The 144,179-nt window shown below is 46.7% G+C and overlaps 4 protein-coding genes across 5 annotated transcripts in view; 3 read left to right on the plus strand and 1 right to left on the minus strand.

Moving 5' to 3' along the window:
• Positions 1-257: 257 nt before the first annotated feature.
• Positions 258-45,972, plus strand: IL2RG (interleukin 2 receptor subunit gamma). The gene is made up of 8 exons (XM_030210297.1): positions 258-469; positions 13,081-13,171; positions 17,006-17,187; positions 17,414-17,553; positions 34,177-34,339; positions 36,897-36,996; positions 43,325-43,409; positions 44,657-45,972. Exons 1-8 carry the CDS (start codon positions 394-396, stop codon positions 44,879-44,881), a joined length of 1,062 nt encoding a protein of 353 aa, XP_030066157.1. The 5' UTR covers positions 258-393; the 3' UTR covers positions 44,882-45,972.
• Positions 45,973-68,338: 22,366 nt separating this feature from the next.
• On the plus strand, positions 68,339-92,014 carry C7HXorf65 (chromosome 7 CXorf65 homolog). Its single transcript, XM_030209789.1, has 5 exons — positions 68,339-68,363; positions 79,704-79,838; positions 81,727-81,795; positions 83,734-83,861; positions 91,898-92,014. Exons 1-5 carry the CDS (start codon positions 68,339-68,341, stop codon positions 92,012-92,014), a joined length of 474 nt encoding a protein of 157 aa, XP_030065649.1.
• Positions 92,015-103,844: 11,830 nt separating this feature from the next.
• Positions 103,845-130,734, minus strand: FOXO4 (forkhead box O4). Its single transcript, XM_030209746.1, has 3 exons — positions 130,285-130,734; positions 111,625-112,771; positions 103,845-105,032 (listed from the first exon to the last, which is right to left on the minus strand). Exons 1-2 carry the CDS (start codon positions 130,612-130,614, stop codon positions 111,644-111,646), a joined length of 1,458 nt encoding a protein of 485 aa, XP_030065606.1. The 5' UTR covers positions 130,615-130,734; the 3' UTR covers positions 103,845-105,032; positions 111,625-111,643.
• Positions 130,735-136,619: 5,885 nt separating this feature from the next.
• Positions 136,620-144,179, plus strand: part of SNX12 (sorting nexin 12) — a 23,375-nt gene continuing 15,815 nt past the window's right edge. The window contains exons 1-3 of one of the 2 annotated variants that reach the window (XM_030209308.1): positions 136,631-137,114; positions 141,636-141,731; positions 142,143-142,267. In XM_030209308.1, coding sequence (XP_030065168.1) covers positions 136,950-137,114; positions 141,636-141,731; positions 142,143-142,267 — 386 coding nt within the window. In that variant the 5' untranslated portion in view covers positions 136,631-136,949. Of the gene's footprint in view, positions 137,115-141,635; positions 141,732-142,142; positions 142,268-144,179 lie in introns of both variants that reach the window. The other variant, XM_030209309.1, reaches the window with a different exon arrangement.

Genomic DNA, 144,179 nt, shown 5'->3' on the forward strand with positions numbered 1-144,179 from the left:
ATGGGTGGGATAATTTCTTATCTCCAGTGTCATTGTGTTTCAGGAAACCCCAAGGCTCACTGACTTGGTGCACAGCATTAAGCTCTGAGAAGTTAAAGGCTTCTGCTCTTGTAGTCTTGTATCACTGTCACATCTAGACTATGGGGGGATGGTATTGATACAGGAAGTGACTGTGGGAGTGAGTCATGAACACAGAAACACAGCGATGTTATACCGATACGGTTCTTTCCAGCTTGTGGTGTAGGCAGGACAGGAGCCCTTCAGTGTCAGGATTTCCTGTTTATAGCACACTGCTCTCTTTTACTTTCAGACACGAGTCCAGGAAGAGCTAAGCCAGAATAGGCTGCGTGGTGCCAAGACTGGACCCATACCTGGAGAAACAACCGAGTTTCCATGATGGCATCACATTCCTTCCTTCTGCTTGTCGTCCTTTGCTGTCCCACTATTGCTCCTTCCCCAGCACAGCAAGGTGAGATAGTAATTCATTCACCTCCTTCTCTCTACCTCTCCAGGTTCTTCTCCCCACCAGCCTTAGTTACCCTGTCAGTGCCCCAACACTCCTCCGCCAGCCTATGACTGCTCCTACCCCAGCAAGGTGAGACGAGAATTCATCTCCTCCCTCTCCGTCACTGCCTCTGCCCTAGTGTTCCCTCTTCCTTCCCTCCTCCCCATCACCACCTCTTCCCCAGTGCTCCATTTCCTCCCTTCTCCCCCCATCACTGCCTCTGCCCCAGTGCTCTCTCTCTTCCTTCCCTCCTCCCCATCACCACCTCTTCCCCAGTGCTCCATTTCCTCCCTTCTCCCCCGCATCACTGCCTCTGCCCCAGTGCTCCATTTCCTCCCTTCTCCCCCCATCACTGCCTCTGCCCCAGTGCTCTCTCTTCCTTCCCTCCTCTCCATCACCACCTCTGCCCCAGTGCTCCATTTCCTCCCTTCTCCCCCGCATCACTGCCTCTGCCCCAGTGCTCCATTTCCTCCCTTCTCCCCCCATCACTGCCTCTGCCCCAGTGCTCTCTCTTCCTTCCCTCCTCTCCATCACCACCTCTGCCCCAGTGCTCCATTTCCTCCCTTCTCCCCGCCATCACTGCTTTCTACCCATCAGCTCCCTCCTCCCTCCCCTTTCCAGCATGGGCATAGAGGACTCTGTCTTTCTCTGTGTTTGTTCAGAAGTACAGGAATTAAACATTAGGACTAGACTTAATTGTTATGTTTTATGTTCTTCTTATAGGGAGAGTTTAAGATGCAAGATGCATGTCTATAATAGTAAACACATGATGGAGATTTTAGAAGACTAGCATGGTGTTTACACGTATGTAAACTGATTTTTGAAAGAGAAGCTACATCACACACAGTTTGGTAGAGTGCATGGAGTGAGTGCATGTTGCATGTATTTTTTGTTTATGTGGATGCTAACATTTCCACCGGTTCCAAAGAAGGCATAAGTCTCAGCTATGGTTTTATATTTGTTTTATAGCATTTTATGTTAATTTATTGTAAACTGCCATGGAGGACTTCTGTTAAAATGCTGTTCTAGTAAATTCTTCCATAAATTACCAGTTTGAGCCTGTGGTTTGAGGGGAAGACTGGGTTTCCTCTCTGGTATTTAACCCCCCCCCCCCCCCCCCCATAAATTCACAAAAAGTACTTATGTCACTCAACTGCTTCACTGGCTGCTGCTGGGCATCTTGTTTTGTAAAATTTGAGACTTTCACGTGCAGGTTGGAAAATCAGCACTTAGCCAGGTTTCCACTGGACGTACTGCCATTTGCATGGCGTTCCCACTAGGGGGCGGACTGGCCATTAGGACAACAGGGCCCACAGCAGCAGGTGGCCCACTCTCCGCCAGCTTCCATCTAGTTTAATCATTTTCGATAGGTGGTTAGGGATCCATGATGCTTAGTGCCAAGGAGTCCAGATCACTGTCAGTCCACCCCATGGTTCCCACATGTTCTTCTGTATGTTTTACAACCTGACTTGGTTGTCTCAATTCCCACCCAGGTTTCCTTTGCAAAGCCAGGTTTATTGTCTCTTCACCAAGGTACCAGGCCAGACTTGACCCAGTAAAGCTATGCCCAGGGGACCAGCCATGTCTGCCAGCTAGACTACAATGAATGAATATCTGCTGCCAGTCCATGCTATTCCCGACCGCCATAAGGACCACACAGCCCTTCCTAGCTCAGTTTGGTTGCTATTACGAATAAAATGATGGTGATGCAACTCTATAATTCTGTAATGTAGTCATGGAATGAAAATCTTGTAGGCAGCACATTGGTTACCTCTCTCCCAAAGGATCACCTATAAAACTCTACTGCTGGTCTTTAAGACTCAACATTCTGGCTTTCCAATCTTCCTTAATCGTCTACTAATCCCCTACACAACAGTCTGAGCAGTGAGGTGCCAATGATCAGAAGCCCCGCACTGTTCTAAATAGCTCTCTAAAAGTATCACCGAAACAGCGCAAGACAATAACGCCGTTATGATCAGAGTTAATGGCATTCAAATATAGGTACTCTATTAGCTCCAGCCCCCCCGACCCCCTTCTGACACAAGGGCACGTGGGGCTGGAGATCCAATGAATCTCCAGCCCCCTATCCTCCCCACACCTAGTGAATTGCAAACCCAACCCCCACCCACCCTGGTGATCTAGCAGCACCTTCCCTCCGTACCTCCGTGATGGAGGAGGGAGTAGCAGTCCCTCTTCTTCCAGCACTGCCTTCAAAATGGCGGCACTCTGGGTGGGGCTTCCCTACCATATAAGCTCCCTTATATGGTCAGGAAGCCCCACCCAGTGCATCCCAGGATGCACTGGGCGGGGCACTGCCATTTTGAAGGCGGCTTGGAAGAGGAGAGAGTGCTACTCCCTCCTCCATCACGGAGGTATGGGGGGAAGGTGGAGGGTTCAGTATGTAGGCCACTGGGCTACCAGGGATTTCTTTTTGGGTGGGGTATTAGGGGAGCTGGAGATCCACTGGATCTCCAGCCCCCCATGCCCTTGTGTTGGGGGGAAGGGTTGGGGGCTGGAGGTCTAGCAGACCTCTAGTACATAAGTACATAAGTACATAAGTAGTGCCATACTGGGAAAGACCAAGGTCCATCTAGCCCAGCATCCTGTCACCGACAGTGGCCAATCCAGGTCAAGGGCACCTGGCACGCTCCCCAAACGTAAAAACATTCCAGACAAGTTATACCTAAAAATGCGGAATTTTTCCAAGTCCATTTAATAGCGGTCTATGGACTTGTCCTTTAGGAATCTAGCCCCCATGTCGCTGTCTGGGGGGCTTGGGGGGGCCACGAGGCCACCAGGGCCTCAGCGATTGGAAGATCCAGAGGTCCAAGGGACACTCAGAACACAGTGGCAGCCCAGGCTGACAGTGACATCCTGGACTGCCTGACTCTGATGGGGGGGGGGGGGTGCAGGAACAGAGGAAGCCTTAACCCTAATTCCAGCTCTGAGCTGGCAAAGAGTTAAGGAGCTATTCGGCATCTACGATCGGAGCACTGTCCTCTGATCATAGGGGCAGAATACTGTGCACTATTTTCTGGCACTGACGCTGTTTGCCATGCCAGACCCCTCTGATCATAAGTGAGAAGATAAATGCGGGCACTAGTTCGGCCGCATTTACCTTTGATCATTGGGGCCTTAGATCCTCACAACATTTCCCACCTTCAGACGGTTAAATATGACACTCCCTGTCATCAGCCCTGGTTTACGAAACACGTTGCCTCTCCATCTACGGTTGGAAACCTCTTTAGAGAGATTCAAGGTTGCAGGAAAACCTTTTTGTTCAGTGATGCTTTCAACTGAGAGCGTCTTCACCCTCCTTAGTAGATACCTTTGAAGGAATGTCTCCAGTGCAAGGCTGTAGGGCCCGGCCCTCTCCCTTTCTTTCTCTCCCTACTTTCCTATCCATGAATGTAGTTCTCTTTCAGCTTCTCTGCCATTCTTTCTTAGTTTTACAGATATTCTGCCCGATGTGCAGCTCCTGGCAGGTTAAATAGCCTTAAGCCAGCTAAGTGCTAATATTCGAGACAGCCGGTTATCTTGGCTGAAAATATTAGAGCTTAGTGGCTATGACGTGTGACATAGCTGGTTAGCACCAATATTCATCAGCTGAGAAGCCAGATAGATCTGTATAAATAGCAGGTCTATCTTTCGCTGCTATAAGTAAGAGGCTGTCTTACCCTGGGCAGGCCCCTAGATGGCGCTGTTCCCCTACAAATGTCCAGGATGTCCGGGGTAGGCCACTAGAGGGCGCTAGGAGAATAGGTGGCGGTCGCTAGGACCGGGGAGAGCCCTGGGAGGTCCACAGGTGTAGGAGGTTATGGGCTGGGTCCTGTGTGGCTAATTAACCACTTGATACCCCACCTGAGATGGGAAAGAAAAAGAAGAGAGCTGGTAGCTGAAGAAAGAGAATCCCCCTGGAAAGAACTGGCTAAACCCTATGGACTTGAGGTGGACTGTGTGCTCAAGGAAGAAAAACAGGCTGGGGTAAGAAGTCCCTAAAGCATTAGTGTTGGACTATGTAGCCTCAGTACTTAGAGGAACTGTGTGTTCAAAGAAAGGACTGTGAGTCTTAAGAAAGAAAGGACTGGGTGTCCAAAGAAGAAGTAGGGCTGTGTGTCCCAGTACTGAAAAGCAGGCTGCGAAGCCTGGGGTTAGAAGTCCCCAAAGTATTGAGGTTAGTGCTGAGCCCAGGAATCTGTGTGGGGAGGCTCAGTGTGAAGATATGTAAATGTATAAAGTATTTAAGCTAGAAGAACTGTGCCCAGGGGCTGGAATAAAGAATTGCCTGAATATGCTGTTGGTAAGACCTGTTTAATTTTGCCTCTGGAAAACCAGGTCACCCTGAGCGTGAAAGGATAACATGCTAATCTGCATACAATTTGCATACTGAGAACCCTGAGTGAGAAAGGGGCCCAGGAGCTTGAGGTTGAATTGCTCAGTATGCTGGGAAGAGACTGTTTGGAGTCCTGTTCAGAGGCCACAGGCCAGTGAGGCCTGCTGGAGAGTGGGAGCAGAAGACTTGCTTTCATTATATATATATATATATATATATATATATATAAAAGTCCTTAAATGCCTGCCTGCCTGTGTGTGTGTGTGTGGATGTGTGAGTGACAGTTGGATGGCGACTGTGAAGAACTAAGGCTAGTGCTGGGCAGACTTTGTAGGTCTTTGTCCTGTATATTGCAATCCAGTTTAGGATGGGTTGGAAAAGGCTTCAACGGCACCTTCAGGAGCCAGAACCAAGGACAGGGCTTGGCAGACTTTTACGGTCTGGGTCCCAAAAATGACAAGACGGATTTGGATATGCTGGAGTGGGCTTTGACAGCAGCTCCAGTAGCTGGAACATAAGGACAGAGCTGGGCAGACTTCTAGGGTCTATGTCCCAGAAAGACCATGATCAAGTAAATAATATCACGTTGATTGTTGATTTAATCATGAATTGATCATGAGTGTGACTGTAGGGCAGACTGGATGAACTGTTCAGGTCTTTATCTGCCATCACTTACTGTGTTACTATAGGCCTTATTTTCGAAAGTGATGGGCGCCATATTTCGACCCAAATCGGGAGATGGGCGCCCATCTCACAAAGGCACCCAAATCGGTATAATCGAAAGCCAATTTTGGGCGTCTTCAACTACTCTCCGTCACGGGAACAAACAAAGTTGACGTGGCGTGTCGGAGGTGTGGTGAAGGTGGGGCTGGGGCGTGTTTATCGGCCGAGGAGAGATGGGCACCTTCGGCCGATAATTGAAAAAAAGGGTGGCAGAAGCGAGAATTTGGGTCGCTTTTGCTGGACCCTTTTTTTTCACGACCCAAGTCCCAAAAAAGTGCCCCAACTGGCCAGATGACCACCGGAGGGAATCGGGGATGACCTCCCCTGACTCCCCCAGTGGTCACTAACCCCCTCCCACCACAAAAAAGAACTTTAAATCATTTATTTATAATTTTTCATTTTACAAGGGTCACTTGCAAACAGTGATACAGAGATGACTGCACATTAATACAATATAAGAAGAAAATCCCAACTAGATGTATGGATTATATACAATCTTTCTTTTTCTTAGACCACAAAGTGAAGAAAAATAGGGAGAGTGAAATAAGACAAGGAGATCAATTAAACAGTAAACAGAAAAAAGAAAACATGGTATTAACCTGATTATCCCCAGATATTACTCATCTAATTCATTATTCCACATTGATCATCTGGTTGGCTTCTTCAAGGCCAAATATGGCGTATAGTCAATTCATTTCATTAAGAACATACTTACTGTCCAAATTTTAGTTAGAAATAATACATCTGATTACATTCTCTCTCTTTTTAAAAACCGTAAGTTATTTAACAATACATATACTCAAGTCTCTAATACAAATCCCACTGATTAAAGCAATCCCAGTTTTCACAGGCTTCACTCCTTTCGAAGTAATAATTAAGGAAATATTTCTGAGGAAAACTTTAGGAGTCATACCTGGAACTCTGGGAAAAACAATAATCTCGACATTAATCATCCACATAACATCCACCGTATTATTCAAAGTTTCTGGTCCATTATCATTTTTAGGATCATAATCACTTGCATCATCCCCTATCCAGCAAAGATTGGATCGTTTCCTTGCCGGAGCCTCTCCATGTGAGTCGAGGGAGGTGAGTCCTGCTGCGGAGGAAATCGGAGGAGCGAAACCTTTGCTGGAACATGAAACATCGCTTTCTCCCCTCTCTGCCTCCAACATTCCTCCGTGTCCTGCGTCGGCTGCTTTGCTAAGAGATGGCTTGCACGTTTCCGGAAGCGTGGTAACAACTTTGTATCTTAAGTTTGAAGATCTGGTTAAGACAGTTGAGTCAGTGAAAGAAGATCTGACTACTCGGGTCAAGCAAATTCAAAATGAAGTGAAACAGCTTCAGGATTTCAAGTTTACCACGGTTAAAGATAAACTGGCTGTCCATAAAAGGATAAGAACTTTAATAGGTGTTTGAATCTTCACCTTCTGAATCTTCCTAAAGTCCCTGGGACTCTGCCTATGGATTTATTTAAAAGATATTTGGTTGAAAACTTGAAAATACCACAGGCGCTATTCCTCCTATCAATAAGATTTTCTATTTGCCCAAGAGTCCAAGGAAGAAAGAAGGAGAAGGTGGAGGCGGAGGCGGAGAAGATATAAATATTGATGTGAACAATATATCTGCCATTTTGGAGCAATCGATAGAAAATGCTACAGAGAGAGCCACGCTCCTAGTTTCTTTTGTGTTTGAACGAGATCTCAACGCCGTTTTAAGGCTTTACTTTAAATACTCTAATGTTTTCTTTGGAGGGGAAAAAATGTGGATTTATCCGGATGTTACTAAATTAACTCAAGAACGGAGAAAAATGTTTTTGGTTATGAAACAGGAAACATTGAAATTAGGGGGAACTTTTTTCCTTGCTTACCCATGTAAATGTTTGGTCTGATTTGGAGAGACGAAATACATTTTTTATTCCCCAGAGCAATTAAAAGCTTTTCTAGATTTAAAAAAGTTAAAATAATGTTGGAAATAGTAATATAGGACAGGTAATCGGACGTAGCCTTTATGTCTATATTTGGTATTACTTATGAATAATCTCCTATGATCTAGCCACGCCCCCTAATTAACGGTGGTCTAAGAAAGTTGACTTTATTTTGATATATGATGTTTCTTCTATTTGCTGTGGCTTCTACTGTGTTTCTGAATGACAAGTGTATGGCTTGTAAAAAGTTCTGTAAAATTATCATAAATAAATTTTTTAAAAAGGCTTCTAGGGGTGATCCAGGAAATTATAGACCGTTAAGCCTGACGTTGGTGCCGGGCAAAATAGTGCAAACTAGTATAATGAATAAAATTGCAGAACACGTAGACAAACATGGTTTAAAGGGACAGAGTCAGCATGGGTTCAGCCGAGGGAAGTCTTGCCTCGCCAATTTGCTTCATTTCTTTGAAGGCGTGAATAAACGTGGATAAAGGTGAGCTAGTTCATGCAGTTTATCTAGATTTTCAGAAACCGTTTGAAACTCCTGAGAAAATTAAAGAGTCATGAGATAGGAGGCAAGGTTCTGGTGTGGATTAGGAATTGATTATTGGACAGAAAACAGAGGGTAGGGTTAAATGAGTCATTTCTCACAATAGAGGAGGGTGAACAGTGGAGTGCCGCAGGGATCTGTACTGGGACCAGTACTATTTAACATATTTATAAATGATATGGAAATTGGAATGACAAGTGAGGTGATTCAATTTTCAGATAACACAAAACTGTTCAAGAATGTTAAAACATGTGCAGACTGTGAAATATTGCAGGAAGACCTTAGGAAATTGAAAGACTGAGTATCCAAATGGCAGATGAAATTTAATGTGGACAAATGCAAGGTGATGCACGTTGGAAAGAATAATCTGAATCATAGTTACCTGATGCTAGGGTCCGCCTTGGGGATCAGCACTCAAGAAAAAGATCTGGGTGTCATTGTATATAATACACTGAAGTCTTCTGCTCAGTGTGTGGCAGCGGCCAAAAAAGCAAACAGGATGCTAGAAATTATTAGGAAATGGATGGTGAATAAGACCAAAAATAATATAATGACTCTGTATCGCTCCATGGTACGATCACACCTTGAGTGCTGTGTTCAGTTCTGGTCGCCGTATCTCAAAAAAGGTATAGCAGAATTAGAAAAGGTTGAAAGAAGAGCAACCAAAATGATAAAGGGGATGGAACTGCTCTCGTATGAGGAAAGGCTAAAGAGGTTACGGTTCTTCAGCTTGGAAAAGAGACGGTTGAGGGGAGATATGATTGAGGTCTACAAAATCCTGAATGGTGTAGAACGAGTAGAAGTAAATCGATTTTTTACTCTTTCCAAAAGTACAAAGACTAGGGGACACTCAATGAAGTTACATGGAAATACTTTTAAAACAAATAGGAGGAAATATTTTTTCACTCAACAAGGATGTGGTAACTTTGCCGGAGGATGTGGTAACAACGGTTAGTGTATCTGGGTTTAAAAAAGGTTTGGACAAATTCCTGGAGGAAAAGTCGTCGATGATACGCTGAAACCTTCTGCTCAGTGTGCTGCTGCGGCTAGGAAAGCGAATAGAATGTTGGGTGTTATTAGGAAGGGTATGGAGTCCAGGTGTGCGGATGTTATAATGCCGTTGTATCGCTCCATGGTGCGACCGCACCTGGAGTATTGTGTTCAGTACTGGTCTCCGTATCTCAAAAAAGATATAGTAGAATTGGAAAAGGTACAGCGAAGGGCGACGAAAATGATAGTGGGGATGGGACGACTTTCCTATGAAGAGAGGCTGAGAAGGCTAGGGCTTTTCAGCTTGGAGAAGAGACGGCTGAGGGGAGATATGATAGAAGTGTATAAAATAATGAGTGGAATGGATCGGGTGGATGTGAAGCGACTGTTCACGCTATCCAAAAATACTAGGACTAGAGGGCATGAGTTGAAGCTACAGTGTGGTAAATTTAAAACGAATCGGAGAAAATTTTTCTTCACCCAACGTGTAATTAGACTCTGGAATTCGTTGCCGGAGAACGTGGTACGGGCGGTTAGCTTGACGGAGTTTAAAAAGGGGTTAGATAGATTCCTAAAGGACAAGTCCATAGACCGCTATTAAATGGACTTGGAAAAATTCCGCATTTTTAGGTATAACTTGTCTGGAATGTTTTTACGTTTGGGGAGCGTGCCAGGTGCCCTTGACCTGGATTGGCCACTGTCGGTGACAGGATGCTGGGCTAGATGGACCTTTGGTCTTTCCCAGTATGGCACTACTTATGTACTTATGTACTTATGTACTTATGTACTTATGTAAGTCCATAGTCTGCTATTGAGACAGACATGGGAAGCAACTGCTTGCCCTGGGATTTGTAGTATGGAGTGTTACCACGATTTGAGTTTCTGTCAGGTCCTTGTGACCTGGATTGGCCACTGTTTGGAAAACAGGATACTGGGCTAGATGGACCATTGGTCTGACCCAATATGGTTATTCTTATGTTCTAACCAATTAAGCCAATAAGCAGCGCAAACCGGTTCAATGCTTAGAGGTTAATGATAGGTCGCATAAGTAACAGGCCTATTTTAACCGCTAAACATAGCTGTTTTGGTGCCGAATACTGGTGCCTAACCAGCAACATCACACGATATAACCAGTTATCTCCCGCTGAATAACCATGGTTAGGCGCTAAAATGCTATTTATTATTATTATTATTTATTATTTATTGCATTTCTATCCCACATTCCCCCACCTATTTGCAGGCTCAATGTGGCTTACATAGATTTGTTAACATTGCCAGAGACGGTGGTGGGAGGAGGGGCTGGTGGTTGGGAGGCGGGGATAGTGCTGGGCAGACTTATACGTTCTGTGCCAGAGCCAGTGGTGGGAGGCAGGGCTGGTGGTTGGGAGGCGGGGATAGTGCTGGGCAGACTTATACGGTCTGTGCCAGAACCGGTGGTGGGAGGAGGGGCTGGTGGCTGGGAGGCGGGGATAGTGCTGGGCAGACTTATACGGTCTGTGCCAGAGCCAGTGGTGGGAGGCGGGGCTGGTGGTTGGGAGGCGGGGATAGTGCTGGGCAGACTTATACGGTCTGTGCCAGAGACGGTGGTGGGAGGCGGGGCTGGTGGTTGGGAGGCGGGGATAGTGCTGGGCAGACTTATACGGTCTGTGCCAGAGACGGTGGTGGGAGGCGGGGCTGGTGGTTGGGAGGCGGGGATAGTGCTGGGCAGACTTACACGGTCTGTGCCAGAGCCAGTGGTGGGAGGCGGGGCTGGTGGTTGGAGGCGGGGATAGTGCTGGGCAGACTTACACGGTCTGTGCCAGAGCCTGTGGTGGGAGGCGGGGCTGGTGGTTGGGAGGCGGGGATAGTGCTAGGCAGACTTACACAGTCTGTGCCAGAGCCGGTGGTGGGAGGCGGGGCTGGTGGTTGGGAGGCGGGGATAGTGCTGGGCAGACTTACACGGTCTGTGCCCTGAAAAGGACAGGTACAAATCAAGGTAAGGTATACACAAAAAGTAGCACATATGAGTTTATCTTGTTGGGCAGACTGGATGGACCATGCAGGTCTTTTTCTGCCGTCATCTACTATGTTACTATGTTACTATATCAGGATATCAGATCAGATACAGTTAGTAATGTGTAGCGATTAGGAAGGGAAGAAAGAAGAAGGAAGAGAGTGATTAGGGTAGTTATAGAAGGTCCAGTTAAATAGTATTCAAAACTATTTAACTGTCTAGGAACGGCTCCTGTACAGCATTGTACACTATTACTGCAAGATTCTTGTTTGTCTTCATTCTTTTTTTAATTTGTTTTTGTTGCTGGATTGGGTGTTTGTCATCGCTTGTATGCCGATAACGTACAATTTTATTTTCCTGTTCCAGATACAGCAGTTGAGAATGTTCAGTTAGTGAAGTCTCATTTTTGTAAGGTTCAGTCCTGGTTAAGCATGAACGGATTAAGTGTAAATGTGGCAAAGACCCAAATTTTGTGGTTGTCGCGGGTCAGTGAGGTTTGGATTCTGTTTTGTGCCCATGTCAGATTCTATTCAGAGTTTAGGAGCGACCTTAGACACGACCTTGCCAATGAAGGTATACAGGGCCGCCAAAAGACTGAGCCGGGCCCGGGGCAAGGCCGCTGCCGCAGCCCCCCTCCAATCGCTACCACTATCGCCTCCCTCTCCTGCTCTCAGGCCGCCTGCACCGCAGTCCCTAGTCTCCACCCGCCCACCCCCAGCCCCGTCGACAAACCCCCCTCTGTCCGCCACCGTGACAGGGCCCCCTGCATTCAAATCGGTAGTGCCTCACCTCTGTGTGAAAGCGACAGATCGCCTCCCTTAGCACCTTCCCTCACTGTGTCCTGCCCTCGTCTGATGTAACTTCCTGTTTCCGTGAGGGCGGGGCACAGTGAGGGAAGGCCCGAAGGGAGGCGATCTGCCGCTTTCACGCGGAGGTGAGGCGCTGCCGATTTGAATGCAGGGGGCCTGGTCACAGTGGCGGACGGAGGGGGGGCTGTCGATGGAGCTGAGGCAGGCAGGTGAGACCAGGGACTGCAGCACCAGCGGCCTGGGAGCAGGAAAAGGAGAGAGACCCCGGCGCTGGGCCCCCCTTGGAGGCCCGGGGAATTTTGTTCCCCCTGCCCCCTCCCTCTCGGCGGCCCTGAAGGTACATGTTGGGTCGGTGATTCGTACAGTGTTTTTAAAATTGCGTTTGGTGACAGGGTTACGAGGTTTTCTCTCGGAGCAGAATGTTCATACGGTTTTGCGAAGTTATCTGTTACCGCACTTTGATTATTGTAACGCCTTGTTCTGTGGATTACCGCGTAATGTTGTGAGCTCTGCAGGTGGCGCAGAATGCTGCAGCCCGACTGCTTACTAGAGCAAGTAAGTTTGAGCATATTACCCCACATTTGAAAAAATTGCATTGGTTGCCCATTGCCTGGCAGATTCAATTTAAACTGCTGGTGTTGGTTTTTACGGCTCCCCATGATGAGGCTTCTCATGCTATGGTTCAAAAGTTGCAGAAGTATTATCCTACAAGATCCTTGCGATCACAGGATCAAGAATTGTTGTCTGTTCCCTCTGTCTGCAGTATTCGACTGCAGGCTGTTCGTTGTCGGAGCTCAATTGTGGAATGATTTGTGTCTTTCTGTTCGGCAATTGACTTCTTTGGTGGTATTTAAGAAACAGATAAAGGCTTTGCTATTTCAGAGAGTATTTTCTGAACCTTAGTTGGTGGGGGGGAGGGGGGGGGTTTGGGCTCCAAGATTAAGGCTCTGTTTATGTTTGTTGAGTGTATTGATGGTTTTTTATGTGATTCGATTATGTTTGTTGCATTGTAATGTGCCCAGATTTTTGGATGGGCAGATTATAGATTTTTGTAAAAAAATACGTACTGTTAGTTGAATGTTTCTATTGCTATAATGGAGCTATTCCTGCTGTCCGCCGCCTTGGGTAAATTTCTTCAAAGAGGTGGTAAATAAATCCTAATAAATAATGAATACATTTTCCCTGATATTCGGCAGGCGTGAGGAAGGTTGGTAGGGATGATCATTGATATCACCTGCCTTCTCTTACAGAGCCGGACTGTATAGTCTACAATGGTGATTACATGATGTGTATGTGGGAAAGCCTGGTGTCCTCTGGTAGCAACTATTCCTTCTATTACAGGTAAGAATGGACTTCAGAGAGTGTTCTGTCCCCCCAAATCAATCTTACTAACTGCAAGCAGCCCCGTGTTGTCATGTCTTTCGTGTAACAGTAGAGTATTCTCCATCCTCTTTTACCCTCCTGCCTGTGCTACACACACTGTAACTTAGATCAGTTCCTTATCTCTTGCTTAACTATACAAAGTACTTGCCTTGAGTTTAACTAACCATCAAATTATCCCAACTGACTCTTTACCACACATCTTGTTCCCATCATATATCTGCTCTTGGTCCCTCAGCTATATGGTAAGCCGTATTGCAGAAAATCATTAGCATCCTATGTCAGTTGAATATTCTAATTCAGCTTATTAGGCGTATTATTATTATTATTATTAGCATTTGTATAGCGCTACCAGACATACGCAGCGCTGAACATCTGACATAAAGAGACAGTCCCTGCTCAAAAGAGCTTACAATCTAAATAATACAGACAGACAAGACAGTTACAGGTGAGGGAAGTAATGGGTGAGAAGGGAGGAAGGGACAAGGGAGGGCAATTGAGTAGTGGCTAGGAGCTAAAAGCAGCAGTGAAAAGGTGGGTTTTCAGCATAGATTTGAAAACAGGTAGAGATGGAGCTAGACGTATAGGTCCAGGAAGTCTATTCCAGGCATAAGGTGCTGCGAGAGAAAAGGAGCAAAGCCTGGAGTTAGCAGTGGAGGAGAAGGGGGACGACAAGAGAGATTTGTCCAGTGAGCGGAGTTCACGGGGAGGAATGTAGGGAGAGATGAGAGCGGAGAGGTAATGGGGGGCTGCAGAGTGGATGCATTTAAAGGTCAGTACAAGAAGTTTAAACTGTATGTGGAATCTGACAGGGAGCCAGTGAAGTGACCTGAGGCGTGGGTTAGTGTGGGTAAAACAATTCTGGCAGAAAATAAGTCATGCCGCAGAATTTTGGACAGAGGAGAGAGATGGTTGAGCGGAAGACCAGTGAGAAGTAAATTGCAATAATCCAAGCGAGAGGTGACAAGGGTGTGGACAAGGGTTCTGGTGGCGTATTCAGAAAGGAAGGGGCGAATTTTGCTAATGTTGTAGATAAAGAAACGACAGGTTTTGGCAATCTGTTGAATATGTGCAGAGAAGGAGAGAGAAGAATCAAAGATGACTCCAAGGTTAGGAACCGAGGAGACAGGGAGGATGTGAGAGCTATTAACAAAGATAGAGAAAGGAGGAAGAGGGGAGGTGGGTTTAGGGGGGAAAATGAGAAGTTATTTATTATTATTATTATTATTTGTTGCATTTGTAGCCCACATTTTCCCACCTATTTGCAGGCTCAATGTGGCTTACATTATTTTGTTATTACATTGTCATTCCAGGCTATCAGATACAGTTATTAGTAAGGTGTAGAGATTTAGTAAGGGAAGAAAGAAGGAAGTGATTAGGGGATAAGTTTAGAAGGTGGACTTTCATAACTGGGTGGGTGGGTTGGTGAAGTGGATTAGTGAGGCTATAGGTTCTCTTTGTAGGCCTTGTTGAAGAAATGTGTCTTCAGAGATTTGCGAGTTAGTTATTTTGTCGATTGTTTTCAGGTCTGTAGGTAATGCATTCCATAACTGTGTGCTTCAGTTTTGGTCATGTTTAGTTTTAGATGGCGTTGAGACATCCAAGCAGGCTGAAATTTTGTCCTGGATTGAGGTTGAGATTTCAGGGGTGGAGAGGTAGATCTGAGAGTCATCAGCGTAAAGATGGTATCATTAGTATTATGCTAACATTGTATTATATCTCTCATATTTGAATTCTAGTGCTGTTAAATGTGTATACTTTTGATACTGTTTCATAATAGTTGTATTATTAAGTTTCAATTTCAAGTTTGCCTCATTTATTGTATTTATGTTTATTCTTGGTTATTTTACTATTGTTATGCTGTTAGCAAAATTATAAGTTTTATGTTAAACTGTACCCACTGTACACCACCTTGGGTGAATCTCTTCATAAAGGCGGTTAATAAATCCCAATAAATAAATAAATTATGGGGCGGCAGTGTCTCTGGAATTTTCAGTCTGTTCTCAGTAAGTGTTCCCAAGGGCCTCTGTGCCACCGGACTCTGGGCACCAAATGTGCCTCACCCCGAGTGTGCTCCCAAGGGCCTCTGTGCCACTGGACTCTGGGCACCAAATGCACCTCACCCCGAGTGTGCTCCCAAGAGACTCTGTGCCTCACCCTGAGTGTGCTCCCAAGGGCCTCTGTGCCACTAGACTCTCGGCAAAAATATAATGTGGCTCTTAAGGTTTATAAACAATTGGTGATTACAGTTAAATGAGCTTATTTTGAAGATCGCATTGTTCAAGCAGCTTCTCAGTCAAAAGCATTATTTGCAAAAGTGCAATCTTTAGTTGCCCCCCCCCCCCCCCCCCCCCCCAGTTAATACAGATAGTTTGCCACCGTATCAGCAGTTGGTGGAATATTTTCAATCTAAAATGGAGGGGGTCTGGTGGGGGATTCTCCAGATTTTCTGGATGATGATGTTGAAGATGAGTGCGATGTTTCCGATTGTTGGTCGGAGTTTAGTGCAGAGGATAGCAGCCCGTTAAATTTGTGTTCTGCAGGATTGTTGAAAGCATTGAAGTCTGATATTTTGCCATCTGTTGTGTTTCTTGTTAATCAGATGTTTGATGAGGCTGAGGTACCCAAGTACCTAAAGAAAGTGGCAGTTCGGCCATTGTTAAAGAAACCGTCGATGAAAACTGATTGTGTGGAGAATTTTCGTCCAATTTCAAATCTAGGTTTCTTGGCAAAAGTTTTGGAGCAGATAAACGGGGAAGGGAGATGGTAAATAGAGAGATAAGAAGAGAGTGAGGAGAAAAGAGGTGATGGATATATGATCGGAGGAGGAGGTGGGGAAGGGTGAGTGCTAGAAGATGAGAGATGAGCGTGAGGAGGAGAGGAGCAGTGGTTGTGTGAGAGAACAAGAGGGCAGGGGAGAATGAAATACTATAGGTAGGAGAAAGAGAAAAAGAAAAGCAATGGCAGTAGCCTAGCAAGGGGGAGGGGCGGTCCGCCCCGGGTGTCAGCTCAGGGGGAGGTGTTCCTTGCCAGCTCTTCCCCCCCAGCTCCCGCACCATACCTTTAAAAAGAATATCGGGAGGCGAGGCGCAGCGCCTCGCGCCTGCCCTGCACGTAAAAGAAATGTGGACCGTCGGGCCTTCTCTCGCTCTGTCTGTCCCGCCCTTGCGGAAATAGGAAGTTGCGTCAGTGGAGGGCGGGACAGACAGAGCGAGGAAAGAAGACCCGACGGTCCACACTTCTTTTACATGCAGGGCAGGCGCGAGGCGCTGCACCTCGCCTCCCGATATTCTTTTTAAAGGTAGGGTGCGGGAGCTGGTCGGGGGGGAGGGGACGTCATCGTGCTGCACCCGGGGGGGGGGGTGCAACGGCGAACCGCCCCGCCCCGGGTGGCAGCCCCCCCTGCTACGCCACTGAGCAATGGGACCTATTTAGAAATGTTCTCAACGTCATTTCATGCTCTACTCTTTGTAATCAATATATTGGTTAGTCTCTAAGGTGCCAGCTGCCTATCGGTTTTGTTACTTTTCAAGGTTTTATGTTGTGGACAGTGTCTCTGATTTCACTCTGTGTTCGATCATGTCATAGTTTTGTTCAGGGTCTTTAATGTGTTATATACTGTACATAGAGATAGTTCTCCCGTTGTTTCTGTTTCTTCCACACTATCCCGTCTCTGCCCCTCTACTTTCATTTTCCTGCATCCTCTGTCATCCCTATCTCCTCTCTTTCCCCCTGACTGTAGCCCTCAGTTTCTCAACTGTACCCATCCTTAGCCGACATGTCTCCCTGCTTCAGGTATGAATGGGAAGGAGCTTCAGAGTGCAAACGCTATATCAAGCAGCAAGACTTAAATATTGGCTGCAACTTTACTAAGAGTGAGCTGAAGTTTTTCCATCCATTTCAAATCCATCTGAACGGAAGCCATGGAGCCCGGCATCTGCCCATTGTATCTGCAAAACTACAGCTGCAAGATAGAGGTATGGAAGAACATAAGCACCCCATTACCCCTAGATAAGCTCACGTGGTCCACTGGACAACACACTTCAACCCAGTCCAGCACATAGGGGGAAGACTCCAGGGGTCAGCGAGGACTTGGAGTGATCATGTAAAAGCAGGGGGTTATCGAGACCAGTGTGTCAGTAAAGTATAGCAGTACAAGAAGGTAAATGCAATGGATAATTCGAAGTTCTCTGTCTTTTACAGTGAAGCCAAATCCTCCTGTAAACCTGACCATAAGAAACATAAGCAGGAACCAGCTGGCACTGAGCTGGAAAGCGGAATACAAGAATGACTGTTTGGAGTTCCTCGTCCGTTTCAAAAGCACCACCGACACCCTCCCCACGGTAACTATTAATCTCTGCGTTTCCCACTCACCTCTGTCTTCCGTCTCTTACTCGGTGAGCAAGTGAAAGAAAAATTTATAACTGGGTGCCTCATTCATGCACCACCGGCGCACCTAAATGTATAGAACACTCGAATTCTCACAGGTAACAGTACACTTATATGAGCATAGCAGGCAGCGGAATGATTAATGCTATTCTGTAAGGACGTGTGTAAGTGATATTAGAGTGATTAAGTGCTTGTCCACCCACCTGGGGCTACCCCTTGTGGCCACTTAGAGGGTCTATCCCCAGCACAGCTCAGTTCTGCCTGCACCTGCCGCTTGTGCTGTACACTAGCACCCTCCTCCCACTGACTGAATCACAACCACCTCTGGTCTAGTCTCCCGCTCTCAAATTATCTCCAGTGATATCTAGGTTACTGGGGACCACACTCCCAGTGGTTCCACAGTTCCCAGAAAGCACTCATGGGACTCAACACACAAACAACCAAGATTCTTAGTCAGTCCAGACAAGCAGAGGCAATAAACTAAAAATGTTTATTGTCATGAAAAATTAGAACAATGAACAGTTCTTCTTTCTTTCATACCATGTCCTGTAGCTTGGCATAGTCTTCCTTTCACTTTTCTGTTTGACCTTGCAACTGGTCCTTAACCTCTATCAGTTACTGTTGGAAGGACTTCTTTTCCCCCTGTAGTTGACCCACATACACAGCGGCTTGTTACAATTCATCTGCCAGCATTTTAGTATAGCAGTCGGCCTCCTCCAACTCGCTAGCTAGATCCTGAGATGGGTCCTGAACCTTTACTGGGTGATCTTCAAGGGGTTGCCTCTCTTCCCCTGGCTAAGGCATCATGACAGACAACCAATCTAGGTCTTCAATCACCTCTAGACTACAGTGGTTGACTTCCTTCCACCTCTTGGGCTGCACATGAGAAAGGCACAACCTCTACCTGTTGTTCATGATGGGTCCCCTTTTCCTTCTTCGGGCTTCTGGGTTTGGGTTGGAACTCACTCATTTGTCCAGGAATTGCTTTCACTTTCTGCCAAGTCACTTGTCTGGCTTCTGGCTTCCTTCCTTTGTCAGAGCACTTAACCTCCTTAAACCCTTCAAATTTTGGCAGGTTACTTAACATGCTCCTTCTTGGAAATTCTTATCTTCCTTCCTTCTGGTGCCTTCTTGGTTACCCCTGTTAGTCATCCCTAGTGACTGTTTCATGACCCTCTTTTTGTCCTTTTCCTGCTTCTCAGCCATGCCTCACTCCCAGGACCAATAGTCCTCTGAATTTACAGGGCATTGTTGCAGGGCTAACCAGGTCTCTTGCCATTCTTGCTCCCAGAATCCCATCATAATGCTCGGTTTCCCTCAGCCTTCCAGGTACCTGCAGTGGCTTCCGCCAGTATATAATGAAGTACTGATTTTGACCAGCTACTCCATTCTGGGATTTCCAGCAGTTTTTCTGGCAGTTTGGTTACAACTTGGAGTCTCTCACTCTCTCCAGTCTGCTGTGCCTTCAGGGACTGCCCTTTCCTCAGGACAATCAGCTCCAAGTCTGGCTCCAATCACTACACTGGACCAGCTTTTGCAGACTGCTCTAGCAATAACAACCGTTCTTAGTTTCACTGAACACCTCCTGCTTTAGAAGCTGCTTCTCAGTTAGTTACACTACCTCCTTTTCAGGTGCATTCAGCAGCTTAATCAAACCTCAGCTTGTCAGAACCCTTCCTTTGAAGCTCTCTCTATCCCTGAAGCCCCAACAGTCTCCCACTGCTCTTCCAACCAGCAGCATCCTCCAGGGTTTTACCCGCTTTCTCACTTTTATGTTTCAACACTTTTATTAAGATCCAACTGACACAGTGCAAACATTACACCATTCACAAGAAGTACAAACATAGGCTTGCAGTAAGTTCACACCCTCCAATACTAGTCCATACTCTATGGGATTTTTTACATGTACAGAACACTCAAGAATAATTCAAAGTAAATTTATGTTTTAGGTGTAATCCCCTCTTTCCCTGTCCCCCTCCCCCCACCCCCCTCCCAAGAATCCATCCCCACCCACAACGATGCAACTAAAGATTCTCCAGAATAAGGCACCTTTAAATCCAAGTAATACATCCTATACCTTCCCCCCTCCTTTAAATTCTCCCTCCCCCCTTAAAAAAAACAAAAAAACAACTTATAAGCCGTTTAACACTGAACTGCGCGCGCGTGGAGTCAGAGACTGGATATAGGGACCCCAAGTCTCCAGAAACTGTGACCTCTTCTTCTGTGAGGGTCCCACCGCCCTTCGCTCATGCAATAGAAGATTGTGAAATCTGTTCCTCCAATGCCAAAAATCAGGTGGGTCCGCAGAGACCCACCCATGCATAATCACTTTTTTCCCCATCAAACAGGCCCTGCGGATCAACTGTCTCGAGCCCCTCTTCTGGAAGACAAAAAGCTCATATTTATCAAATAGTATCCCCAGAGGCGTAAAACTTATTCGAGACTGTACCAACCCCTCCAAATATTCTATGATCTGATGCCAATATTTTTGTGTGGCAGTGCAACCCCAAAGACAGTGGTACAGTGTGCCTTCCTGCCTCTGACACTTAGAGCAGAGTGGATCAGGCACCCCTCCCATCTTAAACAGCTGCGTCTTGGTCATATAAGCCCTGTGTAGAATTCGAAACTTTCCCGCAGACTCGCATTCACAGAGATCTCCGGGATTCGGGACACCAACTTTGTATAATCTAAAGTCAAACCGGGTCTCTGCATGTCACGGGCCCATCGAGTGGTGATTGCTTCAGTATGTCTCTGCGGGTCTATTACCCAAAGAAGCTTATGCGCTTTCTCACTTTTAAAATCTTTTTCTTTTCTCTTTCTTTAACCCTAGGGGGCTCCTAGCTGCGCCTCAGGCGGCATCTTGCCTTGGGACACCCCTGCCTACAGTTCTGCTACTTCTTCATAGCAACTCCTACCAAAACACCAGCAAGACTGGCTTTTCAAACCTTTATAGCTGGCTACTGCAGTTTCCTACTTCATCAGACTCTCCCATGACCTCTCCCCCCCTTTAAAGGTTACTGCCTTATTCATGGAATTATCCCCATGGGGGCAATTCTGTAACAGCCAACAGGGCACCTCCACTTACACACTCTAATGCTGCACGGGAAGAGCCGATTCTACAATGACATCTGGGCACAAGCGTAAACACACCAAGGCACGACTACTTTCACCAGGTCAATGGCCGAGTACACTGACGAACATAGTATTTGATAAGTTCTTGGAGGTATGTCCATGCCCAGCCATGCTCTGCCCATGGTCATTCACCCCTTTCGCCTACCATTATCTTCTAGAACAGCGTGTAATTCACTTTCCCACTGCCACTGCTTTCTAGTGCTCTTATTTACATAAGATATTGTCCCAACTGAACTCTTCTGATCTCGAGATTATTGCCTGCAAATTAAGTGATGCTGCTTAGTTGCAGCCCATATGCCTTGTTCTCTTCTATCGCCTTCCAGGAAGCTGATCTGCCTCGGAAGGTTCTACTGAATTCCTCTCAGATATCTGCATTAGTAGGTGATATTACTTTGCATCTTGATAACCCTAGGGTTGTTAAGACAAAGAGCTCGCTTGACTTTCTCACCTCCTGACGATTCCTTCTACCACATTCCCAATCCTCCCACATTAGGGGTCATCTACTGGATCTGCACATATGAAGAATTTCTGCCTGGGTAACCCATCCTGGTGCCGTGTCCCTTGGTCAGACCATAAGACTCTAGAGTTCACTCTTTACTGGAGAAGCTACTAGATCTTTTCAGACCACTTTCACCTCTCCTCTTAAATCGAGAGGCAGAATTGATCCTGTAAAATTCTGGTCTGGAATCTTTGAGAGTCCACTGCTTGGACACTAAGGCTGCCACGAACTGAAAACGTTTGGGAACCACTGCCTTAGCAAAGGTCTGAATTAGGTTCAAATCCTTCTGCTGTTTCTTGTCATCTTGAGCAAGTCACTTAACCCTCCACTGCCTCAGGCACAAATAGTAAACCTTCTAGAAAAAAGGGAAACCTCACCCTGAGCTACTAATGAAAAGTTGGGAGCTAAATCATAAGAACATAAGCATTGCCATACTGGGACAGACCGAAGGTCCATCAGGCCCAGTTTCCTGTTTCCAACAGTGGCCAATCCAAATCACAAGTACCTGGCAAGATCCTACAACAGTAAAACAGATTTTATGCTGCTTATCCTAGAAATAAGCAGTGGATTTTCCCCAAGTCCATCTTAATAATGGCTTATGGGCTTTTTTTTTAGGAAGTTATCCAAACCTTTTTTAAACCCTGCTAAACTAACTGTTTTTACCATTCTCTGGCAATGAATTACAGAGTTTAATTACACGTTGAGTGAAGAAATATTTTCTACAGTTTGTTTTAAATGTACTACTTAGTAGATTCATTGCATGCTCTCCTAGTCCCAGTATTTTTGGAAAGAGTAAACAAGCAATTCACCTCTACCCATTCTAGTCCACACCATGATTTCCTGTTGTTTTCACATTTGCACAGTAAGTTTGGTTGTCCAGAGAGCAGGGAACATGTTTTCCCAGTATTCTGTCTTCTGCAGTGTATTGGGATCCCTCATTGGGATAAGGAATCAAACTTTGACTTGAGATTACAAAGTAAATACACTGAACTGATTAGGAAGATCCATCAGGCAGTGCTGTGTTTTCAAACAATTCACAGCCAAGGTCACATCATCCTGTATTTCAGGATTTTCCATCATAGGCCCAAGAAGCTGAATCCTGAAATGTATTAAGAGGCCTTTTCCCCACAACCTTCCCTTGCAAGCTTTGTAACTCCACTTGCATAACTCTAGTGCCCTCTAGGGGTCTATTACCGGTTTGCGTACAAAAACACAGGAACATAAGCAGGGGTTTCTCACTCCACAGGTTTTGAGTTTCCAATTTTAGGGATTTATTTTTTGAGGCAATTAGTGGTGTTGCCGGGATCAAACAACAGGGGTTTATCTGTGTATTTGCATCACAAAAAAACAACTTGTTTTAATGTATATTTCTATTTATTAGAATTTATTTACCACCTTTTCGAAGGAATTCACTCAAGGCAGTGTAGAGTAAGAATAAATCAAACATGAACAATAGACAATTATAAATAACAGCACAAAGTATGACACACCAGCTTATTTTCGAAAGAGAAAGACGCCAATATTTCGACCCAAATCGGGAGATGGGCGTCCGTTTCCCGTGAGCGCCCAAATCGGTATAATCGAAACCCGATTTTTGGCGTCCTCAACTGCAGTCCGTCACGGACGACGAACAAAGATCACTGGGGTGTGTCAGAGGCGAGACTGGGGCGTGGTTATCGGCCAAGGAGAGATGGGCGTCTTTAGCTGATAATCGAAACAAGAAGGGCGTTTTTGACGAGAATTTGGTCCGCTTTATTTGGACCCTTTTTTTCAGGTCCAAGACCCAAACAAGTGCCCCAACTGACCACCGGAGGGAATCGGGGATGACCTCCCCTGACTCCCTCAGTGGTCACTAACCCCCTCCCACCAAAAAACCCCACTTTACAAACTTTTATGCCAGCCTGTATGCCAGCCTCAAATTCCCTACCCACCTCCATGACAGCAGAATGTGTTCTATCCTCTGACAGCCTTTCCCTGGTTCTGATGTGGCTCTCGGGTGAGTGTGACACCTTTTCTGTTATGCGCACTGCAGAGTCACATCAGCAATGCATTGTGGTGGGTGTAGGGTATTTTATTTTTTATTACATTTGTACCCCGCGCTTCTCCACTCATGGCAGGCTCAATGCGGCTTACATGGGGCAATGGAGGGTTAAGTGACTTGCCCAGAGTCACAAGGAGCTGCCTGTGCCTGCAGTGGGAATCGAACCCAGTTCTCCAGGACCAAAGTCCACCACTCCTCCTCTGGGCTCTGTGATTCCACTAGCTTGTGTTAAATGCTCACGATGTTGGTAGTTGGTAGGCTCTACTCCCATGGTGCTTTTCCCTCTGCTTACTGGGTCAGAGTGTGCCCTGTTTTGTTTCTGGTAGTCCATGAGATAGTGGCCATTTGTGTAAGACACTTTTAGATCCCTTTCATGTGTTAGCCACGTTACAGCACTTAGTTCTTACCCTGAATGTTGCTGAAAGAGGGCATTGTACACCATTCTGCCAGCTCGGACCTACTGCTCATCTTAGTACCAGCGAGACTCGTTGCCAGTGGGGCACAACCTCTGATCTGCAGTTAACTGTGAGTAAAGGTGCTTTTTCAAATAAAGGACGTTTTCAGCGAGATTAGTCTTCAGGTATCAACTGCTGTGCCAAGGTTATGCACCAGCAACAAGTCCTGTCCCTGGAGCACTTTTAGTGGGTACTGCAGTGCACTTCAGGCAGGCAGACCCAGGCCCACCCCCCCACCCCCACCTGTAACACTTGTGGTGGTAAATGGGAGGCCTCTAAAACCCACTGTACCCACATGTAGTTGCCCCCTTCACCCCTAAGAGCTATGGTAGTGTTGTACATTTGTCCCTCCCACGACCAAATGGCTTGGATTGGGACGTTTCTGAGCTGGGCATTTTTAGTTTCCATTATCGTAAAAAAAAAAAAAAAAACCCATCTCAGAAGGGACCAAATCCATGGCATTTGGTCCGTCCAAACCGTATTTTCGAAACGAAAGATGGACGCCCATCTTTTTCGATAATACAGTCTGTCCCGCTTCTTCGCATACCCGTTTTCAGACATCGACGCCCATGGAGATGGGCGTTCGCGTTCGATTATGCCCCTCATAGTACACTACTTACAATGTCAACACAGTATGTAACAGAACATTTTAATAGACAGCGTAGGGTGTAAGCAAAGATGGAACATATAGAGATACCTTTATGAGTGGATTTTATTAATTGACACAAAAGACAAGTTTCCAGTGCCAGGCCCTCTTCATCAAGTTCCAGCAATATCATCACCCCTCCCCCCCATCTCAGAGCCCTAGGAACAGCTCAAAAAACCACCTCAGCTATCCCCAATGCCCTGCATCTGCTCAAGCCACCTGTATCTCAATCCCCTGCATCACCAAGAGCTTTGAAATGAGGAACAGGAAGTGTCTGGGACTCTGCAGCTAACACTACAGGAGAGTTTGAAATAGGGGAACAGGAAGCATAGGAGAACTTTTCAAAATGATTAGGGGTGCTGAACACAACCCAATATTCTCCCTCCGCCTGCCACCACCAGAGATCAATATGAAGGCAAAAGAATTGAACCTGAAACCTCAAGAAGTCAACTAAAATGGACACCATCAGAGATATGCATTTCCAAAAACTGACATATTCCAATTAATTAATTCAGAATAAACACAGTTTATACCTAATTATTCAACCACCCTTAAAATTCACCTTTGGGTTTAAAAAGCAAAACTATGTGCATGTACGGACTGGATAAATTAATTAAAATATAGTTTAAAGTAAATGCCCTTAATATGTAATACTTGGTAGCAATACTAATGGAATATTCACACAGCAGGCAGCCTGAGTCAACAGATTTATTTTCCACTGAACTTAATTAACTTTGTATGAACTTGTTGGCTAACAGTGTGCTGAACTGGACAATGTTGGCACATTTAGACTTCCTCTGGACAGAACCTCTGCATGAAGGAAGCCCTTTCCTCATTATTCAATACCTATCTGTGAAATAACAGTCATAAAAAAGGCAAGTTTATTTTTATAATAACCACTGAATTCCACAAAACAAAAAGGAGCAAGTTCCCACATGCCATCTTTTTCTTTTGATGTAGGCACAGGGGGAAAAAAATATGTTAAATGCTCCCAGGTCACAACCTAATTAATGTTTTTTGTGGGTTTTCTTTTTTATTGTAGTTATAAATAGTAAGTCTGATTTTTAAGCACCTGATTCTCATAACATGATATCTGTTTTGGTGGCTCTTTACGAGGTGAAAACATCTCTGCACAAATACAGAGAATCCCTATAATCAGCCCTTCCAAATGACACAATGGTTTACAGTTTAGAATTAATTAGCTAATACTTCCCCTGTGTACATCCGTATGCTGCAAAGTCGGCATGTTTGGAAAAAATAAGCGAGATCAAATCAAAATGTTAACAACAATAAAGAACAACAGGGTAGGTAGAGCAGCTCATAGGTTTGCTTGCTTTCTTTTGTGTGAATGGGGATGACCGATAGCTGCACGGAGGAGAGAGCAGAGTAGACTTAATTATTGACTTCAGCTTTTCAACGTTGCCTGTTGTGGCTCCCTGTACTGCTACCCTTCTTCAGTTTTCTGGGCTGACGACAGCATCAATGAGGTAGACACAGTGCCTTTGGGATCCTTAAAAGCTCTCCCTCTGTTGCAGCCTCCCACTTATATGGGACAGGAAACTGTAGCAGAGGGAAAGCTTGTGGGCCGCTGAAGGTAGTGTGTTTACCTTACTGATGCTGCCAGCAGCCCAGAAAATTGAAGGACAGCGATGTAGGGCAAGGAGCGGGAGGGGAGCCAGTAGTACCTAAACATGGGCACTTTACACCAATGCCCCAAATTATTGGGGGTGCTTGAGCACCCACAGAGTCAGCGCCTATCAAAGGAGCCAACTTTTCAAAATTATTGGGGGTGCTAATCCCAATGGAAATAACCCCTCCCTGGACACATAAAAGGAATTTTCTCAATATTGGGGGTGCTCAAACACCCACAGCACCCACAGAGTCGGCTCCAATGGCACCTATGACAGGAAGTGTCTGGGACTCTGCAGTTTTCACTGTGGGAGAGTTTGAAATGGGGGAACAGGAAGTGTCTGGGACTCTGTAGCTAACACTGCAGGAAGTTATGAAGTGGGAGAACAGGAAGTGCCTTTTCTCTTGTTTCAGAGCCTTTCTAGTGCTAGTGGCAGAGCTGGTGAAACAGAGAGCAGCAGAAGTGAGAGGAGAAGCTCGTGCCACTGCTGAGGGACCCTCACAGTCAGGGCCGGTCTTAGGGCGAGGTGACCACATAGGGCCTCACGCTCAAGGGGGCCCCGTGCGGTGCGCCCCCGACCGCCCGAGTTCCAGTCCCCCTCCCTCTGAATTTTAAAAGTTACCTCATCGGTTTACAGCCAGGCAGCAGCAGGAGTGAAAAGCGTGCGAGCTGCTTGGCGCTTCAGGAGCCTTCCTTTCCCTCTTTCAGCTCTGGTCCCGCCCTCATGGAAACAGGAAATGAGGGCGGGACCAGAGCTGAGAGAGGGAAAGGAAGGCTTCTGAAGCGCCGAGCAGCTCGCACGCTTTTCACTCCTGCCGCTGCCTGTAATCCGACGAGGTAACTTTTTAAATTCAGAGGGAGGGGAGGGAAGCCTCGGAGGGAGGGAGGTCTTGGAAGGTGGGGAGCCTTGGAGCTGGCAGGGAGGGAGGGAGGGAGGGAGGCCTTGGAATTGGCAGGGAGAGGGGACTTGGAGCTGGGAAGGAGGGAGGAGCCCTGGAGCTTGGAGGGGGGGCCGGGCCTTGGAGCTTGGCGGGAGGGGGGGATGGTCCTGGAGCTCAGAGGGGATGGCTGGCCCTGGAGCTAGGGTGGGGGTGGAGCTATGGTGGGGCGGAGCTATGGTGGAGCTAGGGTGGGGGCGGAGCTGAGGTGGGGCTCCATCAAATTGGTCTGCACAGGGCACTTGCTAAGACCGGCCCTGCTCACAGTGGCTGGCTCTGATAACGTCACCTGGCTGTGACAGCAGTTGCAGGGTGGTGTCATCAGAGCCGAGGAAAGGGTTTTATAAGCAAAAATCAGAAGCTTTATGCATAAGATAGGCCATCCTGCTGGGTCAGACCAAAGACCATCGAAAGAGTGGTGCTGAGTTGAGATCAACAAATGTGAACTCCTACACATATATCCAGAACTGCCTTACGATATTTGCTTGTTATATTACTATCATGCTTTATCATTATCATGTCATCCAAGATCTTTCTGTAATACTAAATGTCTGTTTTCTTATATATTTCCACTATTCATGATGTATTGTAAGCCACATTGAGCCTGCAAAGAGGTGGGAAAATGTGGGATACAAATGCAATAAATAAATAAAATAAATAAAGGAAATACTGGGCAGAAGTACATAAGTGCTAGAAAAGTTCTAAAAATAATAATCTAGAGCACGTAGATGGTCTGTTAGTCTCAAAAACCAAATCAAAATGTAGTGACCTCTATTAATCATGTGGTGTCTAATTAGGTATTTTATTAAAGAGGAAAACCCTCAAACCCAGGCACATACTCCTTTTGTTGAATCCAACTTTACGGAGCACTGCCTGATCTTCACTGGCTGAAAAACCTCTTCTCTATACTGTAACCCTAAAAAAAACCTTCAAAGATTTATAGTAAATTATGAGGGTTACTTATCTTACTGCCGTTAAACTACTGTGCAGTCTTGTATGCAGTCGCAGTCTTCTTAACCCCGTCCACCATGTTGAGTGAAGAAAAAGTTTCTCTGACTCATTTTAAATTTACTACATTCTAGCTTCATCAAATGCCCCTAGTCCTAGTATTTTTGGAAAGCGTGAACAGACGCTTCACATCTACCCGTTCAACTCCACTCATTATTTTATAGACCTCTATCATATCTCCCCTCAGCCGCCTTTTCTCCAAGCTGAAGAGCCCTAGCTGCTTTAGCCTTTCCTCATAGGGAAGTCGTCCCATCCCCTTTATCGTTTTTGTCGCCCTTCTCTGCATTTTTCTAATTCCACTTTATCTTTTTTGAGATGTGGCGACCAGAATTGAACACAATATTTCAGATGCGGTCGCACCATGGAGCGATACAAAGATGGGCATGGAAGCATTTCAGAATTAATGAAATACAAATGAGCCTCAGAAAGAGACCATCAGGCAATGAAGCGGAAAGTTTGAAACAGAGAGATCAATACCAGAGTGATGCACTGGTTCGTGAGCCATCAACCCTCCACCTGTGAGGTGTCAGTTAGGGCAGGCAAGGATCAGTGGAGGCCTGGAAGGAAGACCAGTTGCTCAACCCAAGAAAGTTGAGCTGAGGGGGGAGTGTGTGATGGAGATATTGGAAAAATCCCTGATCCTCCTTGGGGACAACAGTCCAGTCCACCTTAATAGGAATATTGCTGAGGGACCTGACTCAGAAGGTGAGACCCAGAGGTAGAGAGAAACAGGAGGGCGGAGGGAGGTCTCCAACCTATGTTCCCACCTGTGAATAGAGGATGTGCTACTGTAAGCCTGCAGGGGTAATGTGGATTCTGGGGCCAAATAAAGCTTTGTTTTGTGCTGTGAACCTTGTTCATCCACTACTACTACTACTACTACTACTTAACATTTCTAGAGCGCTACTGGGGTTACGCAGCGCTGTACAGATTAACAAAAAAGGACAGTCCCTGCTCCAAGGAGCTTACAATCTAATGGGCGAAATGTCAAGTAGGGGCAGTCCAGATTTCCTGAATAGAGGTATGATGGTTAGGTGCCGAAGGCAACATTGAAGAGGTGAGCTTTTAGCAAGGCTTTGAAGATGGGCAGGGAGGGGGCCTGGCGTATGGGCTCAGGGAGTTTATTCCAGGCATGGGGTGAGGCGAGGCAGAAAGGGCGGAGCCTGGAGTTGGCGGTGGTGGAGAAGGGTACCGACAGGAGGGATTTGTCTTGAGAACGGAGGTTACGGGTAGGAATATAAGGCGAGTTGAGGGTAGATAGGTAGGGAGGGGCTGTAGATCGAGTGCATTTGTAGGTTAATAGGAGAAGCTTAAACTGTATGCAGTAGCTGATCGGAAGCCAGTGAAGTGACTTGAGGAGAGGGGTGATATGAGTGTACCGGTTCTGGCGGAATATAAGACGTGCAGCAGAGTTCTGAACAGACTGAAGGGGGGGATAGATGGCTAAGTGGGAGGCCAGTGAGGAGTAGGTTGCAGTAGTCAAGGCGAGAGGTAATGAGAGAATGGATGAGAGTTCGGGTGGTGTGCTCAGATAAGAAGGGGCTCTTAAGGGCCTCACCGCAGAGTCCACTTCTTTGCATTCGTCTCCTAACTTCTTAATTAGGTACCAGGCTATTTACATAGTAACATAGTAAATGACGGCAGAAAAAGACCTGCATGGTCCATCCAGTCTGCCCAACAAGGCAAACTCATATGTGCTACTTTTTGTGTATACCCTACTTTGATTTGTACCTGTCCTCTTCAGGGCACAGACCGTATAAGTCTGCCCAGCACTATCCTCGCCTCCCACCACTGGCTGGCTCTGCCACCCAATCTCGGCTAAGCTCCTTAGGATCCATTCCTTCTGAACAGGATTCCTTGATGTATATCCCACACGTGTTTGAATTCTGTTACCGTTTTCATTTCCACCACCTCCCGCGGGAGGGAATTCCAAGCATCCACTACTCTCTCCGTGAAAAAATACTTCCTGACATTTTTCTTGAGTTTGCCCCCCTTCAATCTCATTTCATGTCCTCTCGTTCTACCGCCTTCACACCTCCGGAAAAGGTTTGTTTGCGGATTAATACTTTTCAAATATTTGAACGTCTGTATCATATCACCCCTGTTTCTCCTTTCTTCCAGAGTATACATGTTCAGGTCATCAAGTCTCTCCTCATACGTCTTGTAACGCAAATCCCTTACCATTCTCGTAGCTTTTCTTTGCACCGCTTCAATTCTTGAATTGAATTCAGAGAATGCGCCCAAGATGGCAGGTAGCAAATATCACAGCTCTCTCTCTCTCACCTCCTCACATACAAACCAGACCCTTTTGCTAACATTTTTCTTCCAACACTATTAGGCTCAGCAAACACTTTATAATTCCTATAGATCCAGGATTATTTTATTTCTAAATAAATACAGATTTTATTTGTAGTCTTTAGCTCAGCGTTTTCCAAATTGTGAACCACGGCAAACTCACAGGGGTGCTTCGGAAGGAGAGGCATAATAAGCACAAGCTGATTGGTCTCCTGCTTCTGTGCCGGGACCTGGGTTATCAAGTGTTAACGCGTTAATTCTGCTCTGCTGCCGGTCACGGATCGGCGTTTTCTTCCTGTGACAGAGCAGAGTTAACGCGTTAACACCCGATCGATCGCACGGTCCTGGCACACAAGAGCAGGAGATAGACCGAGGGAGCACAGCAGAGGCAGAAGCATGGGCGTAGACGGGGGGGGGGGGGGGGGGGGGCGCCGCGCCAGTAAAAAAAAAAAAACAAGCAGGCACGCGCTCCTCTCCGTCCGCTTGGCTTCCCTGCCCTTTCTGACTGCGTCCCACCTTCCTCTGACGTCATTTCCTTTCAGGCTGGACGCAGACAGAGAGGGCAGGAAAGCCAAGCGGACGGAGAGGAGCGTGTCCGTCTACCCCTCTCTCTTCCTCCCTTCCTCTGGCGCAGGCAGCAGTCTTTTCCAGCGTTCCTGGCAGCAGTAGCGTTGTACACGCTGCCTTTGGCTCTGCCCCGAAGCCTTCTCTTCAAGTTCCTGTTCCCGCATAGGTGGGAACAGGAACTTGAACAGAAGGCTTTCAGGGCAGACCGAAGGCAGCGTGTACAACGCTACCGCTGCCAGGAACGCTGGAAAAGACTGCTGCCTGCGCCAGAGGAAGGGAGGGAGGGAGGAAGAGAGGGGGTAGACGGAGTCACAATCTTGGACCTCGCGCCGGGGGGGGGGGGAAGGGCAGCAGATGGAAGATGGATGGGACTGGGAGGGGTGGGGAGCAGAGGGAAGATGGATGGGACTGGGAGGGGTGGGGAGTGGAGGGATGGACCAGGAGATGGATGGGATTGGGAGAGGTCAGGCACAGCAGAGGGAAGGAGCAGAAGATGGATGGGACGGAGGGATGGTGAGCAGAGGGAAGGAACAGAAGATGGATGGGACTGGGAGGGGTGGGGAGCAGAGGGAAGGAGCAAGAGATGGATGGGACTGGGAGGGTGGGGAGCAGAGGGAAGCCTACTGGAAAGAAGACACTGCATAAAACAGAAGACACTGGGACCAAAGCGAATAGAAAAACTAAATGATCAGACAACAAAGGTAGATACAGAATTTATTAATTGAAATATGTCAGCTTTTTGAAATGTGCATCTGTGATATTTTGCCTGTAAATTTCAATTCCTTCCTCCATATTAGCATATTAATTTCCATATGTATATATGCAAATGAATATGCTAATAAGCTCCGCCAATCCTTTGCCCCCCCCCCCCCCAAATGAAACAGTCAAACTACGCCTATGGGCAGAAGCTACGAATTATAGCTTTGTTTTGGGCAGGGTCTCAAAGATAACAGATGACTTGTAAGCCTTGGGCCTGATTTCTCTCTTCTTTCCTCTGTTTCCCTGTGCTTTTTTTGGTTTCATAAACTACCCTGAAGGGCAGCCTAATATCTTATTATAAATGGATGAATGTATTGCATAATCATCAGTCAACAGGTGCAACACAGGTCATTAAACCCAGGTCATTTCCGGCGACCAGCATTGACTATCGGGGTTTATTTTGGCCACTAAAAAGTTAACCGGCTACGCCAGCATTCAGCGCTAACTGCTTAACTTTTTAGCGGTCAACGATAAGCCTGCTATTTAAGTGGCCTATTTTGATCACTCAGCATAGTCAACCGGATTGGCTCTGAATATCCACACCTCATTGGCTATGTTGTACAGCTAACCACTAAGCAAGATATTCAGCAGCAGATAACCGGTTATCTCCCGCTGAATATCCATGGTTAGACGCTTAAATGCCATTCCTGGCCAATTGGGAAGTCAGTACTTCTGTACTTAAGTCCCACATTATGAAGAGGCCTGGCAGCAAGGCTTGGGATGGCTTGGCTACTGTTTGGAAACAGGATACTGGGCTAGATGGACCATTGGTCTGACCCAATATGGCTACTCTTATGTTGTCTAGTCTCATACTAGCTATAATGGCCTTCTATATATCATAATGAATAGCAAGATTCCAGAGTAGCAACATACCATGCTACCAATCCCAGGGCAAGCAATGGCTTCCCTCATATTGGTCTCAATAGCAAACTATGGAGTTTTCCTCTAGGAATTTGTCCAAACCTTTTTTAAATCCAGATACGCTAACCGCTGTTACCACCTCCGGCAAAGAGTTCCAGAGCTTAACTGTTCGTTGAGTGAAAAATATTTCCTCCTATTTCCATGTAACTTCCTCGAGTGTCCCCTAGTCTATGTAGTTTCAGAACGAGTGAAAACTCGATTTACTTCTACTCATTGTACACCACCCAGGATGTTGCTTTACAGGTTATTCTTCACACTGGATAGAGCAGCCAAATTTTATGGAACTGAGGGAAACTCTTGCTGGGGGGATGGTCCTTGGGAGGAAGGTTTTTCCACATTTGGTGGCACTGTGACCCAGGAGCAAAGCCAGACACCCAATTTTGGGTGGGCCTGGGCCCAAGATGGGTGGGCAGAAGAACCTCTCCCCGTCCCACAGGTGATTTGGTCTCTCCTTCTCTCACCTGCATGCCATAAGGTCTCTCAAACATCCCTCCCTCTCCTGTATACCTTTTAAATAGCATATTTTCACCAGCTGCGAGCAGCAACTAATACAAACTGCTCATGTTGGCCCCACACCCTTCCCTCTGCTGCAACTTCCTGTTTCCACCTAGGCAGAAATACATCAGAGGGAAGGCTGTGGGGCCGGTGTGGCGAAGATCTGCTGCTACTTACAAGGTATGCAGGAGGGACACTTGTTGGGAGTTTTCAGCTGGTAGGGCTTTGGGGATCCCTGCCAGCCACATCATAGGTATGCTGCTACTGGGTGGGCCTGAACCAGGCCCACCCAAGCCCACCCTTGGCTACGCCACTGCTGTGACCAGATTAAACTTATTGGGAACAGCACTGTTGAGAAAATCAGAGTATGGCTTGTTGGGACTGAAACAGCCAAACCTCATGAAAGATGAGGCACAATTGTTTCCATAGCACCTAAATGGAAAACTGCTGAGGAGCTACACTGCAGACTGTGAGTGATTTCTGGGTTTTCACACTTAATAGCACTAAAGTGAGATACAGAAACTACATTTACTAAGACATGTAGGTATGAGAATAAGGAGAGACCTGGGAATAAACAGAGCGTAGAGACTATTTTCCTCTGGTCTATCTATTGCAGAGACAGGGGAGTGGGTAACCTGGTCCCTGGGGTAGGGGGGAAGTGAGGGGGGATTAAAAAAAACAGTTCTTTTCTGCTCATTATGATGATCTCTGTTAGCGCTTGTTCTCATAAATGTAGAAGGAACCCAAAGAAGAGTCACTTGGACTATTGAGTTGATATCCACTAATCGGTTATGAAAGTGCATAAGGTTAGAAAGCAAAAAATCTGTCCTGAGCTAACTGGACATCGGTCTGAATACGGGCAGGTGCCCAGTTAACATCCGTATGACAGCAATGACCTGGATATTCCGTGTCAGACCCAGGCATAGAGTATCTCAGCTTAATTCCACCTAAAACCCGGTGACTGCTGGCAGCTGAAGGTCAGGCCTAGTGAACATCTATCAGATTCTGTGCATTCCTTCCAGTTTATGCAAAGCTATTTCTTGCAGATTCATGGTAGATGTGCTGACAGCAGACTACACAGATAGTTCCAGAGGACCAGGTGGAGAACCATTGCCTTGTACTACTATGTTCATGCCCTCACCAGAGTCCGGACACATTTTAATGCCCCCCCTACTTTGTTTTTTCCCTCAGGAGCAGAATGTGAACACGTTTGACTTCTCCTATCCCAGCGTGGACCCTGAGAAGCAATACACATTTCAAGTCCGCAGCAAGATTAACAAGTATTGTGGTAACAGTGTCATCTGGAGCGAGTGGAGTGATGCCATCACCTGGGGAAAAAATGCAACCACGCCTGGTACAGCTACTATCTCAACACTCATGGGCTGGGCTAGGTCCTGATTCTCTCACCAGGCTGTCAATACCAGCTCTGTCTCCTTAATGACCCCCCACCCCCCCCCCCAAAAAAAAATCCTCCCTCCTTCAACTTTATGCCAGAACACATTTTTTGTTTGGGGGGGGGGGGGTCAGGTTTCATATACTTTATAATGCAAATTAGAGAAATCATTGACCATAATATCCAAAAGCAGCATATAAGAGTCAAATGAGCTTTCCAAAGTGTACGAGAAAAAGATTGTTGTAGCTACCTGACAAATTCTCCAAATTACCAGGCATTTCTGTACCTTCCTTTCTCAACTCAGTCAGAGTTGGAACCATTACCTTTGTTAAATCTGTAATTGCTTGCCAAATTGTCTCTAGGGTTATCTCTAAAGGTTTGCTTAAGACACCCGTAGAATCCATCATAGCTTTTCCAATAGTAGTTAAGCCCCAGCCTAGAGATTTCCTGGCAGAGACAACTGAAGCGTTACCTTCATTTTGAAATTAAACTTGTTCAGCCACAGTCTGGATATTCAACTCCCTACCCAGGTCTTATGAAGCTTTCAAGCTCTTCTCCACTGCCCTTTTTAATGCTGTTGGTAGTTGCCCATGAGTTCACAATTTTTGTGGTGCCTTCTATGAGGCCCATACTTGCCTGCTGCACTATCTTTGATGGGCAAGGATCGAGGGAGCAGGTAGTTGGTTGAAGGTCTCTTAGGATTTTGTCAAGGCTCTCCTCTGTCATTAGGTTAAAAGTACATAAGTAATGCCATACTGGGAAAAGACCAAAGGCCCATCAAGCCCAGCATCCTGTCCCCGACAGCGGCCAATCCAGGTCAAGGGCACCTGGCAGCTTCCCAAGCATACAAACATTCTATACATGTTATTCCCCATCTGTCTTTGTTAGGAGGGGGTGAGTTTGTGCACCCCTGGTTGACTGGTTGGGCACTGGGTGGGATTGCCTGTAAATCCTGGTGGAGACTTAAAAAAAATTTTGTTGGCAAAGTATGCAGCAAAATCATTGCCGTTCAGTTTAGACTGGGCAGGCTGGTTCTGTTGTGGGGGTTGCAGTAGGCTGTTTACTATACTGAACAGCTGCTTGGTTGAATTGGCAGCCTGTGCAATACACCGAGATAAATATTGGGTTTTTTTTGGCTCCTGTTAAGTCTTGATGGTACTTTGTCAAGTGTTTCCAGTTTATCGCCTTCATGCTTAAGGGTCCAAAGTTCTGGAGGAAACCAAGGTGAGCGTTTGTGAGTGGGGCATAAGACCTTTTTTAGTGGTGCTGTTTTCTGTACGGTCTTGGCAAAGTGTGTATTCCAAATGTCAACCTGTTGCGACACTGTAGTTGTCTTTTCATGCACATGTGGATAGACCAAAGTCTCCAAGAAATTCTCAACGGTCAGCTTTGTTTTGTCTCTGATCTCCTTCCAAACTCTGGGAGGTGCCATTTGTTTCAGGTGGTCACTTAGGGAAAATTAGAAAACGCTTTGTCAATGAAAGGGGTGTTATTTCAATACTGCTATCCAAGTATTCTGGGATGTCAACCCCTTTGTAGAATATCATCTAGTATGTAACTCTTTTGATGGGGTGTAGAAATCCAAAAGAGCAGTATGCACTATGGGGCAAGAGACTGACACACATGGATCAGGAGAGGAGACTTTGGGGTGATAACATCTGAAGATCATAAGGTGACAAAACAATGTGACAAGGCACTGGCTTTTGCCAGAAGAAAGCTAGGCTGCATGGAGAGAGGAATAACCAGCAGAAGAAAGGAGGTGTTGATGCTCCTGTAGAAGTTGGTGATGTCCCACTTGGAGTACCGTGTCTAGTTTTGGAGGCCAACAAAAATAGTAAAAAGTTTGTGCCAAAGGATGTGTGAGAAGGGAATAGAAGACCAGAATATGTATACGTAGAGGAGATATGTTACTACTTGAAAAATATTAATATACAAACAAACCTCTTCCAGAGACATAGGGGAGGTAGAACTAGAGGACATGAATTAAGGTTGCAGGAACCTACACTTAGGAGTAACTTCAGGAAACACTTTTTCACAGAATATGTAGTGGATACCTGAAACACCCTTCCAGGACAGGTGGTGGAGTCAAAAACTGTGAGGGAATTGAAGAATGCATTGGGATACACACGGGATGCCTAAACAGAAAGTGGATGGAAACTCAGCATGGCTGTTGAGGTGTTATGTTGTGCAAGAGTAGTGGGACCCACGGCCAAGGCTGGACAGACTTCTATAAATGTGTCCTGCAATTGTCAAAAGACAGATGAATATTTGGCAACTCCAGTATTGGGGGAACTCTAATGCCAATGCCAGTTACAAACTCCCAAACCTCTTTACCCAAAGTCAACACACATACATCCCCTTCCTATACCAGTTAGACACCCCCAGACCCCTTTACCTACAGAAAACACACACACACATCCTTCCACCTTTTGCTAGTATATGTACAGCTTTAAGTTTTCCATCAACTGTAAAGCCAGGCAAGCTACGTTTTTTAATTGAGTCTTTCTTTCTTTATCAGGTGCCTCAGATGTGGATTTCTCTGTTCCAACAATGCTGCTGACGACTATGGTCTCTGTATTTTTCCTATTTGTGCTCTTTTTCGTGATCAGAAGAGAGAGGTAAGCTTTCTGATGTTCATTTCCCCAACCCCTCATATGCACCTGTTCTGTAGGATAAGGATCGTGAAAAGTATGGGGGTGGCGCTAACAGAGGTTTTGTCCTGTAGGTGGCGCTTAATTCACCTGCTGATAAGGGTGGAAGTAGAGCAGATGCTGCCCTGGGGGAGGTGCTGTTCTTCTCATAGTGACACTCTGGAAGGCACTGTCCTTTCTCTATAGACACCATGAAACTAGGGTTACCATATTGGCGGAGACAAAAAAAAAAGGGGGCCGGAAAAGGTCAAAATGGTTGCTACCTTTACTAAACAAATATTTAATTGTAGTTCATGAACACACATCAAGCAGTGACTTACTTACAGTACAGCAGGAGACAATCTACTTTTCAAGAACTTCCGGATTTGAGTTTGACTGAGTCTGAGCCCAAGCATATTTATCAGAAAAGGGCAAATAACTCTACAACTTTGGTTGGCTTCTGAGATACGTGTGAAAGTCTTTGCATTACGTATGCTTAAATTTGTGCTGCATGAACAATATTCCTTTGACAGATTCAACTAGCAGGGGAGCAGAGAGGGGATCAGCAACGCCTTTCTCTCTCTCTCTCTCTCTAGCACCCCCATGTGTCCAGACTGACTAATAAGCCAGAGATAGTTTGTGGATAGATGTGTTGGTCATAGGCACGTAAAAGAAAAAGAGGACATTTCCCTAAAAATTAAAAATCCTAGAGAACATCTCTAGAGACATCCAAAAAGAGGACATGTCCTCTTAAAAGAGGACATATGGTAACCCTACATGAAGCTATCTTGAGCAAGCACTACACTGCAAAAAAAGCAGTATCCTTCCCATTCTGATGATATGGGCCAGATCAGTGAACGAAGGCTCTGCAGTTTGAACATAAAACCATAACAATATAGGCTACTGGGCTAGATGGACCTTTTGTCTGACCCATCATGAGAAGTCCTGTTCTCCGTGTTGGAATATGGAGCTACCAGGGGCAGGAGCAATGCAGGATGATCCAGTGCCAAAGAAGCCAATTAGACCGCCAGGGCCTTTGGAAGGTAAGCCTGGGAAGGGTGGGTAGAGTTGCTGGGCAGCCCAGGGTGGGTGGGGAATGAATTTTTTCTCGGGGAGGTGGGAAGCTGGCAGCAGCAGGAGGGAGCAGCGGCAACAGGAGGGTGGGGATCACAGCCACAATTTCAGTTCTGGTTCCAGTCGAAACTGAGCGGTAGATTTCCACCACGGATTTGGTTTTGGTTGTCCTGTATAATCGATCCACGTTTACCTGTTCACTCCACAGGCTTTTGTAGACCTTTATCATAGTCCCCTCAGCTGTCTCTTCTGGGAGCTGAAAAGCCCTGACCTCTTTAGCCTTTCCTCGTGTGAGTTCCATGTTCCATCCCTTTTATCATTTTTGTTGTCCTTTTTTTTTAAATTTAAAAGGTCTTTCATTGAAAACAAAGCCATAACAACATTCCTTTCTAACTTCATCTCAAATGTAATTCTTTATCCAATATTCATCTTAAATGTAACTTTATTACCACTTCTTAAAATACAATGTAATTCTCTATCTCTGATATCTTCCATTGTAAGCCACATTGAATCAAACATGTTTGGAAAATGTGGGATATAAATGCTGCTATAAATAAAATTATCAGTTATATGTAACAACAACCATACAATTAATTTATTTATTTCTTTGTTGCATTTGTATCCCACATTTTCCCACCTATTTGCAGGCTCAATGTGGCTTACATTATTCTGTAATGGCGATCGGCATTTCCAGAATGAAAATTACAAAGTGGTATTGCATTAAAGTTCATAAGTGACAGAGTAGATTAAGCAGTCAATTAACCATAATGGAAGAGAGTAAGTGCTAACAAAAGCCATAGCACTAGCAATTGACATGAAATATTTTTCATTTTATATATAGTAAAGAATGAAATGAAATCCCACTCCCAGGCTCCAAATGTTGCCCTTTGCTGTAGGTTTTCTAATTCCGCTATAGCAGTCATTTTAGAAGGGCTTATTCGTGTTTGAGACATGCATAAACCCATACTTAATAACTTATTTTTCATTAACATCTAAGTTCCCGTTTTGCAAAGCCGGGATATGCACCATTAAATACCAAGTGGCATGCACATAGAAAAGGGGTGTGGTCTAGGCATATTTTGGGCGGGATTAGGGCATTCCTATCAGATATGTGTGTATTCCCCATTTCAGGAGAATAAATGTCAATAGCTTAAAGATCGATTTCAGGATTCCCACCTGCTACCAAGCACATTTAGGTTATATAAGTACATAAGTATTGCCATACTGGGAAAGACCAAAGGTCCATTGAGCCCAGCATCCTGTTTCCAACAGTGGCCAATCCAGGTCACAAATACCTGGCAAGATCCCAAAAAAGTACAAAACATTTTATACTGCTTATCCCAGAAATAGTGGATTTTCCCCAAGTTCATTTAATAACGGTCTATGGACGTTTCCTTTAGGAAACCGTCCAAACCTTTTTTAAACTCTGCTAAGCTAACCGCCTTTACCACATTCTCTGGCAACGAATTCCAGAGTTTAATTACACGTTGAGTGAAGAAAACTTTTCTCCAATTCATTTTAAATTTACTACATTGTAGATTTTAGGAAACTACTACTACTACTACTTAACATTTCTAGAGCGCTACTAGGGTTACGCAGCGCTTTACAATCCAACAAAGAGAGACAGTCCCTGCTCAAAGAGCTTACAATCTAATAGACAAGTGAACGGTCGGTCCAATAGGGGCAGTCAAATTGGGGCAGTCTGGATTCACTGAACGGTAAGGGTTAGGTGCCGAACGCAGCATTGAAGAGGTGGGCTTTAAGCAAAGACTTGAAGATGGGCAGGGAGGGGGCTTGGCGTAAGGGCTCAGAAAGGTTGTTCCAAGCATAGGGTGTGGCGAGGCAGAATGAGCGGAGCCTGGAGTTGGCGGTGGTGGAGAAGGGTACAAGAGGAGGGATTTATCCTGTGAACGGAGGTTACGGGCGGGAACGTAAGGGGAGATGAGGGTAGAAAGATAGTGAGGGGCAGCAGACTGAGTGCATTTGTAGGTAAGAAGGAGAAGCTTGAATTGAATGCGGTATCTGATCGGGGATGGGATCAGAGGAACAAGTGGTGCATTTTGAGGAGGAAAGAAGGCGGGCGGTTTCCTCCTCTGAGATATCAGGAAAGGAGGAGAAGGAGGTCTGGGTTGGTTGGTTGAGGGAGAGGGTTGAAGGGTGAAGAGGAGGAGGTGGCTTGGTAGTGAACTCAAGGTTGATCTTTTGCACCTTGTCGCGGAAGTAGTCAGCCAGTGATGAGGCTGCCCCTTAACACCCCAGTGGTTTTTGTCCTCCCAAAAAGCCAAACTGGCAAGGCATCCTGGTCTCAGTGACAGCGCCAGGAAAATATACATTTATACTTCTAAATTGGCAAAGATAAACGTTCGTTGAAAAAGTACAAAGACCAGGGGACACTCAATGAAATTACATGGAAATACTTTTAAAACCAATAGGAGGAAATATTTTTTCATTCAAAGAATAGTTAAGCTGTGGAACTCGAGAATGTGGTAACAGTGCTTAGTGTATCTGAGTTTAAAAAAAGGTTTGGACAAGTTGCTGGAGGAAAAGTCCATAGTCTGCTATTGAGATAGACACGGAGAAGCAACTGCTTGCCCCAGGATTGACAGCATGGGGTGCTGCTACTAATTGGGTTTCTGCCACATATTTGTGACCTGGATTGGTCATTGCTGGAAGTAGGATACTAAGCTAGATTGACCATTTGTCTGGCCCATTATGGCTATTCTTAATAGTAAATTTTTTGGAATCTAGTGGATTACAGGACCCGAGGCAACATGGTTTCACTAGAGCCAGGTCTTGTCAGACAAATCTGATTAATTTCTTTGACTGGGTGACCACGGAGTTGGATCGAGGGAGAGCACCAGATGTGGTGTATTTAGATTTTAGCAAAGCCTTTGACATGGTTCAGCATAGCCGACTAATAAATAAACTGAGTGCCCTCAGTATGGGCCCTAAAGTAAGTGACTGGGTTAGGAACTGGTTGAGTGGAAGGTGACAGAGGGTCTTGGTAAATGGAGCTCATTCTGAGGAAAAGGATGTTACCAGTGGTGTGCTGCGAGGTTCAGTTCTTGGGCTGGTTATTTTTGTAAGCAATATTGCTGAAGGGCTGTCTGGTAAGGTTTGTCTCTTTGCAGATGGTACCAAAATCTGTAATAGGGTAGACACCCATGATGGTGTGGATAACACAAGGAAGGACTTAGCAAAGCTAGAGGAATGGTCTGGAATGTGGTAGTTTAGATTTAAGGCTAAACAAAATGTAGGGTCATACAGTTGGGCTGCAAACCCAAGGGAATGGTACAGTTTAGGGGGTGAAGAACCTTTGTGCACAAAAAAGAGGAGCAGGACTTGGGTGTGATCATATGGGATGATCTTAAGGTGGACAAACAAGTAGAAGGATGCTTGGGATCATAGGGAGAGGAATGGCCAGTAGGAAAAAGGAGGTGATGATGCCCCTGTATAAGACTCTGTTGAGACCTCATTTAGAATATTGTGTACAATTCTGGAGAAGCTCCTTCAAAAAGATATAAACAGAATGGAGTCAGTGCAGAGGGCGGCTACTAAAATGGTCAGTGGTCTTCATCATAAAGCGTATGGGGACAGACTTAAAGATCTCGATATGTATACTTTGGAAGAAAAGCGGGCAAGGAGAGATATGATAGAGACATTTAAATACTCTGCGGCATTAATGCATAGGAGGCAAGTCTCTTTCAATTAAAGGAAGCTTTGGGATTGGGGGGGGGGGCATAGGATGAAGGTGAAAGAGGATAGACTCAAAAGTAACCTGAGGAAATACTTCTTCATGGAAAGGGTGGTGAATTCATCGAACGGCTTCCTGGTGAAAGTGGAGGAGACAAAAACAGTATCTGAATTCAAGAGAGCTTGAGACAAGTCCATAGGATCTCTAAGGGAGTGATAGGGAAAGTAGATGGCATGGATGAGCAGACTGGGTAGGCCATAAGGTCTTTATCTGCCTTCATTTTTTTCTGTTTCTCATGGTTTGAAGTAGATATTGAATAGAATAGGTGACAGTATCAATTCTTGTGGTACCCTGTAGATTAGCACCCATGGAGGCGATGAGGTGCTACCGAACAGTTTGGACCATTGCCTTGGATCTGAACCAAGCGCTGATACCTACTTCTGCCAGTCTTGCTAGCAAGTTAGTGTGATCCACAGTGTGAGAAGCTGATGAAAAATCCAGCAGTATTAACACCAAGTTGAATCTCTCTGAAGATCATCTAGTAGGGATATGAGGACTGTCTCCATTCAATAACTGGGTCTGAATCTAGATTGGCATGGATGTAGCCAACCAATGTCTAATTTGGGCTTTTTTAATTAAATTAAAACATATTTTATCAATAAACCCACAAAGTCTCTTCTATCTCATGCTGTAAGTCATCAGTTTGAGAAGCCTTCTCCCTGTAGGACTCTTTTCTCTGATCAACATTGGACTGAACTGCATTCTTGTGTCGTCACCAAAGGCAGCAAAGGAGCTGTTTGTGTCACTATCCACACAGATTGCACGGAAGTGATAGCATGAAGTTGCCTCCCATTGGCTGGCACAGAAGAGGAGAAACTTGCAACTGGCAGCATCAGGTTAACAGGTGATGGAGGACAGAGAATGGAGGTAAGTTATTTAGAAGCAGGTGGGACCAGCTTGAGCAGGGGAGAAAAGAGGGAGAAAGGCTGGGTCACGAAGGGGGAGAGAACGGCTGCCAACATGGAAAAAATTAAAGGGAGACCATCCACAAAGCAGTTAAAGAAGCTCTGTGGGAGGTAACGTAGTGTTGAGGACACCTTCCTATGCTGAACCTTGGGGGGGGGGGGGGGGAATAAAGGTAATGGGTTTTTTTTTTCTTGATTGTACGTTAAACAACATTGCAGGTCAAAGAAAATAGCCATATGTCTGAATTTTCACAAATTTAACAACCCCTTCCCTTCCCCTCCATCCTTTCCTCCCTTCCCTCCCCACACTACAAGAGCAAAACAGAATATTAGATTGTAAGCTCTTTTAGCAGGGACTGTCTTTCTTCTATGTTTGTGCAGCGCTGCGTACGCCTTGTAGTGCTATAGAAATGCTAAATAGTAGTAGTAGTAGAATATCCAGAAGAAGAGATGGATAAAGTCTTTACCAACTGAGGATCCGGCTGTGAGCAGCTGGCTGCAGTTGCCCAAAATCTCTATGATTTTATATTTAAATTTAGTATTGTAATCTTAAATTTCCTCTTTTATTCTGTTCTATTTCCAGAGTGTGGCTGATTATTGTTCCAAACATCCCAAATCCTAGCAAGAACTTTGAAGAGCTTTTCCAAACGCATAATGGCAACTTTCCTGTAAGTTCTCTACATTCTTCCAATTTAGTGTCGGCAAAACAAGTGGTTCCAGCTTCTGACACCTCAATATTAAGGATATTCTCATGGGGCTACAGTAATGGATAATTGAATGGGGGAGAGCCAGCTCTCATTCCTGTGTTCACGGCCTTCCACGGCCCCTGCAGGAAGGAAGGTCTAGTTATTGCACAATATGACACCTAGTGGCTAGATCAAGAACCAAGGCGTAGAGTGAGGACTAGATGGTCCTTCCAAAAACATGAGGGAGAGTAGAAGATCCTTGTACACAGTATTTATTCAAATACATCTAAAAGACTCGACACAGCATCGTGTTTCAGCACTGAAGCGCCTGCCTCATTCAAATTACACAGTTTTAGCTCACATATATTGTACATCTACTTGCAAGGCTTCTGAGGCAGGCGCTTCAGTGCTGAAACACAGTGCCCTGTCAAGTCTTTTAGATGTCTTTGAATAAAATACTGTGTACAAGGATCTTCTAGTCTCTCTCATGTCTTTGGAAGGACCATCTAGTCCTCACCCTACTCTTTGGTTCTTCATCCACTTCTCTCGTAGGGATTGGTGTTCCTCCACTTTACACGTTTTGTTTTCCTCAGCTAGTGGCCAGACACTTATGAGGTTCTGGAGGGAACTGTGGTCTGTGACCCTCACTCAAGGTGTCATGTTGCTAGAAATGATGGAGGAAATGGTTAAAAATTAGGGACTTCTCCAGGTAGATGTGGATGAAGACTTCTAGTTCCATAGTCTCATAGATGCTGGTTCCATTTACACTGGAATCCAAAGAGAGCAGGATGGAACTGCAGGGCTTCTGAAATAAAGAGACATGGAAAAAATTATACTTGTGATGAAGGAGGACATGGTTAACTTTGTATATTTAGAGATCCCCCTCCTATGAAAATAGAAACAGTGCAAAGGAGAGACTCCCTCCTTTCCAAGAAAAGAGAAGCAATGCAAGAATGAGATATGCCCCCTTCCAAGAAAAAGAAGCACTGCAAGGGAGACACCCCCTCTAAGAAAAAAAAAGCAGTACAAGGGAGAGAGACCCCCCCCCCCCTTTACATGAAAAAAAGTAGAAGTACAAGGGAGAGAGAGAGACACTTCCTCCAAGAAAATAGCAGTGCAAGGAGACAGAATTTATCTATGGGCTTGAGCAGTGTCTCGTACAGACAGATGTATCCATTATCCCGTCAACATACCTTGTCCTTCTCACTCTGTGTCTCTGTCTCCACAAGGAATGGGCAGGAATGTCCAAAGACATCGTGGACAGCTTCACCCCCAGCTACAACGAGACCCTCTGTTACGTGAGTGAGGAGCCTCTGCCTGAGAGAGGAGGGGGAGAGACGGGTCTCTGCCTCCTCCCAGAAACCAAACCCCAGGCCGTTTCTTCTACCGCCACAGACCTGCCAACTGGAAACTCTCAGCAACTCCCGTACACAGAGTCATGTATACCTGTGTAAAGCAGAGCGACGTCCACACCTCATCCACAGGCGCCTACGGACAATATAGTCATACTAGATCCTGTGTAAACTAGGAGACTGATATGTAGTGGGAGGAGGGAAGGGTCTCCACGGAAAGATAAGTGCTGTATTATGCAGTTAATTTTCAGCTGTACCCCTGGAACACCTCTGATCCCTTCCTCTCCTCTACACATATCTATTGGCCAAATATTGAGATGCCTGGCCACAGGTTGTACATTGTCCTGACTGAAATTTTTAGCCCTCACAATCTATGCATTTAACGGTTTTGAATGTTGATCTGGCAGGACCTCCTGCCATCTAAACACTCACAAACACAATCTTAAAGTCAGGATCATTCAAGCAAGTCTTGTACCAAAAATTATTCAGACGCATACTGGAATCATTAAAACACATTCGACAAGATTTGCACTAAATCCCTGATGCCTTCCACCTGTTGCTGCAAACTGAGCTCCTCAGGCCCACAGGTTTGTTGCACAGGGTGGACGGTGGCTTAAGGCTTTCTACCCTAGAAGTGGGCTCAGTCTTGGTCCTGGCCCCTGGCTCTGTACTGCTGTAGCCACTAACATCTGTGTGCTGTAAACATATTCCCTGTCGGGCATTTTCCAAGCTCTCTGTTCCTGTGGTTCTTTTCTCATTCTCCTCTCCCTCTTCCCTCACTTCTTTGGCTCCCTCTGCCCTTCTCCTCCCTCCATTTTCAGCTCTTATCTTTTGCTCACTCTGTCCTACTCCCTTTTATTTATTCTCTAACCTAATTTCGTAGTCCACTTTTGCATCTTCCATTGCAAGGGTTGGTTACAATGCAAAAGTCAATTTCAAGCACACAGTTTAAAAGCCAGAGGTCTGATGTTATCCGTTTAGCATGAGATGTTGTTAAATGAATAATTCCTTAGAGCTGAAAATTCTGGACCAGCTCCTGCGTTACCTGTGGCTGGACATAAGAAGATGTTCCAACAGAGGTGTTCAGGGAGAAGGACTCTGATTCAAAGGAAACTTTCTATATCCAATTTCTCCTTCTTGGGCAGCCAACTCTGGAATGCCCTCCCTAGACCTATCCGATCAATCAGTGACTAACTATCCTTCTGGAAATCACTAAAAACCCATCTATTCAAGCAAACCTACCCAAATGACCCAAACTAATCCTAGGATCCCTTCTACCCAACACATATCCAGAAGACAACGACAATGACCCAGACTGTATCTTCCACCATATTTCTCTATGCTTCTCCCATGTCCCATTCCCCTCCCACCTACGCTACCCCTCCTCCCGTGCTCACTCACCCCTTGTTCTTTACCTCTCCTACTCCCTTCTCCCGTGCCCTTCTCTACCTACATGTCTCTTCCATTATTCTGTTACATTTAATTTATATTTCTCTATCAATACTCTGTAATCCCTTCTATTGTGTAAGCTGTGGGGTACAAATGTAGTAATAATAATAATATTCAGCCACTCTCTGGTTAAGGTGGATTCTATAAACAGCTTCTCCCTGTAAGTTAAAGCTACATATTACACTTAGAAGCCTTATTCCTTTCTGTGCCTTAAATGGGAGAGTTATGGTACTTTTGATAAGTGGGAAATAATATCCTTTCACAGACTTTTGTTTATTTAGGGGGCTCTTTTACTAAAGCTTAGTACATGCTAAAAAAAATGAGCATACTAAGGGCTCCTTTTAGTGAGGTGCAGTAACGGATTTAGTGCATGATAATGATTAGCACACGCCAATATATAGCAATGGGCTGCATGCCATATGCTAAATCTGTTAGCACGCCTTAGTAAAAGGACCTCTATTTGCTAAGAACCCATTTGATACCTAAACTTAGCTTTATTAAAAGGGCAGTTTAGTCTTTTGTATACTATATATATTTTTTTTTAGATTTTTTTTTGTATATTTGCAGGGAGGGGCTTATTTTTATGTTTTCATTTTGGCTTGATTCATTGTGCTTTTTTTGTTATATGGATTAAACATTTCCTGTAAACCGTTTTAAATGTGGTAAATAAAATGAAATAAATGTTATATTGTTCTCCTACATTGATACAAGGCTGGAAGCAGTAAAAATGCAAAGCTTAGCCAAACTACAAAATCGAGAGGCATTTGTAATAATGTTTTGTGGTGAGAGCAGTTTGTTTCTCCATGAGTCAAATTGATTTCCGGGTTGGTACAGCACAGAAGTCACCACAGATATCCAGGCATCCAACCATCAGTTCAAGGGTCACCTGAGACCGTTGACAGTTTCAGCCGAACACGTGAGAACTGACTCTCTTGTTGTTGTTGTTGTTGTTGATACACTGCCTTTCCGTGGTACTACAGCCAAAGCGGTTTACAGATTACACACACGGGTACTTCACATTTTCTTTGTCTCTCGTGGGCTCACAGTGTAAGACATCATGCAATTAAGATCTGAAATGATAACTGCACAAGGGTCAGATGCAGTGGCATAGCCACAGGTGGGCCTGGGTGGGCCGAGGCCCACCCACTTAGGGCTCAGGCCCATCCAACAGTAGCACATGGTAATGAAAATGCTGCTCTCCACAATACTGGCACCTTCGCATGCTCAGTGTTCAGCGCATGCCTGCTGCAGACTACCAAGTTGGAGACTGGAGAGAAGCATTTTCCAACCAGCTGAGATATTTTTTTGGGGTGGGGGTGGGGGAGAGAACATTTCGTGCCCACCCACTTCTTGCCTAGGCCCACCCAACATCTGCTGTCTGGCTACACCCCTGGTCAGATGGTTTGCTTCTATAATCTGTAACAGCCATCTTTTCTACCTTTTCTCTTTATTAATAAACTAGTAAAAAAAGGCCCATTTCTGACACAAATGAAACGGGCGCTAGCAAGGTTTTCCTCAGCTCCCCTGCAGCCACCCATGTCCCATGAACCTCCTCTCTCCCCTGCCCCCCCTCCAGCCACCCATGTCCAGCGAACCCTCCTCTCTCCCCTGCCCCCCTCCAGCCACCCATGTCCAGCGAACCCTCCTCTCTCCCCTGCCCCCCCTCCAGCCACCCATGTCCAGCGAACCCTCCTCTCTCCCCTGCCCCCCTCCAGCCACCCATGTCCAGCGACCCTCCTCTCCCCCTACAGCCACCCATGTCCAATGAACCTCCTCTCTCCCCTGCCCCCCCTCCAGCCACCCATGTCCAGCGAACCCTCCTCTCTTCCCTGCCCCCCTCCAGCCACCCATGTCCAGCGACCCTCCTCTCCCACCGCAGCCACCCACGTCCAATGAACCTCCTCTCTCCCCTGCCCCCCCTCCAGCCACCCATGTCCAGCGAACCCTCCTCTCTCCCCTGCCCCCCTCCAGCCACCCATGTCCAGCGAACCATCCTCTCTCCCCTGCCCCCCCTCCAGCCACCCATGTCCAGCGAACCCTCCTCTCTCCCCTGCCCCCCTCCAGCCACCAATGTCCAGTGACCCTCCTCTCCCCCTACAGCCACCCATGTCCAATGAACCTCCTCTCTCCCCTGCCCCCCCTCCAGCCACCCATGTCCAGCGAACCCTCCTCTCTCCCCTGCCCCCCTCCAGCCACCCATGTCCAGCGACCCTCCTCTCCCCCTGCAGCCACCCATGTCCAATGAACCTCCTCTCTCCCCTGCCCCCTCTCCTGCCACACATGTCCAGCGAACCCTCCTCTCTCCCCTGCCCCCCTCCAGCCACCCATGTCCAGCGACCCCCTGCAGCCACCCATGTCCAGCGAACCCTCCTCTCTCCCCTGCCCCCCTACAGCCACCCATGTCCAGCGACCCTCCTCTCCCCCTGCAGCCACCCATGTCCAATGAACCTCCTCTCTCCCCTGCCCCCCTCCAGCCACCCATGTCCAGCGACCCTCCTCTCCCCCTACAGCCACCCATGTCCAATGAACCTCCTCTCTCCCCTGCCCCCCCTCCAGCCACCCATGTCCAGCGAACCCTCCTCTCTCCCCTGCCCCCCTCCAGCCACCCATATCCAGCGACCCTCCTCTCCCCCTGCAGCCAACCATGTTCAATGAACCTCCTCTCTCCCCTGCCCCCCTCCAGCCACCCATGTCCAGCGAACCCTCCTCTCTCCCCTGCCCCCCCTCCAGCCACCCATGTCCAGCGAACCCTCCTCTCTCCCCTGCCCCCCTCCAGCCACCCATGTCCAGCGACCCTCCTCTCCCCCTACAGCCACCCATGTCCAATGAACCTCCTCTCTCCCCTGCCCCCCTCCAGCCACCCATGTCCAGCGAACCCTCCTCTCTCCCCTGCCCCCCTCCAGCCACCCATGTCCAGCGACCCCCTGCAGCCACCCATGTCCAGCGAACCCTCCTCTCTCCCCTGCCCCCCTCCAGCCACCCATGTCCAGCGACCCTCCTCTCCCCCTACAGCCACCCATGTCCAATGAACCTCCTCTCTCCCCTGCCCCCCTCCAGCCACCCATGTCCAGCGAACCCTCCTCTCTCCCCTGCCCCCCTCCAGCCACCCATGTCCAGTGACCCTCCTCTCCCCCTGCAGCCACCCATGTCCAATGAACCTCCTCTCTCCCCTGCCCCCTCTCCTGCCACACATGTCCAGCGAACCCTCCTCTCTCCCCTGCCCCCCTCCAGCCACCCATGTCCAGCGACCCCCTGCAGCCACCCATGTCCAGCGAACCCTCCTCTCTCCCCTGCCCCCCTCCAGCCACCCATGTCCAGCGACCCTCCTCCCCCTGCAGCCACCCATGTCCAATGAACCTCCTCTCTCCCCTGCCCCCCTCCAGCCACCCATGTCCAGCGACCCTCCTCTCCCCCTATAGCCACCCATGTCCAATGAACCTCCTCTCTCCTCTGCCCCCCCTCCAGCCACCCATGTCCAGCGAACCCTCCTCTCTCCCCTGCCCCCCTCCAGCCACCCATATCCAGCGACCCTCCTCTCCCCCTGCAGCCACCCATGTTCAATGAACCTCCTCTCTCCCCTGCCCCCCTCCTGCCACACATGTCCAGCGACCCTCCTCTCTCCCCTGCCCCCCCTCCAGCCACCCATGTCCAGCGACCCTCCTCTCCCCCTGCAGCCACCCATGTCCAATGAACCTCCTCTCTCCCCTGCCCCCTCTCCTGCCACACATGTCCAGCGAACCCTCCTCTCTCCCCTGCCCCCCTCCAGCCACCCATGTCCAGCGACCCTCCTCTCCCCCTGCAGCCACCCATGTCCAATGAACCTCCTCTCTCCCCTGCCCCCTCTCCTGCCACACATGTCCAGCAAACCCTTCTCTCTCCCCTGCCCCCCTCCAGCCACCCATGTCCAGCGACCCCCTGCAGCCACCCATGTCCAGCGAACCCTCCTCTCTCCCCTGCCCCCCTCCAGCCACCCATGTCCAGCGACCCTCCTCTCCCCCTACAGCCACCCATGTCCAATGAACCTCCTCTCTCCCCTGCCCCCCCTCCAGCCACCCATGTCCAGCGAACCCTCCTCTCTCCCCTGCCCCCCTCCAGCCACCCATGTCCAGCGACCCTCCTCTCCCCCTGCAGCCACCCATGTCCAATGAACCTCCTCTCCCCTGCCCCCTCTCCTGCCACACATGTCCAGCGAACCCTCCTCTCTCCCCTGCCCCCCTCCAGCCACCCATGTCCAGCGACCCCCTGCAGCCACCCATGTCCAGCGAACCCTCCTCTCTCCCCTGCCCCCCTCCAGCCACCCATGTCCAGCGACCCTCCTCCCCCTGCAGCCACCCATGTCCAATGAACCTCCTCTCTCCCCTGCCCCCCCTCCAGCCACCCATGTCCTGCGAACCCTCCTCTCTCCCCTGCCCCCCTCCAGCCACCCATATCCAGCGACCCTCCTCTCCCCCTGCAGCCACCCATGTTCAATGAACCTCCTCTCTCCCCTGCCCCCCTCCTGCCACACATGTCCAGCGACCCACCTCTCTCCCCTGCCCCCCCTCTAGCCACCCATGTCCAGCAACCCTCTTCTCCCCCTGCAGCCACCCATGTCCAATGAACCTCCTCTCTCCCCTGCCCCCCTCCTGCCACACATGTCCAGCGACCCTCCTCTCTCCCCTGCCCCCCCTCCAGCCACCCATGTCCAGCAACCCTCCTCTCCCCCTGCAGCCACCCATGTCCAATGAACCTCCTCTCTCCCCTGCCCCCTCTCCTGCCACACATGTCCAGCGAACCCTCCTCTCTCCCCTGCCCCCCTCCAGCCACCCATGTCCAGCGACCCTCCTCTCCCCCTACAGCCACCCATGTCCAATGAACCTCCTCTCTCCCCTGCCCCCCCTCCAGCCACCCATGTCCAGCGAACCCTACTCTCTCCCCTGCCCCCCTCCAGCCACCCATATCCAGCGACCCTCCTCTCCCCCTGCAGCCACCCATGTTCAATGAACCTCCTCTCTCCCCTGCCCCCCTCCTGCCACACATGTCCAGCGACCCTCCTCTCTCCCCTGCCCCCCCTCCAGCCACCCATGTCCAGCGACCCTCCTCTCCCCTGCAGCCACCCATGTCCAATGAACCTCCTCTCTCCCCTGCCCCCTCTCCTGCCACACATGTCCAGCGAACCCTCCTCTCTCCCCTGCCCCCCTCCAGCCACCCATGTCCAGCGACCCCTGCAGCCACCCATGTCCAGCGAACCCTCCTCTCTCCCCTGCCCCCCTCCAGCCACCCATGTCCAGCGACCCTCCTCTCCCCCTACAGCCACCCATGTCCAATGAACCTCCTCTCTCCCCTGCCCCCCCTCCAGCCACCCATGTCCAGCGAACCCTCCTCTCTCCCCTGCCCCCCTCCAGCCACCCATGTCCAGTGACCCTCCTCTCCCCCTGCAGCCACCCATGTCCAATGAACCTCCTCTCTCCCCTGCCCCCTCTCCTGCCACACATGTCCAGCGAACCCTCCTCTCTCGCCTGCCCCCCTCCAGCCACCCATGTCCAGCGACCCCCTGCAGCCACCCATGTCCAGCGAACCCTCCTCTCTCCCCTGCCCCCCTCCAGCCACCCATGTCCAGCGACCCTCCTCCCCCTGCAGCCACCCATGTCCAATGAACCTTCTCTCTCCCCTGCCCCCCTCCAGCCACCCATGTCCAGCGACCCTCCTCTCCCCCTACAGCCACCCATGTCCAATGAACCTCCTCTCTCCCCTGCCCCCCCTCCAGCCACCCATGTCCAGCGAACCCTCCTCTCTCCCCTGCCCCCCTCCAGCCACCCATATCCAGCGACCCTCCTCTCCCCCTGCAGCCACACATGTTCAATGAACCTCCTCTCTCCCCTGCCCCCCTCCTGCCACACATGTCCAGCGACCCTCCTCTCTCCCCTGCCCCCCCTCCATTCACCCATGTCCAGCGACCCTCCTCTCCCCCTGCAGCCACCCATGTCCAATGAACCTCCTCTCTCCCCTGCCCCCTCTCCTGCCACACATGTCCAGCGAACCCTCCTCTCTCCCCTGCCCCCCTCCAGCCACCCATGTCCAGCGACCCCCTGCAGCCACCCATGTCCAGCGAACCCTCCTCTCTCCCCTGCCCCCCTCCAGCCACCCATGTCCAGCGACCCTCCTCTCCCCCTGCAGCCACCCATGTCCAATGAACCTCCTCTCTCCCCTGCCCCCCTCCAGCCACCCATGTCCAGCGACCCTCCTCTCCCCCTACAGCCACCCATGTCCAATGAACCTCCTCTCTCCCCTGCCCCCCCTCCAGCCACCCATGTCCAGCGAACCCTCCTCTCTCCCCTGCCCCCCTCCAGCCACCCATATCCAGTGACCCTCCTCTCCCCCTGCAGCCACCCATGTTCAATGAACCTCCTCTCTCCCCTGCCCCCCTCCTGCCACACATGTCCAGCGACCCTCCTCTCTCCCCTGCCCCCCCTCCAGCCACCCATGTCCAGCGACCCTCCTCTCCCCCTGCAGCCACCCATGTCCAATGAACCTCCTCTCTCCCCTGCCCCCTCTCCTGCCACACATGTCCAGTGAACCCTCCTCTCTCCCCTGCCCCCCTCCAGCCACCCATGTCCAGCGACCCTCCTCTCCCCCTGCAGCCACCCATGTCCAATGAACCTCCTCTCTCCCCTGCCCCCTCTCCTGCCACACATGTCCAGCGAACCCTCCTCTCTCCCCTGCCCCCCTCCAGCCACCCATGTCCAGCGACCCCCTGCAGCCACCCATGTCCAGCGAACCCTCCTCTCTCCCCTGCCCCCCTCCAGCCACCCATGTCCAGCGACCCTCCTCTCCCCCTACAGCCACCCATGTCCAATGAACCTCCTCTCTCCCCTGCCCCCCCTCCAGCCACCCATGTCCAGCGAACCCTCCTCTCTCCCCTGCCCCCCTCCAGCAACCCATGTCCAGCGACCCTCCTCTCCCCCTGCAGCCACCCATGTCCAATGAACCTCCTCTCTCCCCTGCCCCCTCTCCTGCCACACATGTCCAGCGAACCCTCCTCTCTCCCCTGCCCCCCTCCAGCCACCCATGTCCAGCGACCCCCTGCAGCCACCCATGTCCAGTGAACCCTCCTCTCTCCCCTGCCCCCCTCCAGCCACCCATGTCCAGTGACCCTCCTCCCCCTGCAGCCACCCATGTCCAATGAACCTCCTCTCTCCCCTGCCCCCCTCCAGCCACCCATGTCCAGCGACCCTCCTCTCCCCCTACAGCCACCCATGTCCAATGAACCTCCTCTCTCCCCTGCCCCCCCCTCCAGCCACCCATGTCCAGCGAACCCTCCTCTCTCCCCTGCCCCCCTCCAGCCACCCATATCCAGCGACCCTCCTCTCCCCCTACAGCCACCCATGTTCAATGAACCTCCTCTCTCCCCTGCCCCCCCTCCAGCCACCCATGTCCAGCAACCCTCCTCTCCCCCTGCAGCCACCCATGTCCAATGAACCTCCTCTCTCCCCTGCCCCCTCTCCTGCCACACATGTCCAGCGAACCCTCCTCTCTCCCCTGCCCCCCTCCAGCCACCCATGTCCAGCGACCACCTGCAGCCACCCATGTCCAGCAAACCCTCCTCTCTCCCCTGCCCCCCTCCAGCCACCCATGTCCAGCGACCCTCCTCTCCCCCTGCAGCCACCCATGTCCAATGAACCTCCTCTCTCCCCTGCCCCCCTCCAGCCACCCATGTCCAGCGACCCTCCTCTCCCCCTACAGCCACCCATGTCCAATGAACCTCCTCTCTCCCCTGCCCCCCCTCCAGCCACCCATGTCCAGCGAACCCTCCTCTCTCCCCTGCCCCCCTCCAGCCACCCATATCCAGCGACCCTCCTCTCCCCCTGCAGCCACCCATGTTCAATGAACCTCCTCTCTCCCCTGCCCCCCTCCTGCCACACATGTCCAGCGACCCTCCTCTCTCCCCTGCCCCCCCTCCAGCCACCCATGTCCAGCGACCCTCCTCTCCCCCTGCAGCCACCCATGTCCAATGAACCTCCTCTCTCCCCTGCCCCCTCTCCTGCCACACATGTCCAGCGAACCCTCCTCTCCCCTGCCCCCCTCCAGCCACCCATGTCCAGCGACCCCCTGCAGCCACCCATGTCCAGCGAACCCTCCTCTCTCCCCTGCCCCCCTCCAGCCACCCATGTCCAGCGACCCTCCTCCCCCTGCAGCCACCCATGTCCAATGAACCTCCTCTCTCCCCTGCCCCCCTCCAGCCACCCATGTCCAGCGACCCTCCTCTCCCCCTACAGCCACCCATGTCCAATGAACCTCCTCTCTCCCCTGCCCCCCCTCCAGCCACCCATGTCCAGCGAACCCTCCTCTCTCCCCTGCCCCCCTCCAGCCACCCATATCCAGCGACCCTCCTCTCCCCCTGCAGCCACCCATGTTCAATGAACCTCCTCTCTCCCCTGCCCCCCTCCTGCCACACATGTCCAGCGACCCTCCTCTCTCCCCTGCCCCCCCTCCAGCCACCCATGTCCAGTGACCCTCCTCTCCCCCTGCAGCCACCCATGTCCAATGAACCTCCTCTCTCCCCTGCCCCCTCTCCTGCCACACATGTCCAGCGAACCCTCCTCTCCCCTGCCCCCCTCCAGCCACCCATGTCCAGCGACCCCCTGCAGCCACCCATGTCCAGCGAACCCTCCTCTCTCCCCTGCCCCCCTCCAGCCACCCATGTCCAGCGACCCTCCTCTCCCCCTACAGCCACCCATGTCCAATGAACCTCCTCTCTCCCCTGCCCCCCTCCAGCCACCCATGTCCAGCGACCCTCCTCTCCCCCTACAGCCACCCATGTCCAATGAACCTCCTCTCTCCCCTGCCCCCCTCCTGCCACACATGTCCAGCGACCCTCCTCTCTCCCCTGCCCCCCCTCCAGCCACCCATGTCCAGCGACCCTCCTCTCCCCCTGCAGCCACCCATGTCCAATGAACCTCCTCTCTCCCCTGCCCCCTCTCCTGCCACACATGTCCAGCGAACCCTCCTCTCTCCCCTGCCCCCTCTCCTGCCACACATGTCCAGCGAACCCTCCTCTCTCCCCTGCCCCCCTCCAGCCACCCATGTCCAGCGACCCCCTGCAGCCACCCATGTCCAGCGAACCTTCCTCTCTCCCCTGCCCCCCTCCAGCCACCCATGTCCAGCGACCCTCCTCCCCCTGCAGCCACCCGTGTCCAATGAACCTCCTCTCTCCCCTGCCCCCCTCCAGCCACCCATGTCCAGCGACCCTCCTCTCCCCCTACAGCCACCCATGTCCAATGAACCTCCTCTCTCCCCTGCCCCCCCTCCAGCCACCCATGTCCAGCGAACCCTCCTCTCTCCCCTGCCCCCCTCCAGCCACCCATATCCAGCGACCCTCCTCTCCCCCTGCAGCCACCCATGTTCAATGAACCTCCTCTCTCCCCTGCCCCCCTCCTGCCACACATGTCCAGCGACCCTCCTCTCTCCCCTGCCCCCCCTCCAGCCACCCATGTCCAGCAACCCTCCTCTCCCCCTGCAGCCACCCATGTCCAATGAACCTCCTCTCTCCCCTGCCCCCTCTCCTGCCACACATGTCCAGCGAACCCTCCTCTCTCCCCTGCCCCCCTCCAGCCACCCATGTCCAGCGACCCCCTGCAGCCACCCATGTCCAGCAAACCCTCCTCTCTCCCCTGCCCCCCTCCAGCCACCCATGTCCAGCGACCCTCCTCTCCCCCTGCAGCCACCCATGTCCAATGAACCTCCTCTCTCCCCTGCCCCCCTCCAGCCACCCATGTCCAGCGACCCTCCTCTCCTCCTACAGCCACCCATGTCCAATGAACCTCCTCTCCCCTGCCCCCCCTCCAGCCACCCATGTCCAGCGAACCCTCCTCTCTCCCCTGCCCCCCTCCAGCCACCCATATCCAGCGACCCTCCTCTCCCCCTGCAGCCACCCATGTTCAATGAACCTCCTCTCTCCCCTGCCCCCCTCCTGCCACACATGTCCAGCGACCCTCCTCTCTCCCCTGCCCCCCCTCCAGCCACCCATGTCCAGCGACCCTCCTCTCCCCCTGCAGCCACCCATGTCCAATGAACCTCCTCTCTCCCCTGCCCCCTCTCCTGCCACACATGTCCAGCGAACCCTCCTCTCTCCCCTGCCCCCCTCCAGCCACCCATGTCCAGCGACCCCCTGCAGCCACCCATGTCCAGCGAACCCTCCTCTCTCCCCTGCCCCCCTCCAGCCACCCATGTCCAGCGACCCTCCTCTCCCCCTACAGCCACCCATGTCCAATGAACCACCTCTCTCCCCTGCCCCCCTCCAACCACCCATGTCCAGCGACCCTCCTCTCCCCCTACAGCCACCCATGTCCAATGAACCTCCTCTCTCCCCTGCCCCCCTCCTGCCACACATGTCCAGCGACCCTCCTCTCTCCCCTGCCCCCCCTCCAGCCACCCATGTCCAGTGACCCTCCTCTCCCCCTGCAGCCACCCATGTCCAATGAACCTCCTCTCTCCCCTGCCCCCTCTCCTGCCACACATGTCCAGCGAACCCTCCTCTCCCCTGCCCCCCTCCAGCCACCCATGTCCAGCGACCCTCCTCTCCCCCTGCAGCCACCCATGTCCAATGAACCTCCTCTCTCCCCTGCCCCCCCTCCAGCCACCCATATCCAGCGACCCTCCTCTCCCCCTGCAGCCACCCATGTCCAATGAACCCTGCCCCCCTCCAGCCACCCATGTCCAGCGACCCTCCTCTCCCCCTACAGCCACCCATGTCCAATAAACCTCCTCTCTCCCCTGCCCCCCCTCCAGCCACCCATGTCCAGCGAACCCTCCTCTCTCCCCTGCCCCCCTCCAGCCACCCATATCCAGCGACCCTCCTCTCCCCCTGCAGCCACCCATGTTCAATGAACCTCCTCTCTCCCCTGCCCCCCTCCTGCCACACATGTCCAGCGACCCTCCTCTCTCCCCTGCCCCCCCTCCAGCCACCCATGTCCAGCGACCCTCCTCTCCCCCTGCAGCCACCCATGTCCAATGAACCTCCTCTCTCCCCTGCCCCCTCTCCTGCCACACATGTCCAGCGACCCTCCTCTCTCCCCTGCCCCCCCTCCAGCCACCCATGTCCAGCGACCCTCCTCTCCCCCTGCAGCCACCCATGTCCAATGAACCTCCTCTCTCCCCTGCCCCCTCTCCTGCCACACATGTCCAGCGAACCCTCCTCTCTCCCCTGCCCCCCTCCAGCCACCCATGTCCAGCGACCCCCTGCAGCCACCCATGTCCAGCGAACCCTCCTCTCTCCCCTGCCCCCCTCCAGCCACCCATGTCCAGCGACCCTCCTCTCCCCCTACAGCCACCCATGTCCAATGAACCACCTCTCTCCCCTGCCCCCCTCCAACCACCCATGTCCAGCGACCCTCCTCTCCCCCTACAGCCACCCATGTCCAATGAACCTCCTCTCTCCCCTGCCCCCCTCCTGCCACACATGTCCAGCGACCCTCCTCTCTCCCCTGCCCCCCCTCCAGCCACCCATGTCCAGTGACCCTCCTCTCCCCCTGCAGCCACCCATGTCCAATGAACCTCCTCTCTCCCCTGCCCCCTCTCCTGCCACACATGTCCAGCGAACCCTCCTCTCCCCTGCCCCCCTCCAGCCACCCATGTCCAGCGACCCTCCTCTCCCCCTGCAGCCACCCATGTCCAATGAACCTCCTCTCTCCCCTGCCCCCCCTCCAGCCACCCATGTCCAGCGACCCTCCTCTCCCCCTGCAGCCACCCATGTCCAATGAACCCTGCCCCCCTCCAGCCACCCATGTCCAGCGACCCTCCTCTCCCCCTACAGCCACCCATGTCCAATAAACCTCCTCTCTCCCCTGCCCCCCCTCCAGCCACCCATGTCCAGCGAACCCTCCTCTCTCCCCTGCCCCCCTCCAGCCACCCATATCCAGCGACCCTCCTCTCCCCCTGCAGCCACCCATGTTCAATGAACCTCCTCTCTCCCCTGCCCCCCTCCTGCCACACATGTCCAGCGACCCTCCTCTCTCCCCTGCCCCCCCTCCAGCCACCCATGTCCAGCGACCCTCCTCTCCCCCTGCAGCCACCCATGTCCAATGAACCTCCTCTCTCCCCTGCCCCCTCTCCTGCCACACATGTCCAGCGACCCTCCTCTCTCCCCTGCCCCCCCTCCAGCCACCCATGTCCAGCGACCCTCCTCTCCCCCTGCAGCCACCCATGTCCAATGAACCTCCTCTCTCCCCTGCCCCCTCTCCTGCCACACATGTCCAGCGAACCCTCCTCTCTCCCCTGCCCCCCTCCAGCCACCCATGTCCAGCGACCCCCTGCAGCCACCCATGTCCAGCGAACCCTCCTCTCTCCCCTGCCCCCCTCCAGCCACCCATGTCCAGCGACCCTCCTCTCCCCCTACAGCCACCCATGTCCAATGAACCACCTCTCTCCCCTGCCCCCCCTCCAACCACCCATGTCCAGCGACCCTCCTCTCCCCCTACAGCCACCCATGTCCAATGAACCTCCTCTCTCCCCTGCCCCCCTCCTGCCACACATGTCCAGCGACCCTCCTCTCTCCCCTGCCCCCCCTCCAGCCACCCATGTCCAGTGACCCTCCTCTCCCCCTGCAGCCACCCATGTCCAATGAACCTCCTCTCTCCCCTGCCCCCTCTCCTGCCACACATGTCCAGCGAACCCTCCTCTCCCCTGCCCCCCTCCAGCCACCCATGTCCAGCGACCCTCCTCTCCCCCTGCAGCCACCCATGTCCAATGAACCTCCTCTCTCCCCTGCCCCCCCTCCAGCCACCCATATCCAGCGACCCTCCTCTCCCCCTGCAGCCACCCATGTCCAATGAACCCTGCCCCCCTCCAGCCACCCATGTCCAGCGACCCTCCTCTCCCCCTACAGCCACCCATGTCCAATAAACCTCCTCTCTCCCCTGCCCCCCCTCCAGCCACCCATGTCCAGCGAACCCTCCTCTCTCCCCTGCCCCCCTCCAGCCACCCATATCCAGCGACCCTCCTCTCCCCCTGCAGCCACCCATGTTCAATGAACCTCCTCTCTCCCCTGCCCCCCTCCTGCCACACATGTCCAGCGACCCTCCTCTCTCCCCTGCCCCCCCTCCAGCCACCCATGTCCAGCGACCCTCCTCTCCCCCTGCAGCCACCCATGTCCAATGAACCTCCTCTCTCCCCTGCCCCCTCTCCTGCCACACATGTCCAGCGAACCCTCCTCTCTCCCCTGCCCCCCTCCAGCCACCCATGTCCAGCGACCCCCTGCAGCAACCCATGTCCAGCGAACCCTCCTCTCTCCCCTGCCCCCCTCCAGCCACCCATGTCCAGCGACCCTCCTCTCTCCCCTGCCCCCCTCCAGCCACCCATGTCCAGCGACCCTCCTCTCCCCTTGCAGCCACCCATGTCCAATGAACCTCCTCTCTCCCCTGCCCCCTCTCCTGCCACACATGTCCAGTGAACCCTCCTCTCTCCCCTGCCCCCCTCCAGCCACCCATGTCCAGCGACCCCCTGCAGCCACCCATGTCCAGCGAACCCTCCTCTCTCCCCTGCCCCCCTCCAGCCACCCATGTCCAGCGACCCCCTGCAGCCACCCATGTCCAGCGAACCCTCCTCTCTCCCCTGCCCCCCTCCAGCCACCCATGTCCAGCGACCCTCCCCTGCCCCCCCTCCAGCCACCCATGTCCAGCGACCCTCCTCTCTCCCCTGCCCCCCCTCCAGCCACCCATGTCCAGTGACCCTCCTCTCCCCCTGCAGCCACCCATGTCCAATGAACCTCCTCTCTCCCCTGCCCCCTCTCCTGCCACACATGTCCAGTGAACCCTCCTCTCTCCCCTGCCCCCCTCCAGCCACCCATGTCCAGCGACCCCCTGCAGCCACCCATGTCCAGTGGCCCTCCTCTCCCCCTGCAGCCATCCATGTTACATAAGTACATAAGTAGTGCCATACTGGGAAAGACCAAAGGTCCATCTAGCCCAGCATCCTGTCACCGACAGTGGCCAATCCAGGTCAAGGGCACCTGGCACGCTCCCCAAACGTAAAAACATTCCAGACAAGTTATACCTAAAAATGCGGAATTTTTCCAAGTCCATTTAATAGCGGTCTATGGACTTGTCCTTTAGGAATCTATCTAACCCCTTTTTAAACTCTGTCAAGCTAACCGCCCGTACCACGTTCTCCGGCAACGAATTCCAGAGTCTAATTACACATTGGGTGAAGAAAAATTTTCTCCGATTCGTTTTAAATTTACCACACTGTAGCTTCAACTCATGCCCTCTAGTCCTAGTATTTTTGGATAGCGTGAACAGTCGCTTCACATCCACCCGATCCATTCCACTCATTATTTTATACACTTCTATCATATCTCCCCTCAGCCGTCTCTTCTCCAAGCTGAAAAGCCCTAGCCTTCTCAGCCTCTCTTCATAGGAAAGTCGTCCCATCCCCACTATCATTTTCGTCGCCCTTCGCTGTACCTTTTCCAATTCTACTATATCTTTTTTGAGATACGGAGACCAGTACTGAACACAATACTCCAGGTGCGGTCGCACCATGGAGCGATACAACGGCATTATAACATCCGCACACCTGGACTCCATACCCTTCCTAATAACACCCAACATTCTATTCGCTTTCCTAGCCGCAGCAGCACACTGAGCAGAAGGTTTCAGCGTATCATCGACGACGACACCCAGATCCCTTTCTTGATCCGTAACTCCTAATGCGGAACCTTGCAAGACGTAGCTATAATTCGGGTTCCTCTTACCCACATGCATCACTTTGCACTTGTCAACATTGAACTTCATCTGCCACTTGCACGCCCATTCTCCCAGTCTCGCAAGGTCCTCCTGTAATCGTTCACATTGCTCCTGCGACTTGACGACCCTGAATAATTTTGTGTCATCGGCGAATTTAATTACCTCACTAGTTATTCCCATCTCTAGGTCATTTATAAATACATTAAAAAGCAACGGACCCAGCACAGACCCCTGCGGGACCCCACTAACTACCCTCCTCCACTGAGAATACTGGCCACGCAATCCTACTCTCTGCTTCCTATCTTTCAACCAGTTCTTAATCCATAATAATACCCTACCTCCGATTCCATGACTCTGCAATTTCTTCAGGAGTCTTTCGTGCGGCACTTTGTCAAACGCCTTCTGAAAATCCAGATATACAATATCAACCGGCTCCCCATTGTCCACATGCTTGCTTACCCCCTCAAAAAAATGCATTAGATTGGTGAGGCAAGACTTCCCTTCACTAAATCCGTGCTGACTTTGTCTCATCAGTCCATGTTTTTGTATATGCTCTGCAATTTTATTCTTAATAATAGCCTCCACCATCTTGCCCGGCACCGACGTCAGACTCACCGGTCTATAATTTCCCAGATCTCCTCTGGAACCCTTCTTAAAAATCGGAGTAACATTGGCTACCCTCCAGTCTTCCGGTACTACACTCGATTTTAGGGACAGATTGCATATTTCTAACAGTAGCTCCACAAGTTCATTTTTTAGTTCTATTAATACTCTGGGATGAATGCCATCAGGTCCCGGTGATTTACTACTCTTCAGCTTGCTGAACTGACCCATTACATCCTCCAAGGTTACAGAGAATTTGTTTAGTTTCTCCGACTCCCCCGCTTCAAATATTCTTTCCGGCACCGGTGTCCCCCCCAAATCCTCCTCGGTGAAGACCGAAGCAAAGAATTCATTTAATTTCTCCGCTACGGCTTTGTCCTCCTTGATCGCCCCTTTAACACCATTTTCGTCCAGCGGCCCAACCGACTCTTTGGCCGGTTTCCTGCTTTTAATGTATCTAAAAAAATTTTTACTATGTATTTTTGCTTCCAACGCTAATTTCTTCTCAAAGTCCTTTTTTGCCCTCCTTATCTCCGCTTTGCATTTGGCTTGGCATTCCTTATGATCTATCCTGTTACTTTCAGTTGGTTCTCTTCTCCACTTTCTGAAGGATTGTTTTTTGGCTCTAATGATTTCCTTTATCTTACTGTTTAGCCACGCCGGCTGACGTTTAGTCTTTTTTCCCTTTTTTCTAATACGTGGAATATATTTGTCCTGAACCTCCAGGATGGTGTTTTTAAACAGCATCCACGCCTGATGCAAGTTTTTTACTCTGCGAGCTGCTCCTTTCAGTCTTTTTTTCACCATTTTTCTCATTTTGTCGTAATCACCTTTTCTATAGTTAAACGCTAGCGTACTTGATTTCCTAGTTTCACTTTCTTCAATGCCAATATCAAAACCGATCATATTATGATCACTGTTATCAAGCGGCCCTCGTATCGTTATCCCCTGCACTAGATCATGAGCACCACTAAGGACTAAGTCTAGTATTTTTCCTTCTCTTGTCGGCTCCTGAACTAGCTGTTCCATGAAGCTGTCCTTGATTTCATCAAGAAATCCTATGTCCCTTGCGTGTACAGATGTTACATTAACCCAGTCTATATGCGGGTAAATGAAATCCCCCATTATTATTGTGTTGCCCAGTTTGTTTGCGTCCCTGATTTCAACGAACCTCCTCTCTCCCCTGCCCCCCCTCCTGCCACACATGTCCAGCAAACCCTCCTCTCTCCCCTGCCCCCCTCCAGCCACCCATGTCCAGCGACCCCCTGCAGCCACCCATGTCCAGCGACCCTCCTCTCTCCCCTGCCCCCCTCCAGCCACCCATGTCCAGAGACCCCCTGCAGCCACCCATGTCCAGCGACACTCCTCTCCCCCTGCAGCCACCCATGTCCAATGAACCTCCTCTCTCCCCTGCCCCCCCTCCTGCCACACATGTCCAGCGAACCCTCCTCTCTCCCCTGCCCCCCTCCAGCCACCCATGTCCAGCGACCCTCCTCTCCCCCTGCAGCCACCCATGTCCAATGAACCTCCTCTCTCCCCTGCCCCCCCTCCTGCCACACATGTCCAGCGAACCCTCCTCTCTCCCCTGCCCCCCCTCCAGCCACCCATGTCCAGCGACCCTCCTCTCCCCCTGCAGCCACCCATGTCCAATGAACCTCCTCTCTCCCCTGCCCCCCCTCCTGCCACACATGTCCAGCGAACCCTCCTCTCTCCCCTGCCCCCCTCCAGCCACCCATGTCCAGCGACCCTCCTCTCCCCCTGCAGCCACCCATGTCCAATGAACCTCCTCTCTCCCCTGCCCCCCCTCCTGCCACACATGTCCAGCGAACCCTCCTCTCTCCCCTGCCCCCCTCCAGCCACCCATGTCCAGCGACCCTCCTCTCCCCCTGCAGCCACCCATGTCCAGCGAACCCTCCTCTCTCCCCTGCCCCCCTCCAGCCACCCATGTCCAGCGACCCTCCTCTCCCCTGCCCCCCTCCAGCCACCCATGTCCAGCGACCACCTGTAGCCACCCATGTCCAGCGAACCCTCCTCTCTCCCCTGCCCCCTCCTGCCACACATGTCCAGCGAACCCTCCTCTCTCCCCTGCCCCCCTCCAGCCACCCATGTCCAGCGACCCTCCTCTCCCCCTGCAGCCACCCATGTCCAATGAACCTCCTCTCTCCCCTGCCCCCCCTCCTGCCACACATGTCCAGCGAACCCTCCTCTCTCCCCTGCCCCCCTCCAGCCACCCATGTCCAGCGACCCTCCTCTCCCCCTGCGCCCACTGCAGCCACCCATGTCCAGTGACCCTCCTCTCTCCCCTGCCCCCTCCAGCCACCCATGTCCAGCGACCCCCCTGCCCCCCCTGCAGCCACCCATGTCCAGCGACCCTCCTCTCCCCCTGCGCCCACTGCAGCCACCCATGTCCAGTGACCCTCCTCTCTCCCCTGCCCCCCTCCAGCCACCCATGTCCAGCGACCCCCCTGCCCCCCCTGCAGCCACCCATGTCCAGCGACCCTCCTCTCCCCCTGCGCCCACTGCAGCCACCCATGTCCAGCGAACCTCCTCTCTCCCCTGCCCTCCCTCCTACCACCCATGTCCAGTGACCCTCCTCTCTCCCCTGCCCCCCCTCCAGCCACCCATGTCCAGCAACCCTCCTCTCTCCCCTGCCCCCCCTCCAGCCACCCATGTCCAGCGACCCTCCTCTCCCCCTGCGCCCACTGCAGCCACCCATGTCCAGCGACCCTCCTCTCCCCCTGCGCCCACTGCAGCCACCCATGTCCAGTGAACCTCCTCTCTCCCCTGCCCTCCCTCCTACCACCCATGTCCAGTGACCCTCCTCTCTCCCCTGCCCCACCTCCAGCCACCCATGTCCAGTAACCCTCCTCTCTCCCCTGCCCCCCCTCCAGCCACCCATGTTCAGCGACCCTCCTCTCCCCCTGCGCCCACTGCAGCCACCCATGTCCAGCGAACCTCCTCTCCCTCCTGCCACCCATGTCCAGCAACCCTCCTCTCTCCCCTGCCCCTCCTCCAGCCACCCATGTCCAGTGACCCTCCTCTCTCCCCTGCCCCCCCTCCAGCCCCCATGTCCAGCAACCCTCCTCTGGACATGGATCAGCAGTGAGGCATGTTTCCCCCACTCCCTGGGTTCTGAAGTTGACATCATAATGGCTACGGTGATGTCAGCCTGATCTACAGAGCCTAGCAGACCAACTTGGAATGAGCCATGGTCCCAGGCAGCAAGTCAGAACGTTGGAGGTGAGAATTATTATGTTTTAATAAGAAAGTCTCTCTCTTTTCCTGTAGAGTAGAAAAGTCCAGATGTGTAATGTAAAAGTGAATGCACTGTTTTTGTCCTTACTAGTTAATTCAGTCCTTTCCCTATTTATTTGGATTTATCACCTTTTTGAAGGAATTCACTCAAGAATAAATCAAACATGAGCAACAGACAATTACAGCAGCAAAAATATTCAAATAATACAAAGCATGGTATACTTACCTTTGGGAAACCATTTACATATGTTTTGTTTGCACATTTTAAATCCCACAGCTGAGACACGGAGTTAACTCCACAGAGTTAACTTCACTGATAAATTATTGACCAGGGTAAATTGGTAACACAGTTCTTTACTATAGCCACTGTACTTTGGACAAATTGTAAATGTGCTCCTCACTCGTTCCTAAATATTTTTTATTTTATTTGTAGCATTTGTATCCCACATTTTCCCACCAATTTGCAGGCTCAATGTGGCTTACATTTGCCGTAATGGCAGTTGCCATTTCCGGGTAACAGAATTACAAATGGTGTTGGGTTAAAGTGCATACATACATGGTAACATAGATGGAACATAACATACATGGAACAGTTCATGGTATATATATATATATACCATGTGCATACATACATGGTGAAGAAGAATACATTATAGTATTACATGAAGGTTCCTGGGTGATAATTGGATTATAACATACATTAGGTCATCGACTATGGAGAGACCATATTTGACATAAGGATTGTACTGATAGTATTTGTTCACTAATGGCAAAGAGGTTAGTCAGTCAAGTGATAAGGTTTCGGTTGTGTCTAGGTCGTGTATAGTCTTATTATTTAATATTTAAGATGGGTGTTTATGGTATGCCTTCTTGAACAGATCTGTTTTCAGTAGCCTTCGGAAGATAGTTAGGTCTTGCGTTGTTTTTATGGCCTTCGGTAGTGCCTCCTTACAGAAAGCCAGTGTTTTGGATGGTAGTTTGCAAGATTGTCCAGTTGTCAAAGTACGGTCATGCTGAGGGTCCCCCGTTTGCCCCTGAAGAAGTCCTGTGGTGGTGAAACGGATCCGTTGGGCAGGGAAGCCCGATGGCGACCGCTTTGCAGCTAAGTGATGTTTAACATTATGGGCAATGTAGCTTTTGATATTTAATATTTGATATTTAATATTTGATTTGTTTGTTACAAAATTTGAGCACATAGGAGGATGGTGAGAAAGTGACCAGTGATTGATTTGTAGTGACGCTCATGTAGAGCACAACTTGTTCAGCATTATTGCTGTATGTCACTTACCTGAGGTCCTTTCCACTTTTCCTTATCACTGTTTTTGAACAGGGTTCCCATTCATATAAACCCGCTCTATTCTTGTTTGATATTTTGGATTTTTTGAGCGGTAGTTCCCCTACTGAGTATTGTTACTTCGGTAGTGCGTTCCATAACTGGGTACAAATGTATGAGAAATGTCCTGACTGTGGGGGGGGGGGGGGGGGAATTGAGAAGGAGGTCTGGAACTGTGGGGGATGGGAGGGGCTGTAGACCTTGCTGGTGGGGAGTGGGAGGGGGAATAGAGAAGCAGAGGGCACCTTTTTTATGTCATGTCAATGCCAGCCAATATTCAGTGCCACCACCTGCATAACTTACTCTACTCCTGTAACACCCCGGCATTTGTAATAAAGGGGAGGAATATATAGAAGTTGATAAGGATAAGACAGAACTCCTTAACAAATATTTCTGTCCTGTGGTCACAGCTGAAGGGCCGGGCGCAGAACCACGGGAGACCAACACAAATAGAAATGGAGGTGTGGTAGACCCTGAACAATTTTCAGAGGACTGTGTTCGCAAAACACTAATTAAAGTAAAGGTGGACAAATTGATGGGACTAGATGGAATACATCTAAGAATACTGAAGGAACTAAGGTAAATTCTAGCAGCTCCACTGGATGACCTTTTCAATGCTCCTCTAGAGTTGGGACACAGAGGAGATACTGGATAGAGACAAGGATGAGAGATGCTGAATATGGGGAGAAGACAGGGACAGGAATACAGAAGGGAGATTATGGACAGAATGGATCAGAAGGGAGATTATGGACAGAATGGATAAGGGTCACATAGGGAAGAAATGTGGACATAGAGAGAGAAGAAATGTCAAAAGGACAGGAGACACTGGAAAGAGAGTTAAGAAAAAACAGAGAAAAGCAGGAGAGAGACACTGGAACCAAAGTAATGCTCAGAGAACAAACATTTGAAAGCTATTAATACACAAACAAGCCTTTTCCACAGACAGAAAAGTGGTAAAACTAGAGGACAAGAATTTAGATTGGGGGGGGGGGGGGGGGGGGGTTACTCAGTTATAAAGTAAGGAAGTACTTTTTCAAGGAGAGAGTGGCAGATACCTGGACTGCCCTCCTGCGGGAGGTACTGGATATGAAAATCATAATGGAATTAAAAATGTGTAGGAAAAACATATAGCCTTCTGGTCCAACTTTAATCCAGCTGTATTTTAATTACAATAAAAAGTTACTTACCCCAATCACAGACTCCCTGCTCGAGTATTTTAAACTACCGGGTGGATGCTTCACTGTGGCTTGTAATCAGGACCTTTCACAGCCAGATTACACACGCAGCCTTCCCAAAACACTGACAATTCCTTAGTGCCTGAATAAAATGTGCAGTAACAGTCTGTCAATCAAGCTGCCAGCAGTACCATGGTCTTCCTTCCAGAGCTTCCATATACGTATTTTCAAAGCACTATGGAATTTTGTAAGTAAGTGCTTTGAAAATGAGCCCCTAACGTCTCTTAGCGCCCTCTGCCTGTGAACTGCTATATAACCAGTGACACATTGACCAGTGAGTCATATTAATATTTGCTGAGTGAACTTGGAGACATGGCAACCATTGGAATTGGGTTCATGACACTAAACGAATTATGGAAAATAAAGAGGTTATGATCACCTGGGACATTCCAATTCCAACTAATAAAAAGCTGAACATCAGAAAATCGTAAGTCATGGTAAAGGAAAAAAAAACGGAACGGCATTAGTAATTGAGGAGAAAAACCATTCATTCATTCGTTTTAGTATTTATATACTGATGTCCCCTTTGCTGCAAGGACTACACATGGGGGAAAGAGAAAAAAGTGTAGCACTGCTGTTTTTTCCTTCCCATAATATTCTGGAGGTACCAATCAGCTCTGTAGTGCCAGACTAATCCCTTCTCAGTGCTTGGAAGACTTACATAAGACCTTGTGCCATGACCTCACAATAGCATTGAGCAATATCTATCTAGCCTGAGATCCCTTCCCAGCTCTGTGACACACGTCCAACACCAGACTGACCAATGCATATACCAACATCCGCCTGCTGCCAATACGCCTGCAAACTGCTTTCCGCTTGTAAATTCTCAATGAGCACCACCCACCAGCAAGCAGTAATTGTTGCATGACCCCATCAAACAGCTCACCTTTAGACAACGCTTGATTACCAGCTCCCACCTGATGACCGTTGCCCAACTGCTACATCTCCAGTGACCAAGAAGACAATGTTCATTTCTGTTATTCATGGAGGTGAGTTGATCAGCAGGATCCGTCACAGCTCCAAACTCTCAAAAAGGGCAGAACCTCTTGACACTTACAGGACAGAAAGGGCGTAAGAGAACGGGTAGAAGTAGTAAAATGAGACATGGAGAGAAAGAGCTTTGTAATCCTGTAATGAGTGAGCAGCTACTACTGCTTTCGACTCCTAACCATGACTCTCTTACTCAACACCCTCACTTATCACCCCTACCACTGCAATTTCCCCACCCCTAGCTGTCTGTTCGTCTGTCCAATTTAGATTGTAAGCTCTGTTGAGCAGGGACTGTCTTTTCATGTTCATTTGTACAGCGCTGCGTAAGTCTAGTAGTGCTATAGAAATGTTTAATAGTAGTAGTAGTAGTAGTAGTAAGATGGAGGATTCTTTCTCCTCGGAGGTAACAACACATCTCTCTTCCATGGTTTATGGAGTAGATGATTTCCTGAGGTACCTCCCATCCCTGGCTTTTTAGCTAAAATGTACAAATAACCCATTAAATACCTAAATAGTATTATCATACTCACCTTTATTTCACTCTCACCACCGTAAGCATGATTACGTTCAGGTGTCCTGCAGTAAATCTGCAATCTATGCATGCAAACAGTATTTTTTTCTTTTTCTGAGAAAGGCGCGTGTCTGGGGCGGACAGTGGCTATTTCTGTACTATTTAGCACAGCCACATTGCAGCAGGGGCTTAGCCAGACACCCAGTTTTGGGTGGGCCTTGGTCTAAGATGGGTGGGCAGAAGAACTCTGCCTTGTCCCACAAGTGATTTGGTCTCTCCCTCTCTCGACTGCATGCCATATGGTCTATCAAACGTCCCCCCTCTCCTGCATACTTTTTAAATAGCAGATTTTCACCGGCAGCGAGCAGCAACTAATACACATTGCTCATGTTGACCCCAAAGCCTTCCCTCTGATGCATATTCCTGTTTCCGCATAGGCGGGAATACATCAGAGGGAAGGCTGTGGGGCCAGAGTAAGCAGTATGTATCAGTTGCGTCTCACTGTAGGCGAAGATCTGCTATTTACAAGGTATGCAGGAGGGACAGTTGTTGGGAGTTTTCAGCTGGTGGGGCTTGGGGATCCTTGCCAGACACATCATAGGTGTGCTGCTTCTGGGTGGGCCTGAGCCCAAAGTGGGTGGGCCTGAGCCCACCCTTGGCTACGCCACTGCATTGCAGTGCACTGACTGATCAGTGCTGGATTCGCATGTCAGCCTTTACTGCCTACAAAACAGGTGTCATAAGGGCTCAGTCGCCAATCTCTATATAAATAATTCTCACCTGCAACATTCTGAAGCTCACTCTGTGGGAGGGAAACACTGAAGGCTAGGCTCTCAGCAACACTCACTCTCACTCATCCACCACTCACTCTCACTCATAGACCCGCCCTCAGCCAAACCCCTTCCAGACATAATTCGCAACCCCAACGTTCTAAACGAAGCCTCAACCGGAAGTGTGAGGCACCAGAGATATCCGGTTTTGACCATTACTGTGTGCCCCCCCCCCCCGCATCAACGTGATGACGATGAGGGCGGAGCACTCACACTACAGGAAACGCGATCAAAGAACGCCAACGATGAGGGCACACCACTGACACTCCCTCACACTCCAGGAAATGCCATCCACCAACGAACGCCCTCGACGACGGTGCAGCGCTGACACTCCCTTTCTGATTGCCTCTCACTGCCTCCTGCCGCTCCCTGGCCCACCCTCCCTCTCTCCTCTCCAAGTTCCAGCCCTCCACTTGGACCCGCAGCACGCTCTCTCCCTCCCCCCGGGCCCCCTACTCTCCCACCTCGCTAGCGCCTCTGGACATTGCCCCGCCCTCAGCCCTCCCTCACTCACCCTCCTCCCCGATGTTTCCACTTGCTCGCACTCACCATCCCGCCGCGCCAACAGCAGAACAACAACGTGGATGCAGCACCTCCCGCACGCTCTCTCCCTCCCCCCGGGCCCCCTCCTGTCCCAACTCGCCAGTGCTGCTGGACAGCACCCCCACCCTCAGCCCTCCCTCATTCACCCTCCTCCCCGATGATCCCAGTTCCTCCCGCTCGCCAGCCAACAGCACAACGACAATGTGGATGCAGCACCTCACACGTTTCCTTTGCTTTCAGTGTATGCGAATGACGGCTGCATGGCACAGGGGAAACAGAGATTACCCTAATTGCCTTCCTTCCTTACACTGGACTACATAGGCTTACTTCCACTCCTGTCTACTAAGACAGGGGAGGGAGGACAGTGAACGACAACGTGGATGCAGCACCTCACAGGTTTGCTTTCCATTGAGAGTATGGCAATGACAGCTGCACGGCGCAAGGGAAACAGAGTTTATCCCCCCCAACCTCCCACCCTCTCACACACACAATCTATCTCTATTCACAATGGAGAAGGGTAGCTAAGGGAAGTACAACGGAACAATGGCAATTGTCCCCCATACACTCTCTCTCACAGACTCACTTGCACACACTCTCTCTCACACATACACACTCCGAGGAAAACCTTGCTAGCGCCCGTTTCATTGTGTTCATAAACGGGCCTTTTTTTACTAGTTTTTAATAATGACAACATTAGCACATGGCCATTTATTTAAAAAATGGAAAATCGACCATTATTTAGCTGCAGTAGGAATAACCTTAGCAGGTGGGGAAAACCCACGTGAGGGTGAACTAAAACCACTTTCTACCGCAGCTTTGCAAAAGGGCCCCTTAATAATAAAAATCACTTTCAGTTTATTTATCATCTCGCATTCTAAATAGGTCAAGGTAAGGGACAACATACAAATATACCAATCCAGCAGAAATATACTATAAAAATAAAATTATAACAAAAACAGAATAGCTATACAATTAAATAGGAAATAAAATAAAATAAAAAACTTTAAAAGAATACATGGCAGACTCTAAAAAAACAACTAAAACAGGCATAAATGAGTCATGTGATGTGATCACCTGCTACTAAGTGGATGTCCTGCACTTCAGCTCCAATAAAAACTCTTCTAAAAATACCTTTATAATCAATTTGAAGTTAAGACTTCCAACCAGCCTACTCTATAGCTATACAATTTTATTTATTTTGGTATTTAGCCCTGGGTTGCTGAGGAGGTCTCATACCAGGTGTAACATGGAGGGGCATAATTGAAAGGTACGTCCAAGTTTTGTTGAGGACATCCTCGCAAAATGTCCCGGTGGAGGGGCGGAGAAACCCGTATTATCGAAACAAGATGGACGTCCATCTTTCATTTTGATAATATGGTCAGAGACGCCTAAATCCTGAAATTTAGGTCGTCCCTAGAGATGGTCGTTTTTGATTTTCGGCGATAATGGAAACCAAGGCCGCCCATTTCAGAAATGACCAAATGCAAGCCCTTTGGTCGTGGGAGGAGCCAGCATTCGTAGTGCACTGGTCTCCAACATGCCAGGACACCAACCGGGCACCCTAGGGGGCACTGCAATGGACTTCAGAAATTGCTCCCAGGTACAATCCCCCCCAAAACCCACTATCCACAACTGTACACCACTACCATAGCCCTTATAGGTGAAGGGGAGCACCTAGATGTGGGTACAGTGGCTTTCTGGTGGGTTTTCGAGGGCTCACATTTACCACCACAAGTGTAACAGGTAGGGGGGGGTGGGCCTGGGTCCGCCTGACTGAAGTGCACTGCACCCACTAAAAACTGCTCCAGGGACCTGCATACTGCTGTCATGGAGCTGGGTATGACATTTGAGGCTGGCACAAAATATTTTTAACGATGTTTTTTGAGAGTGGGAGGGGGTTAGTGACCACTGGGGGAGTAACGGGAGGTCATCCCCGATTCCCTCCGGTGGTCATCTGGTCAGTTCCTTTTTGTGCCTTGTTTGTAAAAAAAACAGGACCAGGTAAAGTCATCCAAGTGCTCGTCAGGGACGCCCTTTTTTTCCATTATGAGTCAAGGACATCCATGTGTTAGGCACGCCCAAGTCCCGCCTTCACCACGCCTCCGACACGCCCCGTGAACTTTGGTCATCCCCACGATGGAAAGCAGTTGGGGACGTCCAAAATTGGCTTTCGATTATACCTATTTGGGCGACCCTGTGAGAAGAATGCTCATCTTCCGATTTGTGTTGAAAGATGGGCGTCCTTTTCTTTCGAAAATGAGCCTGATAGTGTCACAGGCAGATCATATCTGGCATGGTTTAGCTCACTTTTCAGAGGCTCTCTCCAAAAATCCAGACTCCCCAACAGAGTAATCCTTACGAATAAGCTGCCTCTTCAACACTTCTTTATTATGGTTTTTAAACAGCAAACACAGTTTATTTTATTTTTTTTTTCATTATTTATTTTCCTTTTATTGAAAAATAATACGATATTACAAAATTGTCAATGAACAATACAACCATAAACCTATCGAGTAAAGCATAGAAACAAATGCTAATAACAGTTTAGCTCTAATTCCTCCCTCCTCCCTCCTCCCTCCTCCCTCCCCCCTCCCCCTCCCCAGGTGGAACTCTCTGGTCTAGGCATCAGATGAACAGGAGGTGTCCGGACGTGAGGTCCATTTAACATATAAGTCCCAAATTTGGGGTGGAGGAGTGGCCTAGTGGTTAGGGTGGTGGACTTTGGTCCTGAGGAACTGAGTTCAATTCCCGGCACAGGCAACTCCTTGTGACTCTGGGCAAGTCACTTAACCCTCCATTGCCCCATGTAAGCCACATTGAGCCTGCCATGAATGGGAAAGCACAGTGTACAAATGTAATAAAAAATTATCTATTAAAGTTGGGGTTAATATAAAGCACATCCACTAAACAAATGGAACTGAAGCTTGTTAAAGGGGGGGGCAGCAAAACATCTCACCTGAATTTAATTGGGGCAGGCTAGTCAGGACTTCCCTGCAATTCTGACCCATCTGACAGTTTTTGTCCAGGTTCTCCGTCTCTTGGCCTTTTGGCTAAAAGAGATTTTTCTCTATTGGGGAACATCTAAACTGCAGGCCACAGATTCTAAAGGGCAAAGAGCTGTAGTGCAACAACGTACGATCACGTAACCCCACTCCTGAAGCAGTTTAATAAACAGGTCCCTACATCTTGCCATAGAGGCAGTTCTGCCGATTCTCACAAGGAAAATTAAATAAATGTGTCAAATTGAAATACCAAAAGCTCACAAGGTCAAATAAAACTGAATATGCGACTCAAAACTAGAACCTCGCAATGGGGTTCTTTTTAAGTTATGCTAAATAAGACGCCCATTATATTCCTATGGGCGTCTTATCATTTAGCATGTGATAATCTGTTAGCACACCTTAGTAAAAGAACCCGTGTGTGTGACAAGGATTTGCAAGCAGCCAAGACAAACATCAATAACACTTAAGCTGTTAAAATTCTAAAAACAATATCAATTTTAAAAAAAAGCTAACGGAAGCTTTAAAAAAACTAGGACCTTGTTTACTAAGGTGTGCTAACGTTTTTAGTGCACACTAAAATTAGCACATGCTAAATGCTAGATACACCCATATGGTTTCTTCAGCAAGGGAGGGGTTTTCTCACTGGTGTAGGGGAGTTAGTTCAGCAGTGAGGGAGGGTTTTTTTTTTTACTCTGGTTTATGTGGGTTAGATCAGCACTAAAAGGAGGTCTCGCTCTGAGTTTGGGGATTAGTTTAGTACTGAGGGAGGCGCTCTCTCTCTCTCTCTCTCTCTCTCTCTCTCTCTCTCTCTTGTATTGGGGTTAGTTTTGCTGGGAGGGAGGAGTCTCTTGCTGATGTAGGGGATGAGATACAGTGGAGCAGAGGTGTCATTCAGGCAGTTTGGCATCGAGTGAATCCTTTATTCAGATTCAAATAACTTTATTGGCAATAACAGTTTTATGTGTTGCCAAAGTAATGCACTTTCCATAACTGGAAGAATGAGAGAGATTTTTTTTTGCTTTTTTTTTTAGATAACAAAGAATTTTTGGCTAATGTTAATTGTCCAGTGCTGCTGCTTCTGCAATACTTGAAGAGTAAATTGGACTTACCAAAAACAGGTAGGCAGTGAAGCTGTGGTGACCTGCAAGTTCCCTGCGTCAAATCAAATACACAGTATGTTCATAAATTAATCATAATCATCATTCCCAAAGCCTTTGCTCTTCAGTGGCCCCTTCAGCTCTCCAGCAGGGTCCTTATCTCACAGGAGACCACATTCCAGTTGACTATATGGCTTACTACAGACTCACTATACATGGAAAACCAGCCTTCATGAAACCTGATTGGCTTTAGCAGAAAGTAAGGAAAACGTAATAGGGGCACAGGCCTAACAGCCTCCTATGGGCTGAGAAGTAGGTGAAGCCTAGCAGACAGTAAACAACCAGATTCCTCTGCTCCTCTGTTTCCATTCCAAGGTCCAGAGCCAGCCTTTTCTCTGCCCCCATCAGATTTTCAGAATTATATCGAGCCCTCCTCCCCCATTGACTTACCAAGCAAACCGGCCCATTGATGACATTAACTCCTACAAGACAACTTCCTATCTCTCACACTCTCCTCCTACCCAGCATTCCTCTTTCTTCCCCAAAAGCCCATTCTCTGCATCTCACTTTCTTGCCCCTTCATAGTTTGCCATCCATTCCTCTTTCTTCCCCACTATTTCTTTCTCTTTTTTCCTTGTTCCTGCCCAGTAACTCATTTTCCTCAACCACCTACCACTACTACAAGAGATGGGTGGCAGAGAGGAGGGAAGATTCTGGACAAGGAGTGGAGGAAGAGAGGATTGAGGACAAGCAATGAGAGGGTGAAAAAGCAAGATGAAAATATAAGTTACCATACCGGGTAAGACCAGAAGTCTACCTAGACCACTGTCCTGCCTCCACCAGTGATCAAATCCAAGTCACAAGTACCTGGCAGAAATTGAATCCCAAGGCGATGAAAGATGTCATGCTACTTACTCCCAGGAATAAGCAGTGCCTTTCCCAGGATCTCCCTTAATAACAGTTTATGGATTTTACTTCCAGGATCTTATTCAAACCTTTTTTAAACACAGGTATATTAGCGGCTTTCATCACATCCTCTGGCAATGAGTTCTAGAACTTAACAATTCATTAAGTGAAATAATCTTTTCTTTTAAAAGTATTACTATATAACTTAATGGCATCTCCTCCAGGCTTTGTATTTTTTTTTTTTAATAATAAACAACTCCTTTGTATTAACCATCTACTACTCTCAGGATTTTGTAGACCTCTGTCATCAGAATCTACCATGGCTTCAGTAGCAAAAATAACTCCTTTTTTCCTGTGTTTTTTTTTTGTTTAGAACACCTTTGCAGAGTGAACTTTGGCTTTGTGCCAAAATGTTACTTAATAGTGGATGCAGGCAGCTCAATAGATATTTTTGCTGAAGACTACAGGAAGCTGGAAGTCCCTATATGGCAATCCTCTTACTTCTAAATAGCTTGCAAGCAGAGATTTTATCTAATTGTAACTTTTTGCAGAGCTAAAATGGGGGAGGTGCACAGCTAATTGATTATGTAGCCCTCCACTGAAACTATGGATATGTGAACTAGAGATCCACAGAACTTCTCCTTGCTAAGATAGCTAGAACAATTCACAATCTCTGTGAAACTTTTCTTGAAAATACCGCTTAGCACCTTCTGACTTTATTAGAGCGGAAACTGGCTTCAGAGACCATTATATGAGAAAAGGGATGATCAGAGAGAGGGAGAGAATGGTGGGTGCTGTGCTGGAGGTACAGTTTTAAAGCAGAGCCACTTGTAACATATAGCAAACCTGCCTTACCAAAACAGCACAGAGAACCTGCACATTAGCAAAACACTCCATCTTGGTCACATATGCACTAGACAGACCTTCACTGAATAGAGCATCACAGGGCCAGTACAATTACTTTAAATACCCTTCAGCTGTGCCCCCCCCCCCCCTCTAAATTAATTTTCAGATCTCTAGGACCCCACTCCCCCACCACAACAAGAGATTATGATATTTAAAATCATAAGTACATTTAAAATCATAAGTACATAAGTAATGCCACACTGGGAAAAGACCAAGGGTCCATTGAGCCCAGCATCCTGTCCACAACAGCAGCCAATCCAGGCCAAGGGCACCTGGCAAGCTTCCCAAACGTACAAACATTCTATACATGTTATTCTTGGAATTGTGGATTTTTCCCAAGTCTATTTAGTAGTGGTATGTTCTCCGGCAACAAATTCCAGAGTTTAATTATGCGTTGGGTAAAGAAACATTTTCTCCGATTTGTTTTAAATTTACTACACTGTAGTTTCATCGCATACCCCCTAGTCCTAGTATTTTTGGAAAGCGTGAACAGACGCTTCACATCCACCTGTTTCACTCCACTCATTATTTTATATACCTCTATCATGTCTCCCCTCAGCCGTCTCTTCTCCAAGCTGAAAAGCCCTAGCCTCCTTAGTCTTTCTTCATAGGGAAGTCGTCCCATCCCCGCTATCATTTTAGTCGCCCTTCGCTGCACCTTTTCCAATTCTACTATATCTTTCTTGAGATGCGGCGACCAGAATTGAACACAATACTCAAGGTGCGGTCGCACCATGGAGCGATCAACGGCATTATAACATCTTCACACCTGTTTTCCATACCTTTCCTAATAATACCCAACATTCTATTCGCTTTCCTAGCCACAGGAGCACACTGAGCAGAAGGTTTCAGTGTATTATTGACGACGACACCCCTTTCTTGGTTCGTAATTCCTAATGTGGAACCTTGCATGACATAGCTATAATTCGGGTTCTTTTTTCCCACATGCATCACCTTGCACTTGCTCACATTAAACGTCATCTGCCATTTAGCCACCCAGTCTCGTACGGTCCTTCTGTAATTTTTCACAATCCTGTCGCGAGTTAACGACTTTGAATAACTTTGTGTCATCAGCAAATTTAATTACCTCGCTAGTTACTCCCATCTCTAAATCATTTATAATTATATTAAAAAGCAGCGGTCCTAGCACAGACCCCTGAGGAACCCCACTAACTACCCTTCTCCATTGTGAATACTGCCCATTTAACCTCACTCTCTGTTTCCTATCCTTCAACCAGTTTTTAATCCACAATAGGGCTTTTCCTCCTATCCCATGACCCTCCAATTTCCTCTGTAGCCTTTCATGAGGTACCTTGTCAAACGCCTTTTGAAAATCCAGATACACAATATCAACCGGCTCCCCTTTGTCCACGTTTGTTTACTCCTTCAAAGAATTGAAGTAAATTGGTCAGGCAAGATTTCCCCACACAAAAGCCGTGCTGACTCGGTCTCAGTAATCCATGTCCTCGGATGTGCTCTGTAATTTTGTTTTTAATAATAGCCTCTACCATTTTCCCCGGCACCGACGTCAGACTCACCGGTCTATAATTTCCCGGATCTCCCCTGGAACCTTTTTTAAAGATCGGTGTTACATTGGCCACCCTCCAATCTTCCAGTACCACGCTCGATTTTAAGGATAAATTGCATATCACTAGCAGTAGCTCCGCAAGCTCATTTTTCAATAATCATGATTACCTTATCCAGAAAAAAATCCTGTTCAAATGCCCAGTTGTTCATGTTTCTTGTGCCTCACTTCCCGTTTCATAGTTTATCAGTTTGTCAGAATGATTTTCATGTCTAGACGTGTCGGGGCTCAACGTCTGCTGCACATTCAAAATTCACAAGAACCTCTCTGTTTTTTCTTACCTAATGTTCTGTAGGTGGATTCTGCTTGGCATTTTTTAACATTCAAATTATATATTTAGACACTTTAACCATTCTACATTTAGGGCCAGTTATAAGTTCTCTTTTTCACACATAAAACGCCACTGTAAGGAAAAGGGGTTATTGGGGATGTCATAGTGACCAGATACTACCCTTCCTTGTCTCCCCTCACTGCAAAGTGAAATCCTAAACCTTGCTGCTAGGGTGGGATGTTGTTCCAAAGCCCCACAGCGCCTGTCTGTCTAAAAGAGCTTCTCTGAGTATTTCATGCAAGGAGAGTAGAGAGAAAGACACTATCTACTCTTTGAAATCCTGCATTGTGAAAATCCTGAAAACCCAACCGAATTGTAGGTATCAAGGAGCAGGTGCTGGGACACTGCTTTAGATGATGCTGGGTTGCAGCTTGTGCAGTGTCTGTTCTTTGGCTACAGACATTCTCTGGTTCATCTCTCCTGTGGCTGTGGTGAACCCATCAAGCTTATTTTCGAAAGAGAAGGGCGCCCATCTTCCAACACAAATCAGGAGATGGGCGTTCTTCTCTCAGGGTCGCCCAAATCAGCATAATCGAAAGCCGATTTTGGGCGTCCTCAACTGCTTCCCATTGCGGAGACGACCAAAGTTCACGGGGGCGTGTTGGCACCTTAGCGAAAGCGGGACTGGGGCGTGATTAAGAGATGGGCGTCCTTGGCCGATAATGGAAAAAAGAAGGGCGTCCCTGACGAGCACTTGGCCGACTTTACTTGGTCCATTTTTTCTTGCAACCAAGCTGTGAAAAGGTGCCCAAACTAACCAGATGACCACCAGAGGGTATCGGGGATGACCTCCCTTTACTCCCCCAGTGGTCACCAACACCCTCCCACCCTAAAAAAAAAAAACTTTAAAAAATTTTTTCCAGCCTGAAATGTCATACCCAGCTCCATGACAGCAGTATGCAGGTCCCTGGAGCAGTTTTAGTGGGTGCAGTGCACTTCAGGCAGGCGAACCCAGGACCATCCTCCCCCTACCTGTTACACTTTTGGTGGTAAATGTGAGCCCTCCAAAACCCACCCAAAACCTACTGTACCCACATGTAGGTACCCCCCTTCAACCCTTAGGGCTTTATTAGTGGTGTACAGTTGTGGGGAGTGGGTTTTGGGGAGCTCAGCACCCAAGGTAAGGGAGCTATGCACCTGGGAGCAATTTCTGAAGTCCACTGCAGTGCCCCTTAGGGTACCCGGTTGGTGTCCTGGCATGTCAGGGGGACCAGTGCACTACGAATTCTGGCTCCTCCCATGACCAAAGGGCTTGGATTTGGTCGTTTTTGAGATGGGTGTCCTCGGTTTCCATTATGGCCGAAAACCAGGGACGACCATCTCTAAGGTCGACCATCTCAACATTTAGGTCGACCATCTCTAAGGTCAACCTATATGTTGAGATTTGGGCGTCCCCAACTGTATTATCGAAACGAAAGATGGACGCCCATCTTGTTTCAATAATACAGGTTTCCCCACCCCTTTGTGGGGCCGTCCTGCGAGGACGCCCTCATGAAAACTTGGGTGCCCTGTTCGATTACGACCCTCCATGTGTCACTATGGCTGGATCTGAGCTGTTTCTGTGGATGCGGCTGCAAATTCTCACCTCACTGTCACATAAGTATTTTTCTGTTTGTGACTTTTTTCAGATACCATTGATTTATGCAATGAAGTTGGAATCCTGAAGCTCCTGTTTCTAGCCAGGGACTCCTTGGAGAATGCAAAACGGTTCTTTACCCACCGAGGGACTTACTATATCTGCAAGATCCAACGTGGAGAGCCTGGTATAATCATGATCTCTCACTGCTTCTTGGTACTGGAAACAAGGAGTCCCTGGGATGTATTAAATACAAAATCCATCATAATCGTATACAGCTGTGAATAAGAAAACATAGTAAACCTCATGTGTGCACTGCAGACAGAGAACAGGGAAGAGGAAAACTCCATAGAGAAAGGAGAATGAGATGGAGCAAGACTTGCTAGGGGAGGTGACTGGAAAAATGAGATTATATAGCCAAGCGCCTGAGAAGAGAACGTGCCATGGGGAATATTCCCAAGAAAGAGTACTAAGATGATAAGATCAGGGCTTAATTTGTGGGGAAACGGCCTGGAACCGATGACGTAAAAATCAAATTTGGTAATTTATTAGTCACCACAATAAACAAATTCAATATAATGCAAACAATATTCAAGGTACCAGAATGAGAGAAGCTTTAATTCATTAATTAATTAGGATGTGACTCCACAAACGAGAAGCAGTTTCTGCTGAATTCTGATATTCTGATGAATATGTTTCTCCCCGTGTTATATACTTTAAAATATGCCTGGTCACCTGACTGACACACATGATTGATCCTGGTCCTTTAACTTTCCCTAACACGTGTTAGTCTGTTATCTTAATCGTGAGCATCTTCTTAGGGACTGGTTAGGACTTTCCAAACCCCAAGACCTACAGATGACCCAAGGCCCCGCCTGGGTGGTGAGCACAGATGTCAAGAGGGCAAGACCTCATGTTCTCCCCCTTTATTTTGAGCAGGGGGGATGGGTCTGCAATCTTTAACTGCAAACATTCCTGCCTGTTGTGCTGTTTCTGGCCTAACCTCGAATCTACTTATTTCTGTTATACTAGTTAGTTGGTTAATGAATCCTATACTACTATCAGCTGTTTGTTTTATTTCTCCACAGAACGCAGTTCCACCGCTTATTTTCAGACTCCAGAGAAGCAATGGCATTCTGCTCTAGTCCCTCCCTTCCAAGCAGCCTGCAGGGAAGAAGAGGGTAGTCTGTGAGCCTGGAGCAAAGCAGAGAACAGTTACTGGAACCCCTAATCCATACCCTCTACCCCTGCTCCTGGGCCACCCAAGCCTTTCCCTACTCCACAGTTCCACTTCCTTTTTATCTGCAAATTAAGCCCTGACTAAGATGATGGAGGTTCTCTAGAAAGGAGGCCTGAAAATAGGGGCAGACATAGAACAGTCAGGTGGATGAGGGTTCAGGGGCGAATGTAGTTGGAGAATAAGTTCAAGAGCCTCTCAGAGGCTGACTAAGAAGACAAGGCTCTCACGGTGTAATGACTGAGAGGAGGAATGAATGAGATGGAAAGGATTCTAGAGGAAGAGGGGGTGACTAAGGATAACTGAGATAAGGAAGCTCCCAAGGGATAAAGTGGGTGACTGAGATGAGGAGGCTGTCAGAGGAAGGCTGTGGAATGGGAGGCTCTAAGAAATTTACTGAGATGAGGAGACATTTATGGGGTGGAAGGATGATGGAGATGGCAGATTGTCGGGAAGGAGTGTGACAGACACACAGGTTCCCTTAAGAATGGACATAATTGTGATTAGCTGCCAAAGAGAGGACCAACATTAGTGATTGAAATGGGAAGTAGATACTGGGCTTGATGGACCATTGATGTGGCTATTCTTATATTCTTATGAGTGTGGTAGGTTGAGATTGAAACTGGATTGAGGATGAATAAAAGGGGGACTCTCCCAGGAGGTGTATATTCTTAAGGTGGACAAGATGAGAGGGGGAGAGTGCTTTGTGGAGGTGACAGAGATGGGGGCATGCATAATTCCCTGAGAGGTGGATGAGGTAATGTCTGATTCTAGAGTCTCTCATTCAGTCACTGATTCTCACATTTTTCTCTGTTGTTATTTTGTGACTCTTCCACAGGGGCTGCAAATGAGAATGCGTATGAAGCAATTTACCCCCTCCTCAACAATCCAGATGGAGAACTGTGTGGTAATACTCCCCTTCTTCCTTCATTACTTCACCACAGCCCTCCTTGCCCTACATCCACTATCCAATCCAGTATACCACCCTTCTTCCTCGTTTCATTTCCAGCGTTTTCCGAGAACAGCATAGCAGTTAATGATGAGTTTCTCAAATTAAGAACATAAGAGTAGCCATACTGGGTCAGACCAATGGTCCATCTAGCCCAGTATTCTGTTTTCCAAACAGTGGCCAAGCCAGATCTCAAGTACTTGGCAGAAACCCAAATCATGGCAACACTCCGTACTATTTTGTTTATGGGGTCTCTTGGTTCCAAATCTATCTCTATAACGTTATACCAAGAGCAACTCAAATGTTGTTCTCACAGTGTGTGGTTGCCTTAATGTTTAAACTTCAATTAACTGGACCTCAATGCATCTACCCTTGGCATTTCACCTTCAGGTGAATGAGCCCTTTTATTACAAAAGAACACCAAAGTTGTAAAAGGAGCTAATCCTATCACTGGTCCTTTTTTTCTTTTTTTATTTGAGAGACTGATAGAGGATTTCCAGTGGTTTTTCTCTTTAATAGAGTTTTTTGCACGGGTATCTTACCTATCAGTCTAGATAAAGAAAAAAAGGACCAGTGATAGGATTAACTCCATTTACAACTTTGGCGTTTTTTTTTTAATAAAAGGGCTCATTCACCTGAAGGTGAAATGCCAAGGGTTGATGCATTGAGGTCCAGTTAATTGAAGTTTAAACACTCCATACTACAAATCCCAGAGCAAGCAGTTGCTTCCCATGTCTGTCTCAATAGCAGACTATGGACTTTTCCTCCAGGAATTTGTCCAAACATTTTTAAAACCCAGATACGCTAAGCGCTGTTAGTACATCCTCTGGCAAAGAGTTCCAGAGCTTAACTATTCGTTGAGTAAAAAAATATTTCCTCCTATTTGTTTTAAAAGTATTTCCATGTAACTTCATTGAGTGTCCCCTGGTCTTTGTACTTTTGGAACGAGTAAAAAATCAATTTACTTCTACTAGTTCTAAACCACTCAGGATTTTGTAGACCTCAATCATATCCCCTCAACCGTCTCTTTTCCAAGCTGAAGAGCCCTAACCTCTTTAGCCTTTCCTCATACAAGGGGAGTTCCATCTCCTTTATCATTTTGATACAGAGAGATGGAATAATAGAATTCAGTAACATCATGGAAGCAAGTAGATGGATATGTATGAAATAGTTAACAAAGTTGAGATTAGCATATATACTCAAATAGGCATTTAAAAGTCTGTCCTTTAATAATGCCACATGTTCAGAAATCATAGCCATAAATATAGACAGTTATTCAAACATTATCACATGCACACACCAGAACAGGAATCAATACACACAATTGCTACAGAGTACATCCAAAATTTCATTTTTATTTCCTCATTTCCATCTTCCAAAATTCTAGACAGCAGATGTACAGATCAGTAGGACTCAAAGCAGTCAAAAACAAGTCAGAAACAACATAATATATATCTAATTGTTCAACCATCCTTCACCTTTGGGTTTAAAAAGCAATACCATGCGCAGGTCTGGATAAATGAATTAAAACCATCAAAGTTTTAAGCAAATGCCCCAAATATGTAATACTTGGTTGGTAGCAATAATGAAACAACGATGGAATATTCACATAGCAGGCAGCCAAGAGATTTATTTTCCACTGAAAATAATGAACTGTGTATGAACTTGGCAGCTATAAATGTTTTTTATAGTAGCTACCTACTATTCTACTCTATGCTTCCTTAACATTAATCAGCTTTTTTTCCCCTAACATCCCAATCTCATTTTCACCCTCTCTCACCTCCCTGCCTCCCTTTCCTCTCTACAGATGCACATTATTGTCATCCCATAATACAGTAACACAGAATGGGAAAGGATCTGAGTTTTCTGACACTTTCTTTGTCTCGCTTTCCTTAGAGGCCCTTAAGCGTCAACGTATTTTCTTAGAGAAGAACAGACTCAAACTAGCCAAAACCCCAGAAGCCAAGAGAACTCGTTCCAGTGAGATATTGGGCCCAGTGGTCTCAACAGCTGCACAACCCTGGGTAAGTGACATTCTCTGGGACATCTTAGCAGTTCCCTACACTCTGCAGCTTTCACTAATACACCACCATCTGATTTTGGTGCTGAGGTCTCTCAAATCTATATGGTACACACATCTCACACACAACCAAACACACATTGGCCACTTCCTAAGCACTCTGTGGGCTCCAGGAACACACAACACACACACATTAAATGTTCTCCTCCTTACTCGATCGTCTTCTTTCTATAACTGCTTGATCAGATCGACTGATAGCCTGTTATCATTGATATCTTTGTACCACTAAATGTATCTCTTACCCTGAAATGGTGATGCCATGACAGGTTTTTGTAAACCACATTGAGCCTGCAAATAGGTGGGAAAATGTAGGATACAAGTGCAATAAAATAAATAAATAAAGTCATACATCCCCTGAGATAGCCTAATGCTTTCACATGTCATCCCTTCCTCCATCCCAAAAAACATAACAACTTCTCTTAATGAGCTCTGCAGTCTGTTGGCAACTCCTAAGGGATGTGTACATGCTACACACTGCTTGGGTGTGCAAGGGTGTCAGTCTACAAATATTTATCTAGCTTAGACCTAGGTCCCTAGAATCTCAGTTGGGCTCCAATACATTATTAGGGGCATAAAGCAAAGTTACTCACCTATAGCAGGTGTAGTCCAAGGATAGCAAGATGAATATTCTCACTGATGGGTGACATCCATTAGAACCTGGAATGAGAAACACTCTTGCACGTCCATTCTAGAAGCTTTTGGAAGTGGCTCACCTCGCATGCATACACCTTCCCATCCACCGTTGTCACACAAGACCAGTTCAGTCTGAAACAATAGCTGATAAAATTCTACTCCAAGGAAAAGTGGGCGGGACAGTGAGAATATTAATTCTGCTGTTCTTGGAGACGCCTGCTACAGGTAACTTCCTTTCTCCAAGGACAAGCAGGATGAAAATCTCACTGATGGCAATCCCTAGCCACCAGACTGTATTAAAAGAAACACAGAAACACAGAAAATTGAAGGCATAGTAAGTGATGGCAGATAAAGACCTGAACAGTCCATCCAGTTTGTCCAACAGTCACATTCATTATCAATCTAAGACTAAATCAACAATGAATGTGATATTATATACTTAATCAGGGCCTTTCTTTGGTGTTTCTGGGACATAAGACCATAGAAATCTGCCCGGCCTATCCAGTCTGCCCATCCATGCCATCTACTCTCCCTTTCACTCCCTTACAGATCCTATGCACTTGTCCCAAACTTTCTTGAATTCAGATACAGTTTTTGTCTGCACCACCTCCACCAGGAGACCATTCCACAAATTTAACACCCTTTCCGTGAAGAAGTATTTCCTCGGGTTACTTTTGAGTCTATCCCCTTTCACCTTCATCTTATGCCCACTCATTCCAGAGCTTCCTTTCAATTGAGCCTCACCTCCTGTGCATTTATACTGCATAGGTATTTAAATGTATAATATCTCCCCTCTCCCACCTTTCTTCCAAAGTATTGAGATCTTTAAGTCTGTTCCAATACGCTTTATGATGAAGACCATTTTAGGAGCCACCCCTCTGCACCAATTACATCCCATTTATATCTTTTGAAGGTGTGGTCTCCAGAATTTACACAGTATTATAAATGAGGTCTCACTAGTCTTATACAGGGTTATCATCACCTTTATTTTCCCTACTGGCCATTCCTTTCCCTAGGCATCCAAACATCTTTTTAGCTTTCACTCACCAATCACCATTTCTACTTGTTTGGCCTCCTTAAGATCATCATATTCAATCGCACCCAAATCCTGTTCCTCTTTTCTGCATCACATCTAGCACTCTCCCTCAATCCAACTCTCTGCTCACCCAGTCAAAGAAATGAATCAGACTTGACTGAGAAGACCTGCCTGTAGAGAAACCATGTTGCCTCAAGTCCCGTAATCCTCAGATGTATGCCATCCGGTCCACCTCAGGTTTAACTTGCTCCTCATAAACACAGTCTTCTAAAAATCATTCAGGAACTACCATCCCTCCATTCCTATTTGTTTTTGTCTTCTGTGGTCCTGCTCCTGACCCTTCAGCTGTGTACACAGAAATATTTGTTAAGCAATTCCACCTTATCTTTATCAGTTTCTACGTATTCCTCCTTTTCATCTTTGAGTCTCATGCCACTTTTGTACTTCCTCCTATCACCAACATATCTAAAAAATGTCTCCCCCCTCCAATAGTATTGGCTATTTTGTTTTCTTCCATTTGCATCTTTGCTTTCCTGACTACTCTACCAGCTTCTCTTAACTTTTCCAGATATTGTTGCCTGTCTTCCTCTTTCTGTGATCTCTTGTAGTTTATAAAGGCTAACCACATTTTCCTTACCTTTTCAGTTACTACTTTTGAGACCCAAAGTGGCCTCCTTTTCCTCTTACTTTTATTTACTTTCCTTACACAAAGGTTTGCTTTACAATAGCTTTCAGTTTTACCCACTGCTTTCCTACTTCTTCCAGATGTTCCCATCCAGACAATTCCTTGAGGTAATCCCCCATCCGAACAAACTTAGTTTTTTGAAGTCTAGAACGTTCACTTTTGAACAAACCCTCTCCACACTTACCTTAATATTAAAGCACACCATCTGTTGATCACTGGATGCCAGATGATGTACTATAACATCAGAAACACTCTCCTCATTAGTAAGCAATAAGCCCAGTATGGCCCCATCCCAAGTAGGTTCCACTACCAACAACAGAATAAAACTCCTTATTGATGACGCAAACATTCACCATGGGGTCTGTTTGCATCTGGTTCAACCTTACTGCTTTCTAATTGCAGTGTAACAGTGTTCTGTCCATGGGACTCCTGAGCTAGCTCTTACTTCTGTTGCTTTTGGGTTCTGAAGCTTTAGGCTCCATAGCCATGGGGATTTTACCTTTGGATTTCCTCAGGTGGGGCAGGTTATGCAGGGACCTCTACTCCTACTACTACTACTTAACATTTCTAAAGCGCTACTAGGGTTACGCAGCACTGTACAAAATACACAAAGAAGGACAGTCCCTGTTCAAAGGAGCTTACAATCTAAAGAACGAAATGTCAAGTTGGGGCAGTCTAGATTTCCTGGGTAGAGGTGTAGAGGTTAGGTGCCGAAGGCGACATTGAAGAGGTGGGCTTTAAGCAGAGATTTGAAGATTGGCAGGGAAGGGGCCTGGCGTATGGGCTCGGGGAGTTTGTTCCACGCGTGGGGTGAGGCGAGGCAGAAAGGGCGGAGCCTGGAGTTAGCGGTGGTGGAGAAGGGTACTGAAAGGAGGGATTTGTCTTGAGAGTGGAGGTTACGGGTAGGAACGTAAGGGGAGATGAGGGTTGAGAGGTAAGGAGGGGCTGCAGATCGAGTACATTTGTAGGTTAGTAGCAGAAGCTTGAATTAAATGCGGTACCTGATCGGAAGCCAATGAAGTGACTTGAGGAGAGGGGTGATATGAGTGTATCGGTTCAGGCGGAAGATAAGACGTGCAGCAGAGTTCTGAATGGACTGAAGGGGGGATAGGTGGCTAAGTGGGAGACCAGTGAGGAGTAGGTTGCAGTAGTCAAGGCGAGAGGTAGAGAGAGTGGATGAGAGTTCGGGTGGTGTGCTCAGAGAGGAAAGGGCAGATTTTGCTAATGTTATAGAGGAAGAAGCGACAGGCAGTGGCGTAGCGAGGGCAGGGCGGTGGGGGCGGACCGCCCCGGGTGCCAACCAATGGGGGGTGTCCTCTTCTCTGGTCTGCCCATGCCCAGTGCCTTCCCGCTTCCCGTAACGCTGCACAAGGCAGCACGTGTGCTTTATACCTCCACAGCGCTGCTTGTCTCCCAGCCTGTCCAGCGGCTCCGCTCTAGACGACGTCATGAGTCACAACGACGCCTCCTCCTCCCCCTGCGGCACCCTGCATGCGCGTCAGTGCACCTTGCAGTGGGTTGTGGCCGGGCCTGAAGTGAGTAGCGTAATCGGCTCGCGTCTCCGAGTCCTCCAGCCGTCTCGCTCCTCCGTCCCAGGCACTGAGGCTCCCAGCTGACTGCCCTAAGTTTCCACCCCTGCCCTGGCCTTTCCTGCACTCACTGGCTAGTAGTGCACTCCGTCCTCCTCCACCCCTGCCGTCCACGGGCCACGCCATCGTCGGGACTCGGCAGCAGAAGAGATTGAAGAAGAATCTTCTTCTCAAGTTCTTTCCAGGTAATGGCCCCGCGGCACAGATCTTTATTTTATTTATTTCTGCTGCTGTTGCTGTTGCAGTCAATGCTGCTTGCTAGAAGTTGATGATGAGCACTAGAGCAGCAAGCTGCAGTTGGGGGGGGGGGGGGTGTTGACGGGGTCATAATGTGAAAAGGTCAGGACAGACCAGGGGGACAAGAACACTACTCTGGTGGATGGGAGAGAAAGTGGGCATAATGATGATGGATGGAGCATGGAAGGGACAGAGAGAGGGGCGGACGGCGCTGGAAATGAGAAGAAAGGGCAGACCAGACACTGGATGGAAAGGGGCAAAGAAAGGAGGCAGATGCTGGATGGAAAGGGGCAGAGAGAGAGAGGGGGGTATACGCGGAAGGCAGGGAGAGAACGGGCAGACACATATGCGACTGAATGGAAAGGGGCAGAGAGAGGGGGGCAGACTCAAGATGGAAAGGCAGCCAATGGATGAAAATGTTCATGTTCACTGTCTGTTTCTTTTCTGACCATTTATCTCATTTCATGATTATTGCTAAAAATAATTTTTTCATGGGGGGGGGGGTGTTAAAAAAAGGTCGGCCCCGGGTGTCAAGTATGCTAGCTACGCCACTGGCGACAGGTCTTGGCTATCTGCTGGATATGCACAGAGAAGGAGAGGGAGGAGTCGAAGATGACACCGAGGTTGCGGGCAGATGAGACGGGGACGATGAGGGTGTTATCAACCGAAATAGAGAGTGGAGGTAGAGGAGAAGTGGGTTTGGGTGGGAAGACAAGAAGTTCGGTCTTGGCCATGTTCAGTTTCAGGTGGCGGTTGGACATCCAGGCAGCAATGTCGGATAAGCAGGCCGATACTTTGGCCTGGGTTTCCGCAGTGATGTCAGGTGTGGAGAGATAAAGCTGGGTCCATCCCTGACCTGTCTTGTCTCCTTTCTGGCTTTTGAACTTAAGGGTCTGTGCCCAGAGGTTCTTAGTCCATTTCGTCTTGTCCATAAGAACATAAGCATTGCCATACTGGGACAGACTGAAGAGCCAGTATCCTGTTTTCAACAGTGGCCAATCCAGGTTACAAGTACCTGGCAAGATCCCAAAAGAGTAAAACAGATTTTATGCTGCTTATCCTAGAAATAACTAGTGGATTTTCCAAAGTCCATCTTAATAATGGCTTGTGGACTTTTCTTTTAGGAAATTATCCAAACCTTTTTAAAACTCCGCTAATCTAACTGCTTTTACCACACTCCAAATTCCAGAGATGAATTACATGTTGAGTGAATTAATATTTTCTCCGGTTTGTTTTAAAATTGCTACTTTGTAGCTTCATTGTGTGCCCCCTAGTTCTAGTAGTTTTGGAAAGAGTAAACAAGCAATTCACATCTACCTGTTCCACTCCACTCACTATTTTATAGGCCTCTATTATATCTCCCCTCAGCCACCTTTTGTCCAAGCAGAAGAGCCGTAGCTGCTTTAGCCTTTCCTCATAGGGAAGTTGTCCCATCCCCTTTATCATTTGTCACCCTTCTCTGTACCTTTTCTAATTCCACTACATCTTTTTTGAGATGCAGTAACCAGAATTCAACACAATATTCAAGGTGCGGTTGCACCATGGAGCGATACTAAGGCATTATAACGCCCTCATTTTTGTTTTCCATTCCTTTCTTATAATACCTAACATTCTATTTGCTTTCTTAGCCACCACACACTGAGCAGAGGGTTTCAACGTATCATCATCAATGACGCCTAGATCCCTTTCCTGGGCGGTGACTCCTAATGTGGAACCTTGCATTACGTAGCTATTCCCACCTGCATTACTTTGCACCTGCTCACATTAAACTTCATCTGCCATTTAGACGCCCAGTCTTCATGAAAGACTCCAGAGGAAATTGGAGAGTCATGGGATAGAAGGCAGTGTCCTATTGTGGATTAAAAACTGGTTAAAAGATAGAAACAGAGAGTAGGGTCAGTATTCTGGAGAAGGGTAGAGGAGGGGGTTCCCCAGGGGGTCTGTGTTGGGACAGCTGCTTTTTAACATATTTATAAATGATCTAGACATGGGAGTAACTAGTGAGGTAATTAAATTTGCCAACAACACAGTTATTCAAAGTTCAATCGCAAGAGGATTGTGAAAATATGAAGGAAGGAGTAGGACATGTAAAGAACAGGAAAAAAAGTTGTGAGTTCTTCTAATATAATTCTATAACCCCAACTCCTCAGTTCATATTCAATTGTTGCTATTAGTTGGTCTTGCAAATCTTATTTAACTAATCTCCTAAATTAAAAATATTTTTATTTTCAACCACTTAAAAATACAAAAATCATACACACACACACACACACACACACACACATTTCTGAGAAAACATAAACAGTGTCTATTATTGTATCAGCCAAATAACCAATTTTTCTATCATTTCACCATATATTATATTCAAAAGTCACAATTTTAATTCCTCTATTTTATACTGGATTTCAGCGCAAGTTGTTATGCAAAGTATGCCAGCCCAATGAATCTTCTCTTGGGAGCCTTGGACACTCTCTGATGTCATAAACAATCCTTAGGAAAATTCACCCAATCTAGTGCTTACAAAAAGAATCCCAGCATGGATCCACTTTTTACCACATTGTGGCTTTATCAAGGGAATCTGAGCAAATATTCAAACAAAAGCTAACAGGGGATATCATAATTTTAACATTTTAATTCATAAACATTTAAACAATATCAACATGTTTCCTCTTCAAGACACTATAAACTTTTTTGATGGCTACCTACTGGTAGAGACCTCACTCCCAGGATCTTAGGGGTGAAAGAATGGGTCTTTCAGCTTAGGCTGTCACATTTCTTGAGGTAGTAATGGTTTCTCAACCATAGGTCAGATATTTCTCTGAAGCCACAGTACATAATCCTCCTTGGAAGGGTTTAGATATTTCTCCAGGAGTGATGGAGATGGTCTCCTGATCAGGGTTCAGATATTTCTCTAAGGCTGTACATTAATAAACAGAAACTGGGTACAATAATTACAATATGGTTGTAGCACATATATATGTATATCTCCAAACAACTCTCACCATATCCAAATACTTATTAAAAACACTTGGGATATATTCCTTTGAACTTATTTGAACTTCACACTGACTAAACATCTCAGCTCCTACATAGCTAGTACAGCATATTAACCTCATTACTGCATAACCAGTTTTTAAATAACATACAAACGTCCCCCCCCCCCCCAGCACAATCCCAAAAAAATGCTCCTCTCGTGCACAAAGCACTCAAAATGTCCTCCACATAATTCTTCCAAACAGCTGTCATATGGAATCGCCACCTCCACCCATCCAAAGTGGATAAATATGGACAAATCATCGAGAACTAGATACTGGACAACCACAGATGTGGCCTCCAAATGCAAGGTAGTATACTGCAATGCTTTGAAATTGTAGTCATTTGTATGTTATTTAAAAACAACTGTATGGTTATGCAGTAATGAGTCAGGTTAATATGCTGTACTAGCTATGTAGGAGCTGAGATGTTTAGTCAGTGTGAGGTTCAAATAAGTTCAAAGGAATATATCCCAAGTGTTTTTAATAAGTATTTTGATATGGTGAGAGCTGTTTGGAGATGTTTAGGTATATAAGGTTGTCGAACGAGGGACAGCCTCCTGAACAGGGCTCAGATATATCTCTGGAGAATACAGATGGTTTGGAGGGAAAGGCTCAAATATTTTCCTGGGGGTCAAACAGAACAGGGCAGTGCTTAGGTATCTCTCTGGAGGCAGGGGAATAAATTCAGCTGTTTGTTGCTAGAGAGGCTACGGATGTCATGGGTTGCGTATTTTGTTCATATTTGCTCTCTATCATCGTCAACAGATGAAGCCTTTTGGAAAGTTTGGGACAGGAGCTAATCAGGAAGTGCAACTAAAGAGAACAGACTCTAGAGGTACAAAACTTAAAGTGGAGTCAGGAAGAAAGGAGCGGCACAGATAAAACAACACTGGCACGTAAGCATCTTGCTACCTGGAGTATGTATTTGAGAGCTGCTACAGCATAACATCAAAGACAATTCTACAGCAAATAAAATCAAGTCATAACCTGAAGTGTAGGGGCTTGGGATACCTGTACATGAACATGTGGGTGGGGGTGGAGACAGTGGAGGCTTGGGGAAAGGGGCGCAGTGATAAAAGATGTTTTGTGGGAAGGGGAGGGTGTAAGATAATGACTAAAGCAGTGACAGCTCTGGAGGTCATAGATACACGAAAGAGACAATTACTGAAGTTTTATGAACTTAGGGGTATGTTTACTAAGGTGCATTATCATTTTTAACGTGCCTGTACATTTCTATGGGCGTGTTAGAATTTAATGCACGTACACCATTTACGCGAGTTAAAAACGCTAATGTGCCCACAGCACCATTTAGTAAAGCTAGTCCTTAGTGTTATATGTCTGTGCATGGGAAGGGAAGCATCAGACAGTAAACAAGCTGATAGGACCCAAGAGATAAGGTGTGTATGTCAACCCACTGGTTTTGAGAGCTGGGAAGTGGGGTGTGTATTTGTGTGTGTATTTATATATAGGGGAAGGGGCTGGAATTTGTGAGGAAATTTTGTATTTATTTATTTATTGCATTTGTATTCCACATTTTCCCACCTCTTTGTAGGCTCAATGTGGCTTACAGTGTGTTGTTATTGGTAGATAGGCGATAACAGTTAGTATTACATAGAGAATAATAGTCGAAATGTAAGCAAGTAGATATATGGTTGTTGCTCTTATTGGTATGCCTTGTTGAATAGGTGGGTCTTCAGGGATTTGCGAAAGTTAGTTAAATCATAAGTAGTTATTAAGCTGTGCGGCAGTGCGTTCCATAACTGTGCATCCACGCATTGAGACTCCGGAACTCTGCCTGTCTCTTGGGCCCTGCGCGTGGAACGGGTAGCATTTCAGAAAATGCTACCCTAGAGGATCTGGATTTGAGCTTTCTACCTAAGAGCCTAAATTTGGCTTCCAGAACCTCTCTCCCACATTTTCCTATGTCATTGGTACCCACATGTACCAAGACAGCGGACTCCTCCCCAGCACTATCTAAAATCCTATCTAGGTGACGCATGAGGTCCGCCACTTCGCACCAGGCAGGCAAGTCACCAGGCGATCCTCACGTCCACCAGCCACCCAGCTATCTATATGCCTAATGATCGAATCACCAACTACAACAGCTGTCCTAACCTTTCCCTCCCGGGCAGCACTTGGAGACATATCCTCGGTGCGAGAGGATAGTACATCCCCTGGTGGGCAGGTCCTGGCTACAGGAGTACTTCCTACTTCACCAGGGTGATGCTCTTCTTCTAGGAGACCTCCCTCCTCCAGGGTAGCACAAGGGCTACCAGACTGGAGGTGGGACTTCTCTACAACATCCCTGTAGGTCTCCTCTATGTACCTCTCTGTCTCCCTCAGCTCCACCGTCTGCTACTCTAGCCTCAAGAGAACGGACACGTTCTCTAAGAGCTAGGAGCTCTTTGCATCGGGCACACACATATGACATCTCACCAACTGGGAGATAATCATACATGTGACATTCAATGCAAAAGACTGGATAGCACCCCTCTCGCTGCTGGACTGCTGACTCCATCTTAGTGTTTTTTAGTTTTTCATTAATTTAAAACTTGCTACAGTATTAAGGATATTAGCCTAATATAAAAGTGTCTTTTACTTTATATAGTATATTGTGTGATTTATTTAGTGTTTCCTTCTTAGATGGTAATTTAAAACTCTGTAAGAGCACTCCTTGCTTGTTACCCTAATTACAATAACTGACTATAAATGAAGAGTTGTCCTAGGGGAGGGTGGGTGGGAATGCTAAATTTGATCCTGCAGTGGCTGTTAGATTCTGTTAATGCTGTGGTACAAAGCTTTTAAAACTAAGTGCAAAAGACTATGGAGATTAGTTGTTAAAATTTGCTTTTTATATTTTTATTTTTGCCTAACACTAACCTACAATTCCTCCTTTAAACCCCAATCTTTAAGTTCCCAAAGCACAAAGTAAGGTATCGTTCACTTACCAGAGAAATGTCCTCTTCTCTCAACCCAGTCTTCGGGACATACCTAGCCAGTCAGATTTTCAGGATATCCCCAATAAGTATGTGCATATAATGAAGGCAGTGCACACAAATCGTGCTCATGTATATCCATTGGGGATATCCTGAAAACCAGACTGGCTAGGTGTGTCCTGAGGACTGGGTTGAGAATCACAGCAATTGCACTGAGGCCGGGACCACATCCCCAGCTTCCTCCAGAACTTAGAGTGTACAGACCCAATTTGACCATTGTGCGATATTCATGACTCCTTAGCTTCGAGCTAGCCCCACGAGAAGCTGGGTCTGGGAATCAAGCCCAGGTCTCCTGCATGGCAGAATACAGCACAGCTACTAAGCCATAAAATACAGTGATGTGAAAAGGGCCTCCCCCTCCTGATTTCCCCTCTTTTTGTGATGAACATTAGACATAGGGAACCCGATTAACCACATAATGCGTTTTTTAAATTCTTCTTGTATTTAAAGAACAAAGCTAATAGGAGTAGGAGGGGGAGGGATGGGGACTGGGGTAGCTGAAGTTTGAGATAGTACTAGCAACGGAGGGTTCGAGATGACAAGTGGAGTTATGATTCGATGTATTGTATTAGACAGTGGAGATTGTAGAAGTGTTGCCTGTAGCATTTCATGTCCTCTCGTTCTACCACCTTCCCATCTCCGGAAAAGGTTCGTTTGCGGATTAATACCTTTTGAAAGGTATTAATCCGCAAACGAACCTTTTCCGGAGATGGGAAGATGGTAGAACGAAAGGACATGAAATGAGATTGAAGGGGGGCAGACTCAAGAAAAATGTCAGGAAGTATTTTTTCACGAAGAGAGTAGTGGATGCTTGGAATGCCCTCCCGCGGGAGGTGGTGGAAATGAAAATGGTAACGGAATTCAAACATGCGTGGGATAAGCATAAAGGAATCCTGTGCCGAAGGAATGGATCCTCAGGAGCTTAGTCAAGATCGGGAGACGGGGCTGGTGGTTGGGAGGCGGGGATAGTGCTGGGCAGACTTATACGGTCTGTGCCAGAGCCGGTGGTGGGAAGCGGGACTGGTGGTTGGGAGGCGGGGATAGTGCTGGACAGACTTGTACGGTCTGTGCCAGAGCCGGTGGTTGGAAGGCAGGGCTGGTGGTGGGGAGGTGAGGATAGTGCTGGGCAGACTTATAGGGTCTGTGCCTGTGCCAGAGCCGGTGGTTGGGAGGTGGGGCTGGTGGTTGGGAGGCGGGGATAGTGCGGGGCAGACTTATACGGTCTGTGCCCTGAAGAGCACAGGTACAAATCAAAGTAGGGTATACACAAAAAGCAGCAAATATGAGTTATCTTGTTGGGCAGACTGGATGGACCGTGCAGGTCTTTTTCTGCCGTCATCTACTATTTTATTATGTATCAATCTTCGCTCTCTATGTAACAGTAACATAATAGATGACGGCAGAAAAAGACCTGCACGGTCCAACTAGTCTGACCAACAAGATAAACTCATATGTGCTACTTCTTGTGTATACCTTACCTTGATTTGTATCTGCCATTTTCAGGACACAGACCGTAGAAGTCTTGCCCAGAATTAGCCCCACCACCCAAACACCAGCCCCGTCTTGTTAGAAAATAAGGCCCGTGGAATGTAAAACAAAAAGGCAATATGTCAATGTAATGTGTGAGACACTGTTTGATTATTTGAGCCTTTGATGAATAAACAAATTATAAAATAAAATAAAGAACAAAGCTATCCAACACCCATATCACCAGTGTGAAAAAGTAACTGCCCCCTAAACTTAATAACTGGCTACATCTGCTCCCTTCTCCACTACTGCCAACTCCAGACTTAGCGCCTTCTGTCTCGCTGCACCCTACACCTGGAATAAACTTCCTGAGCCCCTACGTCTTGCCCCATCCTTGGCCACCTTTAAATCTAGACTGAAAGCCCACCTCTTCAACATTGCTTTTGACTCGTAACCACTTGTAACCACTCGCCTCCACCAACCCTCCTCTCTTTCTTCCCGTTCACATTAATTGATTTGATTTGCTTACTTTATTTCTTGTCTATTAGATTGTATGTTCTTTGAGCAGGGACTGTCTTTCTTCTATGTTTGTGCAGCGCTGCGTATGCCTTGTAGCGCTATAGAAATGCTAAATAGTAGTAGTAGTACATCAGCTTTTGCAGGAATATTTACAACCAAACGCTTCCTATAATTTATCTTTCACATCACTTTTAGCCTACTGTTTGCAGAACTGCTTTAATTCAGACACAGTCATAGGTATTTGTGCGTAATTGTTCATTTAATTCATGGTTCCTTCAATAATGGTTTTCCAGGTCCCGAGGAAGCAAGGCATCCCCACACCATCACCATGTTTAACTGATGATGCTTTTAACATGGAACGTTGTATTTGCTTTACACTAGACATAATGGGAACTGTATTGTCCACAGGGTTACAGTCTTGATTCATGTGTCCACAGAACAATATCCCAAAGACTTAGCAGCATCCAGGTGTGTTTCTGCAAATCTGAGACAAGCCTTGATATTACGCTTACATAGCAGCGTTTCTGCCTTGCTCCTTTTCCATGAATACTGTCTTCACCCAGTCTCGTTCTTACTATGGGGCTCATAAACACTGACCTTGCTGAGGCTAGAGACCTGCAGTTCTTTGCATTTTTTGTGGGGGAGGGAATGTTTTGCGACTTCCCCAATGAAGTTTTCACTGCATTTTTTAAAAGCAATTTTGGCAGGCCAGTCACTCCTGGGAAGATCCCACTGTTCCAAGTGTTCTCCATTTGGGGATGACTCTCAGTGTGGTTCTACACCAATATTATTTCAACATTTGTTTTGACTCTTCTGGAATTCCCTTTGATTGTGGCATAGTGTTCTTGTAGAAACTTCAGTCAAGGTAAGGTTCAATATATAGTGAAGTTTAGATTCAACCAGACTAGGTGCAATCAAGCCTAGTTGTGTTCAATCAGTTGAATCTTTAATTATCAATTAAATTTGGTCAATTGATTAAGGGGGCAGTTACTTTTTCACATGGATGCTAGATAACTTTGATCCTTTGTTTTTAAATTATTACTGCATTTAGTTGTGTTTACTCAGGTTCCCTTTGTCTTTAATATTACATTTTGCTTAAAGATCACATATATGCAATAGGGAAAAGGACTTTTTCACATCACTGTAGAAGCTAAATGATTAAAAAAAAAAGAATAACGTAGCTAGGGCAAGTACGGCATATTTCATAAGGATCACTATCTACTGAAAGAGATGAGCTGGTCAGGTCAGCATAGCCCTCTTTGTTTCTTTGATGGGTGCCGTTGGTCAGAGTAGGGGTTGCACTTTAATCTCTGGTATTAACCTATACTGGGTAATGAACAGCAGAGTACTTTAGGATAATTAGGGACTAGAGATGCCCAGCAGCCTGGCATTAGAGGAGTGAGGGCTCAAATGATTGCAGATACCTTACCAACATCAGATAACTAGATGTGTACAGCAACCTCAGCTTGAGGATCTGAGGTCTGTTGACTGGTGTTCTTGAAATTCTGAAGTCAGATGACTTGAGATTCCATAAAACACCAGGAATCCCAAGGACCAGAAGTCAGCTGACTGGAGGTTCACAGTCCCTTACCATGATTGAGGAGACCCTGTTAGACTGTGTGAGTGACTGTACAATGCCCTGGGGTTAAGACTCTGGCAGAATAAACTTCAGCACTTCTTTGTGCTGCCTGTGTACGAGGCTAGAGGGTAGCTGTCAGCATACAAGGGAATCAAAACACGGGAGCTGATTGCGTTGCCTTTATTTGAAAGTAAATCAATACCACACAAGACTGAAGCTTTGTATGTGAATTCAAAGAGTAAGTTCTACCTGCATGAGGGCTGCTCTTTCTAACAAACATGCAGCTATGTGGCGTGCAAAGGAGCAGGAAGCAGAGCTAATGGTGCAGCTGCTTTTCATTAGCACCGATATGAAATGGAAGGAGAGAACGGAATGTTCTGAGGAGCTAAAAGCAGCAGCAAGGCTGGAACTTTACCCACACACATTTCATGATTTCTTGCTGCCCTAATTATCCCTCTGTATGAAAAATTACGCAAACCTGTCTTATGATAAACAAAAGGTCTGGCACCCAGCCCAGTCCCCACTCATTTGTTCCAGGAGGCAAATTCTGCTACTTGTGACAAATGTGTTGACTCCCCACCTGTTATAGGAAGACTGTAAGGTACATATTAATAACACTGACTACCTTAAAATATGAGGTGCAATGTGACACAGCAATGGCTACTTACCTGTAACGTTTTTCTGATGCGCGTTCTGCAAATCTCACTATGACGGAGGCCATGTCCTCGATTACTGCAGGGTTCTCTGGAATTATTGCAGGATCTCTTGTCCTCTATTACTGCAGGTTTCCAAGTGGGTTAGGTTCGCATGTAGCATAACAATAATGAACCTCACTCCGAAGCCAGGGTAGGTGGAGAATGATCTCAGTCTCTCAAACTTACTGTCAACATTGCCTGTAGTACTTGCATCAAAAGACCACTTCCTTCTGCAGTTGAGACTTTAGATTTCATGTCCTCTACTACTGTAGGTTTCTGGGAAACTCCTGTATGATCTTACCATACACAAGGTCATATAATCTACTAATGAAGAGTTCTGGGTTTTCAGGGAAAGGCTGCAGTTGGAAGGAAAGAGAAGATGAAGGCCTACGTGCAAATGAAAAGCTGAGTGCTCAAAGGTAATCTTTACCCCCTCTACACTCTGTAACAACACAGCAAGAAATAAAGCAAGACCACAGGCAAGATTCAGGGCTATTCCCTTCTTTTATTTCTCAGACCGGTTCCCTCTAAGGCCTATCACATTCTAAAGAGTATTAAGTACACAGGGAACAGCAGAAGCTGTGTAGACAAGAGGGTAAAAATAAAAACAGAGAAAAGAAACCATGAGGAAAAAGGAGGCACTTACCATGAGCGTACACACGCACACACAAACTGGCCACAGCTGTGTTTAAAGTCAACACATAGTTAAGAATATGTGACCCACCCACAGAACCCTGCAAACAAGGAATCTTGAATGCTGCCAGAAGAATTACTAATACCAAGAAAATTGGGATCCCAACTTGTATCTTTGGAGGAGGAGGGCGACAGATAATAAAAATGAGTTCATTTATAGTTGAACATCATACTTGAACAGACAAATAGTATAGACATTCCAATTGCCTACCAGGGAACTTGCAGGATGATTTATTAAACAGAGCAATCAAGTGAAACAGCAGCAGAGTGGTGAACGGAAAGTGGGTAAATTTCGATCATTCTGCTTTTCACATCACCAGACTGTGCCCTGATCTTAAGCTTCGCGCTGTAAATATTATACCCCTCATTCTCTAATCCTTGCACACAAATTAATCGCCTAATAAGGTGCAAATTAACACTAACCATCAATAACTGGCAATTATTGGAATTAACATTGTCCTCAATTCGCAGTTAGGTGCTAATTTATTTATTTATTGCATTTGTATCCCACATTTTCCCACCTCTTTGCAGGCTCAATGTGGCTTACAATACATCATGATACATCTCCTAAATTGTACAGTGTGTAACTAAGCTTTGAGAATACCGTCAGTTATGTGCACAAGTTATTTACACTACAGAGCTGTGCAGGAATCCTGCGGTTACCACAAGGAACTCCTCCAGGTCCACAGGGATGGACCCAGGTCCTGTGGGGTTCCCACAGAAATGCAGGCAACCTTTCCCCTCCCTTCCTCAACACACCCTGGTGGTCTAGTAGCCTCTTCAAGGCAGGTAACAGTCCGCTGCTTCATCAAAATGGCTTCAAGTGGCCGGCCTTGCAGGACTTCGATGAAAGTGAACATGTTGATGTAGTGTATCTAGATTTTCAGAAAACTTTTGACACCTTATGAGAGACTCCTGAGAAAATTAAAGAATCATGGGAAGGAAACAACGTTCTGGTATGGATTAGGAATTGGTTATTGGGCAGAAAACAGAGGGTAGGTTTAAATGGCCATTTTTCTCAATGGAGGAGGGTGAACAGTAGTGTGCCAAAGGGATCAGTACTGGGACTGGTGCTATTTAACATATTTATATATGATCAGGAAATTGGAACTGCGAGCAAGGTGATTAAATATGTAGATGAGACAAAACTATTCAAAGCTGTTAAAACACATGCTGTGAAAAATTGCAGGAAAACCTTAAGAAACTGAGGACTGGGCATACAAATGGCAGATGACAAGTGCTAAGTGATGCACATTGGGAAGAACAATCGAAATTATAGTTACCTGATTCTGGGGTCCACCTTAGGAGTCAGCAGCCAAGAAAAAGAACTATGAATCATTGCAGACAATATACTGAAATAATCTGCCCAGTGTGCGGCAGCAGCCAAAGAAGCTAGCAGGATGCTTAGAATCATTAGGAAAGGGATGGTAAATATGGCCATGGTGCGACCTCACCTTGAATATTGCATTCAATTCTTGTTGCTGTATCTCACAAGATATAGTGGAATTAGAGAAGGTTTAAAGAAAAGTGACCAAAATGATAAAGGGGATGGAAGTCCTCTTATATGAGGGAAAAGCTAAAGAGGTTAGGGCTCTTCAGCTTGGAAAAGAGATGGCTGAAGGGGGATACTACTGAGGTCGTCAACAAAACCCTCAGTGGTGTAGAACGAGTAGAAGTGAATCAATTTTTTACTCTTTCAAAAAGTACAAAGCCCAGGGGACACTCAATGAAGTTACATGGAAATACTTTTAAACCAAATAGGAGGAAATATTTTTTCACTCAACGAATGGTTAAGCTCTAGAACTTGTTGCCAGAGGATGTGGTAACAGCGGTTAGCATATCTGGGTTTAAAACAGGTTTGGACAAGTTCCTGGAGGAAAAGTCCACAGTATTATTGAGATGGACATGAGGGAAGCCGCTGCTTGCCCTGGGAGTGGTAGCAGGGAATGTTGCTACTAATTGGGTTTCTGCCAGTGACCTGGATTGGCCACTGTTGGAAGCAGGATACTGGCTTAGACAGACCCCTGGTCTGGACCCAGTATGGCATTACTTATGTACTTATGTACTAGTGTGGCTCACCCATATGCTATACTTGCTACATGTAAGTCCAAGAGACTATCAGGCTTATTTTCGAAAGAGAAGGACACCCATCTTTTGACACAAATCGCAAGATGGGCGCCCTTCTCACAGGGTCACCCAAATCGGCATAATCAAAAGCCGATTTTGGGGGCATCCCCAACTGCTTTCCGTCACGGGGATGACGGGTATGCCTAACACACGGGCGTTCTCAACCCATAATGGAAAAAAAAAGGGCATCCCTGACAAACACTTGGACGACTTTACCTGGTCCTTTTTTTCTTACGACCAAGCCACTAAAAGGTGCCCGAACTGATCCAACCCTAAAAAAAAAAAAAAAATTTATAAATATTTTTTGCCAGTCTCTATGCCAACCTCAAATATCATACCCAGCTCCATGACAGCAGTATGCAGGTCCCTGGAGCAGTTCTAGTGGGTGCAGTGCATTTCAGGCAGGTGGACCCAGGCCCGTTCCCCTCCTCCCACCAGTTACACTTGTGGTGGTAAATGTGAGCCCTTCAAAACCCACTGTACCCACATCTAGGTGTCCCCTTCACCCATAAGGACTATGGTAGTGGTGTACATTGGTTGGTAGTGGGTTTTGGGGGGCTCAGCACACAAGGTAAGGGAGCTATGTACCTGGGAGCAATTTGTGAAGTCCACTGCAGTGCCCCCACGGGTGCCCGGTTGGTGTCCTGGCATGTCAGGGGGACCAGTACACTACGAACGCTGGCTCCTCCCACGACCAAAGGGTTTACACATTTGGTCGTTTCTGAGTTGGGCGTCCTTAGTTTCCATTATCGCCGAAAATCAGAAATGACCAAGTCTAAGGACGACCATCTCTAGGAACGACCTAAATTTCAAGTTTTGGGCATCCCCGACCCTATTATCAAAACGAAAGATGGACGCCCATCTTGTTTCGGTAATACAGGTTTCCTCGCCCCTTCGACAGGACGTCCTTAGGAAAACTTGGGCGCTCCTTTCGATTATGCCCCTCCAAGTGAGCGAAGACACCAGGAAAGAAAAGGGTCAACTAAAGGGGACATGGTGTGGAAGGTTACCGCACTCCATCTCCCTAAATCATGATCAGAGGCGTGTACAAAGGAACTGAGTAATAATTAGAGAAACTGCAACAGTTGTGTGTGGAGATGAATGTGGACCGAGTTTAATGACCACATACTAATTCTGGCTTCTGTAGATAGAGGAGATAAGATTTGAACTGAGAATCTTAAATGCACTGATATCACTGCTTATTCTGTTTGTGCTGTGCTTACCATCTGAAGGAGAAAACAACCCTGAATTGTACAAGTTGATGTTTATGAACTGTTTTTTAAAATTTTCTGCAACTCAGACTGCTAATTCTTGGAGAGAGAGTGTGCCCACAGAAAGAGTACCCTCGGCCTATCGGAATGAAGTCCGGTCCCGGCCTACGCCCAGCTCATGTGAGCTCTGCGTGTGGCAGAAAGAACTTTGGATTTCGATTGTGTGCCCACCCGGGTGGAAAGCAGGACCTGAGCCCGAGGCGAGTGTGTGTGTCAGCTGCCCAGAGGCAGTGCATGCAAATCTCTCTCGTGAGCTTTCATTGTGGATATCCTGAAAATCTGATCGGCTGAGGAACACTGAGGCCAGGTTTGGAAACTGCTGGCACTGGGTCCTCTTTTCCACTTAGGCAGCGGTTGTCAACACCCAGCCAATCAGGTCTTCAGGATATCCACGATGAATAGAGATGAGCTAGACTTGTATACAATGGAGACAGTGCATACTCATTGTGTGTACCCTGAAAATCTGATGAGTGTGTCCAAGAACTGGGTTGAGAACCTTGCAACAGTGTATAAAGACTCAGGTCTTCAAATCTCTTAAAAATTCTTTTGATACAAACCCCTTACCATTTTTGTCACCTTCCTCTGCTTCAAGTCTTTATGTCCTTAGTTAGCCGCAGTCTCCAAAAGGGGGAGGGAGGGAGCGAAGGAAGGGACCAGCCCAGCATCAAAGGGCCATTTGGCACTACCCGTCTGAGCCCTGTACCTTTCTGCTGGTTTATCACCAGTCTTATTTCGTTGTGAGCCCCTTAGGTGCCTGTGTCTCTCTCCTGTCTACTCTGTCAATGTTTTGGATCTTATAACCTGCGCCTGAAGTCTGTTCCAGGTATCTGACTAAATCCTAGCATAAATATTCCCCCACCCCAACCTTCTCTTATAAAGCCAGTCATTAACGAGGGACATTACAGACACCCCTCACCTTAGTTTTCTTTGAAGATTGCACAGTTAAGTGAGTAAATAGCATCCAAGTATTTTTACAGGGCAACGCTCAAAGCTGAAGTCCACAACACACGCATCTGAACCCACAATTGACAGCTGCTGCTTCCAGCAGAACATCATTACATCATCAAGAATATGAGCACAAAGAAAGAGACAGGTGCAAAGACGTGTCAAAATGAAAAGCTACATCAAGTGTGCAGGTAAAACGGAGCTCTGGTCTGTCAGAAAACTGCCTTTATTTTTATTTATTTGTAGCATTTGTATCCCACATTTTCTCACCAGTTTGCAGGCTCAATGTGGCTTACATTTGCTGTAATGGCGGTTGCCATTTCCGGGTAGAGTTACAAATGGTATTGCGTTAAGGTACATAAATACATGTCACCTCCAACACAAACAAAGCATGTGGCCTGATCACACGGGTACATTTTACAGACTTAAATGGACATATGCCGTTTTCTCTTTACCGTGGCTAGATGTACCCACATCATTCAGCCATTCTACCAGTGTCGTTTTACCCCAACTGGCATGAGTGTTTCATTATACAGATGGAGTCTCCGCCCCACCTCACCTTAGCACTAGCCCTGACACAAGTGGCCATCACAGTGCTACAGGTCTGTAAACAAGGGAAAGGACCAGGCCTCAGCAGCAGGGAGTGAACGCTGGGAGACGGCAGCTGTTGCAGCTGCAGAACTGCATTGGTGGGCGGATGACCCTTCACCATGCTGCCTGCATCAGCCTGGCACCTGCTGCTCTGTAGTGTTTATCTGTCAGAAGAAGGATCTATACACAATTACAAAAGTTTACTTAAAAAATTAATTGGTGGTTAATATCCTGCCTAATAATGCTATTCTTTTTTAAATGCTTATAAAAGGCTCCATATCATTTGCAGCTGGTTTTACATCTTTAACCAAAATCCATTACAAATAAAAAGTCTGAACTGCTTTTTGCTGCTGAAATAAATCCTATGCTGCCCCCTGACCTTACATGCCCTCAAGCGTCCCTTTTTCCTGCAGCCTGGTGGTAGCACAGGTCCAGATTCACGGTGGGCTAGGAAGGCCCACAGCAGCTGAAATCATACATCCAAGATTAGTAGGGAAAAATCAAACAATCAGTGTTTATGTCTGTGGTTCCTTTATGCACCTGAAATGCACTAGATCAAGGCAGCTTGTGATTACTTTAAAAAGCTTCTTGTTCTGATCAAAGGAGCTGTGGGAAGAGGCAAGGGTCCGAGGGGACAGAAGTTCTGCACTCTTTCACTTCCCCTTCTTCCTGGCCAGTTGCATACTCCCTTTGAAATGTTATGTTGATTTTTTGGGTGGAGGGACCTCTGACATCATCCCTTAAATGCTGGGAACAGGCTCTGTACACAAAGGCTAATTTAAAGGTGCTGTTTTTCATTCCTCTCACAGTTTGCTGAAGAGATATTAACACCAAAACTCGATTCTGTAATTTAAGTGTACTCAGCTGTGCCTCGAACCCATTATTTCCTACCACTTCACTGTGTTGAGAAGAGAGCCTGGCATTGAAGCTCTCTCAGCCTCTCTGGTGTCTTCATCAGCTTTTCTGGGGAGCAGGAGGGATATGAAATCAACTTCAAACCCGCACCTCAAGGGCCTCCTGCCAAAAATAAATAAATAAGGAAATTGTCAAATTAATGCAGCAGAGGAACCCACCGGACACCATGCTTTCATACCTATTTCCCCCAAAACCTCCTCTTCCACTCTTTGTAAGCTCTCAGCACGGTCCAGATCCCTCTGGCGGCTCTATGCCCTCCCAGGCTGAAAACAAGCATGTGGAAGCAGGGACAGGTCTGCCACAGGGGCCGAGTGTGCGTCAGCTCTAACTCACACAGCAACTGGCTGACAAGCAGAGGCATGAACTGGCCAAAGGTACAACGGAAGGATAGCAATTGCATTTTGCAAGCTGATGAATGATCTTTAGGGCTGGTCTCAATTACACACTTTACAGGACATATACAGCTATTGCATTCCTAGGACACGTCTGAAGAGCGGGGGGGGGGGGGGGGGGGGGGGGGCCCAGACAGCACAACCTCAGTAATTCCGAGAACAGAAGATCAAAGAAAGATATGGCTAGAAGAAAACTCAAGCTTTAATTAGCACATTCCCTGTGTCCAGGTAGGATCTACTGTACTGAAGACTACAACAGATGAACAGCGTCCGTAACCACAACCTGTAATTAATACAACTAAAATGCCCGAAATGACCATGATTTGCCCACATAAAGGAGTGCATCAGGGGCAGACAAGAAGTTTTAATAAATACATGTGTTAAAAGTCTTAAGAATAAAATTGAGCATACTGAATAAAACATGAAAATAAAACATAAATACAGGGAACTGAATAAACGCATGTGAAAACACTCAGTCAGAACATGAAGGCTGCAGAGAGTCAGCAGAAGCAGATACGAGGCTGCTACTTTGGAGAGAGCTGGTAAGTTCCTTTTCACACTGAAATAACTGACCACTATGATTTCTTTGTTTCACCTCTAGTTCCCTATGCAGAGAGCACAGCCAATCGGGTTCCTGAACTTTTCCTTGACCAGGGATTTGTTCAGGGCCCTCAGGTCTAGGATGGGACACAACCCCCCGTTTTTCTTGGGCACAAGAAGTACCCAGAATCCCTTCCCTTTTCCCCTGGTGACACAGGTTCGACCGCACTGGTCTGTAGAAGGCTGGAGATTTCCTCTACAAAGTACCAAGGATCTTTTCTAAATTGGTTTAACAGATTTTTGGAGCAGCGCTCTTATAAGGTTAAAATAGGAACTAGTTTTTCAGAGACATGGACTAATCAAGAGAGTGTCCGATTGATTTCAGGTCAGTCCCCTTTTTTGTGCTGTTTTTTCAACATATAATCAAGTGGATCAATGACTGCAATCTTCTGTACATTTTGTCTCGGTTGCTTTCTTCGATATATATCCATTATATTTTGACAGTAAAGGATTACTGTGTAGCCCCTGAAGCAGCCCTGCTGGGCGAAACACGGCCTGTGTCGGGCTGATTTACACAAATATATATATATTATATATATATTTTATTTGGTTTTCATCAATAAATTACATTTTGTCTCTTAACGATCTGCTTTGTTCATTTTCCGCCAAAGATGGAAGATGCCACACACACAATGAGGCATATTTTCAAAGCACTTAGACTTACAAAGTTCCATTGTAACCTATGGAACTTTGTAAGTCTAAGAGCTTTGAAAATGAGCTTCAATGTCAACTGACATACTGACCCAACATAAGCCGTGTTTCGGCAATCCTGCCTTCTTTGGGGTCCTGAACATTCAGCAATAAAACATGGTGTAAAAGCTCTTATAATACAAAAACCACCAGCCAACCCGCAATCACAAAGGAGACACCACATTCTGTTGTTACAGTGTGATCATTTTATTGCTGAATGTTAAAGACCCCTGAAGAAGGAGGGATTGCCGAAATACGGCCTGTGTTGGGTCAATACGTCAGTTGACATTGTGTGTGTGGAGTGTCTTCCAACTCTCTGCTGTTGCTGTGCTGCTTTGGACTGACTTGCTTTTGGATTGCCCCTCAAGGATCCCCATCATCACCAATACTTTTCAATATTTATCTACATTCACTCAGCTTTGAATTAGAAAAGAAAGGTTTTTCTAGTTATATCTATGCAGATGATATAACTGTTCTACTTCCTATTCATTCAGTTGTATCATCAGAAATTATGGGTAATCCAGGAGGTTATTATTTTACTGAAAAATTGGATGAGGATTCATAAATCAAAACTAATACCAATAAAACAAACCTTTTACTTATTAACAATGTTTCGAGTGAAGTTGAGACAAGTACTTATAAGTTTTCAACATCTGCTAGAAAATTTGGGAGTTTATTTGGATTCCCAAATTTACCTTACAGACACTGGTCAATATATTCAACCAACAAGCTTATTTAAATTTATATATTTAATACCATGCACAAACTTTGTAGAGTATGTAAATACTTTAAACAAGATCAATTTCACTTAATTGTACAAGCAATGATACTAAGCTTGTTGGATTACTGTAATGTTATTTATTTTGGCTGTTCCAAGCAGTTGTTAACAAAATTACAGACTGTTCAAAACACGGCCCTATGAATTTACTCTCTTAAAAAATCTAATAGCATCTCCAATATATGTGCCAGTTCATTGGCTACCATTATAGGCCAGAATCTTAGTGTTTGACTTACAAAATTCCATTTGGTCTAGCTACCTTATATTTTATTAATCATGTGTCTTTCCAACTTCAGTGAGAGATACAAGAGCCTGCAATTTATTCAGTGATCCCTTTTTAAAGGGTAGAAAGAGGCTCAGCCCTGATGAAGCTGGATGGTGAAACGGGTCCACTGGGAAAAGATAAGTGTGCTGCATATACAGTTGACATTGTTCACTGAAATTCTGGTAAATTTTAAAATAACCAAAAGTTTTTATGGCCAATGATGGACTGGGGTCTAGTGGACATTGCTTTGAGCTCTAATCGAACATCAGTAGAGCACTCTACAGACCGGTCTGTAGGGTGCTGTATTACCACGGACTTCTGAGGCCTTTTCCCTTTCTTTTTATGGGCGATTTGGTATCAGTTATAATATCCACTCTGGTGTTGAGGTGTTGCTCGTTTCATATGTGGATTGAGAGTCAATTTTGTTAGACCTTGTTAAAACGTCTTAGTTTTAGTCCCGGACATTTTCATTTTGTTTCATTATGACTGAAAAACATCCAGGTCTTAGGAATGCCCAAATCCCACCCTTAAAACGCCCCCTTGAGATCTGGACACACTGCAGAGAAAAACGTCTGGAAAACGTTTTTTTGGTAAAAAAAACCAAAACAAAACTCCAAATGATGCCACTTTATAGACATTTTTTCCTTTCAAAAATGAGCTCCTTTATCAAAACAGTTTCTAGGAAATCATTTCTGAATTATGTGAAGAGACTTCATTGGCTCGCTCTGAAAGTGCATACTGATTGTTTACCTTCTTCCTATCTAAAACCCTTGGCGTTATTCTTGAGCACGAGAGTTTTTCATCTTGTAGTTATTTTGTTGTATTGGATGCTTTGCTGTGTTTGTTTTGCTTTTACACGTAATGACAAAGATATTTCACAATAAAGCTGTTTGATGTTTCATGTATTGTATGGTAGCACTTCAGATTTGCTCATTCAATTCTGTACACATTCATTTTATATATTTCTTCTAGGGTTCGAGAGAGTGTTTTATTGACATTTCCAACATCTAACTGCATACGTTTAAAACATCAATTTAATGCTAGGCTCCCTTTCCAGGCTGTTGTTATCTGGAATAAACTTACTTCATATACTCAATTAGAAGTAAATTACAAGCAATTCTGAAGGAAGGATTTGTACACTTTCTTATCTTGCTGATTTCTGATGTAATTCCTCGTTTATTGGGCGAGTCTCTTAAGATGTGAACCACCTTGAACCTGTTGCTGGGTTTAGTACAGTGTATAAATCCTGCATTGGCTTAGATTAGGAATCTAGATAACTTTATGGCAGTCATTTCAGAAGAGCTATTCACATTTGAGATTTGCATAAACCAGCAATTAAACATTTATCATGCAGCATAAAATGTATTGAACTTTTTCAGGATCTTGCCAGGTACTTGCAACCAGGATTGGCCACTGTTGAAAACAGGATGCTGGGCTTGATGGACCTTCGGTCTGTCCCGGTACAGCAACACTTATGTACTCATAAATGTCTAAGTTTCAATTTGATATGTACATATCAAACCAAAGTGCATGCTAATGGCAAGGGGGAGTGTCTGGGTGCGTTTTGGGTGGGCAAGTTGAGAAACCGCTTCCCAGTTTCAGAAGGGGACTAAACGTCTGCATCCTATACAAAAAAAAGGACACAGACGTTTTACCTGCTATGAAGCACATTGAGGTTTTTGGCAAACTGCTCCTATTGAATTAGAGGAGGTTACCCCTTAATCCCCAAATGAGATTGCCTCCCCCCAAAAAAGGCAAAACTGGCAAGAGACAGCAGACTCTGCGACAACGCTGGAAAAATAAACATGTATACTTGTAGAATGGCAAAGAAACATGTATACGCCGTCACCTACACGCACATGCTATAGAACAGCAACACAGATACGTTTATGTGCTGGTTTTTTTTTTTCTAAAATAAATGTTTTTGTGATCTGTACTTGGTGCCTAAACGTCCATTTCACCTGAATTCACCTCTACATTAGCAAATTCTATTTGAAAATACCAGTGGAACTCGAGACATCCTGATCTGGAAGTTTCAATTCAGACTTCCCTGTCCTGTCTAAAATGGGGTTTGTATATCAACTGCTTCACCATTACCCACAACGTAGCAGCCTGAGACAAGACCTCCTTGGCTAAATCTATGTTGCCTCTGTGCCATTAAACCAGGTCTTACCTACATGTGTTTAGTAATTTTGTTGTTTACAAAAAAATGTTTCCCATCATTTTGTCCAGCTGACATCAAGCTCAACAGACTGTAGTTTCCCAGATTACCAAGGAACCTCTTTGAAAGCCTGGAAGGTGGCCAATGTGATGCCAACCTTCAAGAACTGTAGACAATTTTGATGGTAGATTATTCATAGCAGAGCTGCAAATTCATTTTTTAGTTCTTTCAGTACTTTGGTGTGTAAACCATCTAGTCCAGGTGATCTGCTACTCTAGCTTGTCGATGGTCCTTCTACCTTTTTTAATATATGGACTACATCTCAATCATATTAAACAATGTCCATGACTGATTTAAACTCTATCTTTCCAGGTGCTCCTTTCAAAAAAAAGTTTTTCTTAACATTTGCTTCATTTCATCATAGTTGCCCTATTGAAAGTTAACTGCTACTGCAGTAGATCTAGTTACTAATTCAAATTTGCTCATGTGATGATCATTATTGCCAAGTGGCCTCAGTACCATTAACTCTTGCATCAAGTCCTTCATTCTACTATGGACTAGATGTAAACTACCCATTCTCAGCCCCTTGTCAGTTCCTGAACGGGCTGCTCCACAAAGCAGCTATTTATTTCATCTTGGAACTTCACCTCCCTAGCATTTCCTTATGTGACTTTTATCAGTATTAAAATCACCCATTATAGTGCTGCCAAATTTATTAACTTCCCTAAATTCTGCTAACGTTTCATCATTGTGGCCAACAAGATGGTAGTAAACATCCAACAGTATCCCTTTACATGTAGAATTTATCCCTAAAGCTGGTGTTCCCAAATCACCCCCAGCTGGTCAAGTTTTCAGAATATTCTCAATGAATATACATAAGATAGATTTACAGACCAAGGAGGCAGTGTATGCACATCTATTTCATGCCCATTCATTGTGAATATCCTGAAAAGCAGGTTTGGGAACCAGTGCCCTAAAGATTCCACGTCACAATCTGCCTCATGCAGATTACTCAATGCTCTCTTTAATGTATAGCATCGCCCCTCCTCCAATCTGACCCACGCTGGTTATTCTCCTTCCACCCCCAGGTCTCTGAGATGCCTATTCTACCTACCTCTTCATTTTGTACTATATATGCCAGCACTCCAATCTTACTTTTTGGTTTCCAACACACACACAGGCAGATGTGCTTAGGTTAAGGGAGGAAAACAGAATACAGACATTTCATTAGCAAACTTGGCCGCGTAACAGATAGCAGAGCAAGTGGAAAACACATGGATGCTTCCAGCACATGGACTTTGCAGCTTCTCTTTACAACTCAGTGTGGTCCATGCATGAAATGAAAGGCACCCATGCACTCTGCAACTACTTGGGCTGTTTGAAAACTGATCCAGCAAGGTCACTGGAAGACAGTGCTGTGTAATCAATGTGCCACAACAGAGTCTTTCATGTTCCAGATCATCCCCTCCCACCGGGAGACAGTTTCATGCAATCTGGCTTCATGATGTAGTTCATAGATGTGGGTCCCTGCTAACACTGTGCACTCAAACCTCAGAAATGGTGCCACTCTGCTGCACTGAAAGAGAAGGGACATAAGCAAGCTGGTGGGGGACAAAAAAACATGTCCAGAGCTAAAAGACTGGCTTGCATGAAATGAGAAAAAAAAAAATCACAGAAACAAGATCATACGTGGATGGAGGAGGGTTAACATTTTAAAAACTGCCCGTGTACCACAGGGAACAAGCAAACTGTAAAGGGTGCTGTGAAGTGGGAACAGTCAAGCAAGTTGCTGTAAGAGGTGCACCTACCTTTCTGATACTCCTCAAGTTAGCTGGGAACCCAGCTATGGGTGGAAGCCTGTGTGGTTCCGGGATAGCTTGCACTTGGCATAACGGGGTCAAGGTTAAAATCCAGGCCCTCCTCATCCATGAGATCACTGTTGATGATGTAATCAACATCACACTCCAGGTTCTCCATGTACATATCTACATCCAAATCTGTAGGAAGCCTGTCATAGCTCATGCCTACAAATGATGCCATGGAAGCAGAAGGCAAAGGAGGCTGAGAACTAGCAGCAGCTGGAGCTTTCGGAGTTGTCAAGGCAGCTGTGCTTTGAGAAGATGCCAAAAGGGTGACAGTGGATGGCAGTGTGCCAGTACCAATGGAGGTAGGCTGCAGTTCTAGTGGTTTCCCCAACAGACTGAGCTTGCTTTGAGAAGCCTGTCCACCAAGCAGCAGCATCCGGTTGCCAGTCTGAGTCAGGATGGGATCTACTTGGGTCATCATTACATCACTAGGAGGGGTAGAATCTGAAGTCAATAGTGCTTCCAGAGTCTGAGGCCCTGTGAAACGATTTGATGAACTCTGCAAAGGGATGGCTACTGGGTTGAACAAAGAGTTGCCAAACGATGAAGTCCGAGAGGATGCACTCTGGGGCTGCAGGGAGAAACTGCTAGCCACCGACTGCATGGAGGAAGCAGGCGAGAGGAGGTTTAAGCTATCAATGAGTTCTAGCTCCTCTGTCACAGTTGGAGGGACACTGCTGGAAGAATTTGAGTAGACCAGTGAAGAATGAATCTCTTCATCCTGCTCATCCTCCTCTTCAGGCCTTACGCTTATCGTACTTGCATCAGAGCTCGTTCTGGGGCGAAAACTCCACACATCAGTTTCCTCATTGCTCCTGGCTGAAGGGCTTCCAGGCCACTTAGGGAACTGGGAGTCTGGGCTGTCAGCAGAGGCGTCAGGTGCAGCTTGCAGTGCTGCTTTTTTCTTGGATGCTTTCCCTCGTACTTTGCTCACTTTACTGGTATTGTCCATGGAAGCAGCTCTCCTCCTTGGGGCTTTCCCACTCTTACCACCTTCAGGGTTCAACATCCACCAGGAACTTTTCCCTGTTGCTTCATTATGGACTTTAATAAACTTGCTGTGCAGCGAGAGATTATGACGAATTGAATTCTGGAAGAAAGACAGTAAAAAGCAAATCAAGTGCATATGCAACAGACTTTCACCAATCTTCCCCATCCCAACCCAGTTCTCCCCAACCGAGGTGCTGGACCTGATGCCAACTATCCCCCCTTCCCCCCCCCCCCCCCCCATGGTCCCAATCCAGCAAAGACTCTTCCCCCTCCTTGACTGAGGCACTAGACCTGCTCTTTTTCACCCCAAGGGTACTGACCCTGCATAGACATGCTCTACCCAAGCCCTAACACTGACTTCTCACACACTTTTTACTTTTGCAAGAATTTCAGAAGAAGGACTTAAGGCACTTTGCTTCAGCCTCAGCATTGAAACTCAATACAGTCTACCTTACTCACAGCCTCCAGTCAAAATGATCATCCCTCTCCAAACGGGTGATACCAACAAGTTAACTACTACTACTTGTCATTTCTATAGCTATACAAGACATACGCAGCGTAGTACACTTGAACATGAAGAGACAGTCCCTGCTCAATAGAGCTTACAATCTAATTAGGACAGACAAACAGGACAAATAAGGGAATTACTAAGGTAGGAATGATAAAATACGGGTACTGAACAAGTGAGTAAGGGTTAGGAGTTAAAAGCAGCATCAAAAGGTGGGCTTTTAGCCTAGATTTGAAGACGGCCAGAAATGGAGCTTGACTTACCGGCTCAGGGAGTCTATTCCAGGCATATGGTGCAGCAAGATAAAAGGAAAGGAACGGAGTCTGGAGTTAGTGGTGGAGGAGAATGGTGCAGATAACAGAGATTTACCCAGTGAACGGAGTTCCCGGGGAGGAGTGTAGGGAGGGATAAGAGTGGAGAGGTACCGAGGAGCTGCAGAGTGAATGCACTTGTACGTCAGTAAGAGGAGTTTGAACTGTATGTGGAAACGGAGAGGGAGCCAGTGAAGTGACTTGAGGAGTGGACTGATATGAGCATAACGACACTGGCGGAATATCAGTCGTGCAGCAAAATTTTGAACAGATGTAAGTGGAGATAGATGGCTAAGTGGGAGACCTGTGAGAAGCAAGTTGCAATAGTCTAAGCGAGAGATGATAACAGTGTAGATAAGGGTCCTGGTAGTGTGCTCAAAAAGGAAAGGTCGAATTTTGGTGATATTATACAGAAAGAAACGACAGGTTTAGCAATCTGTTGAATATGTGCAGAGAAGGAGAGAGATGAGTCGAAGATGACCCTAAGGTTACGAGCTGATGAGACAGGGAGGATGAGAGTATTATCCATAGAAACAGAGAATTGGGGAAGAGGAGAGGTTGGTTTAGGGGGAAAGGTACAAAGCTCAGTCTTTGTCGTGTTTAGTTTCAGATGGCGGTGAGACTTCTAGGCGGCAATGTCAGATAGGCAAGCTGATACTTTGGCTTGGATTCCTGCTGATATTTCTGGTGTGGAGAGGTAGACTTGGAGTCATCAGCGTAATGGCGATACTGAAAACCATGGGATGAAATTAGAGTACCAAGGGAAGAAGTATAGATGGAGAAAGGAAGTGGTCCCAGGACAGATCCCTGAGGTACACCAACTGATAGTGGGATAGAAGTGGAGGAGGATCCATCAGAAAATACACTAAAAGTACAATGGAAGAGATAAGAAGAAAACCAGGAAAGAAGAAAACCAGGACAGAATACAGTCCTGAAATCCAAGTGAGGACAGCGTATCAAGGAGTAGGCTGTGATCAACAGTGTCAAAAGCAGCAGATAGATTAAGAATGATAAAATAGTGATCTTTGGATCTGGACAGGAACAGATCATTGGCAAGTGCTGTTTCAGTTGAATGAAGAGGGTGAAAGCCAGATTGAAGTGGATCAAGAATGGGACAGAAAGAAAACTTGTTCTTGGGCTCAGCCTGAAGAACAGACACACTGGTGCCTACACTGCAATTTCCTCATCTAATTTTCAAACTGAGCAAAATGTTTGACTGGAAACTGCTTCCTTCAAACGTAGCTAAAAGCACAGATTTCAGAACACATTAAAAAGATGCCTTCCTGTACGCATTTAGGCTGATGCACTAAAACACAGGTGGCTTTCAGTTGTGCATTCAGCTATCTGCAAATTATGCAGCTACATCCGGGTAGTGTCCCACTGAAAGTGTCCCTAAAGCCTACCGAGGCCACATGAAATGAGCAGCAGACCTACTGGTTAGTGCATTTGTCCCTCAGTCCACACCACTTTTTTCTATTGGGATGGGTTATTTGCCAAGCCTGACTTACTCTTCTCTAAGCTGTCACCTATAGCGAGCAATCCGCTTTTTCCACACGGTTTGGGTCTAGGTTCTTTCACATGTTGGGCTTCCTTTGGTCTTGCAACCTGGGGTCAATTATTTGATGATGAGAACTTGATTTCATTCTCTGCGCTTGCTGATGCTTACCCTGTTCTGCCAAATGAGATTTTTGCATATACTCAGTTGTGACATTTCCTCTCCTCTGCTGAGATCAAGGCAAGGATCCTGCGGGAAGACTCTTTTCTTGAAGATTTTTGTGAGGATTCTAGGAGATACCAGAGGCTTGATTTCCTGTCTCTATAAAATGCCAGAGAAAACAGTTAAGCTACAATGTGTTGCATCGACAGCACTGGCATCAAGAGCTTGGTGTGGTGATCGAGGATGATCATTGGAAGTTTATTGACAATGCCCTCCTTAAGACTGATCTCTGTTCCCTTTAAGGAAAATGCGGTTAAGGTGCTATTTAGATGGTACCTTACTCCTGTCCGTCTCCATCATATGTTCCCAGCAGTCTCTCCCTTGTGTTGGAGGGGATGTGGGCAAAAGGGCACCATGGGTCATATCTGGTGGTCCTGCATTAAAGTGCGAGCTTACTGGAGGACAATTCAATATTGCAAAGGTGGCTTGGGATTCCTATTAAGTGGTCCCCGGAATTCTTTTTATTTCCTAAAAAACCTCCAGGCCTTTCTAGCACTCAATCCCTTTTGGTGCGACATGCAATGTCAGCTGCTAGGGTGACCCTGGCCGCACACTGGAAATCTTACACTGCCCCATCTAAGATTCTGTGGTTGAATAAACTGTGGTACATATGCGAAATGGAACGGCTTTGGGCTGTTCGTTGCCACATGCTGTCCAAGTGTGAAGCTAATTGGGCACCTTCCCTAATTGTTCTTGTTCATGTTTATTAGTGGGATAGGCATGGAGGGGGGAGGGGTCTCCCCCCCCCTTTTTTTTTTTTGAGGAGTTGGTTGGGATCGGGGTTAGAGTGGATGGAGTTGGGCGGCTGGGGGGGGGGGTTAGGGTTGTTGGTGCCTTATAGGTACTTTCTTGCTTTGTTAAGAAAAATCTCTTTTCTATAAATCTAGAAATGAAAGTAGGCTTGTAAATTACTTTTTCAGATTATTGACTTGTTCTGCATTTGAAAGTTGCATTTTTCAGTCGGTGGGACTGTTGGGTACAGTAAGAGCATCTGTATTTTGCCCCCTGACTTGTATGCTTTTCTGTGGTTGTAATGTTTATTACCTAATAAAGACTTCTATAAATTAAAATAAATAATCTTCTACGAATCCGACAGGACCCGTTTCGCCAACTCATAAGGCTTCGTCAAGGTCAAATACAAAACAGACATCTTATCTGAAAACCAAAATATTCTCCATTAATGACTAAACTCACAATATAAAAATAAACAACATAAAAAAAAAAAAACAACACTTACTGAAAAAGATCCTGTGTATGGCTTGGAGACGTCACATCTCCAAAATGGCGCTGACGTCAGACGCCAAGTTCTTGCGCTTTAAAGATCCATCTCACATATGTCACAAATACACCTGAACAAACTTACAAAACCCTAGAAGGCTCACCATTTCTTACAAAAATACAAACTAATCGTATACTATCCTGGTGACAAAAAAAAATTAATAAAACAGGATGCTAACAAATGGTATACTCAAAAATGCAAATATATACAAAGAAAATGCTTACAAAAGTTTAGCCCATTCTAACTCTTGATTCAAGCTGTCAGGCTGTAATGTTTTTAATGTGAAGATCCACCTCGCCCCACGTCTTCGCAATCTTGATTGTCGATCCCCACCACGTGACCATTTGGGTTCCCAGTCAATTGCAAAGCATTTCAAGTCACTGAATTGATGTTGCAAACTTATACAGTGATTTAATTTTCGATTTATGTTCCAGCAATCTAGTTTTTAAACAATGGATTGTCATACCCACATATAGTTTCATACACAACAAAATCACTTCTACATGTACTGAAATGCCTCAGCTGATAAATCTTACCTTCAGCTGGATTTTTACATTCTTTAATCAATGTAGCAAATGCAGCATTGCATACAAAGTGGCCCGTTATTTTATTCTTTACTGCACCAACAGAGCTTATATGTTGGCAGGGCATAACAATTCCTTCAAATTACGTTCTGTGGCATACGCTACCCGCAATCCAACATCTTCAAATGCTGGATGTAATTTAGCAATAACCCAATTTTTTTGTAAAATATTAGCTACGTCCAAACCTCTTGAAAAAAATTTAAGAACACAGGTTTGTACATAATTAATCATTTTTCTTGATCTCTTTATTTTGCTGTAACAAAAAATCCCTATTATAAAATCTAGCACGTTTAAATGAACGTTGTAACACATTTTTCAGATAACCTCTTTGTTGTAGTTTTTTTGCTCCGTTTTTTTTCAGCAATATCCAAACAATTTCTCCTAATTCTTCAAAATTGAGAAAGCGGAAGGTTGTCCTTTAAACACTTTGGATGACTACTCTCATACGACAAAAAGGTATTCCTGTCAGTGGCTTTATTAAAGACCTTTGTATTAAAACCTGCTTCATGATCTAAAAGATGGGTTTTCCCACACCAGGGGCTTGCGTTAAATGCAGACAGAAGAATGCCTCATATAGACATTGTGTTTGGGATTAACCTTCTAGTCATGCATTTTGGACAGCTGTTTGGACTTACTTCGGCAAGTTATACCGTCAATGATGGATGGCAACACCACAGATATGGGTTCTAGATGATATCATGAGTATAGTAAAGGGCACATGGAAAACAGGCCTTTTCTTGCATAAGGCTGTCCTCATAGCGAAGCGCTCTATATTGCTCCAATGGATCCATACTTCACCACCCACATTAACACAATAGAAGAATCAAACAAATGAACTCCTTACTATATATAGAGCAGTCTCCTCACTCCAACCTTCCCTGCTCAGTACTCTGCACAAGTTATGGGGCTTCAGCTCCATAAGTCCTCCTCCAAATATCCTTAATCCCTCCCCCTTCCACACTACCATCCATCTTCTAGATTCTCTACCCCCTTATGTCCCTTCTCTCCCCCCATCCCCTGCCGTTAAGCACACCAAGTCTTCCTACCTCTTGCCTTTCCCATAACCCTGCGCATGATCCTTAAACCCAACCTGAACATAAAATGTCCATCATCCAACCTTCGCCACACCTGTCCTACATTCAATTTCTCTCTCTCTCTCTCTCCTTGTTAAGGTTTATGCTCCTTAAATCCCACTAATCAGACCCTGAACATGTTGGTCAAGGAAGGTCTGGGCTTCACATGGGGTAGCAAGTACAGCATTCTTCTGCACAAAGTTTAGGAAACTGAGCCACTAACACTTTGAAGAACAACTCCACTCTCTTGCCCCTCCCCCACCTTGGGTCCACCTGATACCAGTTCAACTGCAGGCTGAAGGGAAGCCAATTTTCAAGAAAACCTCACAATTCAGCGTTCACACTTTCAGCTATTCCCACAAACCACATATTACTGCAACTTCAGTTTTCAATATCTCCAATCTTGTCTGCAAGAACCACCAGGGATTCCACCATATGCAATGCTCTGTTCAGTACAACTCAAATGTCTCAACTGATGCCGACATACCTTTCAGCTTATCATCTATGCAATCAGAACGAGCACCTAATGCCCAAATATGACCTCTGTGACTTCCTCTACAATTGTATTTTGGCCTCATACCAGGACTCGCTGTGCACTCAAGACAGCCATCTTGGCCTCGGAGTGTTGAAGCTTATTTTTCTCTTTCCTCTGCAATGTGGTCGTACTTCTGTTACCACACATCTCTTGAGTGCTTAAATCACTCATTCCTTTTGTCCAAACAACTGTTTCTTGAGTCTATCCAGTTATTAGTTCAGTGTGGTAGAGAGGGCCCAGGAGCTCAGAGACAGATATTTATCCCCAGCTCACCACTGAACTTTTTCCTTTTATAATATGGCTGAAGCCACTGCCAATGCCATATTACATGTGGTTTTCCTGTGGCTTTGTATGTCACAAAAAAAAAGCTTTTTGCAAATATGCTGCAAACTGAATGTATTGACTTGGGCATTTCTTTTCCTACCTAGATGACCAATGAACTTTAGATACATTTAAAAGACAGAGTACAGCAGTGGTTTTCATTCATTTTTACGCTGGGGCCATTTTGGATTCTAATGAGCTTAAGGAGAGCTGCCAAATATCTTCCCATGCGGAGCCACGACACTGCTGACCAGTGTGTGTTATTGACATCCATCCCTACCAGCCCACCTTCAAACATCCTTAAGGGGGAGGGGGGGAGGGTTTCCTCAAGGTTGTGAGCATTTCCAAATGTATTCTCTTTTTTCTATTGAAAAATTACTTGCCCTTCAAGCATGCAGCTCTCCTCTCCACCCCCCACCCTAACCTACTTTGCTTCTGTCCCCAAGGCTCAGGACAGAAAGGGAAGGAGTTGCAAAAAAAAACAAAAAAAAAACCCACACAAAACCAAACAAAAAAAACATAAACAGAAAGAAAATGGGAGCTACCATTGGCAAACAATGGAGTACAGTTAACATAAAACCATGCCCCTCTTTTCCAAAGTAACTGAAATAAAAAGTACAAATCATGACAACATACCCAAGTCAGCACAATCCTCCATCACTCCCAGCTCACCATGCCATCTCCCATCCTCTAAACTCCTGGCCTGAAAGAGAAAAGCAGGGCTTCCTACTGCCTCAACCAAATTCATGCAAAACACCAAAGTACTCCCACCCTTACCTCATACTTACCTCACAATATAACACAAACAAATTCACCACCATAACCACACCAAACCTCTCTCTTCCAATCTCAAATACCCTGAAATTACTGGGAGTTACCATTGATCGTAATCTCACACTTGAAACCCACGTGAAGAACACAACGAAAAAAATGTTCCATTCCATGTGGAAGCTCAAACGAGTAAAACCTTTCTTCCCAAGATCAATCTTCCATAACCTGGTTCAGTCAATGGTGCTAAGTAGCCTGGACTACTGCAATGAACTTTATGTGGGATGCAAAGAACAGACTACTAAGAAACTTCAAACAGCCCAGAATACAGCAGCCAGACTTATATTTGGCAAAACAAAATATAAAAGCGCAAAACCCCTAAGAAAAAGTCTTCACTGGTTCCCCCTTAAAGAACGTACCGCGTTCAAGATCTGCACAATTGTTCACAAGATTATCCATGGAGATGACCCAAGCTACATGATGGACCTCGTGGACCTGGCTCCCAGAAATGCAAAAAGATCAGCCCGCAAATTCCTTAATCTACACTTCCCTAACTGCAAAGGATTAAAATACAAACTAACACATGCAACCAGCTTCTCCTACAGGAGCACGCAACTATGGAATGCACTTCCAAAGGACTTGAAAGAGATCAACGAAATAACTAGCTTTCGTAAATCACTGAAAACTTCTCTCTTCAACAAGGCCTACAACGAGAATCCATAACTCATCATAACACTTCATCACCTCACCCTATCCTGATTCACCTTTCTATCACTTCGCTCAGCTCGCTGCTTTTTAGGAGCTTGTTGTTACACCAATTGTATCTGCCTCCTGGTATGGTGGTAAGCCACATTGAGTCTGCAAATAGGTGGGAAAATGTGGGATACAAATGCAATAAATAATAATAATAATAATAATACACCCTTCTGGTGGCTTGAGCTATTTAATAACGGCTACAGCAAGGCAATTTAAAATGAATTCCAGAACATGAGTTAGAGACAGCAAGAGGATATTTAGTATGTCAGATATTTAATATGTATTAATGCAATACAAAATACTGTTTTTATAAGGTATTCTGATTGAGTGTATGCTAATGCTGTATGTTAGTATTGAAAATGTTGTGTATTATTTTATAATTTTTATGTTTTATTGTTCCCTGCTTAGTACTGAGACTACGCAGGTTACAAATCTTTAATTCTGCAGTGAAGGTTAGGCATAAGATTTAGATAGACGCAAGCATAATTCTGTAATAGCAACAATGTTTTAGTTTGTGGGTCTGTTTAATTACATATGTTTTGAGAGACTTCCAGTTTCGGAATGGTGAGATAAAGACAGTGGTTGGAGAACCTCCCGTTCAATAAACTACATATTTCTCAACGAACTCATGCGATATGAAGTTCAGAAGTGTCTCCCACACTTTCCGTATCTGCTATCCCCTTTATAAATGAGCCTCGGCTTGCTGAATGGCTTCTAAACCAGCAACAACGGGCCAGCAGAAAAAAAAAAGAATGGGAGATCCGAAAATGGCGGAGGTGTCAGCACCGCCCTTGCCATCCGCGGGGTCGGTTTGGACTACGGAAATTATCATGGAGGTTACCGCCACCCTCAAAACCTCTATGGAAGCGAAGTTTCAAAAAATCATAGACAAATTAGACCACATGGAAGGGCAATTTACCACCCTAAAGATGTGCAAGCGTTGCAACAGCAGGTAAGCGAGGTCGAAGACGCAGTGCATAACATGGAAGTTATGACCCCACAACAGATGTCCCGGTTAAGAGAACTAGAAGACAAGATAGAAGACCTGGAAAATCATTCCAGAAGAAACTCTCAGAGGCCATTCCTGACAAAAATCTGGGATCATTTCTGGAACGGTGGATTACCACTTCATTACAGCCTTCCACATCAGCAGGCCCTATCCGCAGAGAAAGCACATCGACTGGGTGCCTTCAAAGACTCGGTCAAAGGTGGTTATTTTCATACTTAAAAATTATGCCCACAAACTGGAAATTTTGCGAGCGCTTCAAAATGGCACTAAATTGCAATATGAAGGAGAAGATATTTGATGCTTTCAAGACTAGCAGCAGTTTCAACTGCCTGAAGAGCTTTCTCCTCAATCTGCTCAAAACTGCTGCGTCGCATCAAATTTATATCAGCGTATCCTGCTAAGCTGCACGTAACTAATAATGGGTCTAAGGCAATATTTGAATCTGCGGCAGAAGCGGAGCAGCATGTTGAAAAACTGATTGCCTTGCCACCTCGCTGAGGCTTCGGGACTCACATTTTACCATAGTTGATAATGGCTCCAGTGGACTGGGGCAGACAACCACAAGATTACGGAATAGTTCTATTTGGTTTAACCTTTAAACACAGTCCCTCAGCAATGGCTACCTGGGGATACAAGTCAGCTGAGAACCATTAGTTTTGGAAACAGAGCTACTCTGGAACACGGTCTGCACAAAGCATTCTGATGCTAGAAACTGAACAGAGGTGGTGAGGCCGACCACAACTGTTACATGTGCTTGACATTCCGGTAGTTTTCTGTAACATTATCACCTTATAATCTTTAAAAGCTTAAGCTGGTCTCACCTTGTGAACAGTGCCACGTATAATCCAGAAGACTTTATGCTGAGAGGTGGGAAGGATGGACATAGGATTATTCCTGAAGGTTCTCTACTGAAAAAGGGGAGTGCATGAAAGTACAGAATGTGGCTGCGTGGGTTTTTTTTTTTATTTTCTCTTTCCTGGTGTGGAGGATATATGGTCAGTGGAGGATATTTGGACGCAGAAATGGATCTGGACTGGTGGGAGGTGGTCATGGGCTGGGAGTTTGCCTTTTTCCAGATGACACAAAGATTTGCAAAAGAGTAGACACCCCAGAGAGAGTGACCAACATGAGAAGTTATCTAAAAAGATTATAAGAATGGTCTAATTTTTGGCAGTTAAAATTTAAAGCAAACAGCTATAGAGCAATGCACATGGGGCATAGAAATCCAAAAGAGGTAGAACAATTAGCTGCTTTTTTCCAAGATAAAGTCAACCATTTGCAAGCTTCTTTTCCAGTCAGCACCTGTTCCCAACAATGAGGGCTTAGAAAAATTAGATATCTTACTTTTTTACAGGGTTTTTGGTCCCACTTCAACCCCCCCCCCCCCCCCCCACACGAGTTCAAGGATTTGATGAACTGATTTCATTTCAATCCATATAACATCTTATGCTGTAGACCCTACTCTTTGCACTACTTATTTCATAATCTACAGGCTCTATTTCCTTTCATAATTGACATGGTAAATGCTAGTTTATGTTTATTAAAAAGCTTGATATCCTGTGTGAGAAGGTATGAGGCTGTCCTATACGGTGTAGGCCACTAGAGGGCGCTAGAAGAAGCTGGAGGTCGCTAGGACCGGGGAGAGCCCTGGGAGGTCCACAGGTGCAGGCGGTTATGGGCTAGGTCCTGTGTAGCTGATTAACCACTTTGTACCCCACCTGAGTTGTGAAAGGAGGGGAGTGAGCTAGCAGCAGAAGAAGGGAGAGCCCCTGAAAGATACTGGCTAACCTGATGGACTTGGGGGTGGACTGGCTGAAAGTCCTGGGGTAAGAAGTCCCTAAAGCATTAGAGTTTGACTGTGTGTCCGAAGTACTAAGAGAAGCAGGCTGCAAAGCCTGGGGTTGAGAGTCCCCAAAGTATTGGTATAGTACTGAGCCCATGTATCTGTGTGGGGAGGCTCAATGTGAAGATCTTTGAAAGCATAAAGTGTTAAGCTAGAAGAAGTGTGCCCAGGGGCTGGAATAAAGAGTTGCCTGAGAAATATGCAGTTGGTGAGACCTGCTTAATTTGTTGAGTGGAAACCAGGTCACCCTGAGTGAGAAGGGGTAGCACACTAATCTGCATATGATTTGCATATTGAGAACCAGGTCACCCTGAGTGAGAAGGGGGATATCACACCTGTTATATTTGAATGGCAGGTCATAGCAGTTTAAAAACTCATAATTAATTAAAGTAGAAAAGAAAGCAAAGATCAGTCAACCAGAATCATACATACACATTCGTGAAAGATCTGGGAACATACACTGGGCCCCTGGGATAGTTAGACCCAACCCTGAAGCCCAAAATCAGGGTGGAAATTTAAAAACTGTTGCAAACAAATTAGAGTTTAGCAAAACTTTAAACTTATTAAATAATTTGAATCAAATATAGGGAGGGAGGGAGGGAGGGAGGGAGGGAATTCCAAAGAGAGCAAGGAAATCAAATGCAGAGGAATGTGTAGATTCATAACATGCAACCCAGGGGAAGGAAGAACCACCCAGTGAGAATCCAATGAACAAAGTGTAAGACAGGGAGTGTAACCACAGAAGTGAGATATGCCAGGGGACCAAGATGTAAGGCTCTGTGAGTTAAACATAAGACCTGGAACAGACATCTGTATTGTAGTGGGAGCCAATGTAACTGAAGAAAGTGGGGTGACATGATCTTGGAAAAAAGCAGTAATTAGACCAATTTTACAAAATAATTCCTTAGACCCGTCTCTGCTGGAAAATTACAGACCAGTCTCCAAGTTGTCTTTCATCTCAAAAATAGGTTGAAAAAGTTACATTAGATCAGAACTTAGTGCATCTATGACAATCCAGCTTCTGTGAATTTCAAAGCACAGAGACATTACTCTCTATAGTTAGTGACATCCAAGAGCAACTACATAAAGGTAATATAACATGTATTGTCTCACAAGATCAGCAGCTTTGATCCAGTTGATCACAACCTTCACCTGGCCGGCTAAAAAACACTGGGCTGATAGAAATGTCTTACCATAGTTTCAATCATTCCTTTTTCATTTTTCACATTCATCACAAATACAAAATTTATCTTGTGGCGTTCCTCAAGATTCTCCATTATCCCCGTTATAAATTTATTTCTAAGTCCCTTGGTGTCACTGATTCAAGAATCAGGTGTGTGTTTCCATTTATATGTGGAAAATTAAATTCTTCAAAATATAAGGCACTATGGGTAAGTAACTTCTACTCAGTCCCTTCTATTTCACCTCAAATTTTTGGGCAGAACCTATTTCAACCCTAAAGATATTGGATCTCACACTAGATACTCACCTGACATTCAAGTCTCGTATATTCTCAATATCTCCAAGTTGTTTTTGGCCTCTTCACCTAATTAGATTTGCATTGAAGAACAGACATCGAGAGCAATATTGGATTCCACAAGTGAATCTGCATTCTTTTATGTGGCCCCAGCCCTCTGGAATTCTCCTCCAGCCCATCTCCGCTTGGAGTCTAACATTAAAAATTTAAGAAGGACCTCAAGGCACATATATCAACCTCTTCACTTCTTGGAACACTAACCTTTTAGGTTTATTATAGACTGATTTTTACTTTTTGCTGAGCCAACTGTACACCGCCTTGGGTGAATCTCTTCATAACGGCGGTTAATGAAACCATATAAATAAATTATTATCTTTCATTTGATGCATTTCAGAGAGACGGTATACCAAATATAATAATAATACAGAGACAGCTCTCACCCATTACAGATGAAAGGCTCTATATCTGTTTCATCACTTCTGCTACCCCTCACAATTTCCTATTAGAAACATGACGGCAGATAAAGGCCATATGACCCATCCAGTCTGCCCATTCTCTGTAACCCCTAATTCTTCCTGTTCCTAAGCAATCCCACATGCTTATCCCAGGCCTTTTTAAATTAACAGTCCTCGACTCCACAACCTCCACCACCCTTTCTGTGAAATAATACTTCCTTAGGTTACTCCTAAGCCTATTCCCTCTTAACTTTGTCATATGCCCCCTCATTCCAGAGCTCTCCATTTGAAAAAGGCTCTCTTCCTGTATATAAATGCCCTTGATATACGTCTATCATGTCTCCTCTCTCCCTCCTCTCTTCCAGCGTATACATGTTGAGGTTCATAAGCCTGTCCCTATAATTTTTTCATTCAACACCGCTTACTAATTTTGTAGCCACCCTCTTGGACCGACTCCATCCTGTTTATATCTTTCCATAGGTGCAGTCTCAAGAACTGCTCGCAGTACTCCAAATGGGGCCTCACTAGAGACTTATACAATGGCACTATCACCTCCTTTTTCCTGCTGGTCATGCGTCTCTTTATGCACCCTAGCATCCTTCTGGCTTTGGCTGTCGCTTTTTCTACCTGTTTGAAAGCTTTAAGGTGATCAGACACAATCACCCCCAAGTCCCGCTCTTCCTTCGTACACTGAAGCATTTCACCCCCTATATTGTACCGTTCCCTCGGATTCCTGTGACCCAAGTGCATGACCCTGCATTTTTTGGGATTAAACCTTAGTTGCCAAATATCGGTCCATTCCTCCAGCTTCGCTAGGTCCTTCCTCATGTCATTCACACCCTCCAGGGTGTCCACCCTGTTGCACAGTTTAGTATCATCCACAAAGAGACAGACCTCACCAGACAACCCTTCCGCAATATCACTCACAAAGACGTTAAAAAGAGCCGGTCCTAGGACCGATCCCTGCGGTACTCCATTGATGACCTCCTTTTCTTCAGAGCAAGCTCCATTTACCACCACCCTCTGTCTCCTATCATTCAACCAATTTTTTTACCCACTCAGTTACTCTAGGTCCCACACCGAGGGCACTCAATTTATTTATCAGTCGCCTGTGCGGAACCGTGTCAAAGGCTTTGCTGAAATCCAAGTATACCACATCAAGCGCCCCTCCCACATCCAACTGTTTGGTCACCCAGTCGAAGAAGACAGTCAGATTCGTCTGACACGACCTGCCACTACTGAAGCTATGCTGCCTTGGGTCCTTCATTCCTTGTAGTTCAAGAAATGTCACAGTCCTCCTCTTTAGAAGCGTTTCCATTAACTTACTCACCACCGAGGTCAGACTGACCGGTCTGTAATTCCCAACCTCCTCCTTACTTCCACTCTTGTGCAAAGGAACACATCCGCCCTTCTCCAGTCCACCGGGACCACTCCAGTTTCTAAGGAAGCATTGAAGAGGTCCGTCAGCGGAGCCGACAGAACTTTTCCGAGTTCCTTAAGCACCCTCGGGTGTATCCCATCAGGCCCCATCGCTCTGTCTACTTTTAGTTTGGTTAGCTCCTCACGAATACAGTCCTCTGTAAACGGGTCTTAGTCTACCATACATCCATCCCCTTTAGCCTTTGTTTTCTGCAGCCCTACCCCCGGTCTTTCATCCATGAACACAGAGCTAAAATAATTGTTAAGCAGTTCAGTTTTATCCATATCATCTTCCACATATTTCTCTCTCTCAGCTTTGAGCCTCACAATGCTATTATGGCACTTCCTCTTGTCACTTACATATCTGAAAAAGGTCTTATCCCCCAATTTTACCGTATTAGCTATCTTATCCTCCATTTGCAGGTACAGACAGCCTGGGATCTAAAGGAGAATGCAAAAATGTGTAAGAACATACGAATTGCCAGACTAGGTTAGATCAAGAGGTCCAACGAGCTAAGCACCCAGTTTCCAACAGTGGCTAATCCAGTTCACAAGTACCTAGCAGGATTCCAAAATGTAAGAACATAAGAGTAGCCATACTGGGTCGAACCAATGGTCCATCTAGCCCAGTATCCTGTTTCCAACAGTGGCCAAGCCAGGTCACAGGTAACTGGCAGAAACCCGACCGTTGTTCTATCTATTTTCAATAATAATGGATTCCTTTCAACTATAATGGGTTCCTTTACGCATTTACATCAGTCGTTCCCAAACCTGGTCCTGGAAGCATCCCAGAGCCAGTTAGGTTTTTGGGATACCCACAATGAATATTCATGAGAGATTTGCATGCAACAACATTTCCCCCAATCAGTGAAAAATTAACCTGAAAAAGAAGTTGCTTTGCTCAGCAGAAGGAGACAAACATACCTCAAAATTACATATTTACAGGAAAGAAATCTGAAGGTTTTGGACTGAAAAACTGTGAGGAGATCTCAGACGGGCAGTGCATTCAGAGACCTAAGAATATTTCTAAGTTTTAAAAAATGGGCCGGGGGGGTGGGGGGGGAATCAAAAAGACTCTTAGCTGGAGACAGGAAATTTGGAAGCTATTTTTCTGCCAAAAGTGTTTTTACAAAGTACTGACTAGAAGAGCATCCAAACTTTTGCCTGTATCATATTCACAGTAACTTATCAGATGACAGCAATTAAAGATTTCCGTCGTCTACCCAACAAGATATGTTACATCATATTACATGCAATAGGTTTAACATGTGTATACTTGATCTTCAGTTAGTCTATTTCCTGAAAATGACAAGAACAGAGGTCTGGCACTCATCTTACTCCTCAACTACTGGAGTTACTGTTGAACCCACTCCAATCCATCCAGATCTGTCTAGCCATAAGGGCAGACCATAGAAGTCTGCCCAATTACTGGAGTTGCCATCTAAACACCATTAAGTGTTGTTTTTGAATCATTAAAAAAAAAAATTTCCTGAAAAAGAAATAATACATTAAAAACTAAAGATAGATTTTATGTTTAGAACAAAAGAATAACCATACTGGTTCAGAACAATGGTCCATGTAGGACAGTATCCTGGAGTAGCCTAGTGGTTAGTGCAGTGGACTTTGATCCTGGGGAACTGAGTTCAATTCTCACTGCAGCTTCTTGCGACCTTGGGCAAGTCACTTAACCCTCCATTGCTCCAAGTACCAAAACTTAAATTGTGAGCCCTCTAGGGACAGAGAAAGTACCTGCATATAATGTGTACAGCGATGTGTATGTCTAGTAGCGCCATAGAAATTATTAGTAAGTAACAGTGGCCAAACCAGGTCACAAGCACCTGGCAGAAACCCAAATAGTGGAAACAGTTCATGTTTAAACTTTGTACCATGCAAAAATTGCATCAGCTTCTGTTCATATAGGGATTCACTGAAACATACAATTTGATCATGGGTGCCTACATTTCTTTTTACACACGTGTCAATGTATCTGTATTATTTAAATCCAGTGTAACTGCACTGTTTAATGAGCTAATGCACAGATGATCACTCTTGAAACCATGTGACAGATATAGAGGGGCATAATGGAACGCGAACGCCCATCTCCATGGGCGTCTATCTCAGAGAACGGGTACGTGAAGGGGCGGGACAGACTATTTTCGAAAAAAAATGGGCGTCCATCTTTTTTTCGATAATACGGTTTGTGCCCGGCAAATGCATCGGATTTGTGCGGATTTGAGCTGGGCGGTTTTGTTTTTCATACATAATGGAAACCAAAGGCACCCAGCTCAAAAACGAACAAATCCAAGGCATTTGGTCATGGGAGGGGCCAGGATTCGTAGTGCACTGGTCCCCCTCACATGCCAGATCACCAACTGGGCACCCTAGGGGGCAGTTGTAACAATTAAAAAAAAAAAAAGTAAAATACCTCCCAAGTCCATAGCTCCCTTCCCTTGTGTGCTGAGCCTCCCAAATCCCTCCCCCCCCCCCAAACCCACTGCCCACAACTCTACACCATTACCATAGCACTTATGGCTGAAGGGGGGCACCTAGATGTGGGTACAGTGGGTTTTGGGGGCGGTTTAAAGCGCTCCCATTTACCACCACAAGTGTAACAGGTAGGGGGGAGTGGGCCTGGGTTCACCTGGCTAACGTCCACTGCACCCACTAACAACTGCTCCAGGGACCTGCATACTGCTGTGATGGAACTGGGTATGGCATTTGAGGCTGGCATACAGGCTGGAAAAAAAAGTTGTTAAAGTTGTTTTTTGTTTTTTTTTGGTGGGAGGGGATTAGTGACCAATGGGGGAGTCAGGGGTGGTCATCTGGTCATTTAGGGCACTTTTTTGGGACTTGTTTGTGAAAAAGAAGGGTCCAAAAGAGCGACCCAAATTTTGCTGTAAAAAAGCCTCTCTTTTTTCAATTATCGGCTGAAGGCGCCCATCTCTCCTCGGCCAATAAACACGCCCCAGTCCCGCCTTCACCACGCCTCCGTCAACTTTGCCCGTTTCCGCGGCAGATTGCAGTTGAAGACGCCCAAAATCGGCTTTCGATTATACTGATTTGAGCGCCCACGGGAGAAAAGACGCCCATCTGCCGATCTGGGTCGAAATATGGGCGTCTTTCTCTTTCGAAAATAAGCTGGATAGTGTTAGTCCTACCCTAATATCACCAAGAAATAACTTAGGAGGCCTTCAGGCAGCACTGCTATATGGACAAAGGCAATATTTTGCATTGTGCTGTGTAGCAAGTGAACTTCTAAGCCAGAAAACAAATCTGCTGAAACTGTGGGCTGGCATTTCGCATAATTTAGTGACTCGAAGGGCTTAAGTGGTGTTTGCTTCATTTCTCTTATATAAACAAAGAAAATGACAGCTTGATAAGCTACGATGCATATTTTCAAAGCACTTTGCCTTCCAAAGTTCCAGAGGTGCTTTGAAAATATGCACTAAAAACAAAGTGTGCACTGTTTTTTTCCTGCCTTTCAGAGATTTCTGGAACTGAGACGTAATCAGCCTTTCAAAGGAGCTCCATTTGACATTTCAAGGCCTCTCCATGTACCTTCCAGCCTGCAGAGCTGTTGCTGTCTCCTTTATCCTTGAAGTAAGGCACCGACTTGACCATCCACTCGTAGATCTGGGCCAGGGTCAGGCGTTTGTCCGGGGAGCTGTCGATGGCTTGGCTGATCAGGTCTGCGTACGACTGGTTCCCCCAAGCGTTCCGGCGAGATCCGCCTTTCTTGGGCGCGGGGGCCGGGGCTGGGCCCTCCGCCTGGGACCCTCCTGCCGCCTCCTGCCCGTCCGGCTCCGGCCGCTGCAGAGGCCAAGTACAGGAGCGGGGCCGACTCTGCGGCTCAAAGTCCGGGTCCAGGTCCACCGCGGCCTCCGCCATCTGCGCGCTCGGCTTCTCTCTCTCCGCCGGTACCGGCCCCGCTCGCGCTTTCTCTCCTCGGCTGACAACAAACGCTACTAGCACTCGACGCTGACGTCTCTCTGTTTACCACCACCAGACACGGGCCTTCTTTCTGCGCATGCCTGACCGGAAATGCCCGGCCCGGGTGGCCGCTCTGCTTGTCGGGAAATGTAGTCCTCGCTTGGGAATTCCCTCCCCCCCCCCATCGCTTTCTCCCGGAAGAAGCAGAGCCAGAAGGCTGTTGGACTTGGACGCAACTAATAACTGCTCCCATAATCCTTTGCCAGGGAGTCCGGCTTCGGGAAGTGAACTTGGGAGAGTCCAGGAGGTTACAAGGAGAACGGGAGACGGCTGAAGGCAGTGGGCGGAGCTTGCTGCCATATTGGTCAGAACAAAACAATTGCAGACTTGACAGCTTTATATTGTTTTGTTAACAATATAAACCTGAGTCTGCAGAGTTATATCTGGGGGTCTTACCGTCTTCAGATCCTGTCTCTGGTGCCTTACCAATTTACATTTTCCTCCCTTCACGCTGTCATTTCTCCAAGGACAAGCAGGCAGGCCAGCCAGATCCTCCCAGCTCCCATCTCAGCCCCATCAGTTCTGCAGCCTGTCTCTGAGCAGGCATCCCAACCTTTCAATGGAAAGCAATTGCTTTCAATGGAAGTAATTGAGCCAGCCAGGTTTTACTTCCATTGCTGAAAGCAATGGAAGTAAAACCCGGCTGGCTCAATCCGTCCTCCTTTTTCTGGAGCCATATGGTAACCCTAGCACCCTAACGATCCAATTTAAATGCCTGAATCCTGCAACACAACACTAATACTCGAACTGGACATAACTTAACGCTTTCTCCTTTCTATTCCCTTATGTGTCTGTCACACATACACTTTATTATACCATAATATTCTGTATTTCTCATACTGGAAAGGCGATCGCCTCACAGTACTATGTCAGCCACATTGAGCCTCCAAATAGGTGGGAAAATGTGGGATACAAATGCAATAAATAAACTTCTTTGGTTTTGCATTCTCTTTATTAGGAGGGGAAAATATGCCTCCTAGTGTAATAAAGCCACATGGTTGATGTGTGGTCCTAGCACACATAGTTGAAGCATGGTTCCTCCTCGTAGCTCTTGAAGGTGGCGTTTTTTTGAAATGCAAATCACACGCTTGAAGCGCCCTCCCTGCTCTCATGGTTGACGCATACCATTCCAATTCACATGATTGACACGTCCCAGCTTACATGGTTGATGCATACTGTTCCAGGTCACATGGTTGACGTGCAGTCCCGGCTCACATGGTTTAAGCACACTTCCTGCTCACATAGTTAATGCGCCCTTCCAGTTGATGTACCCTTCCCGTTGAGCCGTGGTTGCAGCTCACTGCTCATTGCTCCAGAAAATAGCAAACGGTTCATTGAAGTGCAAATCTTATACATTGGGAAAAAAACTAAGAGCAATATAGCGCATTGATAATGGTGAATCAAAAGCAAATGTCTCCAGGGACCTACAGGTTTCTGAATCAACTCTGCATGGCTGGTTGAAAACTCAATCAAAGACCACGCATTACCTGCACAAATAAAATCAATGAAGAATGCAGTCTCCAACAAAAACATGTAAGGTTAATACAAGATGTAGACTTGGATTTAGCAGTGTTCACATGGTTTGTGCAGCAACAGCAAAAGAGAATTCCAATCTCAGGGCACGTGATATGCATGCAGGTGGAAAAATTCAGCCAAAACCTCAATGGCAAATCTTGTAAATTCAAAGCAAGCAATGGTTGGCTATGGAGATGGCAGCGAAGGTACGGTATATCTCAAATAGTGATTGCAGGCGAAAAAAAAGATCTTCAGATGAGCAAGTTGCTTGTCCCTTCCCCCAGAAACTGAAATAAACTATCGAGACTAGAAGTTACACAGAAGAACAGGTCTACAATGCTGATGAGACTGGAATATTCTGTAAAATGTTGCCAGATAAAACACTAGCGTTGAAGAAGAATTACTGCAAAAAAGAAGGATTGAAACAAGCCAAAGACAGACTAACCATCTTGTTCTGCATCAATGCAATGGGCAACCACAAACTTACACCTCTTTTCATTAGGAAGTACCAAAAGTCTTGTTTCCATCATATTAACATTAAATCATTACCTTTTTTTTATATAACAATTCTAGAAATTTGTGGATGACAGCTAAACATTTTCCAGGACTGGTTCCATAATGACTTTGTTACTTCTGTTCAAAAACATTTGCAAGCTAGGCATCTGAAATAAATTGCAATACTTCCAATGGATAATTGTCCTGCTCACCTATCACCTGAACATCTGATATCCCAGGATGGCAATGTTAGGATTGAATAGCTGCCCAAACGTACAACCTCCAGGATCCAACCATTGGACCAAGGGGTCATTTCCATATTTAAGCAGCACTATAGACAAGAGTTGGTGTCCCAAATATTCTCAATTTCATGAAAGATTTATCGATAAAGGACTTATTTTTCATTGGTGCTGAGGCATGGAGTCTAATAAGCGTTGAAACAATAAACTGATGCTGAATGGCAGGACTTTCAGAGGCATTTGGCAGAGCAGCACTTGATCTAGATGACTCGGACAACAACAGTGATTTTGAAGGGTTTCCAGAAGAGGAGTTGGGAAAACCTGTTGTGTAATGGATGCAAGACATTTCAAATAATTTAGCATGGCTTGGAGTAGAAGTTGCACCTGCAAAAGTAGAATCCTGGATACATGAGGATAACGAATGTACAGAAAATGGCCCCATTGCACATGAGCTAAGTGATGCCAAAATTATCAGGCTGGGAAATTCACATCAACTTGTGAACAATGCTTCAATTCAAGATAATAAGCACACAACTATGGAACGGGCTCCCTAAAGCTGTAAAAACAATCCATGACCACCTAAACTTCAGGAAATCACTAAAAACCACCCTCTTCAAAAAGGCCTACCCCAATGATCCAACGTAAACCCTTCACCCAGCAACACAGTATGACCAATGATCGTACCGGACAATATACAATCTTCATTACCTTCAACCCTCTATAATTACCTCATTCAAGCACTATGCATCCATGTATTTGTTATCAACCGACCTGGCGATTGCCTTGACATAAGTACATAAGTAATGCCACACTGAGAAAAGACCAAGGGTCCATCGAGCCCAGCATCCTGTCCACATTGAGCCTGCAAATAGGTGGGAAAATGTGGGGTACAAATGTAAAAAATAAATAATGCACTTGAGTCACCTGAAGAAGCAGATGATTTTGTTCCAACTTCATCTGAGGCAGTACATGCGCTAGAAACTGCTGTATAATGGATTGAAACTCAGGATCTATAACCTGTCAAAGTTATACAGCTAAGAAGCATTCTACAATTTGCTAAGCCTTGAAGACCCAGCCACAAATTTCAGACTTTTTCATGAAGTGAACATGTAATATGATTGCATTCATAAAAAGTTTTGTAAGTTTGATTTGTAGACAGGAAAAGGATTTTACTTTACATGTTTTGTCATTGTAAATTCAATTTGCATTCATTAAAATGATTTAAATAATTGAATTGAGTCTTAAATTGAGTCTTTATTTGATCGGGTATTTGTCTTTCATTATAACACGACCTTCATTATATGGCCTGGATTGGCCGCTGTCGTGGACAGGATGCTGGGCTCGATTGACCCTTGGTCTTTTCCCAGTGTGGCATTACTTATGTACTTAGTGGTTATGGTTCTCAAGTACCGCGTTATACCAAGGAAAGGTGTATTTTGTTCTTGTGGTGATTTATACTGTTCCAAAACTGAAAATTATTTTCTCTTCTTTCTGGATGATAATAACTTCACAGGAGCAAGTCAATAGATATGTCTGAAACAATTAAAAGTCTATCATTTAATGATGCCGCATGTTCAGAAATCATAGCCATAAGTATAGACAGTTATTCAAACTATCACATGCACACACCAGAATAGGCATCCATACACACATTGCAAATGTAAACAACAACTTCAACAGAGTACATCCAAAATTTATTTTTTTATTTCCTCTTTTCCATCTTCCAGAATTCCAGACAGCAGTTGTACAGATCAGTAGGATCCAAAGCAGTCCAAAACAAATAAAGTCAGAAACAACACAATTTATACTTAATTGTTCAACCACCCTTAGGTTTCGCCTGTGGGTTTAAAAAGCAATGCCATGTGCATGTAAGGTCTGGATAAACAAATTAAAACCATCAAAGTTTTAAGCAAATGCCCCAAATATGTAATACTTGGTAGCAATAATGAAACAGTGATGGGATATTCACATAGCAGGCAGTTTCCCTCATTATGCAATCTCTCTCTTTTATATAGTAGTAATACAAAATATCAAGTACATTTTACTACTACTACTTAACATTTCTAGAGCGCTACTAGGGTTACGCAGCGCTGTACAGTTTAACAAAGAAGGACAGTCCCTGCTCAAAGAGCTTACAATCTAAAGGACGAACAAAATGTCAAGTTGTGGCAGTCTAGATTTTTATAATATACCACTGCATTCCACAAAACAAAAGGAGCATGTTCCCATATACCATCTTTTTTGTTGTTGTTACATTTGTACCCTGCGCTAACTCATGGCAGGCTCAATGCGGCTTACATATTGTATACAGGTACTTATTTGTACCTGGGGCAATGGAGGGTTAAGTGACTTGCCCAGAGTCACAAGGAGCTGCCTGTGGCTGAAGTGGGAATCAAACTCAGTTCCTCAGTTCCCCAGGACCAAAGTCCACCACCCTAACCACTAGGCCACTCCTCCACTAACTCCACTACCTCTTGAGCTCTTTCACTGACTGTGATAGACTGCAGCTTAAACCAGAGTATTTAAAATTTACCTCTTTGTAAATTTACATCTGAAGACTCAAGAATTCTTGAACCAAAATCTTCTTTTATGCAAATTCAGGCAAAAGAAAATGACTTACAGTTAGATGTGCTGGACAAGAGTCTTCTCTATTAGCTACAATGTATACAAGAGGCTCTGGGAGATCCAAGAGAAAGGATGCTGTAAATACTTTCAAACTGATAAAAACTTGGTGAAATGACAGTAGCTTGAAGGGAGGGGGCATGCAACAAGGCACAGCAAATCAGCTTATAGATCTTAAAAAAAGCATGCATGTGGACAGATTCCCTCCACCCTATTGGAGAGAGAAGCGGGCCAGCTACCACCCAGTTTTTAATCCACAATAGGACACTACCTCCTATCCGATGACTCTCCAATTTCCTCTGGAGTCTTTCATGAGGTCCTTTGTCAAACACCTTCTGAAAATCCAGGTACACAAAATCAATCAGCACACCTTTATCCACACATTTGTTCACCCCTTCAAAGAAGGTGCCGGTACTCAAATGATAGGCCACCCTTCAGGGGTGAGGCGATCACTGATAGGCCCACCCCACAATAGCCAGGCCCCCTGCAACCAGTCACAGAATCTATGAGAAATCAGAATTGTTGTGTAGAGCCTGAGATCTTTCATTAAAACTTGGGGTCCATGGGTCAATTTTAGCAGACAATGGAAAAGGTGCCGGTACTCAGTACCCCCTCAAAAAAAGCCCTATATATATATATATAAATCTTTTATCTTACTACTATTTAACATTTCTAAAGCGCTACTAGGTTTACGCAGCGCTGTACAGTTTAACAGAGAAGAACAGTCCCTGCTCAAGGAGCTTACAATCTAAAGGACAAGTGTACAGTCAGTCAAACAGGGCAGTCTAGACAGATGGACCACCATAAGCAGTCTCTTATATTTCTAATAATCTTCTGCTATTGTTTTGGGTGAGCTAAAATGGTGTCAAGCCCCGCCTACTGGCTTCAGCTCACATAATGAGCCAGATGAGCTCTTGCCGTCTCCTGTTCAATGTAACCTCCTTGCCGGGAAAGAGCATCAATGCGTGACAACCGCCAGGACCGATGGGAGTTGTAGTCCGAAGGCGGAGAAAAACATGCGCGTCCTGTCTCACCCAGGAAGGATGGTGCAGCAGGGACGCTTTGGAAAGCAGAAGAGGAAGCGTGACGGGACAGGCGACCTTATCTGCAAGTCATGGTTGTCCGTTGGGCGAGTTTTGTGATCTTAGCTGACTAGGTCTCCAAAAGCCGCACATAGCGCTGAAAAGTAGCCTTAAAAAGCCCTAGTAAACGTGCACAATTACTTGACAACAGCCCAGTCAGACAGAGACCCCGCCCACCCAGTGACGCCGCTTTGCGGAAGGAGGCGATGCGCATGCGTGGGTAGCTGGGCGCGCAGGCGCACTTGGGTCTCACTGGCGGTCTCCGCTCCTTCGCAGGAAGATGGCAGACGCGGCGGTGGCGGATACGCGGAGGCTGAACTCCAAACCACAGGATCTCACGGACGCGTACGGGCCGCCCAGTAACTTCCTGGAGATCGATATCTTCAACCCGCAGACGGTGGGCGTCGGTCGCAACCGCTTCACCACTTACGAGGTCCGCATGCGGGTGAGTCACGAGCTGAGCCCAGGCTTCTGTTTCCTCTTCCCCCGCGCGCTCAACCTCTTCCTGTGCTCCCCACCCCCCTCCTTCAACCGAGGGGCGTAGCCAGACAGCCAGTTTTGGGTGGGCCTGTGTCCAAAGTGAGTCTGCTTTGCTCTTTGTCCCTCCCTCCTGCAAACCCAAAAGATTAAAGACCTGAGCAGGAAGGGATTTCCTCCTGCTCTGGCAGTCAGTGCTCTTCCAAACAGCAGCCCTTTCCTCAAGCTGATGCCAGGGCCAGCAGGCAGTGAATACATGACAACTAAGCATGTGCAGAGATGTTGGTGTCAGCTGCCTGAGGAGGAGGAAATCTACAGCTGATGGGGTTTCAGGATCTCTGCCAGTCATAGCAATTTTGGGTGGGCCTGAGTCCAAATAGGGTGGGCCCAGGCCCACCCATGGCTATGCCACTGCCTCCTCCCTGCTCTCAATCTCTTCCTGTACTCCCTCCCCCCAGACTTCTCTTTTGCTTCAGCGTCCCCCCACCTCACCACTCCCTGTACTACCTTCCCCCTAGACTCCCTCTTCTGCCTCAACTTCCCCAACCTTCCCACTCCCTCCTCCCCGCTCTCAAACTCTCCCTGTACGCCCTTCCCCCCAGACTCCTTCTTCTGCTTCAACTTCCCCCTCCCCAACTCTGTGCCCTTTACCTCCCCCTCCTGGTCTCCCTCTTCACCACCTCTCCCTCACCACGCTCTCAACCTCCCTCAACCCCCACCGTGCCCTCAACCTCCCCTGGCATCTCCTCTCTTTAGCGCTACATCAACATTTGAAATAAACTTGGAAAAACTGGTCTTCCTCTTCCCCCCCCCCCCCCCACCTTGTACTCTTTCTCACCCTCCATCTGAAGCTGAACATGGCCAAGACTGAACTTCTTACCTTCTCCCAAACCTACCTCTCCTCCTCCCCCATTCTTTATGTCTGTGGATAATACTCTCATACTCCCTGGCTGATCATAACACTCTCATATTCCTTGTCTCGTCAGCTCGTAACTTTGATGTTATCTTTGACTGTTTTCTCTCTCTCTGCACAAATTTTTCTCTATATCACCAAAATTTGTCCTTTCCTCTCTGAGCACACTACCAGAATCCATATCCACAATTTCATCATCTTGTGCTCAGATTACTACAATTTGTTCAAAAGTCTGCTGCACGACTTATTGCTACACTCGCAGAACTGTTCTCCGAACCCTTTTCCTCAAGCCATTTCATTGACTCCCTATCTTTTCCGCATACAGTTCAAGCTTCTCTCATTCACTCTGCATCTCCTCAGTACCTCTCTCACTGCACTCCTCCCTCTGGAACTCTGTTCATCAGATAAATCTCTTATCTGTACTCTCCTCCACTTCAGTTCCCTAATCCCTTATTAGTCATGTTTGTCTTAGATTGTAAGCTCTATTGGACAGAGATTCTTTCATGTTTAGTGTATAGTTCATGTTGATAGTGCTATAGAAAGTTGTAGTGGTATCCCAGACTCCCTCCTTTACCCACTCTGTGTCTCTTTGCTCATGCCAGGCTCCGCCCCTCCCCCTATTTCCACCCTGTGCCCTTTCCCCACTTGTGGCCTTCCTCACCCCCCCCCCCCCAATCTTCCCTGTGTTTTGTCATTTCTCCTGGATTCCCTTCCCCTCTACCCCAGGGTATTGTGCTTTTATCAGAGTGCAGTTGCAGTGTGCGGTACGGAGGGTGGCTGGTGGAGGTGGAAGGTGGGTTCATAAACACTGACTAAAGTGGAGTAGGTGTCGAGACTGGAGGCTAGACAGTCTCTGATAACATAGCAAATGGCAGAACCCAAATAGGGTTTTCCAGAATGCCAGTTCAGGGATTCTTGCACATATGCTGAAGGTAAAAATGTATTTGTTATGCTAATCTCTAAAATACTAGACCCTAAAATACTATTATATAAAACACTGAGAGATATTAAGGCTACAGTATTGTCTAATTTGACTTTGCTAAATAAGCAGAATAAATTTAAAAAGGACAAATGAAGTGGTCTATTTAACCCCAAGTTTTGAATTCAGTTTCCAGCACGTTTTCCTCCCTCAGCACCTCTTCAGAACTAGGAGCTGCTGAGTTAGGTTAACTTTATAAAGCTGTGCGTCTAAAGTGATGTCTGCTAACACCTCCTTGCAAATGAGGACTCCTTGGCAATTTGCTGTCCTGCTTAAGTATTCATAAGTATTGCCATTCTGGGACAGACCAAAGGTCCATCAAGCCCAGCATCCTGTTTCCAACAGTGGCCAATCCAGGTCACAAATACCTTGCAAGATCCCAAAAAAGTACAAAACATTTTATACTGCTTATATCAGAAATAGTGGATTTTCCCCAAATGCAATTTAATAATGGTCTATGGACTTTTCCTTTAGGAAGGCGCCCAAACATTTTTAAAACTCTGCTAAGCTAACTGCCTTTACCTCATTCTCTGGCAACAAATTCCAGAGTTTAATTACACATTGAGTGAAGAAACATTTTCTCCGATTCTTTCAAATTTACTACATTGTAGCTTCATCGCAAGCCCCCTAATCCTAGTATTTTTGGAAAGCGTAAACAGACGCTTCACATCTACCCGTTCAACTCCACTCATTATTTTATAGACCTCTATCATATCTCCCCTCAGCCACCTTTTCTCCAAGCTGATGAGCCCTAGCTGCTTTAGCCTTTCCTCATAGGGAAGTCATCCCATCCCCTTTATCATTTTCGTCTACCTTCTCTTCACCTTTTCTAATTCCACTATATCTTTTTTGAGATGCAGCGACCAGAATTGTAGAATGGAGTGTTGCCATGATTTGGGTTTCTGCCAGGTACTTATGAAATGGGACCACCAGTCCTCCCCCCCCCCCAACTACCCTCCCCCCCCTTCGAGCCAAGCAAAACGGGGGCTGGAGGTCCCCCCCTCCCCGGACACAAGCTCAGGGGGGCTAGAGATCCGGTGGGTCTCCAGCATCCCCTCTGATGTCCCTGGTGGGCTGCGGGTCAGTCCCATCCCCCCTTCCACCTGGTGGTCAAGCAGCCCTTCCCCACCCCCTACCTTCATTGGAGGAGGGAGGCCATATAACTCCCCAGAAACTCCCTTATTTGGTGTGAAGCCGTGCCCAGGATGTACTGGGCACAGCTGTGCGCTGCCATTTTCAAGACAACGCCTATGGAAGAGGTGAGGGAAAGGAAAGGGAAATGGGACTTGATATACTGCCTTTAAGGTTTTTGCAACTACATTCAAAGCGGTTTACTTATATTCAGGTACTTATTTTGTACCAGGGGCAATGAAGGGTTAAGTGACTTGCCCAGAGTCACAAGGAGCTGCCATGGGAATCGAACTCAGTTCCCCAGGCTCAAAGTCCACTGCACTAACCACTAGGCTGCTCCTCCACTCGGTCACCTCCCTACTCCAACGAAGGTAAAGGGGTGGGGAAGGGCCTTTAGACCACCAGGTGGGGGGGGGGGAGGATTGACGCGCCGCCCACTGGTCCACCAGGGATATCTGAGAGGATGCTGGTGGGGGTTAGGGGGGCTCGAGACCCACTGGATCTCCATGTCCCCCTGAACCTGTGTTGGGGGGGTTGGAGACTGGAGGTCCATCAGACCTCCAGCCCTAGGCCGCTGGGGTGGGGTCGGGGTTTCTTGCATGGGGAGCTACGGGAATGGGGGCCTGCTAGCATGCAATTCATGCTGGACATGGCTCACCATTCTTCCCCAATGGCGTGCAAACCCTAACTCCATCTCTTAGCTGGCGCAGTGGTTTGCTGCGGCCAGTGCGCCAATCTTTGGTGTGCTGTTCGTTGATCATTGGGGAGGAATAGGTTTAGCATGCATTTGCATGCTAGTTGTGTTCAGAGCCCGCGAACTCGTTTCATGCGCTCGTGGGCTCTGATCATGGGGCGATAGCAAACGCAGGCACTAGTATGGTGCTAACAGCCTCTAGTGCGTGCGTTTGCTTCTGATCATCAGCCCATTAGATTGTGAGCCCTCTGGGGATGGAGAAATTACCTGCATATAATGTGTACGGCTGCGTATGTCTAGTAGCGCTATAGAAATGATTAGTAGTAGTAGTCTTATGTTTTATCCTTGATTACCTCTTCCCGTCCCCCCTTTTTTTTTTGAATGGTTGGACCCTAATGATTTAAGAACAGAGACTTTTTTTTATACCAGTCATTACCCCCCCTCCCCAAATCCTTAGGATTCTGTTGTCCTTTCCATTTTACTGGAACCCCTCCTGCCTTGCCTCATTTTCACTCCCCACTCTAACACGTTCCATTTTTCCTGACGAGCCTACCTGACCCTCAACCTCATGAGGAAAAAGACAAGTTGTATGTGGCATAGGTGGGGTATTAAATGGACTTGGTATAGGATAGCGATAGGAAGAGTCTGAGAGTTTGTTGGGGAATGGGTGGAAGGAAGACAGTGTTGGCTGTCAGGAGAGAGTGGTGTACTTAGATGGCTATAGCAGGATGAGCAGCAAAAGTACTAATAAACAGAATTGTCTTTTCTGCAGACAAACCTTCCCATTTTCAAGTTGAAAGACTCTTGTGTACGGAGGCGATATAGTGATTTTGAGTGGCTGAAGAATGAACTGGAGCGAGATAGTAAGGTGAGTGAGTGCTTCATACCTCAGGGAATGCCAGTTGGAAGAGTATAATATTTCTGTCTTGTTGCTATGAGCACTTTCTGTCTCTGTTGGCGAGTGTGATTGAGGATGGGTTAGTGAGGATGTCTGTGTTCTGACTTTTGTTCTGTCTGGAAATGCCTTTTCAGCTCTTAGTCACCTGCTTTTCACATCGTGGGATAGATGTGTCTTGCATGGAGCCAGGGTGCATGCTTTATTTTGGTAGAAGAAATATGTGCAAGATGTGTGGGTTGATACCCTGCCTGGAGAGGAGTTCTTTCTGTATCTCTGAGCTCTGCCCGGACACACTAGTTCTTTGCATCCTTTTGTTAACGGAGCTGGTGGGGAGGACAGGCTGCTGCTTCTTGGAGATTATCTTTCTTGTGCTCTCTTCAGATTGTAGTGCCACCGCTGCCTGGAAAGGCTCTGAAGCGACAGCTCCCATTCCGAGGGGATGAGGGAATATTTCAGGACACATTCATAGAAGAACGACGGCAGGGCCTAGAGCAATTTATTAACAAGTATGTTGTGTTATTACTGTTATAGTTGTTTTGACTGTTTTAGGAAACGCTAAAATGAAAGGGTTGCTGTCCACATACAATTCAGCATTTAAGGTCTGCACAGTGAGTTGTGATCCCTTACTTTCAGAGGACATGGCCCAAGATCAGTTTTCTGAACTGTGTTCACTGGTGTTGACTTTCTCAATCATGAGTTATAATATTTATATAAATTTGAATCCCAGACCATGTTAAAATACCCACTTATAATTATAGGCATGCCTTCAGTGCTTAGTAAAATATGCCACAATTTCTGAAAAAATTCTCTAGCTTAATTATTGGGTGCATATACTTTACATTATATAAGCTGTTGTCATTCTTTAGTAACATAAGTAATTACAAAATGGTCTTTCCTGTCTTGTACGTTTTCCCTGTGTCACAGGATAATGCAGACACAGATGGTTAGGCCTCTCTACAAGCTGCATATTCGGACATGCTCTCCCTGGCTTGATAGTAGAATTTGAAGAGCCAATCAAGCGTGCCTGTGGTCTTCCTACTCAGCTATGCATCACAGGTACCTCAGTTTAAACTTTTCCACGTCCCCGAGAAAGGAAAAGCTGACTCATTAAATTCATGATGGAACTCACAAGTGCTGACCCAAAGGGCCTTTCTTTGGTACCAGAGGGATTGCTTGAAGCACCAGAGCTTGCTCTCGACCCACGAGCTTCAGTATCAATGGTTGCTGGCACCACCGAGCCAACCCTTAAGGGGGACACTTACAAAGGTTCACACTACTGCCGCTACACCCATGAAGGGTTCAAAAAGTAAACCACCTTCCTCTGAGCATTGCTCCGGGCGGCACAAACAACTGTCAGCGGGCCTGCCATTGTCACTGTGGCCAGCCACACCAAAAAGGTCATGGGACACAACCCCCTCTCCGCATACAGCACAGCCCCTACCACCACCGCTGAAAAAAATTGAAGAAGCAGTCAAAAACAAAGCCTACCCAGCAACGGGTATTACTCTCCTCTCTCGGCTTCCTCTCAGCCGGTACAGGACGCTGCTTCAACTATTTCAGAAGGGTTTATAGCACCTACTGAGTCTCTCCCTCAGTCTTACAATCCTCCTCTGCCCTCACTGGCTGCTCAAATGCCATCTCCAGCTCCCTCTAGATACTTCTGTCATTCTCCTCCTCCTACTCACTGGGGTCCAGTTTCTTCAGAGCCTATAGAGGTTTATTCTAAGGAGGAGGAACAGCTGGAAACGATATTTCCAAATACAAAGCAGCCATCTGCCTCTGCATCAGAGCCCTCTGTGGAAAATAAGCCACTGGATCCCTCTGCAGCAAATTTTATTCAGAAGATGTTGCAAGATCTCACACTTCAAAACCAGCCTGCTACAGTCAGTGAGAGACTTTCAAAGTATTCTCCAAGCAGTGGATACTCCATCGGGCCCTATGGCAATTCCTATCCATTCCATCCACTGCAGACCAAAATCTGGGAAACTCTTTATTCCCAGCAACCTGTATCCAAACGTCTAGATACAAAATACAAGGTGCAGTCTGTCCCGCACATGAAAAACCACGGTTAACCACATAATTTTCATGGTTTTCAAAGCAGTTATGAACGAGTCAAAGACTTTAAAATCTCACCCGCTCTGTCTGCCTGGTAAAGAGCCCAAAACTTTGGATGCTGTTATGCCGAATTGCTGCACATCAGCTACTGATACATTACCACCATTCCAAGCTGTACTCCACACAAGACTCTATTCACCTCTTCCTGAACATCTATCTATGTTCCTAGCCTCTATGGAAAAGACCACATATCGCCTCATCACAAGCATTTAGACTCAGGTCTTCAAGATGACCTCCATGACAGACTTGCAGATGCTCCTTGTTTAGGGAACAAGGGGACAACCTTTCGGAGACAAAGCTTGA

The sequence above is a fragment of the Microcaecilia unicolor genome, chromosome 7 (assembly GCF_901765095.1).
Source record: "Microcaecilia unicolor chromosome 7, aMicUni1.1, whole genome shotgun sequence".
Taxonomy (NCBI): domain Eukaryota; kingdom Metazoa; phylum Chordata; class Amphibia; order Gymnophiona; family Siphonopidae; genus Microcaecilia; species Microcaecilia unicolor.

What these genes read in the sequence shown, in the direction of transcription:
- IL2RG (XM_030210297.1), top strand. Translation starts at nt 394, where the DNA reads ATGATGGCATCACATTCCTTCCTTCTGCTTGTCGTCCTTTGCTGTCCC. An exon ending in TCCTTCCCCAGCACAGCAAG is followed by an intron (nt 470 to 13,080) that starts GTGAGATAGTAA and finishes CTTCTCTTACAG; the next exon opens with AGCCGGACTGTATAGTCTAC. An exon ending in CCACCGACACCCTCCCCACG is followed by an intron (nt 17,554 to 34,176) that starts GTAACTATTAAT and finishes TTTTTCCCTCAG; the next exon opens with GAGCAGAATGTGAACACGTT.
- C7HXorf65 (XM_030209789.1), top strand. Translation starts at nt 68,339, where the DNA reads ATGTTCATTTCTGTTATTCATGGAG. An exon ending in GATCCAACGTGGAGAGCCTG is followed by an intron (nt 79,839 to 81,726) that starts GTATAATCATGA and finishes ACTCTTCCACAG; the next exon opens with GGGCTGCAAATGAGAATGCG. An exon ending in TCCAGATGGAGAACTGTGTG is followed by an intron (nt 81,796 to 83,733) that starts GTAATACTCCCC and finishes CGCTTTCCTTAG; the next exon opens with AGGCCCTTAAGCGTCAACGT.
- FOXO4 (XM_030209746.1), bottom strand. Translation starts at nt 130,614, where the DNA reads ATGGCGGAGGCCGCGGTGGACCTGGACCCGGACTTTGAGCCGCAGAGT. An exon ending in ACAGCTCTGCAGGCTGGAAG is followed by an intron (nt 112,772 to 130,284) that starts GTACATGGAGAG and finishes TCTTTCTTCCAG; the next exon opens with AATTCAATTCGTCATAATCT.